General features: G+C 44.3%; 1 protein-coding gene across 5 annotated transcripts; it reads right to left on the bottom strand.

Annotated features, from left to right (window-relative positions):
• Window positions 1–38,567: 38,567 nt before the first annotated feature.
• Window positions 38,568–106,064, bottom strand: LOC115162431 (runt-related transcription factor 3). Of its 5 annotated transcripts, none has more exons than XM_029713726.1 (8): window positions 105,393–106,061; window positions 104,330–104,451; window positions 76,080–76,321; window positions 74,902–75,058; window positions 73,549–73,668; window positions 56,984–57,148; window positions 46,942–47,013; window positions 38,568–39,981 (listed from the first exon to the last, which is right to left on the bottom strand). In XM_029713726.1, exons 2-8 carry the CDS (start codon window positions 104,385–104,387, stop codon window positions 39,476–39,478), a joined length of 1,320 nt encoding a protein of 439 aa, XP_029569586.1. In that variant the 5' UTR covers window positions 104,388–104,451; window positions 105,393–106,061; the 3' UTR covers window positions 38,568–39,475. The 5 variants fall into 5 exon arrangements, with proteins under 5 accessions (XP_029569586.1, XP_029569588.1, XP_029569589.1 ...); XM_029713728.1 differs by having other exon boundaries at window positions 73,564–73,668; window positions 105,393–106,058; XM_029713729.1 differs by lacking the exon at window positions 46,942–47,013 and having other exon boundaries at window positions 105,393–106,064.
• Between the last annotated feature and the right edge of the window lie 866 nt (window positions 106,065–106,930).

The following is a 106,930-nucleotide window of genomic DNA, read 5'->3' as shown; positions in this document are numbered from 1 at the left end:
AATGATCCTGCTTTCTGGAACACCCCACTGGACTAATGACGTAGCGGCCTACAGTTACTGTGTATGTCCTTGTGCTATATTCAGTGGTGTAAAGTACTTAAGTAATACTTTAAAGTATTTTTACTTAAGTTGTTTTTGGGGGTATCTGTAGTTTACTATTTATATTTTTGGACTACTTACTTCCTTACATTCCTAAAGAAAATATTGTGCTTTTTACTATAATGACTATTTAGTAGTCATTACATATTGAATGTTCAGCAGGACAGGAAAATGGTCCAATTCACACACTTATCAAGAGAACACCTGGTCACCCCTACTGCCTCTGATCTGGTGGACTCACTAAACACATGCATCTTTTGCAAATACTGAGTGTTGGAGTGTGCTCCTGGCTGTCCGTAAAAAAATATATAAACAAGAAAATGGTGCCGTCTGCTTTGCTTAATATAAGGAATTTTAAATGATTTATATTTTTACTGTTTGATACTTAAGTATATTTTTGCAATTACGTTTACTTTTTATACTTAAGTATAGTTGGAACCAAAATACTTTATTTTACTGGGTGACGTTTTACTTGAGTAACTTACATTTTAAATAGAATGTCTACTTTTTCCACCACTGGTTACAGTATGTGTTATTGATGGTAGACAGAGGAGCTGGACTAAGACCAGTTTTTTAACTAATAGACCTCTTCATAGTTTTCACTATAGTTGAATGAATGTCTAACCCCTCCTTCCCCCCTGAAGACGCCTTCAAAATCAGCCTCCAGCTTCATGTTTTGGAGCCTGTCTGCTTCTCATTCTCTTCTGTTCCACTGCACAAACAAGTCAATTCTACTCGCAGATAATTCCCAAAGTTGTGCAAGCAGGAAGACGTGTGGGGGCGTACAGTTGGGTGCCTTCCAGATCATTAAAGTATTGTGTTTCACTCCCAGACATTCTCTTTTTTTAACCGAATAGCATTGCCACACAGTCTCTCCTCATAACTCACACAGAGGAAATCCACCCAGACGTAAACAGATGGACTGGAGCTGTGTGTGTCTGTCTGTGTCTCTGTCTGACTAAAACAAGGCTGGCTATCATTTAGAGTCAGACCACACATTCATTAGGGGGGAGGTTGGTATAGTGTATTAGGGTAATTGTGTAATTTGTGTGAGGGGAGGGGTTGTGTGTCCGAAATGTTAAGCCCGTACTGTGTTCCAGTGTCTGCTCTGCTCCGGGTGAGAACATGGAGGCAGGAACCAGAAGACCAACAGGGGGAGCCAGTCACCATGATCTGCAATGCCCTTGTCTCCTGACAGAAGATGACATGTGTCTGGTTACTATATGGCCATATGAATAGTGTTCAATTATGTTTTTGAGCAAGTGGTTGAAAGGATTTAAAAAAATTTTTACCAAACAATATCAAATGCACTTAAGACAATTGTTCAGCCAATAGCCTTGTTCTTTAGAACTGAATGTCTTGTTTATCTGTTGTCACAAGAATCCAATAGAAAAAAATATATTTTCCCATATTTCACAATTTATGTCTGTTAGCATAGTGACTGACTGGTATCTCAGAGCACAGTAAGGTATTATTATGCCTGTACCTGGCATTAGACTCTGTCCAGGGCAGCGCCAGCACAGTTTACACGTTCCACACAACACCCATTTATACAGCTGGATAAATATTTACCCGAGCAAAGTATCTCACTCAAAAGGACATAGTGATGTCCCAACTGTGCTTTAAACCTGCAACCCCCTGGTTACCTTAGGTCTAGAATGGGACATCAGGTTGTTGATGGGATGGCAACATTAGGGGATAGCAGGCCATCTTAACCTACACAATTCTCTATACTGAATACAGTTGAATTATGCTGAGTCCAATTTAGTTTGATAGAGCCAGACAGTCTAAAGTGGATTTATACTGTCGTCTTGATGAAACAAAATGCCATTCATAGTCATTATCTGGCCTTTCGCATCCCCATGGCTCCTGATGAAGAACATGTTGATATTAGAGGCAGAGACTGGTATTAAATTAACTTTTATGGACAAATATTATTTTCATGATCGTTTTTGCGCTGCCACTTTGACTGCCAAGAGCTGTTCACTGTTGATTTGTGCCACAGGCCACAATACAAAGCACAGTGTTTAGCTTTCACTGTATAGGCCCAGGCTGTCCTGTTGAAAAACGTTAACGTACCCCTCACACGCACCAACCCACCCGAGACGCGAAAAGCGCCCGCTTCTGGCAAGGCGGGCACGCGGTGTGTTGTTGCTCTTGGAAGGCGACGGGGCAGAAACATTCCTCCCTGACTCCAGTTCTGTAAATCTCACAGTCCCATAATGCTTTCCATGCACTTTATCTGCGCCTTACATCTTCGGCAGCGTTGGCTTTATGGAGAAAATATGTTGGCATCCGACACGTCCCTATAGAAAAACACGGTGTCTGCGACTTGTTAGCGAAAGAAAAGCGCCGGGAGTTGGACATGTTGATCCTCCAACAAGGTGTGTTTCTCTATCCGGCTTTAGGAAAGTCATAAGCACCATGTATCGTGCTCCTAGGACTTACGTATTCGTTTTTGACTGTGTTGGAGGCCTTGTCTGTTATTATCTGCGTAGGCCTACTGCTCCACAACAAATACAGCCACAATCACCTTAAATAGCAGAGGTATAGGACTTTCCCCTGGGGGGTTGTGGGTAGGCTAGTTACTGTATGTCTCTGCTGTGCTGCTAAGAATTTCATATGAAGTGTTTTAAGTTTTGGTTTATATCAGAAGTCAATGTTTTATTATTGGGCTATCAGATGTTAACTGCAGTTGACTGACTGGTTAGATGTTTCTTCTGATGGTTGACCGTTTCTGGCAAGGTGACCGTGTCAGTGAGTGAGTTACTTGCCTACATTTACAGGCCAGTGGCTCAGTAACACACAGTAGATGTGACTGGGGTACAGCAGGGTGCCATCAGCATTAAAGGGCATGTACATACAAGTTCTGTGCCAGTTACCACACAGCTTATGGCATTGTGGCGCCGTGTCACCCCTCCATCCTCTTAACAGGGCGGTCTACGAATGGAAAGACTTCTATTCTATTCAGAGGAGCCGTTCCCTGTATTGCCTGCAGTTAGCCATGGCAGGTTTGTGTGCACACTGTTTGTTTGAGGGTTCATTAAGATGTGGGAGAGAGGGTAGGTTTCTCAGCAGGGCATGGGGGACTTGTGGGAGATAGGGCGTTGTGGTGGTCCCTTTGGGCTGCCCAGTGAGCTGGTCTGGTGTCACCCCCCTGGCCCCTTCACTCACACGTTGTGGTGAGTGTGGCTCTGTGCTGGCCTGGCAGTACTACAGTCTGTGGAGGGTGGTCTGTGAGACAGCCCCTCAGGCCCCACTAGAGGACACTGTACCACAGCAAGCCTGGAGGGAACAGTTTTCCTGAACTGGCAGAAACTGGAGTCATGGCCTGAATCCCAACTCACCCACTTCCCGTTGCCCCTCGCCCCCCATTTGCGCATTCATGTACGCCTCCGCCATTTGCACAAGTGTCCCAAAGCTGAGGGAGTGAAAATGATTGAGGGTGTAGGGGCTAATTAGACACTCAGCAACTTCGACCGAGGCTGCAGAGCGAAGTGCTATCCCGACATGCACTGCGATATGTTTGGAGTTTGTGCAATTTCATACAAAATAATCAATAGGCCTAATTATGCCACGTGCATTTGTTTATCTCTGATTGTGAGACTTGACACACATTAAATAGGTTTATATATTGTAAAAACAACAGTGGTGATTTGTTTATTAGAATTTCATGCTTGTTTTATTATTTAAAAGTGGAACTTGAATTGCATCGTTCAAGCCAGGAGTGTGTCCTGAAGTTGATGGGTTTAGTGATCCCATCGCCACTTCCTGGAAGTCACCCTCTGAGTTTCGTCAGCAACATGTGACAACAGAAGGCTCTCCGAGTGAGTTGGTAGGAGTGGGGGGGGGGATTCACCGATGGATAACTGCATACATGGAGTGTGTGCGAAAGTGGGCTTGGTAAATAAGTGGGTGGATCAACAGAAGTGGGTGTATGGAAAGCGAATAAGCTAATTGGGCAGATCTGTTGCTGCTCAAGGCGTTTTTTCGTGGCTGATTGGGCTGCACAATGAGTCTCCTAACCTGCTACGTTAGTTTTCCTAAACTGCTATGTAAACATTAAAGCTGACCCGCGGTGCTCCGGGCTATGGCTGGTCTAACCAATAATGGAGAGCTGATGTTACACCCATCTCTGTTAATCCACCCACTGATGTTACACCCATCTCTGTTAATCCACCCGCTGATGTTACACCCATCTCTGTTAATCCACCCGCTGATGTTACACCCATCTCTGTTAATCCACCCGCTGATGTTACACCCATCTCTGTTAATCCACCCACTGATGTTACACCCATCTCTGTTAATCCACCCGCTGATGTTACACCCATCTCTGTTAATCCACCCGCTGATGTTACACCCATCTCTGTTAATCCACCCGCTGATGTTACACCCATCTCTGTTAATCCACCCGCTGATGTTACACCCATCTCTGTTAATCCACCCACTGATGTTACACCCATCTCTGTTAATCCACCCGCTGATGTTACACCCATCTCTGTTAATCCACCCACTGATGTTACACCCATCTCTGTTAATCCACCCGCTGATGTTACACCCATCTCTGTTAATCCACCCGCTGATGTTACACCCATCTCTGTTAATCCACCCGCTGATGTTACACCCATCTCTGTTAATCCACCCGCTGATGTTACACCCATCTCTGTTAATCCACCCACTGATGTTACACCCATCTCTGTTAATCCACCCACTGATGTTACACCCATCTCTGTTAATCCACCCACTGATGTTACACCCATCTCTGTTAATCCACCCACTGATGTTACACCCATCTCTGTTAATCCACCCACTGATGTTACACCCATCTCTGTTAATCCACCCGCTGATGTTACACCCATCGCTGTTAATCCACCCGCTGATGTTACACCCATCTCTGTTAATCCACCCGCTGATGTTACACCCATCTCTGTTAATCCACCCGCTGATGTTACACCCATCTCTGTTAATCCACCCACTGATGTTACACCCATCTCTGTTAATCCACCCGCTGATGTTACACCCATCTCTGTTAATCCACCCACTGATGTTACACCCATCTCTGTTAATCCACCCGCTGATGTTACACCCATCTCTGTTAATCCACCCGCTGATGTTACACCCATCTCTGTTAATCCACCCACTGATGTTACACCCATCTCTGTTAATCCACCCGCTGATGTTACACCTATCACTGTTAATCCACCCGCTTTCAGACACACACTCCGAGTATGCAGTTACCAGCCGACTAAACTCAACTCCATGATTTACTATGAAGTTGAGTGGCGACTAATGTGTGCGGCCTGGAGTGCTGACGGTCTATGTTATTGTGGGCTATTCTTTGGGTGCTGAAATCAGTAGTGTTTGATTAAAACTTAATTTTATGTGAAGTCGGACTCGAGTCCGGCTACACTAGTCGCCGCTCAACTCCATCGTAAATTGTGGAGTTGAGTTTAGTCGGCTAGCAGTTACCCATACTTAAGAAACTACCACTGGGAAACCTGCCATCGTTCTTATCTCCTCTACGGTCAGCACTTTTGTAGGAAGTTTGTGTATAAGTTACATGCCTTCTACATGAGTTAAGTATCTTCTTCTTGACTGGTATGTCTGGTCATTTGTGAAGGGTGGCTTTATGAGATTACAATAGCTGGCTGTTTTGTTTTGTCTGTGACAAACTATTAGACATAAAAGACTTGCTCCGTCAGCACCCCTCTTTCCGCCCCCACGAGAAGATTTACCTTGCAATTTATATGCTATGCTAGTGTGTCAGAGTTGCCCGCAGGGCATATCTGTCTGGTATGTGGCAAATTATTGCTGTGTGAGTGTGCGTGTGTGCGTGCATGCTTGTGTGTTTGTTTAAGCCTGTATACGTATGTTTAGCATATAGAACCTAAAAGTATCAATGTTATTCCCTGGAAAAGAACCAGGAAGCACCAGTATGTTTAGCAAACAGATAATCTGAGGCGTGTGTGTGTCTGGGAGTGCGTGTTTGTGTGTGTCTTTGTACTAAACTGAATGAGCAGGTTCCCTTTTTAGACCTGTGGCATACAGTATACAGGGGGAAGAGGCCTTTGAAGTGCTGGGTCTGCCATCCATCTCCAAATTGCTGGCTTTCATTTCACGCCAGCTACTGCAGAGGCCAGGGCTATTAAAGAGAAACGCTCACTCGACTCCTACCCCTCCCTACCGAGTCTCCATGGTGAAACTACAGCTAGAGTACTTACTCGGAGCACAACTTAAAGATATGGCGAGGAGATGATTATACTGTCAGAATGCTTTAGTGTAGGGCAGAACACAATATAGAGAACTATAGTGGAGTAGAGTGTTGGAGCACAGTATTGTGTTCGATAGAAAAGAGTAGAGTAGAGAAGACTCATTGTTCAGTAGAATAGAGTACGGTCAAACATAGCACAGTTAGTAGAGTATATCAGGGTTTCCCAAACTCAGTCTGGCTGTCCCTCTAAGTGCCCGTTTGTTTTTTACCCTAGCACTACACAGCTGATTTCAAACAATCCAAGCTTGATGATGAGCTGGTTATTTGAATCAGCTGTGTAGTGCTGGGGCAGAAACCAACACGTGCACCCAGGACCCAGTTCGGGAAACCCTGGAGTCGATCACAGCAGGCGCATGAGATCCGTGTGACACTCTCCAAAGTGAACCTCTGATCTCTTACCGCGGGTGCTCCTCCGCCCCCAGCTTCTCAGTCCTCTGATCTCCAAAGCAAGGTGTCTACTTTACTCGCCAGGAGCCATAATGGATGCCATCGCATTTAAAATGAACACTGGAGGGGGAGAAGGAAGGAAAACCCGGCCTATATCCATTGCCCTGCCGCTTTACCACAGTAGACAATACACAGGGCCTCCGTGAGTGTCTGAGGCAGGTTGTCTCTCCTAATGGCTTTTAGTCCTCAATTAGGCCCAGTGCAGGCTTTACGTAAGTAACAGACGGCTAGACAAAATGCTTTAACCATTAATAAGGTGGAAAGTGTTACTCCTGAAGGATGTCAGTTCACCAGGAGGCCTGCTCTGAACATAAGACCTCCACAAAGCCCATATTAGCCTGCTCCTTTGTTGCAGGGAGCTGTGATCTCTGTGGCCAGACTCAACCCCGTCTGCTGATAATCTCACAGGACATGTTGCAGTAAAGGCTCTGGCTCGGCACAGGACCTCCTGAAGAAAGAATAGGAGGTTGAACAATGGTGTGGTTCAGTACCTTTAACGACGGAGGGGAGGTTGGGCTAATCTGGAACAGGGTCTGAAGTGGATCAGTGTTATATGGTACCAGAACCCTGAGCTGGGCCGCAGGGCTGGCGCGGCTTGAAAGGCAGCGTAGGTTGGAGGAGCCCGGTCGGTTTTGTTGTTCACTGGTGTCTGGTTCTGTTTCCCGGGACGTAGAGGCGGTCATCTTGTTTTTATAAAAGCTATGTATTAGGAGTGAGGTCCCCCTCGGTTACAGTGAAAAGCTCTGTAGCCTCACTGTTTCATATCATGGCAGTTTTTGGGTAAGTCTGGCTTTGATGGTACAACAGCCATAGGTTAAGCCTCAGACACAGACTCACAGAGAAACACACATTTGACGCATGCATGCATGCCCCCCCCCCCCCCCCCACATACACACACCAATCCACCTGTATTTCATGATACTTCCTTGTTGTAGTGCCTATAAATTGAACTGAAAGACAGCCTCAGAAAATCAGTATATTGGATTGATCTTCTCTCACTATCCCAGTAAACCCTCTATAGAGAGTTCAGAGACCTGGGATGGGATATCCTGCCCAAGCTTGCCCCTCTAGGTTCTGTCCCTGGTGGGTGTGGTGCCTTCTCCCCAGGCCTGTCCATAAGAGAGCCACCGTGTCCTTGCTCCTTCTCTTGCTCTGTCCTGCTCTCCCTCAGGCTCCTGGGCCTTCACTTTGTGACCACATTTTTCCACTGAGATGTCTGCCGGGAAAGGGACGTTTGTCTGTGTGTGTGTGCTTGTGTCTGTGCCATTTTTGGAATAGTCCCTGTTTTCTGTCTGCCCCAATGCTCAGTAGACTCATTGAGCTACGGAAGCCCAGCGGGTCCATTTCTCCTGTGGCTCAACCGCATAACCTGGGACGGAGCATCGGTTGGAAATGTGTCTTTTTTTCCACAGATCATAAAACAGAGAGCCTCCCCCGTTCTCTCCAGCCCATATTAAACAGCTCCATTGGCCTGGTTGCCGCTGGTTACAGTAAAAATCAACACCTCGTCTGCACCAGACTGAGGCATTTCAGTGTGTGTGTGTCCATCTCTGCTCAGTCATCAGCAGGTCTGTGTGTGTGTGCCACTCCAGTGCCTTGGCCAAAACTCTCCTCTACCTCTGAAGCTCTGTAACTGCAGCCTCTGAGGGTGTTTGAGAAAGGGGCCTGTATTTTTTTCCCTGTAAACGTGCTGATGAGCATGTCTCACTTGGAACCCTCTCAGCAGTAGTAGACCACAGTGTCAGTCATTGCATCATACTCATTTACAATTATCTGCATTTTATGGATGATGACCCAATGAAAGTCACTGTCTGCTGTCAAATCAAATGACATTTTATTGGTCACATGCTTCGTAAAGAACAGGAGTGGACTAACAGTGAAATGCTTCCTTACAGGTCCTTCCCAACAATGCAGAGAGAAAGAAAATAGAGAAATAATAGAAAAGTAAAACAGTAATAATAGATACACAATGAGTAACAATAACTTGGCTATATACAAGTGGTACCAGTACCGAGTCGATGTACGAGATAATTGAGGTAGATATGTACATATAACTAGGAATAAAGTGACAGATGGTTAACAGTAGCAGCAGTGTATGTGATGAGTCAAAGTTACTGCAAAAAGAGTCAATGCAGAACAGATATCTATTTGGTTAACTATACTGAACAAAAATATAAATGCAACATTTAAAGTGTTGGTCCCATGTTTAATGAGCTGAAATAAAATATCCCAGAAATTTTCCATACGCACAAAAAGCGTATTTTTCTAAAATTTTTAGCAGAAATGTGTTTACATCCCTGTTAGTGAGCATTTCTCCATTGCCAAGATAATCCATTCACCGGACAGGTGGGGCATATCAAGAAGCTGATTAAACAGCATGATCATTACATAGGTGCACCTTGTGCTGGGGATAATGAAAGGCCATTATAAAATGTGCAGAATTTGTCACACAACACAATGCCACAGATGTCTCAAGATTTGAGGGAATGTCCACCAGAGCTGTTGCCAGATAATGTAATGTTCATTTATCTACCATAGGCCGCCTCCAATGTCATTTTAGATAATTTGGCACTACGTCCAACCGGCCTCACAACCACCGACCACGTGTAACCATGCCAGCCCCAGGACTTCCACATCCGGCTTCTTCACCTGCGGGATCGTCTGAGACCAGCCACCCGGACAGCTGATGAAACTGAGGAGTATTTCTGTCTGTAATAAATCTGTTCAGGGTCCCGTTGGTTCAAGACTTGGTGCATCGGTATCACTTGCCGTGCGGTAGCAGAGAGAACAGTCTATGATGGGTGGCTGGACAATTTTTAGGGCATTCTGACACCACCTGGTATAGAGGTCCTTGATGGCAGGGAGCTCAGCTGGGCCGTACGCAGTAGCCCCTTTTTTACAATTTTTTATTATTTTTTTATTTCACCTTTATTTAACCAGGTAGGCTAGTTGAGAACAAGTTCTCATTTGCAACTGCGACCTGGCCAAGATAAAGCATAGCAATTCGACACATACAACACAGAGTTACACACGGAATAAACAAAACATACAGTCAATAATACAGTAGAAAAATAGAAAACAAAAAAGTCTATATACAGTGAGTGCAAATGAGGTAAAATAAGGGAGTTAAGGCAATAAATAGGCCATGGTGGCGAAGTAATTACAATATAGCAATTAAACACTGGAATGCTAAATGTGCAGAAGATGAATGTGCAAGTGGAGATACCGGGGTGCAAAGGAGCAAGATAAATAAATACAGTATGGGGATGAGGTAGGTAGATAGATGGGCTGTTTACAGATGGGCTATGTACAGGTGCAGTGATCTGTGAGCTGCTCTGACAGCTGGTGCTTAAAGCTGGTGAGGGAGATATGAGTCTCCAGTTTCAGTGATTTTTGTAGTTCGTTCCAGTCATTGGCAGCAGAGAACTGAAAGGGAAGGCGACCAAAGGAGGAATTGGCTTTGGGGGTGACCAGTGAGATATACCTGCTGGAGCGCGTGCTACGAGTGGGTGCTGCTATGGTGACCAGTGAGCTGAGATAAGGCGGGGCTTTACCTAGCAGAGACTTGTAGCCAGTGGGTTTGGCGACGAGTATGAAGCGAGGGCCAACCAACGAGAGCGTACAGGTCGCAGTGGTGGGTAGTGTATGGGGCTTTGGTGACAAAACGGATTGCACTGTCATAGACTGTATCCAATTTGTTGAGTAGAGTGTTGGAGGCTATTTTATAGACGACATCGCCGAAGTCCAGGATCGGTAGAATGGTCAGTTTTACGAGGGTATGCTTGGCAGCATGAGTGAAGGATGCTTTGTTGCGATATAGGAAGCCGATTCTAGATTTAATTTTGGATTGGAGATGCTTAATGTGAGTCTGGAAGGAGAGTTTACAGTCTTACCAGACACCTAGGTATTTGTAGTTGTCCACGTATTCTAAGTCAGAGCCGTCCAGAGTAGTGATGCTGGACGGGTGGGCAGGTGCGGGCAGTGATCGAATGAATAGCATGCATTTAGTTTTACTTGCATTTAAGAGCAGTTGGAGGCCACGGAAGGAGAGTTGTATGGCATTGAAGCTTGTCTGGAGGTTAGTTAACACAGTGTCCAAAGAGGGGCCAGAAGTATACAGAATGGTGTCGTCTGCGTAGAGGTGGATCAGAGAATCACCAGCAGCAAGAACGACATCATTGATGTATAAAGAAAAGAGAGTCGGCCCAAGAATTGAACCCTGTGGCACCCCCATAGAGACTGCCAGAGGTCCGGACAACAGGCCCTCCGATTTGACACACTGAACTCTATCAGAGAAGTAGTTGGTAAACCAGGCGAGGCAATTATTTGAGAAACCAAGGCTGTCGAGTCTGCCAATAAGAATGTGGTGATTGACAGAGTCGAAAGCCTTGGGCAGGTCGATGAATACGGCTGCACAGTAATGTCTCTTATAGGTGCACCCATGACCACCCACGATGGTGGTTAGGATATCGTTTAGGACCTTGAGCGTGGCTGAGGTGCACCCATGACCAGCTCTGAAGCCAGATTGCATAGCGGAGAAGGTACGGTGGGATTCAAAATGGTCGGTAATCTGTTTAACTTGGCTTTCGAAGACCTTAGAAAGTCAGGGTAGGATAGATATAGGTCTGTAGCAGTTTGGGTCTAGAGTGTCACCCTTTGAAGAGGGGGATGACCGTGGCAGCTTTCCAATGTTTAGGGATCTCAGGTGATATGAAAGAGAGGTTGAACAGGCTAGTAATAGGAGTTGCAACAATTTCGGAAGATCATTTTAGAAAGGGAGGGTCCAGATTGTCTAGCCCGGCTGATTTGTAGGGGTCCAGATTTTGCAGCTCTTTCAGAACATCAGCTATCTGGATTTGGGTGAAGGAGAAATGGTGGGGGCTTTGGCGGGTTGCTGTGGAGGGTGCCGGGCAGTTGACCGGGGTAGGGATAGCCAGGTGGAAAGCATGGCCAGCCGTAGAGAAATGCTTATTGAAATTCTCAATTATAGTGGATTTATCGGTGGTAACAGTGTTTCCTAGCCTCAGAGCAGTGGGCAGCTGGGAGGAGGTGCTCTTATTCTCCATGGACTTTACAGTGTCCCAGAACCTTTTTGAGTTTGTACTACAGGATGCAAATTTCTGTTTGAAAAAGCTAGGCTTAGCTTTCCTAACTGTGTATATTTGTTCCTAACTTCCCTGAAAAGTTGCATATCACGGGGCTATTCGATGCTAATGCAGAACGCCACAGGATGTTTTTGTGCTGGTCAAGGGCAGACAGGTCTGGAGTGAACCAAGGACTATATCTATTCCTAGTAATACATTTTTTGAATGGGGCATGCTTATTTAAGATGGTGAGGAAGGCACTTTTTAAAGAATAACCAGGCATCCTCTGCTGACGGGATGAGGTCAATGTCATTCCAGGATACCCCGGCCAGGTTGATTAGAAAGGCCTGCTCGCAGAAGTGTTTTAGGGAGCGTTTGACAGTGATAAGGGGTGGTCGTTTGGTTGCAGATCCATTACGAATGCAGGCAATGAGGCAGTGATCGCTGAGGTCTTGATTGAAAACAGCAGAGGTGTATTTGGAGGGTGAGTTAGTTAGGATGATATCTACGAGGGTGCCCGTGTTTACGGATTTGGGGTTGTACCTGGTAGGTTCATTGATAATTTGTGTGAGGTTGAGGGCATCAAGCTTAGATTGTAGGATGGCCGGGATGTTAAGCATGTCCCAGTTTAGGTCACCTAGTAGCACGAGCTCAGAAGATAGATGGGGGGCAATCAATTCACATATAGTGTCGAGGGCACAGCTGGGGGCAGAAGGAGGTCTATAGCAAGCGGCAACAGTGAGAGACTTGTTTCTGGAAAGGTTAATTTTTAGAAGTAGAAGCTTGAATTATTTGGGTACAGACCTGGATAGTAAGACAGAACTCTTTGCTATCTTTGCAGTAGATTGCAACACCGCCCCCTTTAGCAGTTCTATCTTGGCGGAAAATGTTATAGTTAGGGATGAAGATTTCAGGGTTTTTGGTGGTTTTCCTAAGCCAGGATTCACACACGGCTAAGACATCCGGGTTGGCAGAGTGTGCTAAAGCAGTGAGTAAAACAAACTTAGAGAGTAGGCTTCTAATGTTAACATGCATGAAACCAAGGCTTTTACGGTTACAGAAGTCAACAAATGAGAGCAAGCAGTTAGCAGACCGGGGCAAGCAAGCTAGCAGTTAGCAGACCGGGGCTAGCAAGTTAGCAGAAGGGCCTTTGGGGGACGTCGCGATGGAGGTATGTCTGTTTTTGCCTCTTCGTGCGGTGATGTCGATAGACCAGTCGTGGATTAGTAGGGTTCCAAGTAGCTCTAGGTAGCTAGCAGGCCGCGGTTAACAGAATGGGCCTTCAGCGGATGTCGCGCCTGAGGGGCCTGTTGGAATCCTCGGGCAGATTGTCGGTATTCCAGTCATAGAGGATCGGCGGGGTTCCGTGCCCCGTACCGGCAGTAGAAGGGGTCCGGATATTGTAGCCCAGGAGTGGGCTTCGGTGGTAGCCCAGGAGCCCTAGCCGGGATAGCTTCAGGCTAATTGGTGCTTGCTCCGGGATGGAAACGCTAGCCAGGAGTAGTCACCCGGGATTGCGGTTAGCTAGTTGCGAAGATCCAGATGAAAATGTTCAGAGTTTGCGGTAGGAATCCAGGAATATGGAGAGAAAAAAATAGGTCCGTTGTGCTCTGGTTTGAGTCACGTTGTACGAACTGGCGAGAGCTTTCCAAGCTAAAGGTTAACTGATGACCGCTAGCAGTGGTTTGCTGACTGATAGCTGGTAGGTAGTTAGCTGGCTAGCTTCAGTTGAGGGATTCCAGATCCGGAGTAAATAGAAATATTTTAGAAAACAAAACAGATCCAAGCCACATTGGGTGAGGCGGGTTGCAGGAGAGTATTTAGAAGTTGAGGTTTAGGAAAATATTTTAAAAAGATATATACAAGGGACACGACAGAACAAAGACAAAGACGTCTGACTGCTACGCCATCTTGGATCTTGAATGTGGTTTGTGGTTGGATGCCATGCAGTTGCCATATCAAGCGGTGATGCAGCCATTCAAGATGCTCTCAATGGTGCCGCTATAGAACTTTTTGATCTGAAGGCCCATGCCAAATCTTTTCAGCCTCTTGAGGGGGAAGAGGTGTTGTCATGCCCTCTTCACGACTGTGTTGGTGTGTTTGGACCATGATAGATCTGAGTGATGTGGACACTGAGGAACTTGAAGCTCTTGACCCGCTCCACTTCAGCCCCGGCGATGTGAATGGGGTCGTGCTCGGCCCTCCGTTTCCTGTTGTTCATAATCAGCTTCTTTGTCTTGCTGACATTGAGGAAGAGGTTGTTGTCCTGGCACCACACTGCCAGGTCACTGACCTCCTCCCTATAGGCTGTCTCATTGTTGTCAGTGATCAGGCCTACCACCAACGTGTCGTCTGCAAACTTAATGATGGTGTTGGAGTTGTGCGCGACCACGCAGTCGTGGGTGAACAAGGAATACAGGAGGGGACTAAGCACGCACCACTGAGGGACCACTGTGTTGAAGGTCAACGTGGCGGATGTGTTGTTGCCTACCCTTACCACCTGGGGGAAGTCCAGGATCCAGTTGCAGAGGGAGGTGTTCAGTCCCAGGGTCCTTAGCTTAGTGATGAACTTGTAGGGCACTATGGTGCTGAACTCTGAGCTGTAGTCAATGAACAGCATTCTCACGTAGGTGTTCCTTTTGTTCAAGTAGCAAAGGGCAGTGTGGAGTGCAATAAAGATTGCATCAACTGTGGATCTGTTGGGGCGATATGCAAATCGGAGTGGGTAAAGGGTGTCTGGGATGATGGTGTTGTGAGCCATGACCAGCCTTTCAAAGCATTTCCTGGCTACAGATGTGAGTGCTACGGGTGATAGTTCTTGGGCACAGGGACTATGGTGGTCTGCATGAAACCTGTAGGTATTACAGACTGTGCTGTGCACCCCTCATAAAGTGGCATTCATGATATACTGTACTGATGTTGTTTAATGTTGCGATTCCTCATGTAACCACTTTATTTTCATTTTCAATATTTTTATTTCCTGTTTTTCCTTTTTATAGTATTTCTTGTCTTTCTGCTATCATTTTGATGTGCCAGTAACCTTCCTCTTCTCCCCGCTACTCTACCTGTGACACACCTGACGTGACATAATGTCCTCCTCTCCCACGTCACTCACCCAGCCAGGTAGCGTCTGCCCACTCTAGCCTGTCTGAGACCTGTACAGTACAGTATTGTATCATATTTGGTGGGCAGGTATCCACTCTGAAGGCAGTGGAGGAAACAATAGCAGGCCAGAACAATAGGCTGGCTCCAGATCTGTAGAGCTGTGCTTGGCCTCGCCCAGACGCTACGTCTTATTTCCTCTTTGATTACTCATGCCTGCCTCACGAGCGGTAGGCGCACTCATAGGCTTGTCTGTTTGTCCGTGAGAGAAATGACAAAGAAAAGGCTTTTTGTCAGTGACTGGTTTAGATATTTGAGGCTGGAATACTTTTGTGATAATGTTGCATACCCCTTGACTTATTCTACATTTACAACCTGATTTCATAATTGATTACGTTTATACTTTTTCTCCTATCTACACACAATACCCCATAATGTCAAAGTGAAAACATGTTTTTCGAATTGTTTTCAAATGTATTGAAAATGAAATACAGAAACATCTCATTTACAAAAATATACACATCCCTGAGTTAACGTCAGAATCACCTTTGGTAGCGATTACAGATGTGAGTCTTTCTGGGTATGTCTCTAACAGCTTTGCACACCTGGATTGTACAATATTTACACATTCTTTAAAAACTTCTACAAGCTCTTGCCATAGATTTTCAAGCAGATTTAAGTCACAACTATAACTAAGCCACTCAGGAACATTCAATGTCTTCTTGGTAAGCAACACCGGTGAATATTTGGCTTTGTGTTTTGGTTTATTGTCCTGCTGAAAGGTGAATTTGTCTCTGAATGTCTGTTGGAAAGCAGAAAAAAAGGACTGTTCTGCACTAACTGTAATTTTTATTCAGATATTTGGAACAACGCAAATAAATAATCATAAGATTTAAAACTATATAAATATAAAAATATATAAAAAAATAAGACTCATAAAGGTCAAGAAGTAACAAAGACAAATAGAAACAAATTGTAGTTTATAAATACAATTAAAGAGAAACGAATTATTACACTATTACCCTATTGCTAACAAAAAACACAAATAAAACTAAATTGCACAAATCCTATATCACACAAATACACAATTAGAATAACACACTTATAAAGAAGAGAACCTGATTATTATACTATTGCACTTCAAACAAGAAACACACAAACTAAATTGCACAACTGCCATCTAAACTTGACCTTTCTTGCCTTCCTTGATGCAAAGTCATCAATTACATCATCATAAGAAATCTGCCCAGCAATGGCATGGTTAGTACTGATGGCAGCAAGGCCACTAAGACGTTCCTGTGACCTGGTGGACCTCAGGTAGGATTTGATGAGCTTCAGCTTTGAAAAGCTCCTCTCTGCTTCAGCTACAGTCACTGGAAGAGTAAGACAAATTCTGAGAGCAGTCCACAAATTTGGATACTTTTCTGAGAGCTCCCTTTCGTGTATAAATATCAGCAGTTCAAGTTCATGGTCTTCAATGGCAAGTCAGGCAAGTTCTTCAGTTTCTGTGCAAGCTCTCTGCCATCCAAGTCTGAGTGTTCTTTATAGTGCAGTGTCATACTAAGGGCCTCACATTGTTCTGTCAGCTCCTCATTTGAGAGACTTTGGAAGGTTGACAGCACTCCAAACTTCTCTCCCACATTTTCCAATGTGGAAAATCTTTCCTGAAGGGCTGAGGTTGAAGCATCAACAATGACATTGAGAAATGTCACCTCCAGCTTCTTCAGGACATCACTCAAAGGCTCATCAAATGATTCGTATGAAAAGTGCCTCTTTGTGGACCTCAGCCTTTGTTGTAGAACGTCCTCTACATTCATACCCTCGCAAATATCCTTGGCTGACATTTGTGCAGTCATAAAGCCTGTTGCCCTGTAGTTGCTAAGACCTCTCTCTGTCTTTCTGAGAAGACTGACTGCAACAGATGCTGAAGCGGTACGATGGCCACATGTTTTTTTCAGGATGGCCCATCCCTGTGTGGAGCCTGAGAAAAAGGTGTACAGTTTGTGTAAGATGCCAAAGTAACCTGTGGCATCAGCCACAACCAGGTTCAATGTGTGAGCCCGACATGGCACAAATAAATCAAATCAAATCAAATCAAATTTATTTATATAGCCCTTCGTATATCAGCTGAAATCTCAAAGTGCTGTACAGAAACCCAGCCTAAAACCCCAAACAGCAAGCAATGCATGTGAAAGAGGCACGGTGGCTAGGAAAAACTCCCTAGGAAAAACTCCCTAGAAAGGCCAAAAACCTAGGAAGAAACCTAGAGAGGAACCAGGCTATGAGGGGTGGCCAGTCCTCTTCTGGCTGTGCCGGGTGGATATTATAACAGAACATGGTCAAGATGTTAAAATGTTCATAAATGACCAGCAGTTGAAACTGGAGCAGCAGCATGGCCAGGTGGACTGGGGACAGCAAGGAGTCATTATGCCAGGTAGTCCCGAGGCATGGTCCTAGGGCTCAGGTCCTCCGAGAGAAAGAAAGAAAGAGAGAAAGAGAGAATTAGAGAGAGCATATTTAAATTCACACAGGACACCGGATAAGACAAGAGAATACTCCAGATGAAACAGACTGACCCTAGCCCCCCGGCACATAAACTACTGCAGCATAAATACTGGAGGCTGAGACAGGAGGGATCAGAAGACACTGTGGCCCCATCCGATGATACCCCCGGACAGGGCCAAACAGGAAGGATATAACCCCACCCACTTTGCCAAAGCACAGCCCCCACACCACTAGAGGGATGTCTACAACCACCAACTTACCGTCCGAAGACAAGGCCGAGTATAGCCCACAAAAATCTCCGCCATGGCAAATAGAGCTCTTGGATTCATTTCCAGGAGTCTGGCTTGGACACCTTTGTTTTTGCCTCTCATGTTGGCCCCATTATCATAAGACTGTCCTCTGCAGTCCTCAAAAAGAAGTTTTAGCTCCTCTAATCTTTTGAGAATCAGGGATGCCAAATGTGGACTTCTCTGCCTCCAAACCCCCCAGAAAATGTTCCTTTATGTGGGGCTCCTTCAGTGACACAATTCTAATCACAATTGACAACTGTTCAGTGTGGCTGACATCTAGAATCATAGAGAAGAATTTTGCCAGCTTGATGTCACTCACCATTATTGAAAAGACCTTGCTGCTCAACAAATCAATGAGTTAATTCTGTATTTGGTGGCCAAGGTAGCTTGGTGGTGTGACTCGAGGTCCTTTTTTGGACATGGTTAAGGTGCTCTTTCATGACTGGATGAAATTGTGCCATCAGTTCAACCTCTGAGGAAATGTCAATTTGATGGGGAGGACAGTGTTTCTGTGTGTCCCCTTAGTGCCAGATTTCTAATTGCCAGAGACTGCACAATAGCAGTCAGACGTGTCAACACCTCTCTCCATCTTATCCTCTCAGCCTCCATAAGTGCCATCTCATGCTTATCAATTGTTTCCCTTTTTTTATCCTCATTGCCAGTTATTTTCATGTTTTCATGCAGTTTTGGTGTTCTGGACTGCCGTCGTGTGAAGTCAGCAAAAAGTTTGCTAAATTAATGTTCTTCTTAGAAAAGAGTTTGCAGCAGAAGAGGCTGTTCTTTCTTTCAGAATACACCAACCAACTTCTAGGGATTTCTTTCACCACTCACCAAGGTCTTCCTGAAATACTGGTGGTGGCAACTTCTTCCATCACTCTCATTCCTTGGGAAAACAAAGTTAGGTGGTAGCTCACTTAGTCCTCTGCAAACTAGTGGTGTCCGAATTCTGTCAGTCAGAACTGAAGGCCAGTCAGCAGGGTCTGTAGACAGTGTCTGTAGACAGTGGTTCATCCTCAGCAGCAGGATTTGGTGGGGATGCTGCTACAGGCATTTCTAATGGAGAGCACATGGGCATTAGTTTACACATGTTATTCACAGCATTTATACTGGTGGAACATCCCACACACATACCCAGTAATAATAAAATCATCATTGTTACCTACAATATGGAAACTTAAAACTTTGCAGAAGGGAAATTCTTTATTTTATGTTATGCAGGGATGCACACACAAACACATGTGCGCGTACCCACACATATACACACGTGTTCACAAACACACCTGAAGAATCCTGCTGGGGAGAAGTGGAAGCAAATGGGTCTTCATCCTCATCCTCATCTTCAGGCTCAGACAACATTTGTGAAGACACCTGTGGGGCTGAGGAGGTGGATGGCTCCTCATCCTGAGGCTCTGAGATGATTTCTGAAGAGGCCTGTGTGGCTGAGGAGGTGGATGGCTCCTCATCCTGAGGCTCTGAGATGATTTCTGAAGAGGTCTGTGGGGCTGAGGAGGTGGATGGCTCCTCATCCTGAGGCTCTGAGATGATTTCTGAAGAGGCCTGTGTGGCTGAGGAGGTGGATGGCTCCTCATCCTGAGGCTCCGAGATGATTTCTGAAGAGGCCTGTGGGGCTGAGGAGGTGGATGGCTCCTCATCCTGAGGCTCCGAGATGATTTCTGAAGAGGTCTGTGGGGCTGAGGAGGTGGATGGCTCCTCATCCTGAGGCTCCGAGATGATTTCTGAAGAGGCCTGTGTGGCTGAGGAGGTGGATGGCTCCTCATCCTGGCCAGTGCCAGAGTGTGCTTCAAAATATTTCAGGACTGCCGCTGAATTTGCATTGAAATACAATATATGAGTCTGACACCCTAAATACATTTGTTGCACAATTAAATATACCTGTCATTATGCACAATTTATCAAACTTTCAGAATAGGAACCAAATGAACCATTTAACCTCCTTGGCAAGTTCTAGGCATAAGACACCCCAAAAGACTCAATATATCACAAAATATGCATAATATAGATGTCTTTTAAGTTAGCCTACAGCATTGGAAATTCCCCTTACTGAGCTCAGGACCTAGTCAATACAATCACAGAAAACCTTTATGATGTCACCTCAATGAAAGTTAACCAAATCAATAATGTGCTAGTTAGGTTGTAATCGTTTTGCTGCAGGCTACACACATTATCATGATGGAACTGTGTGAAATTATATCCAATGTAATGTAAGCTAGTTGGACAGAGAACTGAATATTGTTGCCTGATGTGTAATAGCATAGCAAGCAACATAGGCTAACAAACCTAAGTATTATACTAGCCTATTTCATTACATGCATAATATTATACTCATAAAGAGATGACATAGCTGCATACCTTTTATCTTTTGCGCATTTCTCCTCTTCTTCTTTCCTCTTTTTCCTAAACTGGTCACCTGATGGCTTAGACCTTTTCTTATCCATTTGTGTTGATTTGGCACTCGAGCATCAATACATTACCCATCCTCCAACACTGTCAACCAAGAGTCAAGACTAAACCAATTCACCTTGGTGGATTGCAGACTGATTTTATATTAGAGGTCGACCGAATATGATTTTTCAACGCCGATACCGATTATTGGGGGACCAAAAAAGCCGATGCCGATTTTTGTTTGTTTTTATTTATTTATTTATTTATTATTTGTAATAATGACAATTACAACAATACTGAATGAACAGTTATTTTAACTTAATATAATACATCAATAAAATCAATTTAGCCTCAAATAAATAATGAAACATGTTCAATTTGGTTTAAATAATGCAAAAACAAAGTGTTGGAGAAGAAAGTAAAGGTGCAATATGTGCCATGTAAGAAAGCTAACGTTTAAGTTCCTTGTACAGAACATGAGAACATATGAAAACTGGTGGTTCCTTTTAACATGCGTCTTCAATATTCCCAGGTAAGAAGTTTTAGGTTGTAGTTATTATAGGAATTATAGGACTATTTCTCTCTATACGATTTGTATTTCATATACCTTTGACTATTGGATGTTCTTATAGGCACTTTAGTATTGCCAGTGTAACAGTATAGCTTCCGTCCCTCTCCTCACTCCTACCAGGCCTCGAACCAGGAACACTTCGACAACAGCCACCCTCGAAGCAGCGTTACCCATGTAGAGCAAGGGGAAAAACTACCCCAAGTCTCAGAGCGAGTGACGTTTGAAACGCTATTAGCGCGCACCCGGCTAACTAGCTAGCCATTTCACATTGGTTACACCAGCCTAATCTTGGGAGTTGACATGCTTGAAGTCATAAACAGCGCAATGCATTGCGAAGGACTGATGGTAAACGCACGATAGTGCTGTTTGAATGAACGCTTACGAGCCTGCTGCTGACTACCATCGCTCAGTCAGACTGCTCTATCAAATCATAGACTTAATTATGACATAATAACACAGAAATACGAGCCTTAGGTCATTAATATGGTCGAATCCGGAAACTATCATCTCGAAAACAAAACATTTTTCCTGTCAGTGAAATACGGAACCATTCCGTATTTTATCTAACGGGTGGCATCCCCAAGTCTAAATATTCCTGTTACATTGCACAACCTTCAATGTTATGTCATAATTACGTAAAATTCTGGCAAATTAGTTCGCAACGAGCCAGGCGGCCCAAACTGTTGCATATACCCTGACTCTGCGTGCAATGAACGCAAAATGACACAATTTCACCTGGTTAATATTGCCTGCTAACCTGGATTTCTTTTATCTAAATATGCAGGTTTAAAAATATATACTTCTGTGTATTGATTTTAAGAAAGGCATTGATGTTTATGGTTAGGTACAGTCGTGCAACGATTGTGCTTTTTTCGCAAATGCGCTTTTGTTAAATCATCCCCTGTTTGGCGAAGTCGGCTGTCTTTGTTAGGAAGAAATAGTCTTCACAGTTCGCAACGAGCCAGGCGGGCCCTACTGCTTCATATACCCTGACTCTGTTTGCAAGAGAAGTGACACATTTTCCCTAGTTAAAAGAAATTCATGTTAGCAGGAAATATTAACTAAATATGCAGGTTTAAAAATATATACTTGTGTATTGATTTTAAGAAAGGCATTGATGTTTATGGTTGGAGCAACGTGTACCTAAGCGATTATATGCAACGCAGGACAGGCTAGATAAACTAGTAATATCATCAACCATGTGTAGTTAACTAGTGATTATGATTGATTGTTTTTTATAAGATAAGTTTAATGCTAGCTAGCAACTTACCTTGGCTTCTTACTGCATTCGCGTAACAGGCAGGCTCCTCGTGGAGTGCAACGTAAAGCAGGTGGTTAGAGCGTTGGACTAGTTAACCGTAAGGTTGCAAGATTGAATCCCTGAGCTGACAAGGTAAAAATCTGTCGTTCTGCCCCTGAACAAGGCAGTTAACCCACCGTTCCTAGGCCGTCATTGAAAATAAGAATGTGCTCTTAACTGACTTGCCTAGTTAAATAAAGGTCCAAAAAATGTTTTTTTTAAATTGGCCAAATCGGCGTCCAAAAATACCGATTTCCGATTGTTATGAAAGCTTGAAATCGGCCCTAATTAATCGCCCATTCAGATTAATCGGTCGACCTCTATTTTATATTGTTCTTAACGATTTCGCACAAACCAGAAAAAATGCAACAATATGTCTGTGAAACTATATATTCACAGTATTATGAATGAATTGTGGTTTATTTGGTTGCATTTCGTAGTGTGACTGATTTTAATAATTGCATTAGTACTGTACAAAGTTAGAGGTGCGCTATTTGATAGATTCCCCCACTCCCCCTACCTCGGGCTTCCAGTGGGGAGACCTGAGGTCAACCAACCCCCGCCCCCCTCCCCATCTCATACTTCTGAGTGGGAGACCTTCCCAGGCAGTAGCCTGCCTAGCGCACAGACTAAAATCAGACTCACAGACTAAAATCAATTTCTTTTGATCCTAAAATACTCCCTAGTCCTTGTCGATGACAAGCATACACATAAGACGATGCAGCCACAACCATGCTTAAAAATATGAAAAGTGGTACTCAATGATGTTGTCGGATTTGCCCCAAACATAATACTTTGTGTTAAGGACATAATGCTTTATGTTCAGTACATAATGCTTTGTGTTCAGTACATAATGCTTTGTATTCAGGACATAATGCTTTGTATTCAGGACATTCAGGGAGCTTAAGAGTAGGCCTTGTCAAAGAGGTGGGGCTCTAGGAGGGACTGAAAGATAGTGATGGACTCTGAGTCATGGATGGCTGGAGGGATGGAGTTCCAGAGCCTATGACCAACCTTGGAGAAGGCCGAAGTGCTGGAGCTACGACTTGGGGATGACAAGGTGGCCTGCTGTGGTGGAATGGAGTGTGTGTGTGGGTTGGTGGGGGGTGAAGAAAGTCTGAGAGCTAAGGGGGGGCAAGGTGGTGAAGGGCTTTGTAGGTCAGAAGGAAGATCTTGTAATCAATGCATTGTGAGACAGGGAGCCTGTGGAGTTCACAGAGGACAGGGGTGATGTGCTGCCAGGACTTAGTGTGGGTGAGGAGTTGGGCTGCAGAGTTTTGAACCATTTGGAGTTTATGGAGGGAGCTCGAGTTGATCCCGGAGAGTAGTGAGTTGCAGTTGTCAAGACTGGAGGACATGAATGCATGTATGAGGATTTCAGCGGCAGGACGGGAGAGGGACGACCTGACTTTGGCAATGTTGCAGAGGTGGAAGAATGAGGATTTGACAGTGTGTCTTATGTGGTGGTCAAATGAGAGGTTGGTGTCCAGGATGACAGTCCAGGTGCAGTTGCCGTGTAATACAGTCCGACAGGATGCTCTCGATTGTGCATCTGTAAAAGTTTGTCAGGGTTTTGGGTGACAAGCCGAATTTCTTCAGCCTCCTGAGGTTGAAGAGGCGATGTTGCGCATTCTTCACCACACTGTCTGTGTGAGTGGACCATTTCAGTTTGTCTGTGATGTGTACGCCGAGGAACTTAAAACTTTCCACCTTCTCCACTACTGTCCCTTCAATGTGGATAGGGGGGTGCTCCCTCTGCTGTTTCCTGAAGTCCACGATCATCTCCTTTGTTTTGTTGACATTGAGAGGTTATTTTCCTGACACCACACTCCCAGTGCCCTCACCTCCTCCCTGTAGGCCGTCTCGTTGTTGTTGGTAATCAAGCCCACTACTGTTGTGTCGTCTGCAAACTTGATGATTGAGTTGGAGGCGTGCATGGCCACGCAGTCATGGGTGAACAGGGAGTCACAGGAGGGGCTGAGCATGCACCCTTGTAGGGCCCCAGTGTTGCGGGTCAGCGAAGTGGAGATGTTGTTTCCTACCTTCAGCACCTGGGGGCGGCCGTCAAAGTCGAGGACCCTATTGCGCAGGGCGGGGTTGAGACCCAGGGCCTCAAGCTTGATGGTGAGCTTGGAGGGTACTATGGTGTTGAATGCATTCTTACATAGGTATTCCTCTTGTCCAGATGTGAAAGGGCACTGTGATGGCGATTGCATCGTCTGTGGACCTTTTGGGGCGGTAAGCAAACTGAAGTGGCTCTAGGGTGGCCGGTAAGGTGGAGGTGATATGATCCTTGACTAGTCTCTCAAATCACTTCATGATGACAGAAGTGAGTGCTACGGGGCGATAGTCATTTAGTTCAGTTATTTTTGCCTTCTTGGTTACAGGAACAATTGTGGCCATCTTGAAGCATGTGGGGACAGCAGACTGGGATAGGGAGCGATTGAATGAGTTGGGGGTGTGGTCAAGGGGCAGGGCAGAGCAGATGGCATCAGAGAGTTTGAGGGGGTCAACAGCTTTGACGTTGCGGAAGGAGATGAGGCGTTTGTCAGTGTTGTGGGGTGAATATGAGGTAGAGAGAAATGAAGGATCTTGTAGTCAGACAGTGGGAACAGGGAGGGGGAAATATGACTTAGGTTGAGGCAAAAAGAGCAGACAAGGTCAAGTATGTGTCCGTTGATGTGAGTGGGAAAATTGACATGTTGGATAATATTGAAACAGTCCAGAACAGAATTGAAATCAGGGTCGGTTATTTTGATTTTGGAGTTGTACAGCGAGGCCTCCACCACGGCCGGTGGAGCGGGGGTGAAACATGCCATAACCAGCAGGAGGGACTAACTTGGTCAAGAGAAAATCAATTACCAGTTTGTTGCCAAGTTTCAGTTTGGAGAAGGAATTCTAGCTTGTCAGATATTAGTTCATGAAGCAATTGGGCTTTGTTGTTCATTGATAGTGGTGAGTTTATGGACAGTGGTAAGCTGAAGGGGGCGTAGGCAGTCATGGTTTACAGTACGAGATGATGGATTGGGAGTAGGGTGGAGTGAGACCAGAGAGTGTTAATGTTGCTACCAATAGTGTAGTTGACAGACCAGTTGTGAGGTGAGCCACGACGCAGCGTCTACACAGGATACATGATGAGCGGGCAGGGATAAGTACATCAGAGAAGAGCCGATAGTTCTTATTCAGTCGGCGAAGATCAAGGGGGGAATAATATTTGGTCTGGATAAAACAGGGAGGGGGAAACTATAGTAATCCAGGGCACAGATTGGGAGCCAGTGGGCAGGTGCACGACAGCGATTTAGATCCAATAAAATGTCAGATAAATCCACACAGAACCCACCACGGTCGGAAAAGCAGCAAGCCAGAGCCCAACTAACCTACTTATAACCAGCTAGCACTAGAACCCACAGTCAAAACACATCTGAAACACAACCTTTGCCAGCAGAGCAAAAGCAAAGAGAGAGCGGAAACTTAATGACATTGACGGCTGGGGCCCACGCGATAGCAAAGTGGTGGCTGGGTTACCAGAGCGAGAGCCAGGGAGGGACGTGCTAGCCGGCGAATAAGCAGTGGGAGGCAGGAGCTACACCGAGCCGTGGGAGAGTCAGAGGGTAATCCAATAGGTATTCCAGAGGGAGGTATATGGCGAGGGAAATCCAAAATAGATAAATTCCCAAGGCAATAAACCAGAGGTGGGCCAGGGAACCAAGACCCCAGCGATCAGAGGAAGAGTCCAGGCAGTTGGAGGTGATCACAGCAGCGCAGTCCAGACTCAGAGGTAGGCTAACATCCAACTAGCAAGCTAGCTAGCACTAATATCCAAGGTTCCACGGTTTCTAAGAGTCACAACACTCCAGTAAGCCTTAAAGTGGACAAAAACAGCAGGCCGAAAAGTAGACAAAACCAACACTTAACAAAAAGCAGACGGGTAAACACTGTTACTAAACAGGTACCAGGGAGAAGCGGCAGTCAAGCACGACGCCAGCAGATACTCTTGCACGGAAATGACATCACAGTGACTCACTGCTAATGTTTTGCCAGTGTAATTGAGACTGCAGTGCATGCACTTTCTCATCCTACAGTTACAAATAACAACTCCATTTAGAATATTAAGTAGCAGCCCAGTTGGCTCTTGGTCAGTATAGCCTATCCTTCTCTTTTAACTTTTAATTCTGTCATTTTCATTTCATCTCCCATTGATTAGATGTCTCCTAACTTTTGCCCCACACGGAGGCTCTGTGAATGTAGCCTATTGCCGCTTTGATGACTTATGATTGGCCAACAACAAGCTACGCGCGCCATTCTTCATTCTCGTGAAAAGCAAGAGCAGCAGCATAAGTTATCACATTTCTCTCTCTCTCGTCTGCAGCTGTCGCATTCGGATCTGCATGGGCCCTTCCGGACAAGTTGGTTAAAATTACACATACCCGAGACCCGTGACAATCAAATCAGACCCAGACCTGTGACATTATTTAGAATTCGGGTCCCGGATCAGGTTTCGAGTATTCTGGTGCAGGTGGATCCGTGAAGACCTCTTAGTTCCAAGGTCTGCCCAAAACAGCCTTTAAACACAGGACTGGTAGCGCTGCCATGGAGGCCCAGACTGTAAAGCCACCCAAGTGTGCAGATCGCTTGCAGTGGGCTGGTTCTCCTTCACCCACCCCACTCTTGGCTGCCACCAGAACCCCCAGCACCCCCCCTCGAAATCAAACCAATTAAGGTGGTATTTAAAGAAAATTGGAGCAAGGCCGGAGAAGTTGGGGCTTTTCCAAAAACCACAAAAGGAAAAGTCCAGGGCCACACATAGGCAAAATATGGAATGGCTGCAGGACAAAAATGGAATGGCACTTTTGGGGGTTGATGGTGTTGAAAATATTTTTAGGGATTCCCTTTTGATACTGTGATACTTTGTCTCTTACTCTTTACCAATACAGTGTTCCCTGTGCCTAAAGTCTGTCTAGAAATGTATCCTCTGTATAATTCTAGCTGTGGCAAATTTGGAGTTTAAATATAACCCATTAATCATGTGAATCTGGTCTTGGCAATGGTGTTTCTTATTCGAACAGAGGCTCAGGGAGAGATGGATGTTCAATGATGACTCTGATCACGATGCATGGCTGCTTTTCCTCTCCTCTTGTCCATGCCTGCTGTGAGATCTGGCCCAGTGTAGAGTAAAGACAGAAAGCAGCACTTCATAATGTGTGTATGGAGCCTAGCCAGGGCACTCCAGGGGCCAAATCCACTCTGGCTCTTCTGTCTTTAGCCCCTGGTTGGAAGAGAGGGGCCTCTGTGAAAGCACAGAGCCCCCTGGAGCTGAACAGTGAGGAGGAGTGTGGAGTGTGTCTATGGAGTGTGTCTATGGAGTGTGATAGTGGTGTCTGATCCAGTGGGCTGTCAGTATGAGTGTGTCTGAAGGAGTGTAATATGTGTGAGTTGATCTTAGGGGGATCTTTAGAGCCAGAAAGCTTGTCTGGGATCAGCAGTAATTGCCCATCTTGGTCGGGGACATTAGCACTTTTCTAGCGCTCTCTCTCTCTGATCTTCCTCCTCACTGTCATCTCTCAGGAAAATCCCCTCATGACTGAGCCCAGAATGTAAATGCGCAATCCCCCCCCCCCCCCCCCACAAGCAGGCTTTGTTGCCTCTCCCATTTAGATTTTTTTTTTTATCTCAGCACTTAAAAGCAATTATACCCTAAATATGAATACTTTCGAACAGACGTTGCTATTCAAAAGTATTTTTTTCCTCCCTTCATCTGTCTCCATTTTGCCTTATGGGCAAAATCAAAGGGAGGAAAGTCAAGGTGTCTGGTGTCTGAAGACCTCACTCCCCAGCTGCAAAAAGAGAGTTGTTGTAATGTGATCTCACGTTAAGGATGAGATCAAAACAATGAGGATGCGCCACGTCACTGCAGAGGAACCATGGGAACGGTTTCTGAGCCCAGCGATAAAGACTCCAGTCACCCTAGTCATAGACTGTTCTCTCTGCTAACCGCACGGCAAGCAGTACCAGAGCGCCAAGTCTAGGACCAAAAGGCTCCTTAACAGCTTCCAAGCCATTAAGACTGCTGAACAACTAATCTTAATCAAATGGCCACCCGGACTATTTACATTGACCCCCCCCATTTGTTTTTACACTGCTGCTACTCGCTGTTTATTATCTATGCATAGTCACTTTACAAATTACCTTGACTAACCTGTACCCCCGCACATTGACTCGATACTGGTACCCCCTGTTTATAGCCTCATTATTGTTATGTCATTTTTTATTTTTCACTTTAGTTTATTTAGTAAATATTTTATTAACTCTATTTCTTCAACTGCATTGTTGGTTAGGGGCTTGTAAGTAAGCATTTATGATAAGCCTGTTGTATTCGGCCATGTGACAAATAACATTTGGTTTGATTTGACTTAACTGCCAGACGAGGGGGAGTGGAACACAGTCACGTGCCGGCCACATGATGAGATAGGACTCTATAATGCAGAAACACTGCTGTGGATAGGAGGGCCACACGGCAGTGTCTGATATTCACACCTGCAGATTCAGGATCAAAGTTACCAGTCTTGTCTGGATGCTCGTGTGATACTGCTGCTCATGAGGATGATGCCGATTATGTTAATTGTGCTGGTGCTAGATGATGATGATCACAGTGGTGACGACGAAGAAGAGCAGAGTGAGGATGATTTATCAGAGGCTGTGGACTGGCTTGGAATGATCCCTCTGCGTCAGCCCTCAGTTATTAGAAGACACGGGGCGTTAGATCTGCAGACCACCCTTGTGTGGCTTCTATCTACATCTACAAAGGAGCAGATAAGATCCCACTTGATTTGGATAGACCAGATAGCCCATCTGTAGATGCTCCACAGATACTATCAACAAAATATCTGTTGATTAGCAGCTGCTTGCTAAGGTTAGGGTTGGGTTTAGAATAAGGTTAGGTCTAGGGTATTGTTTAAGGTTAGGGTTAGTAGATAGTTAGTTGAAATGTTACTAATAGTCTGTAGAGCATCTAAAGATGGACCATCCAAATAAGGTGTGACCGCAGATTATCTACAGAGAAAAACATGAGGTTGCGCACACTAAACAGTAAACATGAGTACAGTATGATATTTTATATTGAAAACGGCACTGTCGTTATTGCCTTTCCATAGCAGCTTCCACTGGGAAGCATAAAGTGAAAGCAGGACATGCATATCCAGTTTTAACAAGCCTTTGTTTTCCCATGTGACTGAAAACAGACTAAAACAATCATCATTTTACTCACTGCCTGTGCACACAGATGTAAAAAGCGATAGAGATAAAGAAAGAGAGCGGGAGATTGTGTATGTGAACTAGAGAGTGAGCATGTTCACTTCTCATGCAGGAAGTGAACAGAGACCTGGTCCACAGGGATCCCCGTTTCCCCTTTTCGCCTCACTCCCCCCACTCAACTCTAGATTCCACGGTAATGGAGGGAGGTCCGAGAAGAGCCTGGCAAAGGCTAGAAGTGTGTGTGTGTGTGTGTGTGTGTGTGTGTGTGTGTGTGTGTGTGTGTGTGTGTGTGTGTGTGTGTGTGTGTGTGTGTGTGTGTGTGTGTAATTTCATGAACATGCGATTGTTATTCAGAGTTCACTGTGTGAGAAAGAGGACAATGTGTATCGATTACCAAGGAACTGTATTGGAAACAGTTCCACTGTGTGGATGTTTTTTTAAGACATTTCTGGGAACCCTTTTTTTTTTCTTCCTCTAATTAGTTGTCCTACTGTAGGTCACTGATGATGCACAGATGTATAAAGTTGAATCCAAAATAAGGAATCTAACTCATGCAAGAACCTAATACAGTGCATCAGTGTTGTTCTGAAATGGTCTGAAAGAGATTTGCTTTGCACTCTGTTTCAAATGTTCTGTTTTCTGTCATTTGTACTCAATGAATGTGGCCTAATCAAATTAAGTGTAATTTGGTACGAAAATATGAAGCTATGTGGACATTATGTAATGAAGGAACCCACAAAGAACAACTCAACCCCATTAAGTGGTCATAATTAAGAATGTATATGTTGTGGTCTTGGTCAGTAAACCCCATGACCACCCACTGGACACAGACCTCAATTCAACATCTATTCCACGTTGGCTCAAAGTAATTTCATTGAAATGATGTGGAAACAACGTTGATTCAACAATGTGTGCCCAGTAGGCATGGTCTTATTTAAGGAACTTGCGGTCTGATTGTCTGTCCTGCTGTAGTGGTCTTGCTGGGGAGTAAGGGAAAAGCTCTTTTTGTCCATAAAATAGCGCTGCTTCTCATTTAGTTATTATAAATAAATTCCTGGTCTACTCAGTAGAATTTAAAAAAAAAATCAAATTCATGTAGGCCTATATGATCCTGACTCAGTTGTGCAGTTGATGATGTATGTAGTGTGACCTACAGTATTTTAATATAAAAGTAGCAAATTGAGAAGTGCATGCAATTGTAAAACATAATTATTCAACAGCACTTCACCTGCACCATATACAATGAGAACTGGACTGTCTGTTCAAAGATGACAGCAGGGTTTCTAAGCTTTTCCAATCATTTTGTTTCAAACTAAGCTCTGATACTGTGTTTCTCCACACAGGGGCATTGCGTTTATCTAGATCTGATAGTGTGAGTTTGTCAGATTATTTTCTGAGCTGGTCCTTCGTCAATGATCCTCATGGGTCTCCGTGGTAACAGAGGTTTGGCTCCATGGAGAGTTATTCCGCTGTGGGAACTGCATGGTGTTTGGAGAAACAGAGAACTGTCTCTGTAGAGTTACATTGTATGAGAAACTACTTTAAGTGGGAGATTCTCACCCACACTTCTTCGGCCTCTCCATCTTCTTTCCCTTCTCTCTCTCTCTCTCTCTCTCTCTCTCTCTCTCTCTCTCTCTCTCTCTCTCTCTCTCCCGCTCTCCCTCTCCCTCTCCCTTCTCCCAGATCTCTGTCATTGAGTTCATCATGTTCCTCAGTGTGAGAAGGGTTGTATCACTACTCTGATAGACCAAGAGCCCTTGGCTCTTCCCGTTCTCGGTCAATCTGTGGGAACCGTGATTTTGGACGGCAGCCGCTTTTCCCACCACCAGTCCAGTTAGAAAATAGACCTAAGCACCCAAATCAAACCGGTTTTAGCCCGCTTGCCTCTTCTCACGAGTTCTGGGAGGAGAGATCAGCAGCTCCAGAATAAGCACTAATGGATTTCGTATGCAGGTACCGCTGGGCCGCTGTGTTCATGAGAAATTACGGCTTTACGATCATGCACTCTTTAAAAAAAAAAGTATTTATTCTCCTTACTTCTTCCCAGTTTGTATTTATAAATAGCGTTTCTCATCTTTTCTTCTTCTCTAACTGAAAAATTGTATTTTCTCTTTCAATTGACTCGGTTTGACATCTCAATATCGGACACACCTTCTTTTGCGGGTCATTGGTTGAAGCCTTATTCAATCACGCCTAACAGTCCAATCAGAGCTTTGTGGATGTACGCCCCATATGTTTATATAACACCCTGCACTGCTCTGGTTTCCAAATTTTTTGGTTACTAGCCCGTTAAGCAGCTTTCTTCAGAAAACTAGCTCTCAACTTAACTGTTCCTTTCGGTGTGGGTTACTACCCTACCACGGAGCGTTGAGTGGCAAATTTTTATATTTTCAGGAATTCAGCTTCACTTTACAGAGTGAAGTTACCTGGGTTAGCTTGTTAGCAGCGCTTTTTGTCGTTAGCTAGCTACAGTTCACCTTTTGCCTGGCCTACTCACAATTGGCATTGTTAGCTAGCTAGCTGCACTGCTTTATCATCCTGCTAATAACAGGTTCCCACACACTTTAGCTACTTCTACCCGGGGTCTCTAGCTCTCCGTCGGTTCCCATCGTTCAGAGTTAGCTACCTGAACTTTTGAGTGTCTTGAGCACCACTGGTTTTTCAGCTAGCAATCTCTGGGCGAAACCCCCATTCGGTGTGTTTGGCTTGCATGAGCGGTGTTGTTTCTTCAGTGTGTTACCACACCATTGAAGCACCATCCCTTTTACATTCTCCTGTGAAAGATAACCCAGCCGTTCGTTCTACCTCAAGATACTTGGTTTACACACAGAGTCGGCACTTGGTATCCCAAGCGGAGGTCCTTGGTATCCCAAGCGGAGGCCCTATGGAGGCCCTCGTCGACCACACAAGTTGTTTGCATTGTGCTCGTATGGGCTCGGGTGTCCTTAGAGTGAAGTACACGGAAAGTATTGCCCAGGCCTCATCCTTGCTCGAGGGCGACTCTGTTGACAACGAAGTCCCAGAGGAGGGAGAAGCTACTCAGGCATCCCCTCTGTCTGTGCTTCAGGCTGTTTTGGAGAACCCTCACCTTTCCCAGGGGGCGGACCTTAATTCCAACGAATCCGGAAGTGAGGACCACGGCATGTCTCTTGCCGCATCAGGCAGTGCCCTCTCTGACCAGGAGATGGAGTACGCCCTTGAAGAATTGATCCTGTCTGCTCAGTTTGTGCTACACCAGCCAGACTGAAGAGGTAGGGCAGGAGTCAAAACTGACCTCCCCTTATTCAAGGCAATCAGACGCTGCCACCCAACTTGATGTTGAGAATCCCACGCCTCCCCAACTTCTAAGAAGACTAGGATGGATACAATCTCCTCTCAGAGTAATTCTACATCCGTCCGACAGTGTGTACCAGACTTCCCAGACTGTCTGGCACTGTTGGAGTCTTCCTGGGCAGAGCCACTCAAGGCACCTTTTCCTGTGACTGGCTACTCCCACTTGGATATGCACAGCATGGAGACGTCGGGATGGCTCAGCCCGCCTTCTGTGGAGCCTTCCCTGGCTGAGCACTTCGACCCGAAGGCTTTGAGCTCTACTTCCTCTGCCCCAAGCTCACTCATCCCAATGACTGCTTCACCGCGTCTATGTATGAGGGGATCTACCGATCTGCAGCTTAGGCGGGGTGTTCCGTGAACGCAGCTGCCCTCCTGTCCATCTACATGGCGGCGCAGGCTAAGGAGCTGTGCAACTCCCTGGCGAATGGTCGCACCATCACCCAGGAGAAGCTAATGGAGCAAAGTCACCTTGTCGACCATACCACCCGGACCCTCAAGTGTACCGCTGAGGCTTCTGGGGGGGTCATGGCGCACACGACCGTCGGCCAGAGAGCCCTCTGGTTGAACAACGCAAGGGTGTCTGAGAAGGGGAAGATGCTGAATGGACAGATCGATCCCACCAGGTTCGAGTCTAAGAAAAAGGAGACTGAGGCTCGGGGCTTCCTGATACCACAGAAACAAAGCCCCAGAAGCCCACGTTCTCCCAGGTCGTCACCATGAGGCCTCCCTCACAGAACTGGAGGATCCCTAAGAAGCCTCAGCAGCCTTCTCTGGCAGGTCCGACCCAGGGACAGACTCAGTCCGCTCACCAGCAACCCGGTGCCTCAGGGCACAGGCGTCCCTCCAAGCAACGAGCAGCGAGATTCCCTCGATCCGGAGGGAAGGGGAAGAAGCGGCACACCTAGCACAAGGTGCGGCGGCTCGAGGAGCCGGCAGAGCTCCTCTGACTTCGACGACCAGTCTCCTCGGGAGTCATGCGACAGGTCACACACGGCAGAGGTGTAGCACGGAAGCCCCCCACCTCAAGACCCATAAACCCTCATTGGGGCGGGTCAGCACCACTGTTATATAGACATGCGGGGCCTGATTGGCCTGTTAGGCGTGATTGAAGAAGGCTTCAACCAATGACCCGCAAAAGAGGGCGTGTCCAATGGTGAGATGTCTCCTTCAGAGAACCGGGGTTACATACCGTAATCCAAAGTTTTATGTTGTATTACTGTCATCGAGCTGATGAGTTGTGTGTTTGCTCACATGCATTTTGGTGTTTGTGTACCGGTATGTTTGATTGCCATGTGTCTGTGGGATTGCTCACTGAAGAATAAATCTCCCAATCTCCTCATACTGTAAGACCATTCATCAAGCCGTCTGACTTCTATCACATCCATTCAACTTTGAGTGTGTTTCCCGTCTTCACGGAGAGCTACAGTTTTAGGAAGAGGGCAACAACGAGGGAACAGAGGGAACATTAAAAACACTGAACTCTTCTCGTCGTATGTCTATGACAAAGCCAAAGCCAGATGGGAGTTCTTCTGGCCCTCACATGTGAAGCACATGCTCACAGAGTGTGTGAAAACAGCTGTAAAATTCCCCAGAGCTCTAGCTAATTGAAAGCTTACCGTCTTCTCTTTGTATTTCCTGAGCCGTGGGGGAGCGGCGTGGAGGGACACTGGCTCTGTGATGAGACTAAAGGAAATGGATGGGAGTGTTTAAGACAGCACAGATTTGTCATACACTGTGAAGTGGAGCGCCACTCTTTCTGTGTGAGAATCTAACCGGTGTGAGATCTGTCAGCAGGGATTCTCTCTCTCTCTCCCTCTCTGTGTGTGTGTGTGTGTGTGTGTGTGTGTGTGTGTGTGTGTGTGTGTGTGTGTGTGTGTGTGTGTGTGTGTGTGTGTGTGTGTGTGTGTGTGTGTGTGTGTGTGTGTGTGTGTGTGTGGAAATGTTAATTGAATGCAGTGGTGTCGGAGCCTGTGTGTGCGCATCCTGAGGCTTTGTTGCCCACAGAAGGCCTGACAGAGCTAAACCCATACAGATGTAGGATCTTAATTTGAGCCAGTTTGCTACAGCAGGAAAATTATCCTGCAGCAACAGGAAATAAGAATTATTATGGGGAGTAAGTAATGGATATTTTTGTAGGGTTTGATAATTTTTTTGTAAGGGAAAATCAAGTCTGAAATTTCAAATTGGAAATTACAAACTTCAGAACACTTTATAAACCTCAAATACACAAAGTTTTTAATTTCCCGCATATCAGGAAAGTTCTCCCTCAACATGGTGATCAAATGAAGATCCTACATCTGTACGGTGAAAAGAAAGGAGAGAATAAAAGACATGAGAGAAAAGAGTATCTTGGGAGGATAAGAAAGAGTTTAAAGGTAAAAAGGAAGAGAGAGAAAGTAGCATACCAGGGAGGGAGAATGAAACAAGGGAGTGAAGGAAGCAGCGGACCTTTTCATGGCATCTCAAAAGGTAAAACTAGTTTAAGAGTTAGGGATTGTGCGTATTGTATTTCAGGTTAACCACAGAACTGATATCAGACCACCTATGAGAGATTATGTTTAATCCTGTGGGCAGACTTCAAATAGGCCAAATAGATACCATCAGCACTGCATAAATTAACACCCAACCTTACAGTGGAAAAGAACGCCGACATTCCTAACTTTGACTCTTTTGTTTTTTAACAAGTGACAACTTGCCAAGGTGCACTGTGCTGAGATAGCCAGGGTGGTGTCGGATTCCTGGGACGTGCTTTATTTACGCCCTGGGTACTGCCGTGTTGACAGCTGTGGCGTTTGTGAGGCACTGAGGAGTGTGGGTAATTTGCCAGTGAGAGGCGTACTGATGGTAGGCTGGGGGATAATTAAGAGGGAAGGCTTGGGTAATGCACCACCATTGAGATGATGAGATGACAACACAGAGAGAAGGGTTTTGAGGAACACGGTATCATTTGTATTTCTGGGTCTAAGCCTAAGAGGGCATTGGATGAGAACAGAATTTGCCTGAAAGTAATGAATTAGAATGCATTGAGTTTTGAGATGATTTTCCGCTTTGTTCCCATTATACTGTACCCGTTAGTCTGCTGAGGTGATCCTGTTTGTATTTCTAGGGGTTGAATTATAACCTTTGCCTACGTGTTACCCTGTTCACTTTCAACACCTTCCCTTTACTAACCATAGAGGTATTTACAATCCAGACTTTTCAATATTGAATGTTAGAATTGAAGAAGTATTATCCAGTGGAATGTCTTTGCAGTGAAGCTAATCATGTTGAAGAATTTGGTCGTAAATATTTGAGACCCCTCCAGTATTACTCAATGGTTCTATTGTGCTATAATGTTCTAACTTGTGTTGACATAGCTTTTCTCCTCATTAGGGGTAACTGAAATACATGTATCATTTTGTCATATTAGAATTAGAATAAAAACAACGATCGTGAGAAAAAGCTGAAATCGATGGTTTTTTTTAATGAAAATTGTTAAAAACTACATTATCCGCACACTTTACAAGCACTTAATACAGTCTTTAAGGATATTACATGGATGAAAATTAAATTAACATATCAGCTTCAGACGTACATGCTTTGAGCATTAAGAAAAAGGAAAGAGAGCAAAATGAATTAACATTATGGTATAACAAAATGAAGAGGAGCTTCTTTAAAATAAACATCAAAAGATCCAACAGAAAATAAAATACAATTAAATTGTATCATTTGGCCTCCCTGTTTTGCAAATGTCATACGATATACACACAACCTCTTTCATAAGAGTTGTGGACATTTTGTCTACAGATCTTGGAAACCTACCAAGGCTTTACAAAAGTTACCACAAACAATTTGTGTAAAACAACAAATCCAAACTTGCAATGGAACAATATGACAGGCATTTTTTTGGTTTAGATATAACCACATGATATCAGGTACATCTTTGGTTTCTCATAGCTGCATGAATTTTGCCCAATCTAAAGTTAGGCCTTCAAACCCAAAGGGATGAGTAGGAACACAGTCTAGGACATCCAATGTTTTCCCTCCACTCACCAGGAGATAGGAATGAATATTGATATTATTGATGGTCTTGAACAAGAATAAGGCATAGGGAAGTCGATACTGTATGCAATTAACCATCCCTAAATGGTAGAACATGGGCTCCCAAGAAGCCCCGACAAGTCTCATTCTCCTCCTTTTCACCAAAAAAAACCCCTCTGCCAGTTTGTAACATGAGACACCTGACACCATGACTTAATTAAGTGGCTTTAACACAGCTCATACAAAGATGCTCTGTCCTGACAACATCTTAATCCTGGGCAGAGCCCTGAGCTGCTGGCACTAATGGTCAGTAAATCACAATAAGATGGAGAGAAATCCCGTTCATAAAGGCTTCAAAGGACTCACAGCTCATGAAGAACAAAGGGGCTTGTTTTTTTGTTAGGATTGCCCATGTTGTTGGTAAGAGGATCCCCCACTGACCTCCCTTCCCTCTACTATCTTCATCCCTACTCTAGGTGTCCCCCTGGGGTACAGGGATCATGGCTGTGACAGCATGGGAAAGGCCCTTGAGACTGTGAGAATGTGCAGACCTGTACCTTTACCTCTGTCACTACTGTGGTTCCAGTAAGGATATCAGAGGCTTGTTCTCATATGAGCAGCATGTGTATGTGTGTTTGAAAATGAGCTCACTTCGTCGGTTTATTCAGACATGCCAACATGGTTTGAGATGAAGCCAATTAAAGTCTGAGGTTTCAGTCATTCTTCGTACAGGTTAGTATCTTTGTCTGAAATACAAAGAAACAAGATCTGCATAGCCACATAATGTGGGTTGGATTGACAACTTTGTGCCTTAGGTATTTAACACTTTTTTTTCTCTCTCTGAAAGGAAAATCTGTGTACATAAAAGTTTATTATGATAATTGAATGTTTAGAACAGTGCAAAAAAATGTTTTTGCGATGACTTTGGGACCTCAAGGAGGCTGGGGGGGATCTTTAATCTTTATAAGCAATGTGATTGGTGAAATGAATTCTGAGATCTGTGGTTCTAATGGTGGAATATCATGAAAGTTTTTAGTGCATCTACGCTACATTGGAATACAAAATAATAACATTAGACGTGTATTTTTTCATAATTTAGGAGCAATATATTACACAGATTCAAATTTTATATTAAACAACAAATGAACAAAAGTTATATAAAAAGAGAAGTTGGAGAGAATGCTAAATGATTTTGGGCATAAGTGAACATTTCCTTAAATTTGGCTCAAATAAATAGAAAAAAGTAAACCGTATTATCCAGTTCAAACATACTATACTAAAACAGTTTGCATAAAAATACAATGAGTGTACAAAACATTAACAACACCTTCCTAATATTGAGTTGCACCCCCCTCCCCCTTTTGCCCTCAGAACAGCCTCAATTCGTCAGGGCATGGACTCTACAAGGTGTTGAAAGCGTTCCACAGGGATTCTGGACCCATGTTGGCGCCAATGCTTCCCACAGTTTTATGAAGTTGGCTGGATGTCCTTTGGGTAACTGTTGAGCGCGAAAAACCCAGCAATGTTGCAGTTCTTGACACAAACTGATGAGCCTACTACCATACCCCTTTCAAAGGCACTTTAATATTTTGTCTTGCCCATTCACCCTCTGAATGGCACACATACACAATCCAATTGTCTCAAAGCTTAAAAATCCTTCTTTAACCTGCCTCCTCCCCTTCATCTACACTGATTGAAGTGGATTTAACAAGTGACATCAATAAGGGATCATAGCTTTCACCTGGATTCAGCTGGTCAGTCTGTCATGGAAAGAGCAGGTGTTCTTAATGTTTTGTACACTCAGTGTATATATCCTAAGTAAAAATAAAGAAAACAGCCCAAGAAACTAAAACAACAGGAATCCATAAAATTCCTGCTTAAATTTTTTTTCTTCAAATCTGCTAATGTCCTGGACAGTCTTCAAAATATCAGCTATTCTACTGCATAGCTTATCAATACATTAACAACTTTACAGGGGAGCTTCACTCAGACATCAGTACAGATAGTACATTAAATTGTCAAGCAATGCAGAATTACTTTGAGACCATGTATTGTTTTTAATGATGTTTCATGGACTGAAGGGTGAATCTCCAAACCTCACACCAAATAAAAGCTTCAGAATCAACTGTTATGTTACATTAGCAATACAGCCACAAGCCATCTAGGGCAGGTTCTGAGACACTCGTGAAGCAAACATCATCTTTGACCTCTGTTATCACCTGACAGTGAAAGGCCGTTGAGGCAGTACAGTCACTGGTCTGGATGCTTAGCTTGTAATGCCAAGAGGGAAAAGGATCATTTTGGTCGTGTTGGCTAGTTAGCCACAATAGCACTAGCATTTTTTCAGTTCATCAGCTGCATAGAGTGAATGGCTATGAAGGTTTTGCCATTCATAGTCTTTGGTATGCATGTACCTGTTTTTCAAAAGATCCTGATATATTACTATGGTTTTTTTGTTGTAACACCATAACATCTATTTACAGTTATTTTGCAGTTCTTACTCATCAATTGAAAAGCATGAGATTTGTATGGTTTCAGAGCCTCAGAGAGTAGCCCCTGTCACAGTGCAGGATATACCCATGGCTTGCATAAAGGCAATTTCTGGCCATGGCATCCTGACAGACAGTGAATGTCTTTGGTCAACTAGGAATAGGGTACGAAGCGAGTGCGCGAGAAATAAAATACAAACATGCAGCATTTATTTTTGGGGGAGGATTCATCTTTTTTTTGTTTGTTCATCTTCTTTACTTTTGCTCTTCCTCTCTTCTCTCTCCTGCGCTTCCTCTAGCTGTCTGACAGTCAATAAGGCCTCCAGACAGACTCGTCCATGCGTCCAGAGCCGCTCATGGCCGTAGGGGAGTTGCTGTGGCTGCCGTCTGCCTCCACCCCCTCGCCGTGGTTGTTCAGGCCCTGGTTCATCAGGCTGTTGCCCCCTCCAGAGGCTGAGACTCCAGAGCAAGGCAGCAGGCGGGTGGGGGAACGCTCACCCCCGGTCCCGGCCGGGCCCACCATGGAGAACTGGTAGGAGCCGGACCCGGTGCCGTAGTACAGGTGGTAGGGGGAGGAGTTGGACTGGAAGTGGCTGCCCTGGTTCTGGTTTCCAGGGTAGGGCGGGGGCAGGTAGGTGTAGCGGGAGGAGGCGGACATGCCCGTCACACTGAGGCCTCCGATGCCCGTGCTGGAGGGGTTGGCTGAGTAGGTGAATGCCCCTGGGTAGTGCATACGTGGGTCTGAGAAACGGGGGTCGGTCAGCGGGGACAGAGAAGGGAAGGAGGTCCTCTGGGGGAAGAGGTCAGCGGTGGGACCTGAGCGAGGGAGAGAGAAACAACAGATTTGGTTAAGAGACTCCTGGCGCACGTAGACCAAACTCATGGAAATGTTTCAGAGTCAAAGTGAGATAGGGAGAGTCAGAGTTCCTTCCTTTGACAGGAAGCTGTAGTAAAGTACCACATCCCCAACTGACAGTGTGGGGCCTCCAGGCTACAACCCTGCAAACATTAGCTACAAGTAATAAACTGAGACATCAAGCTGAGACAGCACATCACCACACTGCTCTGTGAACCAGATGAAGTTATGAGTGTCCTCCCTCTCAGCCTCAGCATAGCCCTCCGAAAGAACCCTAGCAGCTGAACTAGAGTCATGTACAGGGACAGCGTTCTCTGTTGTTTGGAGGAATGAAAAGAGGTATTGTCAGAGTGGTGGTGCTTTGAGTAAACACTGACAGCTTGTTGTGCAGCGTGTGCTGTTGTGTAACTCTACATACCGTACATCAAACTGATGAGAGAGAACAGGAAACTAAAGAGGTAACCATCACATTCAGACACACAGAGGGAGGGAGTTCTATGTATTTGTGTATTTTGTAAAAGTAATGCAAGCCGTATCAATGTCACATTCTTGCCAGTGCTAAACTATCCTGAAGTGTAGTCACATAGGTAACGCAGCACACAAAAGCCAGCTGTTTTGACTTAAATTTCACAGCCAAACATTCCCTGATTTATTCAACTGATCTTGCTCAAGGGTTTGACTCTGCAGTTTTTCCTCGCTGGGATTTGGGGGCAGCTCCTGTCACCAGCATATGTCCTTAAACACAACACCATACTGCCCCAAACAAACCCATACATGACTGCAGGGTTAGGCTGATTTGGCAGTTCTTTCCAAATGTGTGTGTTTCAAGTTTTAATGTCACGTACAGTGAAATGCCTTTCTGGCCAGCTCTGACCCCAACAATGCAGTAATCAATAAGAATGTAATACTAAAAATAACAAGGTAGAACAAAAACACACAAGAAATACAAATAAGAACACGAGAAAGTAAGTAAGCATACTATATACAGGGTCAGCCAGTTCGTGAGTGTGTGTGTGTGTGTGTGTGTGTGTGTGTGTGTGTGTGTGTGTGTGTGTGTGTGTGTGTGTGTGTGTGTGTGTGTGTGTGTGTGTGTGTCTCTCTCAGGCTTCTCATTGATCTGGTAGCTGGCTGTTTTGGCTACAGCATGCTGCCACCTACTGTACTGTAGTATCTGGGTTTGATAGGTACATACAGGGACAGATACCATACATTGAATGTATGCACCTAGGCCTTCAGCTAGCCTACCTGTTGGAACAGTCAGGTAGAGAACCCATAAAGGCTCCACTTACAATTACCAATATTGACAATGGTTCCGTGTGATGTAGGCTTCTGTAAACCAATAAACGGACGTTTAATATCTCTGTTAAACGGACTACCCTTGTGTTTTAGTTGGTTTTTGACTGTCTCTATGCACACTCTCAGGACTCGACCCGCTCACGCACACTGACACTCCAACACACACAAGACATGCACACACATTTATACTGACTCTACACACAGTCACATTCAACCTTCGTTTACGCTGCTACTAATCTGTTTATCCTGTATATAGCTTTTTACTCTCCCCTGTTCTTCAATTTGTATTTATTGTGTGGTTTCTGTTCTACGTTTAGGTTATTTTTAATACTACATTGAGTTTTCAAGAAAGGCATTTCACTGTACTTGTGCACGTGACATTAAACCTTAACTCTCGACTCGATCAGTTTCACTTCTTTTTGGCAGCCAATCAGGAATGAAGGTTTGCTCAGGGTGCGGCAGTCAATCACCTCTGAGAAAGTAGGCCAACGGGAGCTATGGAACACCTGACAACTGTCACTCATCTCTTAGGTCATGTCTCACGGTTTTCTTCTTACTGTAGCCATGGTTTTTGGAATGAGAAATATATGTTTTATGATATTAAATATGTAGCATAGGCCTATATCTGAGACTTTTATTATGGCATTGTCATTTAGAATTTGTTATGGATTTTGGTTTTGCCACTACCCTTCCCATGCTCACCTGTGCCATCATTGGTAAGTCTCCCCCTCTTGCTATCCTACCGCTATGTAAATCATCCCGTTCCTTCCCTATATGCTGTTGCCCAGTGCATTGACATACTATATACAGTGGGTGTATAAAACATTAAGAACACCTGCTATTTCCATGACATAGACTGACCAGGTGAATCCATGATCCCTTATTGATGTCACTTGTTAAATCCACTTCAATCAGTGTAGATGAAGAGGAGACAGGTTAAATAAGGACTTTTAAGTCTTGAGGCAATTGAGACATGGATTGTGTGTGTGGGCCATTCAGAGGGTGAAGGGGCAAGACAAAAGATTTAAGTGCCTTTTAAGATTTAAGCACCGGTTTAAGTGTGTCGAGAACAGCAACGCTGATGGGTTTTTCACACTCAACAGTTTCCCGTGTGTATCAAGAACGGTCCACCACCCAAAGAACATCCAGCCAACTTGAAAACTGTGGGAAGCATTGGAGACAACATGGGCCAGCATCCCTGTGGAACGCTTTTAACACCTTGTAGAGTCCATACCCCCGACGAATTGAGGCTGTTCTGAGGGCAAAAGGTGTTCCTGATGTATTGTAGAATCGGTGTGTTTTAATCTAGATGTACATAGGGTAATGGGCTGGATGCTGATCTTGTCAGCAGAACGTTTTGTGGCCTGTAGCATGGGTGATTTTCTAGTACATAGGAAAGAATGGCATATGTGTACTGATGAATAGTTAGTTATTGGGTAAGGTGGGCATGCAGGTATGCATGTACGCTCTGGAATTTGATTGACTTCCTTGTCCTTTGCTGTGGCTTGGGAGAGCTCAACCTGCATTGTAAATGCCAACAGGTGTGACGTGGTTCCTTGCACCTGCCACGCACATGCACGCACGCACGCACGCACGCACGCACGCACACACACACACACACACACACACACCCCTGTCTGAACCTACTAATTTGTTTGTCTGATTCCACTGGATTTGGTTTTGATGGGCTCAGTGTTCTCACATGACTCTAGTATAAAATGTGGATTTGGATGGCAGAGAAAAGACAGGCTGTATTTGTGAAACAGCAAGCGCTTGCACGCCACAGCCCCGAGGGTGGAAGATGCTGAACTTGCGTGCCATAGTCTTGTTGAAATGTCTTTCCCCTACGTCTGGAGAATTGGGTCCATTTTCAGCAACAAAAAAATATGTTCCTTTGCAATTTCCACGGCTCCTGCTTTCTTTTCTCAAGAACACATTTATTTTCTGCAGTTGAAAATCTCTTCCTTTTCGGATGAAGGGGGGTTAGTGAGGAGGGTTGGGGGTGTTGTTTCTTTTTCCAGAGTCTACCAGGCACCAGAGTCGGGCCCCGTATCTGATTTCACGCAAAGAAAATCCAAACCTTCAGCTGCTGTTGATTCAGTATAAGTGGAGTCGGCCACTAATTCCTACCGGACTCCCAAAAAGCTCCCTTTCTTTCTCTCTCTCTCTCCCCCCGTCTCTGTCTCCCTGATAAATATAGGCTTCAGGGTGGAGCCTGTATCTGTGGCACCGGGACTTGATGGCTCTGGCGGCTTTGGCCCACCCCACACATGATCTCTATTTAATTGTCGCCAGTGGAAACGTGTTGACTAAATTGCGGCGGGGAGAGGCTCCTGTATTTTGTCAGGGGAAACTCAACTGGACACTTATCACAACACCTTAATGGGGTTGTGTCCCGTCACAACCTTGGCGGTGGGCCAGCCAGAGTCACCACCACTGTTCACCTCTCAGCAGCTCAGCTGCTCCCTCTAGAGGAGATGGGTAGATCAGCAACTCTCTACTCACACACAGAACCACAGTTTTGCAATCTTCTGTTAGCTACCCTGATCCACACATAGCCCCCTCCTCATCTCTCTGCCAGCTAATTATAGGCTGAGGCTCTGTGGATCCGGGGCTGTGGTAACAGCGGGGCTGTGGGTACAGGGGAGGAGGAGTGTTGGATCTTTGGTCCTGGTGCGGCCTAGCTGGTAGCCGCGGCCCACCCAACACATGATCTCCATTAGGCTCAGCTGAAACGTGTTGACTAAATTGCAGGGACAGGAGAGGGGATGGACCCCAGAGGGCTGGCCCGCCGTCTGTGATGTTCCCACTCTAAAAGGGGTGGCGGCTGGGAATCAAGTTTTTTTTAATAGAGAACACATTGTTCTAGCGCGCTCCTTTTTTCCCCTTCACTCTCCTCTCTGTCCCTCGCTCCCTTGCTTGTGTGCGCGTTCCCATATTGAGTTCTGCCACACCGCAGGAGCGGGGGAAATCTCTCTGTCTCTCTCGCTTGCTCTCTGAGGTCCACTAGTCCACAGTCAAGCGTGTAACCCAGATATGGAGGGAGGTTTGCCTCATTTGCTTACGGGAGAAACTGATTTTGGTTGTTAACATAAGGGCGAGCTGAGGTCGCCAGCGAGGTGTGTGTATGTGGAGGGTTGGGGGGGTGAGGGATGCAAATCCAGGCCCTCACCTGTGAAATGTTTACTCAGGCTGAATGCAAACTGTGACGAGCAGCGCCCAGGGAATGGTGTCTCAGGCAAATAAGTGGAGGGGTGGGAAAGAGGGAGAAAACCTCAGACCAGGCTGGCCCAGAGAGATGGAGAGAGAGATCTCTTCTCCTTTCATCTCCTTCCCTCAGACCGCAGCCAGAGAGGAGTGACTGTCCCATGCTTCCCAGACCATCACTGATTTGAGAGTAGATTAGATTTTTTGTGATGAGTTGTGAGAATGAAAAGTTGTTACGAATGCTGAGTGAGATCTTGACCAAACGCCGCAAGAATAGTCAAAGTTTAGCCAAGAAATACATTGCCAGGGAAATAACGTTGGTCCACAAGCCAAAGAATAGGAGACACAAATGATCCTTAGATGTTTGTTTAAGCGCTTAGGCCTTGGGGTTGGAGCTTCGCATCTGATGCAAATAGCCTTCACCTCTTACCGTGGCTCTTCTGAACTAGAACAACACGGTCAACAACCCCAAAGCCCTCTCCATTGCAGCCACTGTAGCATGTGAGCCCAGCAGGTTTTGCATGGCTCTACCTATCACTAGCAACACGATTCAGGCATTAGGGAGTTTGTGATGATAAAACACCAAGATTTTCCTAATGTATCAATGAACCAGATGTGATTTATGAGTTTGGATTTGTTAACTAAATCAACTGTTGTTTCCTACTATGACTTATTATTTTACCAGGTAAATTGACTGAGAACACATTCTCATTTACAGCAACAACCTGGGGAATAGTTACAGTGGAGAGGAATGAGCCAATTGTAAGCTGGGGATGATTAGGTGACCATGATGGTCAGATTGGGAATTTAGCCAGGACACCAGGGTTACCACCCCTACTCTTACAATAAGTACCATGGGATCTTTAGTGAGCACAGAGAGTCAGGACACCCATAACATCCCATCTGAAAGACAGCACCCTACCACAGGGCAATGTCCCCAATCAACACCCTGGGGCATTTTTTTAGACCAGAGGAAAAGGTGCCTCCTACTGGCCCTCCAACACCACTTCCAGCAGCATCTGGTCTCCCATTCAGGACCAAACCGGCTTAGCTTCAGAAGCAAGCCAGCAGTGGAATGCAGAGTGGTATGCTGCTGGCCAATGAGTTCTGACCAGTTGGCATGTGCACTCTTCGATATTATTATTGATCGTAATAGTTGAATAATCTCTGTCTCTCTGGAATTGGATAGGAATTTCATGATTAGACATTAGGACTTCTCCCCACTACCGTTAGTCCCCATCAAAACGCCAATTCAACTTTTCACACCCTAGTGAGTATTTTGTTCTGAAGTGAATATCTGGCAAGTGAACGTCTCGCTCGCGTAGTGTCAAAAGTAAATATATCAATCTATGCATTCCATCTCTGCGTACATTCCATCTTCTAGTCATTGAAAAAGAATGAAACTGCTGCATTGTGTATGGAAACCACTGACAGTCACATCTAAAGTCTGTTTTACAACGGGGGCCTTTCCCTTATCAAACCTTTTGAAAACCATGAATTTCCAACAAGCCTAATTGATGAGTCATACAGAAGGGGCTTAGTATGAGGATCATCGAGGAGTAACATTGAATGGTGTGTAAGCAGATGACTCAGCAGGTCTAGTGCAGTGTGCTTCGGTGGTTTCTGGGAAGAGAACGGGTGGGTGGCTGAGTGGCTGTGGGGCAGGCGAAGAAGAGTGCCAAAACACCAGGGAGGGAGGGAGGGAGGGAGGGAGGGAGGGAGGGAGGGAGGAAGGGGGTGTTTTGGAATGTTCTGGGATCCAGAGCTCTGAAGGCAAACCAAAACGCATTCCCCAAAATGTCACAACGAGTGGAACGCCCATTGCATACCCTTAGTTCCAGCTCTTCCACTATCTCTATATTCATTCCACCTTGTCAAAGAGATGATTGACTGACTATTGATATGAAGCAGAGTGTCTTAATTGTTGTTCTCAGCTACTCTTGAAGATGTTGGATAGTGTGAATTGGCTAGGGTGATGTTGTGTATGGAGTCCAAGCGTCCTCAATCATCCCCTCTCTGTACATTTCATGCCTGTTTTGTCAGACTAGTAATTATGGCCATCTCTTATTGCTCACCACGCCTCTCGTACTGCTCAGTGATTGGGCCTTGCATGTTATGATTAAGCCTCAGAAACAAACAAACAACACAAGCAAACATCTTTCCCATATAGGCCTGCACACACAAACAGAGATATGACTCACGCTGAAATGCACCTAAAACCGGGGTCATATAAGCAGAGCAGGATACTTGTTCACTTCCTACTGCTGTGCGAGGGTGTGTGAATGAGAGAGGCCGAAAGAAAGAGAAAAAAAAAAACGAGCGACAACAATAGAGAGAAAGCACAAGTGAGAAGTAAGGCGACGTAGAGCAGTTTGGGATAGGGGCCCCAGGTAGAGTAGATATAATATCTCTCTTACTTGACCATCTGAGGTCGTCCTCCACCTTGCATGTCTTCAGAGTTGGTGGGTCAATCTGGTCAGACCACAGGGCTGCAATGGACATAGATAGTATGTGTTAATTAAGGAGAATTTAGACATGACACTAGCCTGACACTACTGTAGTCTGGGCAGGTATGACAACGACCTCATTACATGAGTGTTTCTAGTTCTGAAGCACAGTAGAAGTGCCAGATGATTAGAGAGAATTGTTTCCGGTTATGATTCTGTAGGTTCTGTGCATGTACTGTGTTCGAGTGAGGGGAGTGCAGATCTCTTCAATGCCCTAAAAAAAGCCAGCAACATGTCAAAGCTATCTGAGTGTGGTGGTTTGGCTGTCTACCTGTGACAGGCCTGCCTGTGCTGACTGAGCAGAGAGGAGGGCAGAGGAGGAGCTCTCACTGGAGTGAGACTAGAGAGAGGGCTTGGGAAAACAGGGCTGAGGGGCCGATGGAGCTAACAGAGATATTTTGGTTTCTCAGGGAGCTGGGAGGAGGAGGTGTGAGGCCTTTGTTGGCCTGTCCAGTCAGCCTGTCAGGGAGAGAAGAATCCTTACAAGCGCAGCGCGTGAGACCCTGGTTCACACTCAATGGCCACACCGCAGGAAGCTGACAATTTGACATGCAAAGAGTGTTAGTTTGCCCTCGGACTGAGACAGGGCAGTTGTTACAAGCCAAACTGCACGAATGAACCGTGGACCTCAAACACACATGCTTTTACCTGTACACGCACACACATGCCCACACATTCTCAAAAAACCACTAGTCCATATACAGACTCAGACATACTGATAGCAGAGAAACTGTAGAACGTTGGCAGTCATATACTGTATCTCCTGTTATGAACAAAAATATAAATGCAACATGCAACAATTTCACCGATTTTACTGAGTTACAGTTCATATGAGGAAATCAGTCAATTGAAATAAATGAATTAGGTCCTAATCTATTGATTTCACATGACTGAGCAGGCCCACCCACTTGGGAGCCAGGCACACCCACTGGGGAGCCAGGCTCAGCCAATCAGAATTACAGACTGAAATACTCGTCAGTTTCATCATCTGTCCGGGTGGTGGTCTCAGACGATCCCGCAGGTGAAGAAGCCAGATGTGGAGGTCCTAGGCTGGCGTGGTGACACGCGGTCTGCGGTTGTGAGGCCGGTTGGACGTACTGCCAAATTCTCTAAAGCAACGTTGGAGGCGGCTTATGGTAGAGAAATGGACATATAATTCTCTGGCAACATCTCTGGTGGACATTCCTGCAGTCAGCATGCCAATTGCCGCTCCCTCAAAACTTGAGACATCTGTGACGTCGTGTGACAAAACTGCACATTTTAAAGTGGCCTTTTATTGTCCCCAGCACAAGGTGCACCTGTGTAAGGATCATGCTGTTTAATCAGCTACTTGATATGCCACACCTGTAAGGAGGATGGATTATCTTGGCAAAAGAGAAATGCTCACTAACAGGGATGTAAACAAATTTGTGCACAGAATGTGAGAGAAATAAGCTTTTTGTGCGTATGGACAATTTCTGGGATATTTTATTTCAGCTCATGAAACATGGGACCAACACTTTATATGTTGCGTTTGTATTTTTGTTCAGTATATACACTGCCACTCTAAAATGTGCATTTTTTTCACACAACACAATGCCACAGATGTCTCAAGTTTTGTGAGAGCGTGCAATTGTCATGCTGACTGCAGGAATGTCCCCCAGAGGTGTTGCCAGATAACTGAATGTTAATTTCTCTACCATAAGCTGCCTCCAACGTTGTTTTAGAGAATTTGGCAGTACATCCAACCAGACCACGTGTATGGCGTCATGTGGGCGACCGGTTTGGGGATGTCAATGTTGTGAACAGAGTGCCCTATGGTGGCAGTGGTGTTATGGTATGGGCAGGCATAAGCTATGGACAACAAACACAATTGCATTTTATCGATGGCAATTTGAATACACAGAGATACCGTGATCAGATGCTGAGGCCCATTGTCGTGCTATTCATCTGCCACCATCACTTCATGTTTCAGCATGATAATGCATGGCCTTATGTCGCAAGAATATTTACACAATTCCTGTGAGCTGAAAAATGTCCCAGCTCTTCCATGGCCTGCAAACTTAACAGACATGTCACCCATTGAGCATGTTTGGGATGCTCTGGATCGACTTGTACAACAGCGTGTTACAGTTCCCGCCAATATCCAGCAACTTTACACAGCCATTGAAGAGGAGTGGGACAACATTCCACAGGCCACAATCAACAGCCTGATCAACTCTATGAGAAGGAGATGTGTCGCGCTGCATTAAGGAAATGGTGGTCACACCACATACTGACTGGTTTTCTGATCCATGCCCAAACCTTTTTCTAAAAGTACTGTATCTGTGACCAACAGATGCATATCTGTATTCCCAGTCATGTGAAATCCGTAGATTAGGGCCTAATGAATTTATTCCAATTGACTGATTTCCTTATATTAACTGTAACTCAGTAAAATCGTTGAAATTGTTGCATGTTGCATTTATATTTTTGTTCAGTATATTTATATTGCAGTTTTGACATGAACATACAGTAACTAAGGCCTGGAGAGTCCCGGGTCATGGCCCTGTCCCTAGCCGGGCTACAATAACAGTACACTATAGTATGAGCTGAGGAACAACATCCTAACCGCTATATTAGCAGTAGTGATCCTGACCTTGAGAGGGGCCAGGAACAGGGGGGAGGGAGGTGGAGGGGGATGTTCACCTATGCCCACACTGGGCCCAGGCTGGCTGGGGTTGGGGTGTGTAAAAGCTCTCTCACCCCCGGAGCTACTCTACTTCCTCTCCAAAGGCCCGGATCAGCACTTAGCCTCTGAGAGGTCCCGCGCTTCGCCCCACAATGGGAAATTCTTACACATAAATGGGGTTATTCAGAAAGGTTTCGAAGCAGCTGGTGCGATCCGCTCAAGAAAATAAACATTTCCTTCAAATATTTTGATTGGCTGGTGGACAACGTCAATACCAGCGGCACAGATTACCCCTGTTAATATGAGTCTCAGCCCCCTGGGCGGGACTAGAGATTGGGGGAAGGGGGTAGGTGCATTAGGGGTAGAAGACAACGGCCGCGTCACAAATATGAACGGAGGACACAAATAAACACATGCTCTGCTTTTGAAGTGCAGTTGGAGATGAAAGGGCCAAGATGGCGTCTGTCCTCGTGACTCCGGATTCGGCAGCGCCTCAGAGACATGTAATGCGCCTGTCGTAATGAAGCGTGTCATTGAGACACAGTGAATGCTGGGCCTTGTGCTGGCTTCCTGTTTCGCTTAGGCCCTAGGCGTCACCACGGAGAGATAGAATGTGAGAGAGAGCAAGAGAGACAGAGTGAGAGGGGGAGAGAGAGAGCAAGAGAGACAGAGTGAGACAGAGTGAGACAGAGTGAGACAGAGTGAGAGAGTGAGAGAGAGGAAGAGAGAGAGAGAGAGAGAGAGAGAGAGAGAGAGAGAGAGAGAGAGAGAGAGAGAGAGAGAGAGAGAGAGAGAGAGAGAGAGAGAGAGAGAGAGAGAGAGAGAGAGAGAGAGAGAGAGAGAGAGAGAGAGAGAGAGGAGAGAGAGGAGAGAGAGAGAGAAGACGCCAGCGAGGAAGGGAGAGGGAGAGAGTGTGTTAGAGAGCGAGTGAGAGGGGTGGAACATGGCCTTGGCTTAGCTATGTGGGACATTTGATATGTCTTTTGAGCCCTCACTTAAACATGAGTAAAAACAAACACATCGACTGAAAAATCCTATGTTCTATTTGAGAGCCCCCTGCCCTGCCTCCCTTTCCCCTCTCCTCAGACTCAATAGAGACTGTTCATTGCGCACATGTAGTTTCTGTAATTGCTGAAATGTAAAGCTCGACCCGGCTCTGATGTTAAGTTATAACTAACATAAACAGTTAGGTCTGGGGAAAAAAAGCTCTCTTTTTCTCTTTTTCCAGCTTACTGTTTAGAGATGGCTTCAAAAGAGATTTTTTTTTTATTGGAGAACAAAAACATTTTCAGTTTGAATAATTCAGATCTAACTAAGGTCACAAAAAGACAGTGACCACAAGTGCAGCTCTTAGGCACCATAACAAATAAACCCCATGGCGACCATTGATATATTATGTAAATACAGCGCTGGAGAAGTAAAACAGAATCCCTCGTCGCTGGTCTGGATTCCCGCTAGTTTTGGTTGCATTTGGCCTGAGAGCTCCTTTCCTGTATGGGTTTGGCACGGACCAGCATGCATTGCTGCCCAAATGGAGCTTGGAGCCAACAGCATCTCTACCAGGCTTACAGCATTGCCACCTCTCTCTGGTCTTGTCCTGACAGACAGTCAATGACCCACAAACCAACACAATAACCTAGTAAGCACATCTGGTACTAAACAGAGACATGGAGGCACGATGCTTTGACCTTTCCCTCTATAAGCATGTGCTATGTGCCCGGCTGCATGTTCCAGGGACTGGCATACTTGTGTCTTACAGTGACTCTTTGTTGGTTATAATTGGTTGATAATGTCCTACTGGGTGTTAGAGTGGGTTTGAGGTTTGATGTAGACACAGATCCAGGATCAGATTACCCAACTCCACATCCTAACATTTACCATTAGGAGGATTAAATAATATCTGACCCTGGACTAGCGGTTAGGGGCTCTGGGTCTGATCAGGGCTGTTAGTGGTAGACTAGAGCAGGCATTCGCTTGGGGGGCCAGCCGGCTTGTTTATGTGGAGTAAACAGTGTGGTCACTGTGGACAGGAGAGGAGGGGTAGGACCTCCCTCTAGCTAGCAGGACTTTCACAACCAGAGAGAATCCAGGATAGAGTCACCTGTTTGACCTTTCAGCACAGCAGAACTGCTGCAGATGTATGCCATTGGAAGAGTTGTGGTTTATTGGTGGAGTATCTACGGTAACCACCAGTAAATTGTTTTATTTTGACCCCTGCTATTTTGTAACCTATACCATACAGGTGCCACGGCTTAGCATGCGACCTTGTGAACAGTATTATATAATTAATACAACTAGAGTGTGTTTTATCACTCACAGCCAACACACACACACACACACACACACACACACACACACACACACACACACACACACACACACACACACACATTCCTCCACACCACAGGTTTATTGGGCCCTCATCAAAGCAGTGGAGCACTTGACTAGATGGCCGAAAGGTATGCTAGTATCTGATGTTCATCTCGTCAGAAAAACACAGGTGTTGGAACAAATAGCATGTTAAATGATCCCACCTCAAAAGGCAAAATACTTTCTTTTGGATGATTCAATTGCTGCTGTCTTTTTTTTCTTAAAACATATTTAAGTTAAAAGAGCAGCTTTGTTCTGGCGATCTTGTTTAGTCTCCTTTTGAAAAGGGAAAGAGGAAAACTGAAATCAGGATTATTTCTGTAGTGTCCCGTTGAGATCAAATATCTTTTCCATTTCATCTTAACATCTTTGTCTGGCTGGTAAGACTGTAGACTTTATACCCAGGGTGCATTAAGGAGATGGACGGGATTCTCTGAAAATCATTAAAACACACACACACACACACACACACACCTGACATTTAGTAAACCAGAATAACAATTTTGTAGTCGATTGTCTGAGTGTGAGATTTGCTTGACTGCCCTGGCAGAGCCACACACACAGCTCCCCACACGCCCCTCCCGTAGGATCATTCCTCACGGCAGCCTCACCTGTGGTCACGGCTGAACAAAAACAAGCGGCTAACCGAGCAAGCGCAGTGTCTGCCAGGGCTTGAATCCTGTCACTGCATGCTCTGTAATGAGCTCTTAATTATCCTGGCTGTCTAGAGCGCTAGCAGAGCTTGCAACATCGGGACGTAACTGTGTGTGGTGTGTGTTTGTTAGCACATACTGTGTGTGTGTGTGTGTGTGTGTGTGTGTGTGTGTGTGTGTGTGTGTGTGTGTGTGTGTGTGTGTGTGTGTGTGTGTGTGTGTGTGTGTGTGTGTACGTCTGAGAATCCCGGGCAGCATTTAGCAGACGTCTCAAAAGCGTTGTGTTGACAACAAAACTCTGTCTCTGTTTCATGGCTCAGACAACAATATGAAGCAAAGGGCTTCATTAGGCGATGATATTGTACTTTCTCACGTTGTCGTCAGCTGGAAAGTCCAGGTTTATGTGTGGATAATGGAAAACATTTTTTTTTTGCAACAGCAAGATGGGAATCAATTTAATTATAAAGTGTTGACGGCTCATCTATTACCCTGTGATCCTCCGCAAAATACAACTCTGCCTGGGACGGCTGCCAAAAGTAGAGGCGTGTGTCGTGTTTATATGTAAATATATCCCTGTTTCCAAATGTATTTTTTACAAAAAGTACTATTTTAGTTTGAGCTGGGTTTGTAGTTGCGTGTTGTCTGAGCTGCCATATATGCATGGAGATGCCCAGTGGTATATGTCACTGGGTAGCTGAGAGGAGGGCGAATGTATCTTCATTGTTATTGAATTATTTTAGCACTAGCCCTGAGCTACAAAGTCATGATGGTAATATCAGAGATTAAGGTGTGTGGTTTTACAGTCCTCCTCACTCACACACACACACACACACACACACACACACACACACACACACACACACACACACACACACACACACACACACACACACACACACACACACACACACAGACAGAGACAGACAGACACACACTCTTCAGAGAGGGCCCCTAGCACCTGTGGGTGTTGTGTGGAATCAGTTTGGAGCTTTATACCTCTCATCCCTGGCGGCTCTGAGCCACATGTGTTGTGTCTATGCTGGAGGTGTGTGTGCATGTGTTTTTGTGTGTGGGGGTTGTGCATATATATGCACCCCACGTGTTTGTGAGCGTGCCGTGTGTGTGTGTGTGTGTGTGTGTGTGTGTGTGTGTGTGTGTGTGTGTGTGTGTGTGTGTGTGTGTGTGTGTGTGTGTGTGTGTGTGTGTGTGTGTGTGTGTGTGTGTGTGTTCTACTGGTGCAGGTCTTTGAGATCTGACAGGCCTATGAAGAGGTAATTCCTGCCCTAATCCTCCTGCAGCTATGCAGACAAGTACAGAGCCTTTCTTCACATGCCATCCCAGCATTGTCTGTACACCTCTCCTGCTAGACAGGCACAGTTTGGAGATATTAAGGATATGGATAAGTCCCTCTGGATAAGCTTACCTGCCATGGCCCTTACATTGGCAGACAACACGCAGTAAAGTACAGAACCCAAACTTTAAACCATGAAATATATATTGTATCTCTGTCTAAATGCCAACTAATCCTGGTCCTACTGGTCCACAGCACTGGCAGATGATTTTCCTTGGCCATGTTCAGTACATTACATGGTACTTATGGAGGAACAACAACATCAGTTAAACTAAGTCAAAGCTGGTGCTGATAACCACAGTTGTGTAAGCTGAGCTGTACGATAGGTAGGTCCACAGTGGTGAGTCAGGAGCACAAGGCTAAACCCCATGAGAGATACACTTCCACCCACAGATAGCAAAACACTCCTAAACACACTGATAGAGACTCATTAACTGGGAAGGAGACTTACTCTGTCTGTCAGCCCTAACCCCCTGCTTGAGAACTAGGGAGTGGGTGGGAGAGGACAGTGTATGTGTGTGTGTGCCTTGTGTGTGTGTTTGTGTCTGTGTGTCTGTTCGTGTTTTGTCTGCACACATCCAGACATGCCATCACGTTAAGAAGCTCTGACACACAGTACCAGTCAAAAGTTAACACACCTACTCATTCCAGGGGTTCTTTATTTTTACTATTTTCTACATTGTAGAATAATAGTGAAGACATCAACACGATGAAATAACACATGGAATCATGTAGTAACCAAAAAAGTGATAAACAAATCAAAATATATTTTATATTTGAGATTCTTCAAAGTAGTCACCCTTTGCCTTGATGACAGCTTTGCACACTGTTGGCATTCTCTCAACCAGCTTCATGAGGTAGTCACCTGGAATGCATTTCAATTAACAAATGTGCCTTGTTTAAAGTTAATTTGAGGAATTTCTTTCCTCAATGTGTTTGGGCCAATCAGTTGTGTTGTAACAAAGTAGGGGTGGTATACAGAAGATAGCCCTATTTATGGCAAGAACAGCTCAAATAAGCAAAGAGAAATGACAGTCCATCATTACTTTAAGACATGAAGGTCATTCAATATGGAAAAGTTCAAGAACTTTGAAAGTTTCCTCAAGTGCAGTCGCAAAAACCATTAAGCGCTATTATGAAACTGGCTCTCATGAGGACTGCCACAGGAAAGGAAGACCCAGAGTTACCTCTGCTGCAGAGGATAAGTTCATTAGAGTTAACTGCACCTCAGATTGCAGCCCAAATAAATGCTTCAGAGTTCAAGTATCAGACACATCTCAACATCAACTGTTCAGAGGAGACTGCGTGAATCAGGCCTTAATGGTCAAATTGCTGCAAAGAAACCACTACTAAAGGACACCAATAAGAAGAGACTTTCTTGGGCAAAGAAACACGAGCAATGGACATTAGACCGGTGGAAATCTGTCCTTTGGTCTGATGAGTCAAAATTTGAGATTTTTGGTTCTAACCGCCGTTTCTTGGTGAGACGCAGAGTAGGTGAACAGATGATCTCCGCATGTGTGGTTCCCACCATGAAGCATGGAGGAGGAGGTGTGATAGTGTGGGGTTGCTTTGCTGGTGACACTGTCAGTGATTTATTTAGAATTCAAGGCACACTTAACCAGCATGGCTACCACAGCATTCTGCAGCGATACGCCATCCCATCTGGTTTGCGCTTAGTGGGACTATCATTTGTTTTTCAACAGGACAATGACCCAAAACACACCTCCAGGCTATGTAAGGGCTATTTGACCAAGGAGAGTGATGGAGTGCTGCATCAGATGACCTGGCTTCCACAATCTCCCGACCTCAACCCGATTGAGATGGTTTGGGATGAGTTGGACCACAGAGTGAAGGAAGAACAGCCAACAAGTGCTCAGCATATGTGGGAACTCCTTCAAGACTGTTGGAAAAGCATTCCAGGTGAAGCTGGTTGAGAGCATCCTAAGAGTGTGCAAAGCTGTCATCAAGGCAAAGGGTGGCTACTTTGAAGAATCTAAAATATTAAATATATTTTAATTTGTTTAAAAATATTTGGTTACTACATGATTCCATATGTGTTAATTCAAAGTTTTGATGTCTTCACTATTATTCTACAATGTAGAAAATAGTACAAATAAAGAAACCCTTGAATGAGTAGGTGTGTCCAAACTTTTGACTGGTACTGTATGTCTGAGAGCGAACTTCCACCCACGTACCCCCTCTCCCCTAAGACACACACACCTCCTTCCCCCTGTCTCCATTGCAGATCTGCCCTGTTGTGCCAGTCAGTCTGAGACTGACGTGATTGCGGAGGAAGCGGACGGCTGTGAGATTCCTGAGGCTGTAGAGTGGTGTGGTGAACCAGCTTCAGCCCCAGTGCCTTGGCCAGGCTGTTTGGCAGTGATCAGGTTGCCACCTGGCCCCAGACTGGACCCTGTGACCGATGCAGGGCATCCGGGGACAGAGCTGGCATGAGTGAGCGGCCCCTGCCAGTAAATGTACTGGACCCTCCCCCAGGTCTGGGCTCTCATATCAGTAGGGAGGGTTGTACTCAACCTGGGGCTTCAGCCTGACACATACAGGCTACTCCTGTATTATACTTATTCCAAAATGTTTATTCTACTGAGCCATTTACTTTATGTTCCTATTCTTATCTTTTATTATTTCTTAATGTTGTTTCATTGTCCAGAAGGAAGCTGCAAGTAAGCATTTACTTGCAGTGTATACTATGTGTATCCTGTACATATGACTAATAAAACTTGAAACTAATAGCAAAGTCATCTCTCGCTGTAGGCAGGGAGAAAGAAGCATTTGTACCGCTAACCCCTATATACAGTGCTGTAGCAGAAGGTAGAGTGTTTTGTGATGAGTGAGCAACACTGATTTGGGACAGACGGTGTGAGTGAGTCAGTGTGATAGTTGTTCCTGTCTGGTCAGTGGCCCTACCTTGTATCTGGGACTGGGCGGAGGGCCCCAGGTGGCTCTGGTGCATGGGCCGGGGCTGGGGGTTACCAGGCCCCATCCTCAGGCTGGCCCGCTGGTAGCGCTCAATCTCTGTCAGCCTATCAGAGAACTGCATCTTCTGGGGGTCCTCCATCTTCACCCTGTGTCCTGAAAGAGAGCGAGAGAGGGAGAGAAAAAGAGAGAGAGAGGAGAGCCAAGTTACCACCTACACAGCCGGGAAATCATGGCTCTTTATTCTTTTTTCCCAGCAGTACCAAATGGTCAAAAATAGTCAAAGCAATAACACATCCAAATGTTAGGTCTGCTGTAATATTTTATTTCCTCAGGTCTGTCCATGGGCACCAACAGTTTACAGCTTATTAGGTTTTGTGAGGGTTTGTTTAGAAGTGGGATGGTTATATTGGCAATGGCATCCCATTCTATTCTAAGACATAATTAGTGTGAAAACAAATAGTAAAGTGACAGAATTATATACATGAATAAAGGCCACTGTCCTCCACCAACTAATCTGATTCAGTCAGATTATATAAAAGCTTTCTTAGAAATATAACATTATTTATAGAATGTTGACAGGCACTGGACTTGTGGTTGAGCTAAACTTGCACTTGCCTTTGCGTTAAAATCAGATAAATGGCTGCATGCTCCTAATAGCACATTCATATAGGAATAGCACTAATACTCCGGTGTATAACAATAGTACTAGCAAAATAATATAATTATAGTATGATAATAATAGTATGAAATTGTTTAACTTAAAATTCCTACAATTCTGCTAATCTATCCCCTTATCCCCTACTTGTCCACTCAGAAGTACAACCCCAGTACAACCCCAGTACAACCCCAGACTGGGTCTGCTTGACGAAATAGTGACTGTACGTCATACAGCGACTCAGGTCTGACCAAGCAGTTACTCAGTGAGGGAAACACCCAGGAATTGCTCCTAGACTATATTACTCATCAGAATGGAACACACTGTGTGGACGGTTACGCGTATGTGCATGTGTGTGTGTGTGTGACGAGAGAGGTGGGAATGTACGAGAAAAAGCATATTTGGCACCTCGAATACATTTGATCTGAACAAGACTTGGAAAGACAAAACACTACACTCAAACCCTGGCATCTGTAATGTGAAGTAATGGCTGGATTTTATATTTTATCACTATATAAAGGGGGCCAGCAGACGGACTGATATGGATTTTACCCTTCCTCTCTCCAGACTTGACCCATGGGTAATATATCCTCTCTCCAGACTTGACCCATGGGTAATATATCCTCTCTCCAGACTTGACCCATGGGTAATATATCCTCTCTCCAGACTTGACCCATGGGTAATATATCCTTCCTCCCTGCAACTTGACCCATGGGTAATATATCCTCTCTCCAGACTTGACCCATGGGTAATATATCCTCCCTCCCTGCGACTTGACCCATGGGTAATATATCCTCCCTCCCTGCAACTTGACCCATGGGTAATATATCCTCCCTCCCTGCAACTTGACCCATGGGTAATTGATCCTCCCTCCCTGCAACTTGACCAATGGGTAATATATCCCCCCTCCCTGCGACTTGACTCATGGGTCATATATATTCCCTCCCTGCGACTTGACCCATGGGTGATATATATTCCCTCCCTGCGACTTGACCCATGGGTAATATATCCTCCCTCCCTGCGACTTGACCAATGGGTAATATATCCTCCCTCCCTGCGACTTGACCCATGGGTAATATATCCTCCCTCCCTGTGACTTGACCCATGGGTAATATATCCTCCCTCCCTGTGACTTTACCCATGGGTAATATATCCTCCCTCCCTGTGACTTGACCCATGGGTAATATATCCTCCCTCCCTGCGACTTGACCCATGGGTAATATATCCTCCCTCCCTGCAACTTGACCCATGGGTAATATATATTCCCTCCCTGCGACTTGACCCATGGGTAATATATCCTCCCTCCCTGCAACTTGACCAATGGGTAATATATTCTCCCTCCCTGCGACTTGACCCATGGGTAATATATCCTCCCTCCCTGCGACTTGACCCATGGGTAATATATCCTCCCTCCCTGCGACTTGACCCATGGGTAATATATCCTCCCTCCTTGCAACTTGACCCATGGGTAATATATCCTCCCTCCTTGCAACTTGACCCATGGGTAATATATCTTCCCACCCTGCGACTTGACCCATGGGTAATATATCCTCCCTCCTTGCAACTTGACCCATGGGTAATATATCTTCCCACCCTGCGACTTGACCCATGGGTAATATATCCTCCCTCCTTGCAACTTGACCCATGGGTAATATATCTTCCCACCCTGCGACTTGACCCATGGGTAATATATCCTCCCTCCTTGCAACTTGACCCATGGGTAATATATCCTCCCTCCTTGCAACTTGACCCATGGGTAATATATCTTCCCACCCTGCGACTTGACCCATGGGTAATGTATCCTCCCGTTTACCACTCCCTCTTCTCTTTTCATACAATATAGAATTCTCTATCTCGCCGCTGCCCCCCTTCCCACACACACAGACGAACACACACCAATGATGTGGACTGAGCTTGACTCCCAAATAGCATAGAACAGTATACAATGCTTCCAATGACTAGATGCAGACACATTCAAATCAACACTCACATGCATGCACATAACAAAACATAGATAAATACCCAGAACCCGCACAATCACCTCCCCATCACACACACCAACACATTTTCTCTTGCCAGTAAAAAAAAAACACCCACACATGTTTACTCACATACTCACACTGGGATCAACACCCTCCCCCGTGTGTGTGCGTGTGCGTGCGTGTGTGCGTGTGTGTGTGTAATCCGTTAAATGTAAAGGATGACCAAAAACGAACTAATCCATTCCGTTACCAGCTAAAATATTTTAATCCGATTACAGATACTTTTGAAAAACTAGATGATTACTTCTAGGATTACTTTTAAATTCAGAAAGGAGGTTTATTTGACACCTTTCTGTTTTCTCAATGACATTCAAATGAGCATTGAAAAAAGATGCATGTTTGTTTCCGCCTGAGCGAGTCTGACCACAAGTCAGAGACCACTATGATGACACACCACATGTGTTTGATGGATCACAGGAAAAAAGCAGGAATAGGCTTTAGTAGGCTACAGTCCAAGCTATGTCTTCCAATGATGCGACCAATGATTATCCAACTTGAATAAAGGTAAGAGGTAAGGACGACAGTAGTGGTGGAGTCTACGGGCGATACGGATATCACTTATTATTGATATCCCCATAGCACATTGATGTGAATCACACTGCTGCTCTCTCATTTAGCTATTTGCTCCTTACGGATTGTGGTTGTTGTGGATGGCTGTTCACAAATGTGTATGTGTATTTGAACCCAATAATGGTTGAATTGATGACGTTTAAACTGCCTATACATCACTGTTTTTGCAACCAGTGTGGATCCAAGCCTATGAAATAAAGGTTTGATGGGCTTCCTCCTTCTAAAGTCCTCTGAGGGATTGTGTTCCATACCGTCAACTACTAGTTTCATTTCAGAAGACTAGTGGGGCGTTTATTGTTACATCTAATGTGTGCTGATAAAAAACACATAGGCCTAACGGACAAATGCTCAAACTTGCACACTTTTGATAGACTTAAATATCTGCATATATTATCAAGATATCAAAGTGTCACTAACAAAAAGGTAAACAATAGGCCTATAGCAAATGCAGTATATGGCATTCATTTTTCACGTGTAAATATCCCTTTTAGGTAGTGCTCAGAGCATTCCATTCCATGAGCGCAGCATTTATTTTTCAACTCGAGGCAATGAGCCCAATCAGTCCTCCATGACAACAAACCATAAACAACAGAGTAGGGTTAGCTAATAAGTCCTTAGTTTTGGGGTCATGCTCAGGTAACACAATTTGGCTAATCTATATTTCCAAGTCCTATTTTGGAAGGGGTATTACATTAATTGGAATGACTGGAAATCTGACAGACTTTGGAATTGAATGTAAATATACAATTGCATTATTATTTTTATTATTATTATATGTAGGAGAAAGCAATGTGTTAGAAGAAGCCTGCATAACCAACCCATAAGGTAAAATGCAACACCTATTTATGCCCAGCTATGTAAACTCTAATACTGATTTATCCTGCAATAGATGTCTTTCAATTGGTAATATACATTTTTGTCTTCTAATGCCTCTTTCGGGGGAAAGTAATCTAAAAGTAATGGAAAGTAATCAAATTACTGAGTTTGGGCAATCCAAAAGTTACATTACTGATTACAATTTTGGACAGGTAACTGTAACAGATTAAATTAAAAAAGTAACCTACCCAACTGTGTGTCTGTGTGTGTGTGTGTGTGTGTGTGTGTGTGTGTGTGTGTGTGTGTGTGTGTGTGTGTGTGTGTGTGTGTGTGTGTGTGTGCATATGGATGAGAAATGTGTCTGAATGCGGAGACCAGGGCTGTTGGACATCTCCAGCTGTTTGTGTTCCCTGTGTTGGAAGTCAGACATGTAGTCAGACATGTAGAAGGATGCAGTAAAAGTGAGTGACCCCCACCTATACACCCACCATCTCACTATGACACAGGGACACAGTCTACTCCGGACACAGTCTACTCGAGACACACCCGCTTAAACACACTTATACTCACACACTTTTACAACTAGTATCTTGTTATTCCCACATTTCTGAACCCAGTCCCCCTCCCAGTCCCCACACCATCGAGAGGGAAAATGGGACACACACAGGCAGCTACAGAGCCTAGCTGGCTCCATCTCCCACACAGACACTGTGGCTACTGTCTGCTCCGCCCCAGAGCAGGGGAGGCCAGGAGAAACGGCCCTCCAAATATAGACCCATGTACAGTGCAGTTAGTGCAGTTATTAAGAGATTTACACCACCTCAAACGGCTGAGGTCAGGGAAATGATACATCCAGCTCTGTGGAATAAGAAAAAAACAACCAGGGGGAAAAATGTAGAATTGGTCACTTTTTCTGTGGCCTGTGGTGGTCTGGGATGAATTGGTTGGCGCTTTGGGGATGAAAGTGATTGTACCGCATGATCACACACACACACACACACACACACACACACACAGCAGTGGATCTAGTGGCTCAGGTCCAGCTGGCAGGGAGTGTGTGGCGACACACTGTACTGTACTTCCAGTAGAGGGTTTGGCCAGCCATGAGAGAGAACTGTAGGAGCAGAGCTGAGGCTTCATTAGGACCATGCCTGGTGCTCATTACCCCAAACCCCACAGTTACTGTTAACACCACTAATCAACTCACATGGTCGACTCTAGCTCTCCTCTCTTCCCCCTCTTCAGTCCCAACTTCCTCTATGTCTGTCCCCTCTTTCTCCTTTTCTCTCTCTCGCCCTCCCTCCCTCTCATTGACTTTTTTTATAGAAGAGAAAACTTCAGCAGTTTCCCATCTGGAAGCTAACACAGTTTATACAGTATACACAACCTTCCTCCTGTTTTCTTCTGTTAGAAGGAAATGGATTGGTGCGATGGAGGGAGAATGGATGATTGGCTTTTCTAGTCCCTGTCTTGGCCTTGGTTAAGAGACCGACAGAGCCCATGGCCTGCTTGCTGTTCAACGCAGTGTTTAAACCTCTTTTCAGGTCTGACCCCAGCTTTTCCATGAGTGTGTCTGGTAGATTGCCAGAAGTTGACTCCCACTTTGCAGGGTCTTGACCATGGGTCTCTGTGTACCACAGACCCATTTCGGAGGGGATTCTGCGGTGGATGAATATTTTATGTGTCAGGGTGCACTTAGGAGAGAATGCACCGTTTTTTTTCTATGATATCATAACCACAAGATAGAGCTGGGAGATGGAGAACAACGAGGAGGCAGGGATGATGTGGTTCACACACCAGCGCTCAATACATGGAAGAAGTAAAATGGATGCCAGAAGCTGTAGATTTACTAGCTTCCTCTCTAGATGGCTGTTGCATCATCTTACAGCATTATGAGGACTGTGAGGAACACATAAAAAGGTTGATATAAAATGTCTGGTATTAATGATGTACTGAAAATCCATTTCACTGAAAATCTCTTTAGAAATAATGGCTGTGCCCTTCCCACCCAGCGTTTGTGTTTTTGTGGTTGTTGGGCCCAATACAATACCATTTTATCAGCAGATTAACTAAAGGCATAGGGCCTTGATGTCCCCAATGTTTTTAGTGTTCTTCAGAACATGTTGATAGGTTCAAGTATAACAGATAAGATACATCAGTGTGGGAAACTGACCCTGTGACTGGTCCCTTTGAATTGAAACACTGAAGAGCAAAATGATCAACCCTGATCGCCTACAAATTGCATTGAGCCACAAGGAGCAGGATGATTTAAGGTTAGTATTTGGGAATTCTAGAGCTGTGCCTATGGGCAACTCTTACTCAGAGCTCACAACCCCTTCAGACGAGCCAATCTCAGCAAGTCCCGCCCTAACCCTCTAAAGCCCATATCAGTGGAACACATAGACAGTGTTTGCTCAGAGAGTGCTAATGACAGCTCATAAACACGGCCGGGTCCAGCTGAATGATCACCCGATACAGCTTTTTTTCTAACATTGAAAGAAAGAAACATATGTTCCCTTCCAAAGAGAGACACATTAAACACAAGCTTTTTTTAGTAAAGGGCTGGGCGAGTTTTCAGGGGCAAAGTGAAACTCTATCTGGACTGCAAAGGGCAATACGTGCCATGGCCTGGACCCAGGGCTGTGCTGAATATATTTGAAGTGTAAATATTTGTATTCGTCATATAAATGGACTTGAAAGGCACTTGATAACAGACTAGAATTGGTTGAGTGCTTATATCAGATTGAAAACGTCTAGTGCACCTCTATAAGGACTATGGGCATTTCCATGTAAATGGACCCAAGTTCATAGGAGCATATCAAATTGGGTGTCAAATGAAAGCTAAGAGTCTATATTTTGGGGAAAGTAAGGCATAGTTACATTTAGAAAAAACATATGCATAAGTAAAGGCTTTGATTTCTGGATAAACAGATTGAAAAGGGGTCTTACCATAAACCAACATATTTTCTAATTTCTGTCCCTCATGAGGGAGGATAATAAAAGTTCACAGAAGTAACAAGTAAAGGTAGGCCTATCAATTGGTTATAGGGTTTTACTGATATACATTTTGTTTATGAATTATTAAGTGATTAAAACTCGTAATTCCATTACCAAATAATCTGTAATGGAATTACTGAAACTGAATTGGCTACAATGGGAAGTCATGATGGTCACAAACGACAGTTAGGTCACCTGCTACTATCCGTCCTTCCACTGGCATGTTCAGCTAATAGCTGTTTTATTTCTCTTTCTGTCAAACCAAGAGTGTTAAAAGTCTGGTCTCTCTCTCTCTCTCTCTCTCTCTCTCTCTCTCTCTCTCTCTCTCTCTCTCTCTCTCTCTCTCTCTCTCTCTCTCTCTCTCTCTCTCTCTCTCTCTCTCTCTCTCTCTCTCTCTCTCTCTCTCTCTCTCTCTCTCTCTCTCTCTCTCTCTCTCTCTCTCTCTCTCTCTCTCTCTCTCTCTCTCTCTCTCTCTCTCTCTCTCTCTCTCTCTCTCTCTCTCTCTCTCTCTCTCTCTCACTCTCTCTCTCACTCTCTCTCTCACTCTCTCACTCACTCTCTCACTCACTCTCTCACTCACTCACTCACTCACTCACTCACTCACTCACTCACTCACTCACTGTCACCTCCCCCATCTCTTACTGACACCTACCCATGAGCCCCCTCTCTTTCCATTTACTATAAACAGCATCCTCACCCACTGGGCACCGACCGACACCGGATGTAGAAATTTGGTCATTCCACCCTGGCCTTGATATTAGCGTCCACAGAAGGACCAGAGCTCTGCCTTTATACAGTATAGGTGTTCATAGTAAGTTAGGTACATTATATGTTTGCACTGTACCAATAGCTGTAGAGCAGAGTTTTGTGTTTGTCGCTCTATTGTTCTGACATGTTGAGGTCAGCCTCTCCCTGTCTGTAGTGTGTGGATACAGCTGCTGAGATGATTCATAGAGTCACAAAAACAACACATACAACTAACATGCTGCTGTTGACTGTGTTCAGTGATGTGTCTGAATATGCGTGTATTAGGGAGGAACCTTTCAAGGCAACAGGCCTTGTACTTTCTATCCTGAACTATAAACTCTCTCAAACGGTTTCTTCGTCAGTCAGAAACGTCAACCTGCCTCAGAATGACAGTTGAGAGGGTGTTGAAGTGGCGTCGGTCGGGCCGCTAGCAAACTTCCGCTTTGTGTTGGAGCTCGAAGACGTTTCAACATCTGTTGAGCGAAGCATTGCGCACCTGTCTTCCTCTTCCTCCTCTCTTGACTATTTTGCCTCCCGCCTTTCCCTACCCCCTCTGACTTCCCCTTTCACTCTATTACTGGTGCCATCGAGACGCCTGAGGCTTTAGCGATCACACTGTCCCTACAACTCAAATCAATGACAGAGTTGGGTTTTAGAGGCTGTCCAATCATAGATCAGTTTGAGGCTGACCCAGAAGGATGTGAGGTTTATTTCTTAGTAGTGTTTGTGGCTGTCTAGTCTGGCTAAATGAGTTTTACAGACACACACAGAGACACGTAAACACACACACACACACACAATGAACTCTTTTAATGTCTCTTGTTATATATATTGACGTCCGGTGTCCACGTCATGAACTGAATGGATGCATTATTTCAGACTAAACTATCACCATGAGACGGAGGGCCTTTAGCAAGTAGTAAATTCCACCATGGGATTCCATGATACTTACGTGGCTGTGACTAGTCGACTGTCACTCTGGCCATGTTGCACACTGAGGTCTGTGTACTGGTGGGATTTCCACAGCCTACACCAATCTATCAGGGGAAGCTTAGCTAAGCCTGGCTCTCTTCCCAGCCTGTTACTGCTGTCTGTCTGTCTGTCTCCGAGCAGATGCTAGCTATGCTTCCCCTGGGGACCATCCTCAGCCTGAAATCCTCCCGTCTACAGCAGGGCTGAAAACACACTCACTGCATAAGAGAGAATGTGAGACCGTGATCCAGTCTTCCCGTCTTGATGAAGGGATAAGGCTGTGAGTGTGTTGGTAGTGTAGTTAGAAGTGTGTGTGTGTGTGTGTGTGTGTGTGTGTGTGTGTGTGTGTGTGTGTGTGTGTGTGATTAGTGAGGAATAGGGGCTATGCCACACAGGGACAGCCCTACAGTGGCGCAGGTCAGGGCAGGCAGTATGAGTGGAGGGGTGTAGGCTAGGCCCCATACAGCCGGATCCACTAACAATAAAGAGAGGCCTGTAGCACTGAGCAATCAGCCCTCTTTTGTCCCACTACACTACTGTATGTGTGTGTCTCTCCTCTGGGGAGGGGTGATGTGTGTCAGTAGGGCGGAGGCAGTAAAGGTAGATGAGGGAGGGTTGTTTTTCAGCACTTCTGCTGCAGAACAGAGAGGGCCCTTTTTTGCCCAGGTGACAGATCCTATTAAAGAAATAAGCTGCACTGAGAGTGTTGTTTTAGCTCTGGAGGTGCGAGGCTGTAGGGGTTGCAGGGATGTGTGTGCAGGGGTAGCCAGGGCTTGCTAAGCAGTGAGGTGTTGGTAGGAGGGAGGGAAGGTGTCCTCGCAGATCTGTGTGAAAGGAAAGCAACCATCGTTGTCACATGCGTCAACGCAATGCTAGCAGATGTGTCAAACGGTTTCTTATTCACACCTCGGTGCGCATGAACTTAGCTACGAGCACACACAAGACCCGTCTGCACACACACAAGACCCGTCTGCACACACACACAAGGCCCGTCTGCACACATGCGCGCATGGGTCGCACACACACTGCTCAGTGACAAATGACAGGAAAGTAGACTCCAGATGTGTCAAATGGGAGGTGTGAATTTTCTTGTGTATTTGCGTGTGTGCAAGTGCATATGAATGTTTACAAGCACGAGTTTGTTTTATTGTTGCAATATCATGTTGTTCTACACTTTAATCTTGACTCTGATCAAAGTCAGCAGAGTGCCACAGGAAAAAGCCCTGTCCACATTCTCATAGGGGGAAATTCCAACCCAAGTTAAGCGTGCGTAAATGGAACATAATTCCTTTTTTTATGCCCTTTTCTCTCTACACATATTCTGACCTCGAACTTAAGCATGAGAAAAGCATGCTATTCACCCGCTATTCGTTTGGGTTGAAGATCTAAGAATTGAAGGTTTGGCAGAGGTGTGTCTACAGATATGCCGTATTCTGACCTCGACTTAATGCCCTCATAATTCCACCACCTTTACGTGAGAGGACACCATGAATAAGGTCGAGCAACCTGTAGGCTGTGGAAAAACATGAACTTTTTTTTTTTACGATAGAAATAACACCAATCTCTATGCACTGTAATTTATACATTGATAAGAGCTACTGTATTGATAAGACCTGGGTAAATGAGTAATCCGTTTGGATAAGGGGATTGGAAATATAAATTACAATTATTTCATATCTATTTTACCTTATGATCACTGAAAGTGAATTTCGGCCTCTTTTCCACAGGAAAGTATAAATAGCTGTATTTATTCAGAATTTGAATTGCAGGCCTTTGGCTTCATCATTTTTGGGGGATGAAATTTGGAGACCCAAGCCCAGGCTGTAGCCTATGGAAACATGTTCACACTGACAGTAGCGTTGAACCTACAGAGTTGATTTATTCACTGTAGAATGTTTTCATTATATGCCCAGACCTTTTTTTTAATGACCATTTCTATCATATGAATAATGAAACACTATCGGTAGCCACCGTCAGTATACCCACATACAGTGTGCAATGACTGTTAGTTTTCTTCAATTTGTAGCCTACTTTTTGCATCATTCCATTCCATTGACCTTTCTTTCCTCCGTCACGTCCGTGTGGTTGTGCCTTATGGCGTATTACATGATGTGCAATAATTAAGGGCGTGTAGCCTATTTAAATAATTATGGAACGCAGACCACACCTAGCAGTTTAAACCTGGAGTCTCACAGTTCTGTGATTAATGAGGATTAGGGTAGACTGTTGTTCAACCCCTGTTGTACACTGTTCTATTCCAATATTTCATGGATTGAACAATTGAATATGGCAAATTTCAGGATGAATCAAACCCCTGTATTTTTTATTTAACAATGTATTTTGTCCATGAAGGCTCTCCAACCCTGTTTATGTATGATTCATAAATATTTTCCGAAATAATGTACAAGATCAGAGTATTTTTTTAATCTACCGATTGGTGCTGAAAGGAGATGAATATGCGTGTATTTAGATGGCTTTCTGTCATTGATCCCTATTCTGAACCTGTCTGTCGAGAAATGTATATTTAAAGGTGCACCATATTTAAAGGGGATGGCTTTAGATAAATGTACATACTGAACACACTATTGAATGAAAACTCCACAAGAAAATCTGTTGGCCAGCAAGTGGGAGGGTTTTCAGCTGTTTAATTAAATGTATTCAGTGTGCGCAAGGGAACCATGCCTGCAAAGCCCATTACGCACTTGTATATGTTAAGTCTGAATACCAACTACTGAGAAGTGCTTAAATCAAAACGCGTAAAAAAGGAATAGATTTCCTAAGTCTGAATCGGGCCCATAGTCCAGATCAGACATTAATATGCTATAACAGGCTGGCCAGTGGCTAGTATTTGCTGCCTTTGTTAAAGTGATGTTTGAACCACAGGCTGACGAGCCAAGGCTTCTCTCCCCCATGTTTACCCAAGGGATTACTGACTCCTCCAGCTCTGGAACCAACATCTCCAAACACCTATTATTTGCTGACTGTTCCTTACCATTAAGTCCCAGAAAAATAAATATGTCAACCGCAGTCATCCACAGCGTTTTCCAGTAAGCCACAGGTACTCCTTCACATTATTCACCCCCTCCCCTCTCCATAGAAAAACCGTTTGTCATAATGCAGTAAGGGGAAAAACATTCCAAATCATGGGCTATTTATTTGTCTAAATCGAGATCTGAACTTTTATTAAATTAGGTCTAAAAGGTCATAATGACTCCCTCCTGTATGGGTGAGTGTAAATAAGGAAGAAGCGGTAAACAGAGTGGGCTTATACTTCCCTCCATTGGTAGGTAAACAGGAAAGACGTTTGGGGATGAAAGGGGGCTGAGTTTGGGTATGCAATTTGCCGTGCTTCTCTTCTCTGTTTCTGAGAAAAAGCGCCTAGGTTGCCTCACTTGCACCATCAGGCAGAATTAAAAGTACGGGCAGAGGCCTCTGTAAATAATTCTGTAATTCTTTGCGTGTCCACTTGCTGCGTATGACGTCAGCGAATACAAAGTGAAAATGTTGCTGGAGGAACCCCCCCCCCCCCCCCCCCCCCCGGGGCATGTGTGTGCACATCGCGAGGTGTGTGTCCACCCAGACAGGAGCAGACTTGAGCCTATATAACTAACCTGAGGAGTAGAAAGGGGGCATAACAAAGCAGCAGACAATGCTATGCTCGTCCTTTTTTCCTCCTTGATAGAAACTCCTGCAGTCATGTCACAACGACTTTCAGAAAAGCAAACAGAGAGACACAGATGGGGAGAACGGAGGAAAAAGAGCCTGTGATTGGCTCTTTCTCTCCGTCTGGACCAGGCTGAGGTATTTAGGCTCATTTGCAGTGCTTTCACAAGGGAGCTTTAGTGGAATTATCTACAGTGGTGTGTGTGTCTGTTTCTGTCTGCCTGTTTTTCTCTCTTAGTGTGTGTTTGTGTGTATGGAGGGTTTGGGGGTAGCTGAGAGGTTTGGGGGTAGGTTGTACTCGATGCTGATGGGTGTATAGGTCGCATCAGCCAGGGTCAAAGAAGCATCACCTCTACCCTCTCAGCCGTAGCTCTCCGCTAGTGAAGGAACTTAATCATGCCATGGCTCTACAGGCCTCACCTCGGGCCTCTAACTGGATGGCTGAGGACACTAGCAGATGGAAGTATTATAGCAGAGTCACTGTATACATGGCATATACCAGCTCCCTCTTGCCCCACTCCTGTACCTAGTCAGAGTGAATGATATGAATGTTTGTCCCAGAACATCGGTTTCTTCTGAAACCAATCGAACATATTCAATTTACAGACTGCATTCCAGCGGATTTATCAGTCAGTCAGTCAATATTTGCTCTGTTTCTAATCGCAGAAGCCAAGTGTGATGGAGAGACTGAGCCCAGAGAGAGCGCTCGCCATCGCCTCACGTCATTCCAAACAACAGACTCTCTCCATACCTCCGGCTTGACTGGCCTTAGAAATGTGTGTCCTTTATGTCTTTAACAGCCCATGTCCAATTCCACATCAGATGACATCACGGGCCTCTTAAATGAGGTGTTTTTCCTCTTTGACATAAGTGCTGCTGCTATGTCACCGTGTCTGCAGGTTGTGCATCTGGGAGTTTTAGTGAGGATGGCTGGGCTGGCGAGGTAGTTAGGCAGGAAAGCACCCAACGTCAGACAGACGTGACACTTTTTTCTCTCCTGGCACTGATACACCTGTAGGCTTTTTCAAAAACACCCATCTCCATTTCAACATCAAAGTGGCCTTTGAGATAGCAATTGGCACCGAGGGCGAACCTTTCATGTGATTTGTGGAGCATAGGCGTGGCCGAGCTGCTGACTTAGTGTATGGACACACCTGGCAGGTGCGCACACACACACACACACACACACACACACACACACACACAGCTGTGTGCACATGAACACATTACCACTCGCCTCTCTTTGTTTACTATGAAGAGAGACTGCACTGTCAAGAAAAATAGCAACGCAAATGTCTTTGTCCATTTGCATTCTTTGTACAGTCTGTGTGCCAAATGCAAATAGAATCTACCTGCCCACCCTCCCCATACCCTCCTCAACCTTCTGAAGCTGTGTGAACACACCCAACAGAATAAATATTGGCAACAAAACACAGCAATGATCAAGTGAATTCTGTAGAAGTACAATGCTGTGTGTGGGAAAGAGTGTGGTAGTATCAGGATAGAGAGCAGTAAAGGGCCTGCTATGACTGAATGCATGCATGTGCATACACATGTCTCTGTTTGCATGTATGCAAGTTGATGAACTGTACACACAGTGTAGTGCACCATGGCTGCCTCTGTTGCCTCTCACCTAGGGTTGAGCTACGAAAAACAAATGGTCCTCTTCCTCTGTTTTTCTCATAGTCATGTATGTTCTCAGCCCAGCCCTGCGTCCCTCGTCTCTGGTGAGTTCCTCTTTCTCAGGAACTGATTAACTCTGGGTGAGATACATAAAGTACTAACAGCCCTTCCCCTCTGAGGATATGTGACGGGTGATGTCATCACACAGAGAGAGAAGACGGAGGCTAAATACGGTTAGGGGATTAATTCAGCTGAACTCGGTGGGGAGGAGAGGGGAGAGAGAGAGGAAAGGGGAGGAGGGAAGGTGGGTGGGGGGGCAACTGCATGCGAGCAGCGACAGGGAGGGTCTCAACACTTCAGTCATATCTCTCTTCCTATCGCACGTCTTCCTTCTCTCTCTCTGATCATCAGCAGAACATTGACGTACACAAAGCTGCTTCTCAGAAAGCACAGGGTGGCTCTAATGAAAGAGACTGTGCTGTACGGTTCACTTAGTAAAATGTTGCTCATAGGCCTACTGTACAACAAGTGAAGCGTTTTGGGACGAAGTGACACAAAAGCAACATCGTGTATTTGAGGGGAAGGGGAGAAGGGAGGAAAATGTCTAATACTTTCAACATTAGTTGGAAAAAAATTATGTGTGTCTGCAAAGCATTTGTGTGTGTGTGTGTTTGTGTGTATGGGTTTTGGATCATGCTGTGTGAGGTGAGCGTTGTGTGTTTGGCAGATCATTGCCGCAGGGGAGCTTCCTTCCTGTCCGTCAGGTTTCCTAGCTGGATCTGTAAACGTTAATAAAACACCTCCCTCCCCCTGTACCAGCCTCTTTGCTGGCAGCCATGGAAATGCAGGCCCTACAGAAACACACAGTGAAGCCCTGAGCAGCCCGACCCGCTCTACTCTGCCAGCCAGCCAACCAACCAGGGTACAGGCTCTCATTCATCTCACAATGGGATAGAGGGATGGTCATCTGCTTTGCTAGTATACTTAAACTCATATGCAGACAGCTGGTTAACTGAGGATATCATAAAGTCTGTGTGTGTTTAGAATTTTTGATGTATTTTTTTTTTTACACTGAAATATTTAGGGAGGAATACTGTAAGGATTGTCATTATAAAGGACAAATGGGGTGGTGCCATTCTCTATTTGAGTCCACTCATATCATCCTTTTAAACCTTAACACAAAATTCCCCTTCCCTAAATTAAACCATGTCACTGTATAGCAGGATGGGGCCTGGCCACCAGGGTGTATAGTGAATAAAAAGTCCACTCTGATGCCTTGAGTGCAGACAGGACATGTAGACAGAGAGGAGACTGCTTTATCGTATGTGCACGCTTGTTTCTAACTACAGGAAGTCAACACGCAGCCTGTTTTTCTTCGGCAGTGCATGCACGCAGACACAAACAAAATGCAGTACATATAATTTACTACATACAGACATAGCCAGCAACTCTATCACATTTCACACAAACACAAAGGATATTATTATCTATTCCTCCCCCTTCCCTTTCTCCACACTGTTCTCCTCCATTTTCAACGCCTCCTCAAATAGCCTCCAGCCTGGCAGGCGATGCGCCACCCCTCGCCCTTCACCCCCTCGCCCCTTGCTAGGATCCCCATGTTCCCTCCATGTGGCATACAGAACCTCCTGGCTCCCTGCATTGGCCAGCTGGTCGGTTTTGACTGGGCTGAATCCACCCTATCCCAAATAAGCGTAGCAATTCACCCATCCGGGGCAGCCACTAAAAAGCTGTACAGTAGAACCATAATAAACAGGATTTCTCAACAGGAAGGGTCATTAAACCCTATACCCATCTGATCTGACTGGTGTCAGCCATGCATGGTCACACACACACACACCAGCAGCCTTTAGCAGTTGACTCATCCTTGTAACACAATCCTCCAGTCTTTCACATGATCACACATTAAACCACTTTGATATGCATCACTACAAAATGATGGCTCTAACGGCTTTAGCATATTGGGCTAAATCTGTTAGCATAAACCATCTCTTTAAGAGTATTAAGTCAAGGAGCCACTTATGTGGTCACCCAGGTATGACCATCTGACCAGAGGCAGCAGGGTGAGGCCATAAGCGTTTACACACAGCTCTTCTTAGCGGTCTCTGATTACGCACTAATACACTTTACTGTTTCCTCTGACAGTGCCACTCCCCACACCCTCTAATACCACACAGACACAAACACTGCTGCACCATCCAACACACAGCGTTGTCTCCCATTGACACACACACACACACACTCATGGACACGCACTCACACGGCTATATTTTCTTGTATCATCTGCATATGACTCATGTATCTCTTTTAGTCTCCAATGATGGCACCCTGTTCTCTCATCCCCTACACCAAGAATAGCCTCTCTCTCTCTCTCTCTGTGAATCCCTCTACACACAGCTCCTGATATAGCAGTACATTAGACTTCTGACAAGACAAATATTCTCATGTACCCTGTAAGTACTCACGTCTGGGTTCCCTGGGCCCATCCACAGTCACTTTAATGGCACGGTGGTAGGTGGCCACCTGAGGGGGCCCGGTGAAGACCGTGATGGTCAGAGTGAAGCTCTTTCCTGGGTTAGACAGAGTAGAGAGGGACTTGGTAAGTGAAATGCATCAGTAAGACATAGGTTCAGGAGGAACATCGTGTGAGGGTTTATAGGCTTGGTTAATTCATTGTGGAAATAAACAGATTTTTGTGGAACAAACACTTAGGTAATAACCACCACAGTCAACGTGCTGAATTAAAATTGCCTTCTGATATGCCTCCCCTTTAAGTTTGTGGATTAAAGGGACCACCTCTTTGATGAGCTGAAATGTGGGCATGATTTGAATTATTGAGAGAATGCGTTCCAGATTCTCCGAAAGGCTTACAGCAACAGTTTATTGTTCAACGAGGCCGATTGTTGCACGAGCATCCTTGAGCTCTCCATCTGCATGAAAGGCGTGGGGAGAGCGCTGGATCATGCAACGGTCCGTTTTTCATCTCAGGCTATGAAGCGGCGCTTTAATAAAAACAAGGCATAGCCTATCTTGTTAAAGAGACTGCTGGGGAAAAAGGAATCCTGGGGTGGGATAATTGACTACAAAAATGAAAGAAACTACTAGAGCGTTTTGCATTCATCGGTCGGCAACCTTTTAAAGTGGGAATGCGCGGGCCAGGAGGAAGGAGAGGGAAGAGAGACGGTTCTGGTGGAATGTCAGTTATGTGAGCGCTAGTTTTTAAATGTGTGTAAACAAGCAAGTCCCAAGCCTTGAACTGAATATTCTGGTCCAGGCATTTTAGTGATTTGGACATGTAAAGACAATGGTAAAATGTTCATATAATATACAGGCTGCGGCTACTAACCAGATCATCTATTGAGAGGGACGTGCGTGATGGTCAACTATAGAAAGAACTGTGGTAATGCCTCAGCATTAGGCTGTAGTTTGAAATTGGGCTTCGCTCTTTGTCCATTAATCATTATCAAACGAAATCTTAACATTTGGAATAATTATATTGTGCTCTGGATTTCCTCTCTTCCAATAAACACTGGTAATGGTGGTGCGCTCTTTAAGGCTATTACACCAGGAGATGATTTTCGACGTGGTTTTCATCTGATTCTCACGTCCCCTGACCTTTTTATTTGATCCATTCATTTATTTGATCACTTTCTTTGTTGAAAATCGATTACCAAAATGAGGTGTACTCAGGCTATAGTTTTGCAAGTCAGTGCAATGACGCATGCAGGGAGGTGTTTTGTATGTGAAGTAAACTCTTCATTATTAATGATGTAAGATAGAGGTGCGTGACTCCTTCCGCTCACCTCGTCCGCTCCTGCCCACGAACCGCAGGTCGTTAAAGCGGGCGACCTGGTTCTTCATCACCGCAGACGCGTTTCTAAGCTCCGCTGAGTAGTTCTCGTCGTTCCCCGCCATCACTGTGACCAATGTCCCGTCGGGCACATCACCGAGTGCGACAACCTGTGAGAACACAACGCGGTCAACCTGGATCACCATGCTGAATAAACACAGACTACACCAAACCACATCCGGTGGAAGAAAAGAAAACGAACCAATAAACTAAAATATTAGACCTGATTTCCAATCCATTAAAAAATGCATTTTATATTTAGGTAGAAAATATTTGGGTCCAAATACAATGGCCTATTGTGCTATAGGGGGCTTAAATTACATGGTAAGATGCTTCCTTGAAGCAAGCTGGCAATTGAAACACTTAATATTTGAAGCTATGGAAATTACTTTTACATTTGATCGGCCTATATCCAAATCGCTTTCAAAAAGAATGTTAGCACATTTTAATAAATAAGAATACGATCTCAACAAGCATTTTTACATTTGGATGTAATACAATAAAATATATTTACGCTATTTTACAAAAAAATTACAGTTTTAGCCCACGAATTCTATCACTTACTGGTGTATAAATATAATTGTTAACGTGCAGTGAAGCATCGTTTCATTGCTTGAAATATGCAGATTTTATTCTGCACTGAAAGGCCTTTCAAAATAGCAATTTAATAATAACTAGCTTACCAACTATAATTAATTAATTGTATTATTATCATTATTATTACTAAATTATAATTATTTGTATTATGTTGTATGCTAATTGTTCCTTCATTGTATGCAGGCCGATTTGCAGTTCGTGCATATCCAAACACTAGGCTATGTAAATGTCATATTCAATTGGGTCAAATGCAACAACAACAAAAAACAACCAAAAAAAAAATAGCACTTCGGTAGGCCACTAGGATTTTGACAACTTGATTTAATGAAATTATTTATATTACATAACATGGCTCTGCGTAAACGTTGTGATACTAATACCAGTTTATGCCCTGTTGGCTACATGAAGCTCAAGAAAGCTTAAAAATGGCATTTGACACTTGAGCCCAAATTATTCTGCGGTAGCCTCAGTAATACATCATTAGGTCGTTCATTATTTTATAAGTGCCCATGTGTAATTAGTAATTTGCCTTACCTTGAAAGCCACAGGGAGTGTCTTGTTGCATCTCCAGTGTGAGGGCAGCACGGAGCAGAGGAAGTTTGGGCTGTCCGTCCGGACCAGTTCGCCAGCGTGGTCTGACAGGACGTCCACCACATTCCTGGCCTCGGGTCGTGTCCTCAGCGGTCCAGGGGTGCCCATGGTCCCGCTGCCGTCTCCAATCTTGCTGCAGGGGAACGACGTGGAGGGCGGTGTGAACCGTCTGGTGGTGGTAGGGTCTACGGGAATATGCATCACAACAGCTTGGGTCACGGCCACTTCTCAAGGGGTTTTGACGAGTGTTCGGGGCTCTTTTTTTTTTTAAGAATATGTGTAATTTCTCGTTCTCTGACACTTGCTCCTTTGCTCTCGGCGAAGTCCAGCGGTTTACGCGATGATGGAGCTGAGTGCACGCAGCCCCGGGTTACTCTATCACGATGAGTCCTGGACTGTCCAGTGTGTGTAGTAGATGTACCTTGCAGAGACGATAAAGTTTAATGGTTGCGTGTTATATCATCTGCTCAGGATGTAGCTACCTGACAAACATCAAGTTGGTTTCTGTTTCTCACGGACTACAAAAAAACCCCAAGAAACCGCAAACTCCGATTCTAACCTCTTTCTCACTGTGCTCTGTTCTGGTTGCCTATGCTATGGCTCACTTTCTATTCTGCACTATTCAGCACTTGATGCGACGCCCTTCCACACTACAACTTTGGCCGCATATTAGAAAATAAAGGTCTAAGGCAAACTATAAAATCCAGTCGTTTTTGCGATATTCACGGAAGCTGACGATTCGAGTGCTGCTTGTTTGCGCTTCAACTTCACAGCAGAATTTTCTCAATCTTGTTTCACCCTCGGTGACTGAATGAGCTCCTTCAATTGAATTATGCTCATCGAGTCTCGCCAAAGTAGGCTACAGTGTACTCAGTAATTCACAGTTCTCGACGCAGAGTTTGAGACGCAGAAGTCCGATGGTTACACGCGGACGTCAAGTGAAGAAGTGACTTTATATTCAATGATTTTTGTTCCTCGGTATCAAATGTCCTGCCACTTGCCACATATTATCCTTAATGAAACTAAAAAAGTAAGTCGAGATCCCAAAACTATTTTCTTGTGAACTATTCTCTCTCTAGGTTGAAATAGGCGCTTGACTGAGTGAAGACTGCCGTGGTATTATTTACTCAAGTCATTTTACTGTTTAGTGGTTGGAGTGTGCGGATGACTTCGACCAATGAGTCGCCTGGGTTGGGCTTTCTTTCATTAGACCAATCAACGTCTCCGGAATATAAGCGAAGTGAAAGCGCTCTCTCCTTACTCTGTCATACGCACACGATATGTTATCGACAGGCTACGTATCTTGTGCTTAGTTAGGCTACATTTATACTTAAAATTACAGCAACTCTTCTCATGCATTCATTAGAGTGCTGGAATTACATCCGGCATCGCGGCTGAATGGTGAAGTTATAATGCTAAATAAAAGTTAGGCCTGTTTGTTAATTGAAGATTTGAACACGTCGTGTTATGATTGATCAGTCTTCCTTCTTTATGCCTATATATATGACACATGCAAAATGACATAAGCTACTACCTTCGAAGAAATAGAATCACATAATGCATTCTGCTTATATTAGCACATCACCGCAGTGTGTTTACATACAGTGTGAAAAGAAAACAATAATTCAATCTGGCGCATTTATTTGGTGACTGCAGAAGAGACATTTAGGGAAACATATACCATGAATATTTCATGAGAAGTAGGCCAGTCATATAATGTAGCGTAGGCCTACTTATGATATTTTTATGGGCCTATACTCACTATTAGCAAAATGTGGTTTTAATCAAATGAATAGGCTGCTACTTCTGAATGCAGAATTGTCAATCAACTGCAACGTGCTATTTATCATGTCAGGAGTTCATGCACCTTTCAAATTACATATGGTTTATTGATCAATATGAATTGTGAATTTGATATGATTTTCCCATCCTTGTCCCTGCAATTCACTCCTGCTTTTCCAGAGAACATCAAAGTGTTCTATGGATAAATGTTTTTTGTTTAGTATTATGTAATATAGAGTAATAGGCTTGGGCTAGATTACATGAATCGTAGTGCTGCTATGGTTAGAGACCTATTGACATAATTTGTGGAATTAGCAATATACTTTTTGTTCTCGTTCTTTTCCTTTTAAAATATTATTTGTTACTACCATATCCAGGGAAATGGGCTGAATTAGGCTAATGATGAGTACTATAAATAAATAATATTGGCCTCCATTTTACACAATATGCATAGTAGGTGGATCTTTGTAAATATAGCCTATATAATTATATATAATTGTCTTATCACTTTCATTTGATCACGCCAAATTGAAACTTATAGGCTTACATAACAACTACAATTGTGCCAAGTACAGTAACCACAGGCAATTGTTAATTGGAATTCCATCAATTAATAGGTTACTATGTACTGCACAAGAAACGACACCCTGTTCTCTCCTTCCCAGGCAATGATGGCTCGCAGGCGCTAGTTGGCGCAATGTGTCTTTGTCAAGTGGACCTGCCTTCAGTACAGAGGGGGTCTGGAGAGAGAAACGGCATTTATACCATCAGAGAAATTAGAAATAACAACATATATACTATATACCTGCACCGAGACGAGAAAATGTGAGTCATAGACGACCTATTATCACCTGTGTCGAACTTTACGTTTTTGTTGTTGTTGAAAATTCATCAGAAATTGTAATCGGGATCCCAAATAATGATATTTACATTATTTTCTGAATTGAATTATAGGCTTCTAGGGGGAAGTAAAAATCACTCAAGCTTTATTCGTTTAATGTCATCTTATTCTTTCTAATCAAGTTATGAATAAATGTGTTGTTTTACTCCCATAGCCTATCATTTCGATTAAGGACGTGGATTTTGTTTTAGAAATTAGACTTTTTTTCCACCGCAGGTGTATGGAGGGATATTTACCATTTTGTCCAACGCACAATAAATGATGGAATAAACAAAGATATGACTGTATAGCCCACATATCAAATAGCAGTTATTCAGTAAGCATACAAAAGTAAGCAAAAAACATTATGGCGATTACCTACAATCACATTCGATATAGCCCTAGAGTACATATTAATCCAAATCCAAAATGAAAATTAAATGTCAAATATTTGTGGATAACTTGTTTATTAAATCAAGAGGTATTTGATTGTTGGGGCTACTTTGTGGTGTTAAATGATCCATAGATGCACACCAACCACAAAGATATTAAAAACCGCTCCCATCAGAATTATGTCAGAAATGAATAACACAAAACCCATCCAGGGATGGAATAATGCTTTGCAACGATTGATGCAGGCTGTTACAATTTATCTACCAAAGTGGGGATCTAAGGTCAATGTACCTACCAAAGTGTGGATCTAAGGTCAATTTATTCGCCTTCAATTTTTTCAAATACTGTTTAGTTGCAGGCAGTAGGCTATATATTATTGCGTTATTGAAGTTAATTCCCAATGCGATTACTAATGTAGGTTAATAGTGTTTGATACATAATTATGCATGACAATAATTTGACTACTCATAATTAGACTATTTAAATAAACATTTAAATGTATTTTTCACACTTATGTTGAATATGCTAAGTGTGTGTGTGTTTGTTTGTGTGTGTGCGCGCGCGCGCGTACGTTTCTTCTGTTGTTGTTTATTTTAGATAGTAAGGAAATTGTGGTAAGGAAGGGATGGGAGTGGGTTTAGATGTACCCTTCATTTTCTTCATCATACTGATGTCAGTCAGACATATACGAAGCCAAAGTCTTGCGGGTAGAGTGGCGAGGGAGATGGGATGAGGAAATTATACACTCTTCACGCCTGCCAAGGCCGAGACCGTTAGGAGGGAAGCCATTTAAATCATATTTTAACAACACGAATTGGCGTCAAACACATTGATAACAATTATCACACAGCCATAGCCTGTCTATACAGTGCCTTCAGAAAGTATTCACACCCCTTGAATTTTTCCACATTTCGTTGTGTTACATACTGCCTGAATTTAAAATGGATTGCATTTAGATTTTTTTAATCACTGGCCTACACACAATACCCCATAATGTCAAAATGTAATTATGTTTTTCGAAAATTGTACAAATTAATAAAAAATGAAAAGCTGAAATGTCTTGAGTCAATAAGTATTCAACTCCTTTGTTATGGCAAGCCTAAATCAGTTCAGGAGTAAAAATGTGCTTAACAAGTCACATAGTAAGTTGTTTGGACTCACTCAGTGTGCAATAATAGTGTTTAACATGATATTTTAAATGACTACCTCATCTCTGCTACTCTGTACCCCACACATACAATTAACTGTAAGGTCCCTCAGTCAAGCAGTGAATTTCAAACACAGATTCAACCACAAATTCCAGGGTGGTTTTCCAATGCCTTGCAAAGAAGGCCACCTATTGGTAATGGGTAAAAAATAAAGCAGACATTGAATATCCCTTTGAGCATGGTGAAGTTATTAATTACATGTTGGCTGGTGTATCAATACACCCAGTCACTACAAAGATACAGGTGTCCTTCCTAACTCAGTTGCCAGAGAGGAAGGAAACAGCTCAGGGATTTGACCATGAGGCCAATGGTGACTTTAAAACAGTTACAGTTTAATGGCTGTGAAAGGAGAAAACTGAGGATGGATCAACAACATTGTAGTTACTCCACAATACTAACCTAAATGACAGTGAAAAGAAGGAAGCCTGGACAGCAGTGTTTCCCAAACTCGGTCCTCAGGACCTCAAGGGGTGCACGTTTAGTTTTTTGCCCTATCACTACACAGCTGATTCAAATAATGAACTCATCATCAAGCTTTGATTATTTGAATCAGCTGTGTAATACTAGGGCAAAAACCAAAACGTGCACCCTTTGGAGTCCCCAGGAGCGAGTTTGGGAAACGTTGCGTACAGAATAAAAATATTCAAAACATGCACTAAGGTAAAACTGCAAAAAAATGTGTCAAATAAGTTTACTTTATGTCCTGAATACAAAGCATTATGTTTGTGGCAAATACAACACATAACTGAGTACCACTGCTCATGTTTTCAAATATGGTGGTGGCTGCATCATGTTATAGGTCTGCTTGTTATTTGCAAGGACTAGGGAGTTTTTTAGGATAAAAATGTACGGTATAGAACTAATCACAGGCAAAATCCTAGAGGAAAACCTGGTTCAGTCTGCTTTTTAACAGACACTGGGAGACAAATTCCCCTTTCAGCAGGACAATAACCTAAAACACAAGGCCAAATATATAATAGATTTGATTACCAAGATGACATTGAATGTTCCTGAGTGGACTCGTCTAAAAAAAAATTGTCTTGAAAATCTATGGCAAGACTTGAAAATGGCTGTCTAGCTATGATAAACAACTAACTTGACAGAGCTTGAAGAATTTTTTAAAGAATAATGTGCAAATATTGTACTATCCAGGTGTTCAAATCTCTTCGAGACTTGCCCAGCAAGACTGATTCTAACATGTATTGACTCAGTGGGTTGAATACTTGTCTAATCAAGATATATTAATGTTTTATTTTTCATATATATATTTTTTTACAAATGTTAGAATGACAATTAAATCCATTTGAATCCCACTTTGTAACACAACAAAATGGGGTTTGAATACTTTCTGAAGGCACTTCTGCTAGGCGGTTGTCTAGAGTGCAGACTGCATAGTGATGTGAGACCTCAACGGGGTGAGCTGTCAGCAAACCTGTTTCTTTACGAAGAGAGAAAAGTCTTAATTGCCACAACCAAGCTAAATGACCTCAAAGATCAAGGCGTGTGGCTTTTGGAGAACAAGGGACATTTTGTCTAAAACAGGTCTTTCTTCTAATTCTAAACTCGTATGCCTAATATCTTCTGAGTTTATATCTGAGTAGTTAGAAAGTAACTATTCAACCAACTGTTGAATATAATAATAACTATAATAATATGATCTTAAAATGTAAATGCTATATGATCTTAAAATGTAGGCTAAATGCTATTAGCTGAAGCTGCAGGGTGCATATTTCAGGACCTCATGTCTGCCTATCATTGTCCGCTATTTTGAGGCAATGAAAGAACTAAAGTGGGACAATGACATTGGCGCCATTTCAGTCGTCCTCCTGCCTCTGTTTATTATTAATATATGACCACACGACCAGCTACCCTGCGCAGCGGTAACATGCGCTTCGGGTTCCCGTCATATTTATACTCCTGCATTGCAACACGCAGTTTCTATAGTTTCAGCCGCAGAGACACTGAGGACGTAGCCTGTCGTGCCCCTGAACGATTTTTAATGAGCGAAGTGGGTTCAGCTCAACTGAACGCAGAACTCCTGGAGGATGTCTAACCCCAGACCCACCTCACGCAGAAGCTAGACTCGTTTTTACCCTCTACTTTTAAAACCCAGAGTTTTCAGCACTAGCCTCTATAGGCCCAGTCAAAACACTACATGCCCCCAGTTTGGAAAGAGTTTTGGGGGTTAGAGTAAGAAAGGTTAGCGAGAGCTCCAACCAAAATGAATAGATTCCTATTTAAGTTTCCTCCTTTAAATCACATTAACTCTTACTGTGAACTGTGCACTGGCATATAAACCTCCAGCCCTTCTGTCCCCCTTTGTTTTCAACAACTTAGGACCATATTACCTTCAAGGTTTTCAAAAGAGAAAGCACAGGCCTTTGAAAGCATCACACACTTTCAGCCCTTTCATTCCCACTTGAGGCATGGTTTCAAACGAGCGTACTCAGGCCTGCCTTGCCCTGCAGTCGCCAACCAACACCCCAAACCATGGAAGATCAAGGGGCGTGGCAAAGTTTTGTTCCTCTCCATTTTCATACGGTTTGGCTAATAATGAGACAGAATGTAAACGCTAATAGTTTGAATATCATCCCCATTAGCTGAGAAACCCATACAAGCCTTTGAGGTGTAAACCTATACCCGATGCTATCGTGCCCGCCACCCAGCCATATCTCCCATGGCTGATGTCACTTTAAAGAGGCTTTGATGGGGAGACACTTTCAGATATGTGAGGAGATACAAAAGTGAAATGTTCATTCTAAATATGTATATGAATAACCACATAAACACATGAGCTATTTTCAGGCGTGTGCACATGTGCCATTGGAGGGGATCTTTTCTTTTGAAAAAGTGGGCTATGGGGCAATTAGAAATAGTTTGAGGTTAAATGATGACATAAGACAAAGATTTCTATCTTTAGCGGCTGTGGCGGTCGCACATTTCTGTACATTCACAAATTACAGGGCGAGTCTGGCCCTCAACCCACCGAGCACATTCCTTCCGAAAAGTGTCTGCTCGAATTTCAGCCGGGGGTTTTCTGCTCAGTGGAAATATGAGTGTTCTGAATGGACGACTCCTATGAAATGGCGTTTTATTCCTCTCGGATTAAATGAGCTCTACATTTGGGATCAGGGTATTTTTTGGGACCAACGATGAATTCTGTGGTATACTTGAAATGCCAGAGCTGTCGTTTTTGAAACGCAGTTTGCTATGAAATGGACTTCTGCTGCTTGATATGACAAGAGCGTCAGGGATTAGTTTTCCAAGCATGACGTAAGTCATCAAAGCATTCTGTCCCTCGTCCCGAAGCCAAATCATATTGTAGCATTTGGATGTTTACACACAGACTATAGAGAGACTTTTAGAAGTAATCCTTCACAGAGAAACTGGGTAAGGATTGTTTCATTTTGTATGGGGATTCTGAGCTCCGATTGCTGATGTTTTCTCAAATGATGATTAAATAATGTGTCAGCACATTGCAGTTGGTGGTCATTGTTGTCCATTATGATGTAGACCAGCAAATAGGAGCCACGTTTCTAGTTTTTTATCATACCTTCTCAGATCTAAAGTGTTAGCCAATTACTCCTTCATCATATGATGTTCCATTTAGCTGCTTCAGATACGAGCACCACAACTCCTTTATTGAGATTACACAATCTCTCTTTGCTAGTGACTTTAAACTAATTTGGGGTAAATCACAAATTGAATACTGTAGGCCTTCACTTGAGTATATGCATGTGATTCATGAGAAAGTCACGGTCTTATTGGGGATTCGTTTAGGCAGTCAGAATATATATCCCATAAAATGATGAATGAGTCTGTAACATCTCCAAAACCAGCAGCTAATTACTATGTAAGCATGACGAGCTGAAATAGTGCAGTCGCAGAGGTAGACAACCAGCACATTCAGCTCATGCATCTTTAATCCACAGCCTACATGTTTTAAAAGGTGCGGAGTGTAGCCAAGGGCTTATTAAAGTCAAATAATCGCGGTTGGGGTTGTCTCTGTCTTGTCTCTGGGCGCTACAGCTAGCTACAGTAACTGAGTGAAGACATTGGTCGCAATGAAGAGGTCAATCAGATCACTGTTATCAACATTCTCCGAGACATTTGACATTTAACTTTCAGCACTTGAGAGAGAAATAGGAAAACACCAAATTGAGACTGCATGTAGAATTCTGAAAAAATATCCGCGGTGTACAACGTAAAACACCAAATAATTAATGCAGAGCAGAATTAGGCCAATGCCCGCTAATGATCAAAATCCAGAAAAGAGACGTTAAATTCTGCAACCACTTAAAAGGAAACGATTCCCAAACCTTTCATAACAAAGCCATCATCTACAGAGAGATGAACCTGGAGAAGAGTCCCCTAAGCAAGCTGGTCCTGGGGCTTTGTTCACAAACACAAACAGACTCCACAGAGCCCCAGGACAGCAACACAATTAGACCCAACCAAATCATGAGAAAAACAAATAGATAATTACTTGACACATTAGAAAGAATTAACAAAAAAACTGAGCAAACTAGAATGCTCTTTGGCCCTAATCAGAGAGTACACAGTGGCAGAATACCTGACCACTGTGACTGACCCAAACTTAAGGAAAGTTTTGACTATGTACACTCAGTGAGCATAGCCTTGCTATTGAGAAAGGCCGCCGTAGGCAGACCTGGCTCTCAAGATAAGACAGGCTATGTGCACACTGCCCACAAAATGAGGTGGAATCTGAGCTGCACTTCCTAACCTCTTGCCAAATGTATGACCATATTATAGACACATATTTCCCTCAGATTACACAGATCCACAAAGAATTATAAAAACAAAACTAATTTGGATAAACTCCCATATTTATGGGAGTGAAATACCACAGTGTGCCATCATAGCAGCAAGATTTGTGACCTGTTGCCACAAGAAAAGGGAAACCAGTGAAGAACAAACACCATTGTAAATACAACTCATATTTATGTTTATTTATTTGGCCTTTTGTACTTGAACTATTTGCACATAATATGACATTTGTAATGTCTTTATTCTTTTGGAACTTTTGTGAGTGTTATGTTTACTATGAATTTGTATTGTTTATTTCACTTTTGTTTATTATCTAGTTCACTTGCTTTGACAATGTTAACATATGTTTCCCATGTCAATAAAGCCCTTAAATTGAATTGAGAGGGAGAGAGAGAGCCTCTCCTCTAGAGGGGGCTGCTGCAGACGTGACTCGGGGTGAGGCGACTGTACTGTATGTTCTCCTGTAGTAGTACTCATACTCTCCTGATATGCCCTAGTATGTGTCCAATTCTTCTAAAGGTTGCACTAAAGCAGACAAAAAAGTACTACACCATAACGATTGCATAATAATTCAATTAGGTAGCATGAAATTTATAGGTATACAAAGATCAATTGACTTGTCGGTAGTGTGACCTCACATTGACATGCTTTATCAATACCAGATCAAAGATGATGTGTAAGAAATAGTTTCAAGTCGTGCGTGCTTGATTTGAAGGTTTAGATGAGGGTGTAGGGTTTACTCCGTGGTTAGACCCCACCCCTGTCACCCCTGTCACCCCTGTCACCCTTGTCACCCCTGTCCTTAGTAGCAGTTCAAGGGGACACCTCCAGGCCTGCCCTGAGGACTCTCTCTGTGAACTCTCGTGTCACCATTGGTCCGCCCTCACACATCATCTGTCGGGTACACTCACTCCACGATGACAGTTAGAAGGCTGTGATGTGGTTATGCGTGGTGTTTATTCATTGGAAAGCCACTAAGAGTACCATTGGATGAGAAAGTCACAAAAAGAGCTGTGTTATTTTAGGAGCACGTTTGGTTGAGTTTTGTTCTAGTTGGTTGCGTGTGAGTTGTGGGCCCTTTCTTGCCGAGCGAGCGGATCCAGTATGATGTATTGTTGAGGGCAGTAGACTGTTGACCTGACCTGAAGGTTGTCTCATCAACTCCCTTATGCTGCCACGTCTGATTAGGCTTTGAACCATGTTTGGTATACATTGACGTCATTTTGTAATTGGTAAATCATACACTTCAACTTGTGCACTGTGCAAACTTGAAGAGACTTGTTTATCCTCCAATAGGAATATTTTGCTTCATGGTGAAGTAGCTGATTGTATTTAGAGTGATCCTTACTTGGCCCTAACTGTCCATGACCTTAGTCTCTAAATGTGTCTCATGAATGCACCAACTCATCCGTCTCTGAGGTTTTTAGTATGACGTGTAATCATTTCTCTTCTTTCTTTGTCTCTTTGTCTGTCTATAAGTTTGTCTGTCTGTGCAGGCACCCCATCCCAGTGTTTCTTCCTCTCTCTGGTGAGTTCTTCTGATGCAAGGAAGGCAATCTGTAATCTGTAGTAATTGCATGTTGCAGAAAAACATTTTTCCGCTGTGGTAATCGCTGCAATATGTGCCTCGGCATTGCCAAAATGACAGCAGCCCCACCCCCACCCCCAACACACAGACACACACACACACACACACCCCCGACTGGCTGACTCACTCCGGCTAGCCTCAGCCAACTGTGTCCGGCTACAGGAGCCGGGATCCCAGCCTCCTCTGGATGGGGGAGATACGGTAGACACACGGCTGTACAATACAGAGGAACTAACTGGCAGGCAGCACACCTGTGGCAGCAGCAGCAGCATCACGCTACATTCACCTTCAGCAGCAGATTTATAGTTCCTCTCAGTGACAGTTTAACTGCCATACCACACCACTGCCAGAGCCCTGCCAGAGCCAGATCACAGCTCTAGCTAGCCTCAGCTACCACACGCAGGCTGAGGCCAGGGCCAGGGAACAGCTTGGGACAGGGAGGCAGCTCCAATTCTATGTCTGTGTGGTAGAGTATTCAGAATGTGTTTTGTTGCGCATCGCACACATAGGCTAAAAGGATATTATGAACATACCGATTTTCTGTTTCTTTGATAGTTATTCTTGCGAACGGATTCCCTTTTGTTATTTTCCTTCAAATTTGCTTTGCTTAATTATTGTTAATAGGCATAATTGAGCCACTAGTGAGGAATTCTGTGAATCGAGCTAAGGTCAGATAAAGGTAGATATGTCTGCTGCTTCGGGATGTGGCTGGGCTGTTGATGTATGTTTATCAAGCCATTGTCCACCACTCTACCACACTACCACTCTAAAACTCCAACACTCCACCACTAACAATCCAACAGTCTAAAACTCCAACACTCCACCACTAACAATCCAACACTTTAACACTCCAACACTCCACCACACTACCACTCTAAAACTCCAACACTCCACCACTAACAATCCAACAGTCTAAAACTCCAACACTCCACCACTAACAATCCAACACTTTAACACTCCAACACTCCACCACACTACCACTCTAAAACTCCAACACTCCACCACTAACAATCCAACACTCTAACACTTCAACACTCCACAACTCTACCACTCTAAAACTCCAACACTCCACCACTAACAATCCAACACTCTAACACTCCAACACTCCACAACACTACCACTCTAAAACTCCAACACTCCACCACTAACAATCCAACACTCTAACACTCCACCACTCTACCACTCTAAAACTCCAACACTCCACAACTAACACTCCAACACTCTAACACTCCAACACTCCACCACTCTACCACTCTAAAACTCCAACACTCCACCACTAACACTCCAACACTCTAACACTCCAACACTCTACCACTCTAAAACTCCAACACTCCACCACTCTACCACTCTAAAACTCCAACACTCTACCACTCTAAAACTCCAACACTAACACTCCACCACTCTAACACTCCACCACTAACACTCCAACACTATGAGACTCCACCACTCTGACACTCCACCACTCTAACACTCCACCACTAACGTTCTAACACTCCACCAATCTAACACTCCACCACTCTAACACTCCACCACTAACACTCCACCACTCTGACACTCCACCACTCTGAGACTTCACCACTCTAACACGTCACCACTAACATTCTAACACACCACCAGTCTAACACTCCACCACTAACATTCTAACACTCCACCACTCTAACACTCCACTACTAACATTCTAACACTCCACCACTCTAACATTCCACCACTAACATTCTAACACTCCACCATTCTAAAACTCCACCACTCTAAAACTCCACCACTCTATAACTCCACCACTCTTAACACTCCACCACTAACACTCCACCACTCTAACACTCCACCACTCTAACACTCCACCACTCTAAAACTCCACCACTCTAACACTCCACCACAAACACTCCACCACTCTAACACTCCACCACTAACATTCTAACACTACTCCACTCTAACACTCCACCACTAACATTCTAACACACCACCAGTCTAACACTCCACCACTCTAACACTCCACCACTAACATTCTAACACTCCACCACTCTAACACTCCACCACTAACATTCTAACACTCCACCATTCTAAAACTCCACCACTCTAAAACTCCACCACTCTAAAACTCCACCACTCTTAACACTCCACCACTCTTAACACTCCACCACTCTAACACTCCACCACTCTAAAACTCCACCACAAACACTCCACCACAAACACTCCACCACTCTAACACTCCACCACTCTAACACTCCACCACTCTAAAACTCCACCACTCTTAACACTCCACCACTAGCACTCCACCACTCTAACACTCCACCACTCTAACACTCCACCACTACCACTCCACCACTCTAAAACTCCACCACTCTGACACTCCACCACTCTAACACTCCACCACTCTAAAACTCCACCACTCTGACACTCCACCCCTCTGACACTCCACCACTATAAATCTCCACCACTCTTACACTCCACCACTCTAACACTCCACCACTCTAACACTCCACCACTCTGACACTCCACCACTCTGACACTCCACCACTGACACTCCACCACTCTAACATTCCACCACTCTAACACTCCACCACAATAACACTCCACCACTCTAACACTCCACCACTAACATTCTAACACTCCACCACTCTAAAACTCCACCACTCTGACACTCCACCACTCTAACACTCCACCACTATGACACTCCACCACTCTGACACTCCACCACTCTGACACTCCACCACTAACACTCCACCACAATAGCACTCCACCACTCTAACACTCCACCACTCTAACACTCCACCACTCTAACACTCCACCACTCTGACACTCCACCACGCTGGTTTGCTATGTGTGATTGGCCACCATTTCACCAATCCAACAAACAGCTTCTCGATGTGTAACTGTGGCTCGACTGTGGCCCATGTTTGCGAAGTCATTACGCACTGCATCACCACCCCTGTACCCAACACAGCCCCAAGACATGTTAGCTCACTGATGCTGCACTTCCTCACACTCCACACTGGGTAACCACACACCTATGGTGGGCAGGGACAAAAGTAATGCCATGAGACATTTATAGATTCAGTGTACAGACACTGTGATTACATCCAGACTATCCACAGTGAGGTGAGCAACCCTTTCCTCTCTGAACTGCTGCCTGGTGCCCTGCTGCACAGCACTGCCTATCAAACCACCCAGCAGTTGAACTTCCCTCTGTGTATTAAATGGTCTCTGAGAGATCAAACGTGTCACCCTGACGAGAAGGGGAGACAGCTCGGAGCTCTGGAAGCCTTTCAGTCTGACAGCCAAACACGTTTGACTGGCAAACAGAGACATTTTTTCCCTTCCCCCTGCCAAAATGGGAGTCTGTCTGTGATCCTGTAGCTCGACATCGCACACAAATATAGAAGCGCAATGAGAGACCCAGCAAGGGGTGAACCCTAGCCCGCCGGCTCTGAAAATAAGTTGAGGCGTCCCTCTCGCACAAAGGCAAAGCCCCATAACTCAGTGTTTTCCCAAATGAAATCGCATGTGAACCGAATATTAGGAAGTGTGCATGGCTGCCAACAGCCGCCAAGCCATTATAGCTGGGCCTGTTAACCACATTTTCACCAGCAGACAATGCCCCTTTGTGCTCGTGTGTGGCTGTCCCCTCTGCCGGAACCCAGAGAGGAGCCCTGTACAATTAAACAGTGTGGATGAGGAGAGGGGAGCAGAGGAGAGGAGATGAGAAGAAAGATGGAGATTGGGGAGAGGAGAGCAGAAGAAAGGGGAGGAGAGGTGGAGAGGAAAGAGGATGTATAGAGTGGAGTGTCAGTTCTGTTCTCTAGTTAATTAGTCACAGTCGTGTCAGCAGGAGGCAGGGGAGCCTGCCTTCATGGCCAGAGGAACCTTTCATGTGGTTACTCACGGAATGCTGTTGTTCATTCCTTCCTGCAACAAAAGCCACATGTTTTTATTTTTTTGTAGCGTATAGGCTGTCCCCATGGAAATATGAAGGAACAAGACAAGGTATGTCACGTATGAGTGGTATGACTGCTAAGAAGAAAAAGGCAATCCGGTGAGGAGTTCACCAAACAATCCTGACTGTGCCAATATGATCATCTTTGGTTCACGTTGTTAAATACATTTTGGACCATAAACTGGCCACCACCCCCTTTGCCTTCAGAACACACTCACGCATTGGTGCCTACTGTAAAATACTTAAGTAAAAATACTTAAAAGTATAACTTAAGTAATGTAAATGATGTCTGAGTGTTGGAATGTGCCCTTGGCTATCTGCAAATAAACAAATAAAAATGCATTCTGGTTTGCCTAATATAAGGATTTCTTTTATATTTGAAGCAATTATATTTATTTTTAATACTTAAATTTATTTAAAACCAAATACTTTTAGACTCTTAATCAAGTAGTATTTTACTGGGTGACTTTCAATTTCACTAGAGTCAAGTATCTTTACTTTTACTCAAGTATGACAATTGGGTACTTTTTCCACCACTGACTGTACTGTCTACACACACACACACGCACACGCGCGTACGCACGCACGCACGCTCGCTCATTCGTTGTCTATGCAGCTACCCTGCCCTGTTAAACTCCTTCATCCTTGTTTGGGTTTTTAACGGCGGTCATCCCAGGTTCTGTCACACATTCAAGTGTAAAGACGCCTCAAAGCATTTCTAGATATTGAAATCGCATGTATTTCTCTTCACTGGAGTTCAATCTCCTCGGCCCTGTCTGGCTCACTGGAGAGCGAGACTAGAATAAAACAGTGACCCAGCGCCTGTTTCCAGACAACTGTCCATGGTACTTTCCACTGCAGACGTGAGACAACTCTGAAAGCAGCGAGCGATTGCACTGTGCCTGAAGGCTTTCATTCCGATGCAGGAAGGGCGTGGCTCCTCTCAGTCAGAGAGTTTAAAGAGTCTCACAGACATAAATTATTTTCATCACCTGCAATAAAACCACTCTTTTGAACACAAAATCATTACTGTCAATCATCAAATTGAGCCCAATTGAGTTTGAAGGAAATCATGAGAAGAGACGAGACCAGCTGTCATCACTGTGATTTTACTTGAACTCTCGTCTCTTCTCTGAACTTTTACTGTGTCCGGACAGACGGACAGTATCTCTCTCCATTGCATGCAGCTCTCTCTGTCTCTCTATGAGTTCCATGTGTCCATGTGGCTGAATGTTTCCTCTCATAATCTTTGTGACTAATCACTAGTGATGTTGCCCATGAGTGGTTAGCACCCTGCCCCATGCAGTGCAATGTAGCGTACTTTCCTCACTCTCTCTGTGACTCAGAGCCTCTGAGGAGCCCTAACTGCTCACTAATCCTCTGATTGCTGTGTTTGGCCCCTCGGGCTCCTCAGCGCCAGGGCGGGCCAGGCTAACGACAGGCTAACGACGACGACAAGGAGCGTTTATAAACCAAATCAGGAGGCTAGAGTCTGGCTTGTCGTGTGGTGATTAGCCTGATCAAACGCTCGCTAACAGCCTTCTAGTCCGCTGACTGACTGGTTGATTGTTCGCTGTGTCATTATGCTGATTAAAGGAGCCTCGGTCGGTCCCTAGCTACATGTAACACACGTCTTTCTGCTGGGTTGGTTAAGTTAGCAGAGGTAGCCCTGCAGTAGTCTTTATCGTGCGTGAAAGCCAAGGGGATGGTGGATGAGATGGTGTGAAGATAAGAGGTTTTGTGTTGATGGTGAAATTAAGGTTCAGTGTAGGTTGTGTGGCCGCAAAAAGAAGAGTCTGGTTTGTGAGGCTTTACATCTCAGTGGTTTAACTCTCTGGTGATGGTCTGGTTTGTGAGGCTTTACATCTCAGTGGTTTAACTCTCTGGTGATGGTCTGGTTTGTGAGGCTTTACATCTCAGTGGTTTAACTCTCTGGTGATGGTCTGGTTTGTGAGGCTTTACATCTCAGTGGTTTAACTCTCTGGTGATGGTCTGGTTTGTGAGGCTTTACATCTCAGTGGTTTAACTCTCTGGTGATGGTCTGGTTTGTGAGGCTTTACATCTCAGTGGTTTAACTCTCTGGTGATGGTCTGGTTTGTGAGGCTTTACATCTCAGTGGTTTAACTCTCTGGTGATGGTCTGGTTTGTGAGGCTTTACATCTCAGTGGTTTAACTCTCTGGAGATGGTCTGGTTTGTGAGGCTTTACATCTCCGTGGTTTAACTCTCTGGAGATGGTCTGGTTTGTGAGGCTTTACATCTCAGTGGTTTAACTCTCTGGAGATGGTCTGGTTTGTGTATGACAGCATATAAGAGGTGATAGTACCTGATTTCTCACCACTGCCAGGGAGGACGGTTTCCATCACATTAATACAACCTGTATTTTCCCAATGCAAACAAAACGAAATAAATATGCATGTACAATCAAATCTCTGTTATAATTAAGGTTTTCAAAAATTCTGTTTGTAAATTTACTAAACCAGTATTAGTCATTTCAAGTCTGCGTTTACTCCAATTGTTGGTTGTCCTTGACTGTGATAAAAGCAGCAGGAGGCCATCTGTGAGCTCTTACAGACTATTACACTGAGGTCAGACGGGATTGAGAGAGAGAGAGAGAGAATGATATGGTCATCACGTTGACACACTGTACAGCACTCCTCTCTGACTCACAGTCTGTATGTGTGTGTGTGTGTGTGTGTGTTGTGTATGTATGTGTGTGTGTATGTTGTGTATGTATGTGTGTGTGTGTGTGTGTGTGTGTGTGTGTGTGTGTGTGTGTGTGTGTGTGTGTGTGTGTGTGTGTGTGTGTGTGTGTGTGTGTGTGTGTGTGTGTCCGTGTCCGTGAGAAGACTTTCAGAGCCAGACGGAGTGACCTAGAACCAGACAGAGAAGGGAGAGAGAATGGGAAGGGATAGAGAGACCACTTCTGCTCCATAGCCGAGAGGGGATTCCCTCGTGTAGGGCTTTCTGCTGAGTTTTTACAGAACTGAGCAGCTGGAGAGAAAGTACAGCAACAGATCCACACTAAGGTTACCTTAGGTCAGTCTTTTAGGGGGGAAATGTATTCATATATTTCATTCTGCACAACTCATATTACATTGTTTTTTAGAATTCTTGTCATTCTTAGTAATCTTGTCATGTTTACTGTCAATGGGCATTTAAGTATTATGTTTCAGTATGCAAGCATTGTTGTTCATTTTTAACTACCCTTTTAACAAAAACTGTGCCTTGCCATGGTAACTACACTGAACAAAAATATAACGCAACATGCAACAATTTCAAAGATTTTAGTGAGTTACAGGTCATCTAAGGAAATCAGACAAATGAAATAAATTCATTAGGCCCTTATCTATGGATTACACATGACCGGCAATACAGTTATGCATCTGTTGGTCACAAATACAAATGACTTCGGTCGTCAGATGGACGGTGTTTCCTCCGGCACATTGGTGCGGCTGGCTTCCAGGTTAAGCGAGCAGTGTGTCAAGAAGCTGTGCGGCTTGGCAAGGTCGTGTTTTGGATGACTCTCCACCTTCGCCTCTCCCGAGTCTGTAGGGTAGTTGCAGCGATGAGACAAGATCGTAACTAACAATTGGATATCACGAAATTGGGGAAAAAAGGAGGTAAAGTATAAATAATTGAAAAAGTAGCGGCGTGGATCAGAAAACCCGTCAGTATTTGGTGTGACCACCATTTTCTTCAAGCAGCGTGACACATCTCCTTCGCATGGAGTTGATCAGGCTATTAATTGTGGCCTGTGGAATGTTGTCCCACTCCTCTTCAATGGCTGTGCGAAGTTGCTGGATATTGGCGGGAACTGGAACACGCTGTTGTGCACATCGATCCAGAGCATCTTAAACATGCTCAATGGGTCACATGTCTGAGTATGCAGGCCATGGAATAACTGGGACATTTTCAGCTTCCAGGAATTGTGTACAGATCCTTGCGACATGCTGAAACATGAGGGGATGGCGGTGGATGAATGGCATGACAATGGGCATCAGGATCTCGTCACGGTATCTCTGTGTTTTCAAATTGCATTCAAATTGCCATGGATAAAATGCAATTGTGTTCGTTGTCCATAGCTTATGCCTGCCCATACCATAACCCCACCGCAACCATGGGGCAATCTGTTCACAACATTGACATCAGCAAACTGCTTGCCCCCACACGACGCCATACACGCTGATACACCCGTGAATCTTCTCTAGCGTGCCAGTGGCCATCAAAGGTGAGCATTTGCCGACTGAAGTCGGTTACGACGCCGAAATGCATTCAGGTCAAGACCCCGGTGAGGACGACGAGCACACAGATGAGCTTCCCTGAGATGGTTTCTGACAGTTTGTGCAGAAATTCTTCGGTTGTGCAACCCCACAGTTTTATCAGCTGTCCGTGTCGCTGGTCCTGGATGATCCCGCAGGTGAAGAAGCCGGATGTGGAGGTCCTGGGCTGGCGGGTTACACATGGTCTGCGGTTGTGAGGCTGGTTGGACGTATTGGAGGCGGCTTATGGTAGAGAAATTAACATTCAATTATCTGGCAACAGCTCTGGTTGACATTCATGCAGTCAGCATGCCAATTGCACGCTCCCTCAAAACTTGAGACATCTGTGGCATTGTGTTGTATGACAAATCTGTGTAATGATCATGCTGTTTAATCAGCTTCTTGATATGCCACACCTGTCAGGTGAAATAATTATCTTGGTTAAGGATAAATTCTCACTAACAGGGATGTAAGCTTTTCGTGCGTATGGAACATTTCTGGGATCTTTTATTTCAGCTCATTTAACATGGGACCAACACTTTACATGTTGCATTTATATTTTTGTTCAGTATACATACTATGCATGTCAACATTTCTCAAATCCTGTGGCTGGTAAAGCTGGCTGATTTCTTTTGATTTTCCCATGATGTCAAGTAAAGAGGCACTGAGTTTGAAGGTAGGCCTTGAAATACATCCACAGGTACACCTCCAATTGACTCAAATGATGTCAATTAGCCTATCAGAAGCTTCTAAAGCCATGCCATCATTTTCTGGAATTTTCCAAGCTGTTTAAAGGCACAGTCAACTTAGTGTATGTGAACTTCTGACACACTGGAATTGTGATACAGTGAAATAATCTGTCTGTAAACAATTGATGGAAAAATGACTTGTGTCATGCACAAAGTAGATGTCCTAACCGACTTGCCAAAACTATAATTTGTTAACAAGAAATGTGTGGAGTGGTTGAAAAACGAGTTTTAATGACTCCAACCTAAGTGTATGTAAACTTCTGACTTCAACTGTAACATCCCTACACCACCACATATCCACAACACAAAATGTTCAATACCACCATACAACAATATCACAATGTGTGTATATGCATGTGTCTGTACCTTTGTGTGTGTCTCTTCACAGTCCCCGTTGTTCCATAAGGTGTATTTTTACCTGCTTTTTAAATCTGATTCTACTTCTTGCATCAGTTACCTGATGTGGAATAGAGTTCCATTTAGTCATGGCTCTATGTAATACTGTGCGCCTCCCATAGTCTGTTCTGGACTTGGGGACTGTGAAGAGATCTCTGGTGGCATGTCTTGTGGGGTATGCATGGGTGTCCGAGCTGTGTGTAGTACACACAGCTCGGTACATTCAGCTTGTCAATACCTCTTACATAAACAAGTAATGATGAAGTCAACTCTCTTCCACTTTGAGCCATGGAGAGATTGACATGCATGTCATTAATGTTAGCTCTCCGTGCACTTTTAAGGGCCAGCCGTGCTGCCCTGTTCTGAGCCAACTGCAATTTTCCCAAGTCCCTCTTTGTGGCACCTGACCACACGACTGAACAGTAGTCCAGGTGCGACAAAACTAGGGCCTGTAGGACCTGCCTTGTTGATAGTGTTGTTAGAAGGTAGAGCGGTGCTTTATTATGGACAGACTTCTCCCCATCTTAACTACTGTTGTATCAACATGTTTTGACCATGACAGTTTACAATCCAGGGTTACTACAAGCAGTTTATTCACCTCAACTTGCTCAATTTACACATCATTCATGACGAGATGTAGTTGAGGTTTAGGGTTTAGTGAATGATTTGTCCCAAATACAATGCTTTTAGTTTTAGAAATATTTAGGACTAACTTATTCCTTTTCACCCATTCTGAAACTAACTGCAGCTCTTTGTTAAGTGTTGCAGTCATTTCAGTCGCTGTAGTAGCTGACGTGTATAGTGTTGAGTCATCCGCATACATAGACACATTGGCCTTACTCAAAGCCAGTGACATGTTGTTAGTAAAGATTGAAAAAAGCATCTACTTTACTGTAATGTACTGTATTGTACTGTACTGAACTATAATCTACTTTACTGTAATGTACTGTATTGTACTGTACTGAACTATAATCTACTTTACTATAATGTACTCTACTGTGCTGTACTTTGATGTCCAAATTTGTGAAACATAGATGTCTATGATTCGTTCAGATTTGGTCCGGACCAACCAAATTTGGTCTTGTTTGGGGGAAGAGCTCATTAAAATAATAGCCAGTGTGTAGAATAATACCCAAGTATGCAAAGGAGGATATTGCATATTTCTATATTTGTGTACCTATTTAGGAAACATCCCCATTTGTATCTATTAGGGATCCCCGTTAGTTCCTGCCAAGGCAGCAACTACTCTTCCTGGGGTCCAAACACATTAAGGCACTTACATCACACATTCAACAAAAAGACCATGAAGAGAATGGCATTCATCTCCATAACTATGCATTTCTGAGTAGCACAGATGACGGACCCATGATGAAATTCCTTTACCGTAATCCAGGTGTCAATCCACTTCACTTACTGTAGTTCAATAACCAAAATAATAAACCCAGGGTGTCATGTCATAGCTGACACCTTATTCTTTCTGCAGACATCTTTCAATCATAATTTGGAGCAGATTTTTAAAATGTTTTTCGAAAACGTGATCACATAAAATTGCCCATGTCCAAAAAGTCAAGTTGTAAAAAAAGTCAAGTAGTCATTTCCCATTTCTGAAATGATCATCTCTTGAAATAACTTTTTCTACTTTTTGGGAAGGTTGTCACGTCCCTAAAACATGTTTTATTGCACCAAAGATAATTAACTAATGCAAACTATTTGAAATTTTTCGGGGAAAAACTGAGAAAAATTAGTATCAAAAACAATTTCATAGCCTGCAGCTTATATATCCTATCATTATCTGCATTTTTGCTCCACCGTAATTAACTTTTTTCTTTATTGCTTTTGGGAAGAGGGATGGGCTATGGACGTTTTGAGCATGATTAAAGATTTATCGTAATGAAGGAAGAAGAGGCTTCAGTCTTTAGTTCAGTTTCACATTCTGGCTTGTTGAGCTGTTTTGCTGTTGAATTGTTCGATGTCTCCACGTTGAAAACCATATGTGTCATACTGTATATAGGCAACTGAAATTAGCTGCATGTGAAAATAAAACTATGCTGAAATAGTTTTCATACGCTATGCTAAAAATGGGATGATTCTTCTTTATGTTGTGTCTACAGATCGGATGTTGTTCGAAACATCTGTTTAACGGTATTACTAAGCAGGGAGGGGTCATGCCTTATGAAAAACAACAACATTCTGTCGAAGTTTCAGATTCACTTCAAGTGGACTCTGTCTAGTGTTGGCTTCTTTTGATAGACAAGATAGTTAAAAAAAAAAGAATATATAATTCATTTATTTTCAAGAAGGATCTTCATTTTCATTCTTTAATTTCCCGTAAATTCGTTGTTGGTTGTAATCTGATCTATTATCTCCTTCATTAGTACAACTAGAGTCTCATTTAGTTAATTAATCACATGGTAATTAACACTTTATGGCATGGCAAAATTACTTAATAGCACTTTTATATAAGCTTCCTGTAACTTAATTATTGCCAAACTTAGGTCACCATGCATAATCACTGGTGGTATTAGACTGTTGCTTGTCCCTAATTGTGAGCTGCCTCAGTGTATGAAACTAGCTGTGGTTCAGGGGCAGCTGTTATACAACTGCATGATAAGTGATTGAAAACATTACAAGCCTGGGTTTGTTCTTAATTCAATTCTCTCAGACAAAAGGGATGAGGTTATTAAAAGCATGATAGCAGTGATTTAATCAATACCACAGTAAGGGCCTAATGAAATATGATCATCTCATAAGAGAACGTAATTAAGCGTAAAGAAATGACTCATCGGAATATTGTAACTATAAACACTAGATGTAAGACTTAAAAAAAACAAAAAAAACAGAAAATTATATTGTGATCATTTCCATCTCCTCATCCAGTTATCCAAATACTTTCGTCGTCTGAGTACTTTCCTGCCTGCATGCTAGCGTTCCTGTTCCGATATTTATTTTCCACATCGGAGGGTCCCAGTTAAAATAGCTTGTCTAGACGTTATGAATTCCGCTGACATCCCAGTGCATTGTATCATGACAAACTTGGATTTGTGTCTCTCACCCTACCAATTATTTCATTCTGCCACTACGTAATTATTAAGTAAGGGCATAATATGTATTTTCTCCTTTTTGCTTGTCTGAGGGAGGTGTGGTTGTCACGTTCGTCGTATACATAATGAGCGGACTAAGGTGCAGCGTGAGTAGAGTTCCACATATTTATTAAAGTGAACCTTCAAAAAACAACAAAGAATAAACTAACGTGAAGTTCGTAGCGCACATAGCACTAAACCAAAACGAAACAATATCCCACAAACGCAGGTGGGAAAAGGACCACATTAAGTATGATCCCCAATTAGAGGCAACAATCATCAGCTGATCCAATTGGGAACCATACTCACACCAACATAGAAATTCTAGACTAGAACACCCCCGATTCACGCTCTGACCTATTGCACCATAGAGAACCCCAAGGGCTCTCCATGGTCAGGGCGTGACAGTGATACTGTATTTACCATAAATTCACAGAGTTCAGTCCCCTCAGAACTGCCATAGGCAATCAGAGAGCTGCTCTTAATGTGAAGTCTAACTCTTGATGAGCTGTGCTAGAGGGGCTTAGACGCCACACAGAGCTTTCTTAATGCTTCATCCAGTCTGGCACAATGCCTACTGCCTCAGAACCAGCATCAGATCATATTCACTATACACACCAGCCATGCCATACTACGCAAAGTCTACCTTTAGTTTGTTTTCAAGATGAATTTCAGAAACATATGTTGATCACCTGTCCAGTGCTGTTTGTCGATAGAAAGTTGTCCGCCCTTCCGAAACAATTACTTGTCCAAACTAAATTTGTACCAAGGGACCAATACAGGAAATATCCACATTATCAGATTGGAGACCAGCTCCAGAGAATCTGGCTCTTGTGGTTGCCGGTCGACCACCAGAACATTTTATTTACTACAACACTTAGCACAACTTTAACCTTGACCAACGTTACATAGAGTTTAGCGTGCTCAGCCAAACGATTTATGGGAGACGGGGTTTGGAAATTGGTTGACCACATAATCAGCATATGCCGCCTCCCTTCCTCTACCTGGAAGCCATCTTGTTGGCGACCCCTGAAGGTGTTACCCATCAACAGGTGTTGACAGACGGTGAAAACGACGAGACGGACCAAATAAGTACCTCAAACGTTTACAATGCTAATCAAGTCCAGAGCGTTGCTACCTTCCAATGTGCCCTCAGAGTTTTATAAATAGATATTATACTCTGCTAAATTGGAGACAGGATTCCGCTACTCCGTGGCTGTCATGAGTTTTGTATTATTTCCCTTTCTTTTTGAATATCGAAACTCAATATCTGGTTACAGATTTCAGCCAATCTCCATGTTTTGGCATCAGAGGCCTAAGGCTGAGCAGAAGGGCTTTGACTGGCTTCCAATTAAGTATTTGATTAATTTAGGAGGGTGAATTTTTGGGTGAATTTCAAAACTTTTGATCATAAGCTACTGTATATTAACTTGACTTTGTGACAACAACTTTGTTGTAATATATGTTTTTGCATCAAAGATCTGATCCTTTTGTTAAATTCATCTTGAGGCTTATCTGTAATGTGAGAGAATTCATTTGAGGGTTTTACCCAAAGTTTATTTTTCTCATACAATTCTAACAGTTGTGAGTCTTTTAGCTTTTTATTTCCGAGTTGTAGAACTAACCAGACCACCTCCCAGAATCCACCAAAAATAAACTCACTACTACTGTGGCGAAGCATGGCGTGTTTCTCACACAGAAACCCTAACTTTCATTCATACAGTGCAACAAGCCAAACATATAAAACCATTCCCACCCTAATAAAGTGGGGCCTTTTTTCTGCCACAAAGGGAACTGGCTCCCATGAGCGTTACACTCTAAAATGCCCCCCCCCCCACCGTCTAAAGGGCCTATTGGGTAAAAAGCTTCCTTTCCAGCTAGGAGGAAAAGCGGTCAGGGAACCAAGCCAAGGATATGACCCAGTACCCATGCCCAATCAGACTCACTGTAAACCAGGATCCTCACCTGACTCTAACGCTGAAGACAGCAAAAGTGGCAGGTTTGTAACCCAATAAAAGTTTTGACATTTTTCTCCACAGAGTGAAATAGTTGCTATTTTCACTCGTATCACCTGGTATTTCACTCGTATCAAGAATTTGGGATACCAAGCTGCTAATGTTAGTTCTGTGAGTATTTAGCGTACCTCAGATGTGTGTGTGTGTATGTCTGGATAATTGGTCTGTTGTGAGAGAGGAGCAGGTGTAACCTCATTGTGGTTATCGGGGAAAGGCAGGAGCTCTCTTAGTCTGCATCAGATTAGCGCCTTTAGAGAGCATCTCCATCTCACATACGGCCTGCCCTAGTGTGCTAACTGTCAGGGCCTCGCAACTGTTTTTGGAGGTGCTCTCTTTCTCATTACAAATAGCGTGAGAGCTTCAGTGTCCTTCTCTCGCTTCTCTTCTCTCTTCTCTCTCTCTTTTCTCTCTCCTCTTCTCTGTGCTACAGGAGTGAGGTTTTTGAGGCGAAGCACATTCTTTTCTCACAGAAAGCGTGTCAGGTGTTGCACATCACGTGCACGCGTGTGTCCACATCTCAGCATGAGACATACTGCTGCTTAATGTGATGGAGCTAAGAATATCATTCTATACATGCTTATGGACAGGGCTCCCGTCTACTTGTATTTATGTATTCAGATGATTGTGTCTGAATGCATATTCATCTATGGGTAGCCTATCTCTCTTGAGTTGCTAATCATTAGATATAGATGTTTGGGATTTAACTTTTTTTTTTACCAGCTAAGTAAAATGTAAATGTACTTTAGAAGCACAATCTATAGGCAGAGTTTAACTGTAACACTATGACATTTATACATCCACATTTCCATAGCATTAAATTCAGGAATTGGAAACATACAATATCCACAAACATTAAACGGCCTCTTTGATTTTCTTTCGACCCGTACCTCTTAATTTCGGTCACATTTTTTTTTCTTCTCTTTTCCAAACGGCTTTGCCCGTGTAATGCAAGTTGTTCAACTAACGGCCAGAGTATTTCACTCACATGAGGTAGTCTATTTGAAATGCTTTCAAATTGAACTGGAGGATTGAATTACTTTTGGCCTTTGTTCTGTTACAGTTTTGCTTTCATTTTCTCGACTGAATAAATTGTAAAAGGATATTGCATATTCATTAATGATTTCCAATGGCGATTACAGCTTTAAACACTCTATTTTTCCATCCTATTTTTTTGGCATGCACGTTGGTTTTCCCTTCTCGCTACAGTCAAAATACAAATTCAAGCATCCGAAGCGCTTTACATAAGAGGCCCGCTAAGTGTAACATCTGATCCCAACTCAGTCCTTAGTCAGACATTAGAGGGTTGCACACTAAATAAGGCCGTAGTGCTTTAAAGGAGAATAATCAACCAGCAACTAGACCTCGTGCTCCAGTCTGAATGATAATAACCAACGAAGGATGAATAAGAGAGCGGGAGAGAAGCATTTAGTGATGCGTAAGAATGAGAGTGAGAGAAAGATATAGTGCAGAGATGCGGCTTTGTCGAGAGGAAACTCTAAATGACTGAGTATCTGTCTGAGCTGTGAGAACACTGAAACACCGTCCTCTGTCACTCTGCTCACTGTGGTTCCAGTAGGGATATCAGAGTTGTGTTCTCATATGAGCGGCAGATGTGTGTGGGCGCATGTTTATAGGGGGAAACTGGGCTCCAGAGATTTTAAGATTTATTCTGCAAACAATTAGGAGCTGGTAGTGCTTATCCTGGGGCTCTCTAATTACCACAGCAACCAGGCCGTAATCGAGGGTAGATTTTCTGTGACGTTTTTTTTTTATGTAGTAGGGAACCAATCTCCCAGACCTCCTCAGATTAATACTCTCACAGCAACATGCTCTCGATAAAATGACATGTTGGGGACTTTTTAGATTAGTAGCAAAATGATACAAACACATTTTCAAGCAGCTAGAAAGTGAAGAAACCATGTAAAACTTCTGTTCTGTTTGTCACAGCAGAATATCTGACTTCCACTCTAAATCTAACTGTTGAAAACTCTGAATTAACTGTATAAACTGTTGGCTGAGGCCTTTCGCAATTGAACACAATTGAAGCTTCTATCACTATATGTAATCTAATTTAGTACATTGTTATTTCATAATCTTATAATTTATTGTTTCATTATATCAGCGGGAAAATTCTCTCTAAACTTAGCCAACAGTTTATACAGTTAATTCAGAGTTTTCAACAGTTAGATTTAGAGTGGAAGTCTGATATTCTGCTGTGACAAACAGAACAGAAGTTTTACATGGTTTCTTCACTTTCTAGCTGCTTGAAAATGTGTTTGTATCATTTTGCTATTAATCTAAATTGAACACAATTGAAGCTTCTATCACTATATGTAATCTAATTTAGTACATTGTTATTTCATAATCTTATAATTTATTGTTTTATTATATCAGCGGGAAAATTCTCTCTAAACTTGAATTCAATCTAGGCTTTAATCCAAGTACTGCAGGATTGAGGTAACCATGGAAGAAAATGGCTCCTTCATTAACAGCAGTCTTTAGCCTGAGTGTAATGCACTCACCTCACCACACAGGCCAAGAGTACCTCCTGTAAGTAGTGAAGGAGACAGACCAATGTTTTTTCTCTTTTTGTTTTATCGTATCACTGTGTTCCAGTAAAGGCCGGTCCGATGGAGCCTTCCTTCCTTCTATTCTCCCAGAGAGCTAGAAAAACTCCCTCTTGATGGCTGTGGTGAGAAGCCCATTATGGGTGTGCTCCATCAAGACTACATCAGATGCAGCCCTGAGGCCCACAGCTGTAAGGGCCCTGTCACTAACGGCCTCGGCTACTGTATGGACCCATGCCTCCTTTTACCCATTTAATAGGAACATTAGGGCATTCAGCGTGTGTGGTACGACCCTTTCAGAGAGGGTCTACTCAAACACCAAAACAAAGTCTCTCTTTTAGAAGTGTTGCTGTCCCTGCTGTTTTGGAACACGCACACACCCTCACACTCCTTCGTGTTGCCAAACAGACGAGGCCACACATTTTAAACAACTGGGAGCGAGTGGACCGCCAGAGCCGCCAATATCATTCTCTCTCTGACGCCTCGAGCCACAGACATGACAGAGGAGAGAGAGGGAGAGAGAGAGAGAGTATAGAGGGGAGGAGAGAGTGCTTACCTCTCAGTAGAGTGGGGCCGTAGTTTCCGAAGCAGTCAAAGATGCTGTTGGAAGCCATGTCCTCGTGGCTGAAGTGGTGCCAGAGCCGTCGTCAGCCCTCTCTACAGTCGATAACGACCAACCTTGGAGAGAAACGGTGGTTGAAATAGAGAACGAAAGAGTGAGAGAGAGGAGAGCGAGGGAGAAGGATAGATCCTGGAACTCGGAGCCCATTTGCAACCAAGAATTTGGGGTTTGTAACTACCGCAGGAATCCCTTGCCACAAGCCTGCAAAGAGAGCAGAATAAGTATGCAGCACCAGGGGTATGAGACATTCAGAAAGAAAGAGAGGAAGAGGGAATGATAGGGGGAGAGGGAGTGAAAGAGAGGGAGAGGGAATGGTAGGCTGGGAGTGTGAGGGAGAGGGAGAGGGAGAGGGAGAGAGAATGGTAGGCTGGGAGGGTGAGGGAGAGGGAGAGAGAATGGTAGGCTGGGGGGGTGAGGGAGAGGGAGAGAGAATGGTAGGCTGGGAGGGTGAGGGAGAGGGAGAGAGAATGGTAGGCTGGGAGGGTGAGGGAGAGGGAGAGAGAATAGTAGGCTGGGAGGGAGAGGGAGAGGGAGAGAGAATGGTAGGCTGGGAGGGTGAGGGAGAGGGAGAGAGAATGGTAGGCTGGGAGGGTGAGGGAGAGGGAGAGAGAATAGTAGGCTGGGAGGGAGAGGGAGAGGGAGAGTGAGAGAGAATGGTAGGCTGGGAGGGTGAGGGAGAGGGAGAGGGAGAGAGAATGGTAGGCTGGGAGGGTGAGGGAGAGGGAGAGAGAATGGTAGGCTGGGAGGGAGAGGGAGAGGGAGAGAGAATGGCAGGCTGGGAGGGTGAGGGAGAGGGAGAGAGAATGGCAGGCTGGGAGGGAGAGGGAGAGGGAGAGAGAATGGCAGGCTGGGAGGGTGAGGGAGAGGGAGGGAGAATGGCAGGCTGGGAGGGAGAGGGAGAGAGAATGGCAGGCTGGGAGGGAGAGGGAGAGTGTGGCTACACTGAGATGCAGTGGTACCATCCCTCTCCAGGACTCTGGCCTTCCAATGGACTCACCGTTGTTGTATCGGGTCTGGACGTCTTGTCAGCAGGCCAGGGTGGGGTGGCAGGGAGGTGTGGTGCTGGTCCGGTCCGTCAGTGGGCAGGGGCTCTGAGGTTAGCCAGGTTCTCTCTCTCTCTGTCAGGAGACGTGGTGTCCCACGGTGGTGGCCTGAATGGAGCGTCAGTGTTAGCTAGCGCCGGCTAAAGCCACAGCTCTCTTTGCGTCCTCGCCATCCTCCAACTCCCCTCCGTGAGTGGTGGAGCCCACGTCACATGTCACATGAGGTCACAGGGCCTCTCCTCCCCTCCCCTCTCTCTTTTCGCTCTTACTCGGTGTAGCTTGTTTTTTCCTCTTTGCTTTTACTTTTTCAGCTCTGCTTCCCTCTCTCTTTTCTCTCTCTCTTTTGATTGGTCGGCCAAGTTTTGGAAATGTTCTGTTTTCTTTAAGTTCAAACCAGGCAGTGGCCTACGCCATTCAAAGTCTGTGAGGCTTTCAGAGGGCGCCGAAACCCAATGCGAACAACCAGAAAAGAATTGAACACGCATTAAGAGAAATAGAAATAAGAGAGAAGGAAGAGTGAGAGAGAGAGAGAGAGAGAGAGAGAGAGACCGAGAGAGAGAGAGAGAGAGCGTTGACTGTGGAGACTGGGGCTTCCCGCCGCACAGAGAGTGGAAAGGAGCAGAGCAGAGTAGAGAGAGTTCTGTCTCTGAGCGCTTTCAGAGAGAGACTGTGTGTATGTATGTGTTTGTGTGTGTATGTCTGACTCACTGCGCATCTGTGTTTGTAAGAGCTGGTGGTTTTGGGCCTGGAAAACCAACCCTCCACCCTCACTTACCGCTTGATAGTATCGTAATCTTAGCTGCAGTGCTGCTCTGCTCTGCTCTGCTGTCCCCTCTATTCTTACTACCTCTCTCTCACACACTGTCCCTTCACTCTGCTTCTCACCAAGTCTATTCTTTCCTACCACACAATACAATTATTTGGGAATATTTATTTCACACCTGTAATACAGGACAAATGAGCAATACACAAAAGTTGATGAAATATGTAGAAAATACAGTATATAAACCTAGATCCACTACTACATAACTAAAAAGCATTTTGGCTTTAAGCACAGCCTGACAGTGAATTGCATTTTTCCAGTGTGTTGTGGGTATGTCAGAGTTTCCCCCCCATCAAATATCTCAACCGGATTTAACCTGATTGTGGTTTTGACACTTTCAGAAAACACAATCTGGTCAGGGCTCTAAAAAGAGAAGCCTGTAGAGCCCTACATTTGATATATTTCATAACTACACAAGTGTACGAAACATGTGTTGCTGCCTTGCTATGTTGTTGTCTTAGGCCTCTCTTTATGTAGTGTTGTGTTGTCTCTCTTGTTGTGATGTGTGTTTTGTCCTATATTTATATTGTATTTACTATTATTTATTTTAATCCCAGGCCCCTGTCCCCCAGGAGGCCTTTTGCCTTTTGGTAGGCCGTCATTGTAAATAAGAATTTGTTCTTAACTGACTTGCCTAGTTAAATAAAGGTTCAATAAAAAATATAAAAA

The sequence above is a fragment of the Salmo trutta genome, chromosome 25, assembly GCF_901001165.1.
Source record: "Salmo trutta chromosome 25, fSalTru1.1, whole genome shotgun sequence".
Lineage (NCBI taxonomy): Eukaryota > Metazoa > Chordata > Actinopteri > Salmoniformes > Salmonidae > Salmo > Salmo trutta.
The sequence above is the reverse complement of the archived record's forward strand: the minus strand, read 5'-3'. Positions and strand labels throughout refer to the sequence as shown.

Bases quoted from the DNA above. Each gene is read 5' to 3' on its own strand.
- LOC115162431 (XM_029713726.1), bottom strand. From the start codon at position 104,387: ATGGCTTCCAACAGCATCTTTGACTGCTTCGGAAACTACGGCCCCACT. The intron at 57,149-73,548 runs GTACATGAGAAT...GCTCTCTTTCAG, and splicing joins CAGACGTGAGTACTTACAGG to GACACAGGGTGAAGATGGAG. The intron at 47,014-56,983 runs GTAGGGCCACTG...TGTCCATTGCAG, and splicing joins CGCCCAGTCCCAGATACAAG to CCCTGTGGTCTGACCAGATT.